The sequence below is a fragment of the Mirounga leonina genome, unplaced genomic scaffold (genome assembly GCF_011800145.1).
Source record: "Mirounga leonina isolate KUSES-001 unplaced genomic scaffold, KU_Mleo_1.0 Mir_173, whole genome shotgun sequence".
In the NCBI taxonomy this organism is placed as follows: domain Eukaryota; kingdom Metazoa; phylum Chordata; class Mammalia; order Carnivora; family Phocidae; genus Mirounga; species Mirounga leonina.
The window spans coordinates 60,533,697-60,671,221 of NW_023270447.1; the positions used below are offsets into that span (position 1 = coordinate 60,533,697).

A 137,525-nucleotide genomic window follows, 5' to 3' on the forward strand; every position below is an offset into this window, starting at 1 on the left:
TTCTTTCTTTCTTTCTTTCTTTCTTTCTTTCTTTCTTTCTTTCTTTCTTCCTTCCTTCCTTCCTTCCTTCCTTCCTTCCTTTCTTTTTTTTCTTTAAGATTTTATTCATTTATCTGAGAGAGAGAACACAAGTGCAGAGGAGCAGAGGGAGAGAGAGAAGCAGACTCCCCACTGAGCAGGGAACCCCCCATGTGGGACTTGATCCCGGGACTCCAGGATCATGACCTGTGCTGAAGGCAGATGCCCAACCGACTGAGCCACCCACGTGCCCCTTACAGCCTCGCTTCTTACACGTCTGCTCAAACATCACATTGTGAGTGAGGCCTTCCTTGTTCACGCTTTGAAAAATTGCAAACCCCTTACCCTTCCAGAGGGCTAGTGCTCTACTGCCTTTCTCATTTAATTTTTCTCCACAGCACTTAGCACCTTATTTATTTTATGTATTGCTTATTTCCAGTCCACCTTCTCCCACCCTCGGTAGAATGTAAGCTTTGTGAGGCCAAGTTTTGTGTATGTTTGGTTCGCTGAGTTGGTTCCCAGGACCGGGAAGAGTGCCTGACAGAGTAAATGCTCTATGAATATGTAATGAAAGAATAAATAGGGACCCATAGAAAAGCTCTAAAACATGTAGTATGTGAACAAAAAGCAGATTATCCAATAACATGCATAGTATTATATGATTCATTTAAAAATAATGTGTGTTTATAAAGGAGAAATATTCAGCTATTATTGGAGAGGAGGGTGAGATGTGAATAAATAAAGAACTAAAGTGATGTATTTTTTAATTACTAAAAATCAATTTTTCCTTTGTATACTTCTGTATCATTTGGCAGTTTCCCAACATATGAGTATTTATCAGTTGTATGATAAAATAGGTAAAAATATTTCTTTTTAAGATTTTATTTTTTTAAGTAATCTCCACTTGTGCCCAACATGGGGCTTGAACTCACAACCCCAAGATTCAGAGTTGCATGTTTTACTGGCTGAGCCAACCAGGCACCCCAATACGATAATAAATACTTTTTATAACTAATATTAAAAGGCTAACCGTGCAGGAACAAGGTCCTAACTTTTGGTTCTGGCAGTGTGGTTTAGAGCAGATTAGCCCTCTTGTGGATAAAAATGATAAGCTCTGGTCAAAATAGTTTTATAAATGACTGGAAGGCCCTGGAGAATGACACAAAACAGGCAGAAACTTGAGGGGATTCAATTCTTGAAAGAAGGCCACTGTATGGGTGAGATCCACATTTCTATGGTTTCTCCTCCGAGCGTATTTCCCAGTTGTTGCAAAACAGAGGGATAGAGAAAAAACAGAAAGCTTAGCCCAAGTAGTCACAGGATAGACTTCGGGACTGTCAGAGCAGCAGGAGATCGAGGAGGGAAAACCAGAAAGGAGGAACTTAGAGAAGGGGCAGCACTAAACCTATATATAAATTTTTCCAAAATCCTTGGCTGATCCCTAAATTACATGAGTGGAGAGACTCCAAAGAGATTAAGGGAGAAAAAACAGCTGGAAGCCTAAAAGAGCTGAGCAGAGATTTTACTAGCTGCCCACTTCAGGAGAAGCAGTTCCTAAAAACAAGACAATAGGCTCCAAATGGAGTCACTTAGGCAAAGCCTTACGTCACCAAACTGAGACTTGATTACAGTGTCAGCCTCTCCCAGAAATGGACCAGTCAGCCAGGAATCACCTGGACGGCACCAGGGAGGTAATCTGCCTGATAGGGCCCTGCCATCCCCTAAAAGAAAGTGACCTTGTCACAGTCCACCTGCTACTTGATACTATAATTTTCTCTCCCACTCCCTTTTGCTGGTAGAGGTAAAAAGCCAATAGAATACAAAGAAGATATACGAATGGCCAATAAGCACATGAAAAGATCTCAACATCATTCACCATCGGGGAAATGCAAATCAAAACACAATGAGATACCATTTCACACTCACTGGGAAGGCTATAATAAAAAAGACAATAACAAGTATTTGTGAGGATGTGGGAAACCAGAATGCTTATACTTTGCCAGTGGAATGTAAAATGGGTCACTTTGGAAAACAATGCCGCAGTTCATCAAATGTTTAAACACAAGTTACCATATGACAACACTAAACTCCTAGGTAGATACTCAAGAAAAATGAAAACACATGTTTACACAAAAACTTATACACAAATGTTCATAGCAATATTATTCATTATAGCCAAAAAGTGGAAACAACTCAGTGTCCATCAGCTGATGAATCGATAAATAAAACTGGTATATCCATACAATGGAATATTATTTGACAATAAAAAGAGATGAAGTATTGATACATGCTATAATATGGATGAATCTTGAAAACATTATGTTAATTGAAAGGAGCTGGACCCAAAAGGCCACATGATAAAACATTCCATTTATACAAAAGGTCCAGAACAGGAAATTCTATGGAGATAGAAAGTAGATTAGTGGTTGACTAGAGCTAGGAGACGGTTCCCCCCACAGGGAAGGGAAACTAAAGGGTAAGAGGTTTTTTGGGGGGAGGATGTTGAACATGGTTTAAAATTGATTGTGGTGATGGCTGCACAACTCTGTGAATATACCCAAACCATTGAATATTATCCTTTAAGTAGGTGAATTGTATGGCATGTGAATTATATATGAACAAAACTATAGTTTAAAAAATACCAGCACAGAGATAAAAATGAAATGCTGAAAATACTTGATTAATCAAAATGAAGGCAGAAAAGGAAGAACAAGGAAACAAAGAGAAGAAAGGGGGCGCCTGTGTGGCTCAGTCGGTTAAGCGTCTGCCTTCGGCTCAGGTCATGATTCCCGGGGTCCTGGGATGGAGTCCCATGTCGAGCCTCCTGCTCAGCAAGGAGTCTGCTTTTCCCTCTCTCTCTGCCACTCCTCCTGCTTGTGCTCTCTTCCTCTATCTAAGTAAATAAAATCTTTTTTTTTTAGATTTTATTTATTTATTTGACAGAGAGAGACAAAGCAAGAGAAGGAACACAAGCAGGGGGAGTGGGAGAGGGAGAAGCAGGCTTCCTGCTGAGCAGGGAGCCCGATGCGGGTCTTGATCCCAGGATGCTGGGATCATGACCTGAGCTGAAGGCAGACACTTAACGATTGAGCCACTCAGGCGCCCTGAGTAAATAAAATCTTAAAAAAAAAAAAAAAAAAAAATTCACTAAAAAAAAAAAAACATAGAGAAGAAAGAACATAGGGAATAAATAGAAAACAAGTAACAGGGGGCACCTGGGTGGCTCAGTCAGTTAAGCGTCTGCCTTCAGCTCAGGTCATGATCCCAGGTCCTGGGATCAAGCCCCGAATCCAGCTCCCTGCTCAGCCAAGAGCCCACTTCTTCGTCGTCTTCTGCCTACTGTGCCCCCTGCTTGTGATCTCTCTCTCTCAAATAAATAAATAAAATCTTAAAACAAAAACAAAAACAAAAACACAAGTAACAGGGTGGTCAACTAAAACCCAACCATATTGATAATTGTATTAACTGTAAGTGGATTAAATATTCCAATTAAAAGGTGGAAATTGACAGACTAGAATTTTTTTTTTTAAGCAGGACCCTTTAATTTTTCTTGAGCTTTGTTCTGGGATGCAACTAAGTTACTTTCAAACAGTTTGATCTTTTCAGGTCTTGTTTTTATGTGTTAGGTGCATCTGCCGCAGTGCTCGGTCGAAGACCAATTATTTCCCACTCCTGAGGAGCATTTCTACAAAATGCCTGAGTACTGTGCCTAATACCTGGTGAATTTAGAGTTTTCTAGTGTGGACTTGTGTAAGTGCCAGTGGTTCCCTCTAATCCTTTTCGATGATTCTTTCTCCAGTCTCAGGAGGTGTCCTCACATACATGCGCTGCCCAGGACTCTGTTGAATACAGGAGTGGGATCCTCTGTAATTCTTCAGGGTTTTCTCTCTGTGCAGCTCTCTGTGCAGAATACTCCTGTATTCTGTTCTATAAACTCTAGCTGCCTTGTCTCCAGACTCTCAGTTCCATCTTCTCAACTCATGGCATGTCTGGATTCTACCCAAGTTCTTCCTATTTATGCCATGACTTAGAAACTCTCCCAAGGCATTAAGTTTGGACAGTCGTAAGATTTATTTTTTTAAAAATATTTTATTTATTTATTTATTTGAGAGAGTGTGAGTGGGAGGGAGAGGGAGAGAAGAATCCCAACCAGACTCCATGCCAAGCACAGAGCCCAATGCTGGGCTTGATCCCATAGCTCTGAGATTGAAACCAAGAGTCAGATGCTCAACCAACTGAGCCACCCAGATGCCCTGACAGTCATAGGATTTAAATCATTTGTTTCCCCTCTCTCAGGGATCACTGTTCTTCTTTGCCTGATGTTCACCATCTCGGAAACTTCTGTTCCACATATTTTGCCTGTTTTTGTTTGTTTCCAGTGAGAGGGTAAATCTGGTCCCTGCTACTCTATCTTGGCTGGAAGTGTAAGAAATTGTTTATGGCTGTTCTAATATTAGAAAAAGTAGACTTTTTTTGGTGAAGAGCACTGGGTGTTGTATGTAAGTGATGAACCACTGAATTCTACTCCAGAAACCAATTTTGCACTGTATGTTAACTAAGTAAAATTTAAATAATAAAAAATAAAGTCTAGATGAGGGAAAAAAAGAAAAAGTAGACCTTAAGACAAGGAATATTATCAGAGATAAAAATATCATTTCTTAGTGATAAAAAGGATCAGCCTTTCAAGAAAGAGGGTGAAATCTCCAATGATTGTGGATTTGACTAGTTCTGTTGATAGTTCTGTCAATTTTGTTTTATGTATTTTGAAGCTGTTTTTAGCTGCTGTTATGGGTTGAATGTGTTCCCTCACCCCCAAATTTATATGTCGAAGCCTTAATCCACAAAGTGATGGTTTTTGGAGGTTGGGCCTTTGGCAGGTAATTAGGTTTAGATGAGGTCATGAGGGTGGGGCCCTCATGATGAAATTAATGTCCTTATAAGAAAAGGGAGAGATTAGAGCTCTTCCTCTCTCTGACATGTGAGGATACAGTGACAAGCTTGGTTGTCGGCAACCTAGGAAGAGGGCTCTCACTCTGAATTGAGTCTGCTAGCACTTTGATGCTGGACTTCCCAGCTTCCAGAACTATGTGAAGTAAATGTCTGTTGTTTAGGCCACCCAGTTGTGGTATTTGGTTATGGCAGCCCGGAGCTGACTGATACAGGTACATATACATATTTCAAATTGTTATCTCTTCTTGGTAATTGATAAAAGAAGTGCACTAAAAATCATAAGGATACAGAAAATTTGAACTAACATTATCAACCAAATTGACCTAATTGACATTTATAGAACACTGATTTCAAAACTTCAGAATACATCCTCTTTTTAAGTGCACAAGGAACATTTACCAAAGTAGACTATTTTCTAGGCAATAAGACAAGTCTCAGTGAATTTCAAAGGACTTCAACCATATAGAGTATGTTCTCTCATCACCATGGAAGTAAAAACAAACAAAAATAAATTTAAAAATCAGAAAATACCTAAACATTTTGATATTAGAGGACACACTTTTAACCCGTATGTTGATAAGAAATTACAGGGATATTAAAACATATTTGGAAATGAATGATAATGAAATTATACCCTATCAAAATTTGGGGGATGCAGTTAAAGCAACACTTAGAAGGAAATTTATAGCTTTAAATGCTAATGTTAGAAAACAAGAAAGTTTAAAAATCAATTATCTAAGTGGTGTTAGAAAAAGAAGAGCAAATTAAACTCAGATAATAAAGGAGAAAGGAAATAAAAACAAATGAAAGAGAAAGAGACAAATAAAACAAAAAAAAATCAACCCTCAAGTCAGTAAAAAAGACAAGTGACTGATACATGTAATAACATGGTTTGAATCTTAAAAGCATGTTAAGTGAAAGAAGCCAGACCAGAAGAGTACATACTGTTTGATTCCATTTATATGGGGTTCTAGGTGACAGCCCATTGGTCACATCTGGCCTGATACCTGCTTCTCTGTATGACCTTGAGCTAATGAGTTTTACACATTTAGAGGATTGTAAAGGAGGAGGAGGAAGAGCAATAGTCATGCTGCAAATCATTAAGTGGCTGCAGAGCCTGAAATATTTACTATTTGTCTCTTTTTAAAGATCTTTTATTTTTAAGGAATCTCTGCACCCATTGTGGGGCTCAAACTCACAACCCCGAGATCAAGAGTCTCATGCTCCACCATTTGAGCCAGCCAGGCGCTCTACTACTTGTCTCTTTACAGAAGAGTTTTCCAATGTACGATTCAGACAAACAGCTATGACAACAGATATGAGAATAGTGGCTACGTCTGGGGGCGAGGGTGGGGGAGGGGTGACTGCAACAGGGCAAGGGGAACTTTCCTGTGTAATGGAAATGTTTACTATTTTGATTGTAATGATGTTTGTATGTATACTCTTGTCAAAATCCATTAAAATCTGAGCATTTTATTGCACATAATAACATTTTACCTTAATAGAAGAACCAAGAGGAGGTCCCCCCACCACACCCATGAATTGTAGTCATTAATTAAAATAAAAATGGATCTTTAAAAATCATGTTTAACTTTCCCCCCTAATATCTTTTCTTCTAAGTGGGATTGATATCTGGAACAGAGAGCTTTGTTCTAGAGGTCTTCTTTGATATTTTAGCTTGATTGAGGGCCAATCAAATAAAAAACGGTGTTTATAGGGCTTCAGAAATTGTTTCCTTAAGATTGTGCTTCCCAAGTAACAATTTAACATGATTGAAAATACAAATTTATGCTGTGAGCTGATGTTCTCTTTCTAACGTCTGTCTGCCTATATGTGAATGGGGCTGAGCAGTGTATACTCTGCTCCACCTATGTTAAAATTTATGAAAAACGCACTAAATTATTTTGCAACATATTCTGTTTTCCATCCATTGGAATGAATCTGCCTGATAGAAAATTGGCTTGGTCTTTAAACTGATATTAAATTCTGTTCTAGCATGACTTGGTTTTGAGAATCCAGGGTTATGAATTCCTTCTTTCACATTTATGATTTTTTTATATCAACAAAATGATGTTGACCTGTGTTTGCCTCATCTGTATGTCAGAAGACTTAGCTCCCTCTTCCCTCTGATCAAGTGATAAAATTGAATTGTTAGAAAAAAACTTCATAATATAGATTTTTGAGATACGTTTGATTTATTCATAAAGCAATACACAGGAGTAAAAATCCCAGAGCCACTAAAGGAGTGAATATGAGTACAGTTTTTTATTTTGGGGATATTTCACTTAAAAATAGGTTTTCATGACTCTTAGATGTCTTGCCCCCATGAGCAACAGGAAATAGAGTGGAAATATTGTTTTGAAAGTTGATTTAAAGGATACCACCTCTGGGGCGCCTGGCAAGGAGTTTGGACTGGAAACCTCTAGGTGAGACTGGCATTCCCTGCGGGTTAACTAGAGACGTGACTGAACTGAAAAATGTTACCGACGGAAAAAGACAATGAGGATGGGGGCTATCCTCACTTGGAAGTGATGCCTCATACCGTGTGTCCAAAAAACCTCTCAAGTCTAAAACTTAAAAGTGACTCTAGGTTTGCGGTACCTCCAACTAGTTGGCAGAAGCGAACATGGAAGATTTCTCCTTGGAGGAACACATTTTCACTGAGGCCTCCCTTCGCACAAATTTCCAAAGAACATGAATTCATACACACTTTATTTATTACAGTTTGTATTTTTAAGTAATCTCTACACCCAACATGGGGCTCAAACTCACAACTCCGACATCAAGAAGCCAGGTACCCCCTCCATTTTTATTTTTATTGTTTGAGTGGGGGGGGGAGGGGCAGAGGGAGAGGGACAAGCAGACTCCAAGATGAGTGCGGAGCCCAAGGCAGGGCTCCATCCCACCACCCTGAGATCATGACCTGAGCTGAAATCAAGAGTTGGATGCTCAACCGACTGAGCCACCCAGGCACCTCAAGAAATACAAAAGACATCAAAAGTTTGACAAAGGAGTAACAGACCATCAGGAAGGATTAGGCAGAGTTGAAAAGAAACCAAATAGAAGTTCTAGAAAGTAAAAGTAAAGTGGGAAAGAAGAATAGAGACCACAAATGGACCCACATGTAAGTGGTCAATTTTGTTTTTTTTTACAAAGTGCAAATGCAAATGTGGAGAAAGGATATTTTTAATAAATAGCACTGGAACAATTGAATATTCACACACAGAAGCTGAACTTCGACGCATACCTTGCACTTTATATAAAAATTAACTCAAAATGGGTCATAGGCTAAATATAAAATCTACAGCTATAAAACTTCTTGAAGAAAACATAAAAGAAAATGACTGTGTCTTTTTTATATATGATGCCAAAAGCATGATTCATTTAAAAAAAAAGAAAAACTTCAATTAAAAAATAAATTAGACTTCATCAAAATTAAACATTTCTGCTCTGTGGAAGGCCCTGTTGAAGAATGAAAAGCAAGTCACAGAGTAGGAGGAAATATCTGCCCAAAATATATCTGAAAAAGGATATGTATCTAGAAGACATAAAAAAAAAAAAAAACCCATCTCAAAACTCAGTAATAACAGAATAGCTCAATTTAAAAATAGGCAAACCTTTGTAACAGACACTTCACTCAAAAAAATATTTGGGTAGGAAATAAACAAATGAAAAGATGCTCAACATCAGCAGGTATTAGCGAAGTGCAAACGAAGTCCCCAATGGCACCACCACGCGGCTATTAGGGACAGAGGGCGGAGCAGGCCAGGGGGTGAGAGCTGACCATGCCAAGTGCTGCAGGCCGGTTGGAGCAGCGGGGACTCCCACACGGGCGCTGGTGAGCCCGAGAAAGTGGAGCAGCCACTCTGGGACACGGTTTGGCAGTGTCTCACAAAGGGAAACGTACACTTAACATGTCATTCAGCAATCACACGCCTAGGCATTTTTCCGAGGACAATGAAACCTTATGTTTGCACTGAAATCGATACACAAATGTTTATAGCGGCTTTATTCGTAATTATGGAAAACTGGAAGCTCAAATATCCATCAACTGGCAAACAAATAAACTGCAATACATCTATACAATGTGATACTGCTGCATGCAACATGACAGAGTGGCAAAAATGAACTGGCAACACGCGGTGGCAAGAATGAGTCTCAAACCTTAATGTCAGGGATAGAAAGCAAATCACAAAAGAGAACATACAATATCATTTCAATTTCACTTGCAGTAGGGTAACAACACAGGCTAAACCAAACAATATATAGTGTTGTATAGTATATATACACACATATATATATGTGTGTATATATATATGTGTGTATATATATATATATATGAAATATAAGTATAAAGAAAAGCAATGAGGGGTGCCTGGGTAGCTCAGTCGGTTGGGCGTCTGCCTTCGGCTCCAGTCGTGATCCCAGGTACTGGGATTGAGCCCCAAATCGGGCTCCCTGCTCAGCGGGGAGTCTGTTTCTCCCTCTGCCCCAGGCCCCTCATGCTTGCACTCTCTGTCTCTCTGAAATGAATGAATAAAAATCTTAAAAAGAAAAAAAAAAGCAATGAAATAACACCAATTTGGGATAGTGGTTATCTCTGGGTTCAGGGAGGAGGACACATTTGCCTTTGAAGAGGGGCACATAAAAAACTTCAAAGTTCTCTTCTTATTCTACTTCCTAACCTCACTATTATGTTTTATTATTTTTTATATTGTTGAAATATGTATTATCTTTTATTATTTTTAATGATTTACCTATATGTATCCTTTTGAATGTATTCTGTATTTCATAGTGTAACCCAGAAAAACACCTAAATATAGTAAAAGGCAATGAAGAGTAGCTTGTATTGGACTAACTTGCCCCCTGGAAATAAGTATAAAAGCTGGACAGGATTTCTAAACCGGCTGTTTGGAACATTGGAGAGCAACCAACATAGGCCAGACTGCAATCTTTGACACACATAGGCCTGTGGGTATTAATTGTGCAGCTGTGTCTACTTGTCTTGCCATAATATTACAGGAGGGGGACTCAGTCATCTTGAAGTTCTACAGGAACTTCATTCCAGTGACGGGTGCTCTGCTGACTGACCTGGTGAGGGGGAGGTGCTTAGCACTCTAGATGCATTTGTAAGATGTATGTGTGCCTGGGGCTGAGAGCCCTACCACGTAGGTGCAATTTCTGGGGCCTCAATGGTCTGGGGTCTCCTAGAGTGAAAGGCAAGGTGCTGCCTCTTGGATTTCACAGCACAAAGAAAGACACACTGGGGTTGGAGGGAGGACCTGGGACAACTCCATCGTGGAGGGAGCAGAGCTTTGCTCTTTTTTTTAAGATTTTATTTATTTGACAGAGACAGCGAGAGCAGGAACACAAGCAGGGGGAGTGGGAGAAGGAGAAGCAGGCTTCCCGCAGAGCAGGGAGCCCGATGCGGGGCTCGATCCCAGGACCCTGGGACCATGACCTGAGCCGAAGGCAGACGCTTAACGACTGAGCCACCCAGGCGCCCCCAGAGCTTTGTTCTTACGGGTTAAATACGTATTCTGCTTGTCTTCTCTGCCTGGAGCGCTTCTTCCAGCATCATGTGCAGACTTAGAGAACACCTTAGCCTTCACTGAGCTATCAAACACGGCACCGCCAACATTTTACGGCATAAGGAGTGTGGCCGTTACGCATGCCCATGAAATTCACTGGTATTACCATGTGGCTTACTGCCTAGGATTGAGTAGCTGGAGAGAATGATGAAGCGGATTAAAGCCTCAGTTACGTGCCAGCAGGAAGAAAACAACTTCCAAAGAACATATGCTTGGGGGCACCCAGCTGGGTCAGTCGGAAAAGCATGTGACCCTTGATCTCAGGGTCGTGAGTTCAAGCCCCACATTGGGTGTAGAGTTTACAAACAAACAAACCAACCTAAAAAAGAAAAAGCATAGGCTTTAAACCAGAGGTCAGTATATGAGCCATCTCCCCCAGAGCCAGGATGCATGGTTCAGAGAAGACCATTTTGCTCTCTGTCCTCAGAACGGCAGGCTTGGGGGATCCGAAGGTTCTAGCGTGCACTGTAGCAGTTCTTCCACCAGGAAGCACGATCATGGTGCTCATGAACTCGAAGCTGAAATTGACCCTGCTCATTTTAGGCTCTCATGTCCCCACTCAGCCAGGGCAGGGGTTCTCGAGCGTGGCTGGGGTAACATGGCTCCTGATCACCAGGGGGAAATTGTGTTGCCTCAGTGAGGGCAAGGAGGACTCTGCAGATGGTATCTCTTCTCTTGCTCTGAAGCTCTGGTCAGTGGAAGATGGACAACCCGGTACTGTCAAGACTACCGATGACTCAGCTCCTACAGAAGGAAGGTATGAGTCATTCCACCCAGTCAGGAGACTCACCCAGCTGAGGTACTAGAAGGGGGCAGAGGGCACCTGGATCGAGTGTAGGCAGCAGCCTGCTGGGATATGATTTAGGCCCTATCACCAGCTACAGAGATGAGGATTGTAACAGCTATGCTTATGTGACTTTCCTGTTCACCCCCTGTTTGGTTTCTATTGCTATCTGACACGTTATCACGGATATACCAGCTGAAAACAACACCCATTCATCAGCTCCCATTCCGGAGGTCAGAAGTCCAGGCATGGTGAACATGGCTGGGTTCTTGGCCCAGAAGGCTAGTATCAGTGTTGAGCTGCGTTCTCATCTGGAGCTCAGGGTCTTCTTTCAGGAGCACGTGGTTGGAGCAGAATTCAGTTCCCTGTGGCCGTAGGCTGGAGGCCTCCATAAGTGTTCTTCGGGAAGAGCCCTCACCCTTTCAAGAGCTCACCTGATTAGGTCAGGCTCACCCAGGGTAATCTCCCTTTCATAACTGGTTTGGGACAGTAATTACATCTGCAAACTCTCTTTCTAGCAGTGCCTAGATAAGTGTTATTGAATATCAGAGAGAAGGTGTGTGCATGCCTGGGAGCAGGAATTTGAGAGGCCACTTCGGGATTCTGCCGGCTCACTTCCCCTAACTTTCACCTGATTCTTTACCCAATGAATATCAGTGGTAGTAATGTTTTAGCTTTCAGGGCGGGATTATGCTGGATTAAGATTGCTTCATGGTAAAACAGTAGCCAGTGGGGCTCTGTGCATCCCGTGGGCTGGGACATGAGTTTCTCACTCAGATGCAGGAGAAGAGTGTATCCTGAGGGAGGAAAGATGTGAACTGTGCCAGATACATCGTGTTTGTCCCTCCAGAGCTTGTTTCCTCCTCGCTCTTTGTCCAAGTAGGCAGATCTATGTGGATTACATCAATGGATTCCCTTTGTCCTCCGTGTCTGTTTAGTTTGGCTTATCTGTTGGTTTACTTAGAGATTGGAAGGGGGGAGGAGAGGAGGGTCAGGTTATCTATTTCTTGGGCTTCCTCCCTGCTGGCTGCTTCAGGGCGCCAGTGGCCTTCACCCGAGGGCTCCTGCTCCTTGGAGGGCAGCTGTCTCCGCAGGACCCGCTCCTCCTGGACTTGAGTCACCGTGTCCCCCTCCCCTTCACCTTGCCAGGCCTGGGAGTGGTGGCAGACCCTCTGTTCCTAGCCCCAGGTTGCTGGGCTAGCCTGCGTATCTCACCTACGCCCTTCCCACACCTTCATAAATGGTGCCTTTTTTAAATCTCCTGAATTATCCTAATTTGAATGTGCCATCTGTTTTCTGTTTGGACTCTGACTGATCCAAGAACCTATCAAGAGATAGACACAGGAGCGTGACAGATGGAGAGACAAATACTACTTTTACGATCTGGGACAATATGGCTTAGGTCTGCTAGGCAAGCAGGTTTGCTGACATTCCATCCTGAGATCAGCCCTGTGAGGGCCGCCCCGTAACACTTGAGGCCCCGGCAGAGTAGGAGGAATGCTCTCCCACAGAGATCAGGGAGGATGGGACTGAGCTGAGCATTTTGGCTCCTCCTTTCTGCCCAAGTTACCAACCGCGGGAGTCACTCCTTCGCCCGGAGAAGACTGAGGGCAGGCCTCCTTCCACACAGGAAGCTCCGTGGTAAGGCGGCCCTCCTCCACCACTCTGAACAGCAAATGTTGCTTTAAATAAAGTGAAAGATAAGCAAAAGAGCCAAAGACGTAATGTCTGGAATTTCTATAAAGAGCACCCACAAACTGATTCGTGAGAACACTAAGAATCCAATTGAGAAGCGGACAAAGGCTACCAGTAAGCAAGTCACAGAAAAGGGAATAATAATGGCAAATAAACATCTGGAAAGATGTTCAATCTCAGTAATGATCAAGGACTTGATTTTTAGAGATGTTTCTTCTGGGGCGCCTGGGTGGCTCAGTTGGTTAAGCGGCTGACTTTGGCTCAGGTCATGATCCCAGGGTCCTGGGACTGAGCCCTGCCTCGGGGTCCCTGCTCAGCAGGGAGTCTGCTTCTCCCTCTCCCTCTGCTGCTCCCCCTGCTTGTGCTCTCTTGCTCGCTCTCTCTCTCAAATAAATAAATAAAATCTTTTTTAAAAATAAAAAAAAAATTCTCTTTCTCTTCCCCTCTGCCCCTCCCCACCTCTAAAATAAATAAATAAAAAGATTTTTGCCAACCTGAAGGGGAAGAAACATCTTTTTTTTTTTTTAAAGATTTTATTTATTTATTTGACAGAGAGAGACACAGTGAGAGAGGAAACACAAGCAGGGGGAGTGGGAGAGGGAGAAGCAGGCTTCCCGCTGAGCAGGGAGCCCTATGCGGGGCTCGATCCCAGAACCCTGTGATCATGACCTGAGCTGAAGGCAGATGCTTAATGATTGAGCCACCCAGGCGCCCCAAGAGAGAGAGAATTTCAAGCAGACTCCCCGATGAACACAGAGCCTGACGTGAGGCTTGATCTCACAACCCTGAGATCATGACCTGAGCTGAAATCAAGAGTCAGGCACTCAACCAACTGAACCACTCAGGTGCCCCATGGCTGGCAAGAATCTTTTTTTTTTTTTTTTAAAGATTTTATTTATTTATTTGACAGAGAGATAGAGAGAGAACACAAGTAGGCAGAGGGAGAGGGAGAAGCAGGCTCCCCGCAGAGCGGGGAGCCTGATGCGGGACTCGATCCCAGGACCCTGGGATCATGACCTGAGCCGAAGGCAGCCGCTTAACCGACTGAGCCACCCAGGTGCCCGGCTGGCAAGAATCTTAAAAACTGATATGATTCACTGTTGATGAAGATGTAGGGAAACAGGTACTTTGATAGAATGTTAGAAGGAATGCAAATTGATAAAACCCTTTGAAGAGCAATTCAGCCGTGAATTAGAGCTTTCTTTTTTCTTTTTTTTAAAGATGTATTTATTGATTTGAGAGAGAGCAAGGGGTCGGAGCAGAGGGAGATGGAGAGAGAATCCCAAGGAGACTCTGTGCTAAGCACAGAGCCCGATGTGGGGCTCAATCTCATGACCCTGCGATCAGGACCTGAGCTGAAACCAAGAGTCAGTCACTCAACTGAGTGAGCCACCCAGGCGCCCCGAATTACAGCTGCATGTCCTATGGCCCAGCAAGTCCACTTATGGGATGGATGCTGGAGAAATACTCATATTTGTACACAGACACAAAACATATACACAAATGCTTATCGTTGGTAATAGTGATGATTTGGAGGCAATCTTGTCCACCAATAGGGAATGATAAAAATCTTCATATTTTGGGATGCCTGGCTAGCTCAGTCAATGGAGCATGGGACTCTTGATCTGGGGGTTGTGGGTTTGAGCCCCATGTTGGGTGTCGAGATTACTTAATAATAAAATCTTAAAAAAATCTACATATTTTGGAATAAAACGCAGTTAAAAGAATAGCCAAAGGGGAAGAGAACAGTAAGGTAGACTGAGTTTATTTATATTTTCCTAAAAATATATTCCCTACATATATCTGATATATGCTGAAAAATAAACAAGCAGCAAAAAGTATATACAAAACACCAAGAGTAGAATTCATGTGTGTAAAGATTAAACAAGGGAAAGACAGGATTCTGTAGTCAGGGTTCCTGAGATTTTTCGAAATTTCCAATGTAAAAACCAGCTTTTTGAGTATTCACACCTGTACTCTTTGAGTCACACATACACTGGTGGAATTTAACCAAGTTTAAAGTTTGCATGTGGATGGGTGGGTGATTAGTTAACAAGACTGCCAAGAGCCTTGGGGGTCACTAATAGCACGCAAATGTAAGGGAAGGGCACAAGAAGAGAGTCTGGATGTGATCCGACCACCAGTAATAGAATAGAAGCCAAAGGGCCAGTTATAGGCAATCTCTTTTGCAAGATGAGGGCATATAACATGAAACAGCAAGTATGATAATACTCTTCCAAGAATATTATATGATCATTTGTGCAAATTTCATAAAATGATTCCATGCTGTTTTGTATAATGATGTTACTCAATGTACTGTGTATGCAAGATGATTCTGTTTAAATGTGCTGAAATTTTAGTGGGAGAGTCCTAATGTAAATGCACCATGGATATTTCTCTATGATGTGCTTGGATACAAGAGAAAACTATGAGAGAAAAACTTTACCAAAGACTTAGCTTCCTTTCTGACACAGTTCCCAGCAAGCAGGGATCTGTGTGATATGGGCTATCGCTGGTATACTGAGAAAAGCAGGGAAGATCAGTGCCAAAGCCTTAGCAATGCAGCTTCGATAGCTCAAAATAATAATAATAATGGAGTAACACTTGAATGTTGATATTCTTACATCTGGGCACCTGTAACTGAACACATGGTTGGATGTGAAAATATAGAACATGATATGTGGAATCCGATTTGAGCATTGCTGTATAGAAGTGGTATAAAGACCAGTAGCTCAGGAGTGCCTGGGTGGCTCAGTCGTTAAGCATCTGCCTTCAGCTCAGGTCACGATCCCAGGGTCCTGGGATCGAGCCCCGCATCAGGCTCCCTGCCCCGCGGGAAGCCTGCTTCTCCCTCTCCCACTCCTCCTGCTTGTGTTCCTGCTCTTGCTATCACTCTCTCTCTCTGTCAAATAAATAAATAAAATCTAAAAACAAACAAACAAAAACTTAAAAATAAAGACCAGTAGCTCAAAAAATAAAGTTAAATAGAAATGAAGATGCTCCTGTATTAGAACAAGGTAGGAAAGAGCTTAAGGAAGATGGGGTGAAATCAAAAATATCAGCACAAACTCATGACTTCGAAAGATAAAGACTCTGCTACAGGCTATATGAAATTATATAAATTCAGAAAAATGACATAAATACATAGCCCCAGGGTTCAGGTCTTTAAATTGAGGAAATTACATTTTACCAAGAGAACCAAGTGTTTCCTGAAATGTGCACCATGCTGGATCTTGGGATGAAAAAAGCAAGTTCGTTCTGGGACATCTGGTTTTTAGAAAGAGTTAAGATGAAGTAAGAAGGCCAGCCTGGTTGATTCCCTTACAGAGGTTTCAAGTGCTCAACACAATGCTTCTCGGTTTTTCTTTGCGACTTTGCTCTGTATGTTAGCTTTATTCTCTCTGGCTTACTGTCCCCATGAGCTATGGTTCTACTAGGAAGGAGAAAAGAGGGAACAGATGTTGGGTAGGTGACCTACAATGTTTGTAACAGGTTATATAGTTGATCCAGTTTGGGTCAGGTGCCCACTCACTGACCAATCACTGAGACTTGGATGAGAGAATCACATAAGAAAATGGCAGCACCCATTTACCGCAAGAGTGGTAGAAATGACATTGTTTCCTCAAACCAGGGAACTTATCCCAGAAGAAGAAAGAGATCCTTTATTTGTTATCCACTGTTGCCGACAAATTACCTCAAAACTTGGTGGCTTAAAACAACAAACATTTACTATCAAAGAGTTTCTGTAGGTCAGGAGTCCAGGTGTGGCTTAGCTGATATCTCTGATTCAACCCCTATCTGTCACAAGGCCACAATTAAGATGTTATTCGAGGTACAGTGTGGAGGCTTAATGGCAGCAGATCTGCTTCCGAGCTCCCTCACATGGCTGCTGGCAGGCCTCAGGTCCTGGCTGGCTGTTAGCCGGAGACATTAGCCCCTTGACCTGTGTCTTTCCATAAAGCAGCGCACAACACGGCAGCTGGTTTTCCTCAGAGCGAGGGAGTGAAAGAGTGAGGGGGGCGCCCAAGACAGAAGCCACAGCCTTTTTGTAACCTAATCTCTGAGGTTCTGTTCTATTTTTTAGAAGGAACTTGCCAGGTCCAGCCCACATTCTAGGGGAGAGGGTGTGAAGACCAGGAGGTGGACATCATTGGGGGACTATTGGACAGGCTGCCTACCATAGGTTCTAGGCAGGTAATATGATAAAAGACCACTACACGGAACAGTGACACACTGAATCCAAAACGGGGTGATTACAGTCTATTCCAAACAAGCTGAGTCTGTAGGAAAAGCCTTGCGATTAAGATGACGCGACCAGGGCGCCTGGGTGGCTCAGTTGGTTGAGCGGCTGCCTTTGGCTCAGGTCATGATCCTGGAGTCCCTGGATCGAGTCCCTGGATCGAGTCCCGCATCGGGCTCCCTGCTCGGCGGGGAGTCTGCTTCGTCCTCTGACCCTATCCCCTCTCATGTGTTCTCTCTCTCTCATTCTCTCTCTCTCAAATAAAAAAAAATAAAATCTTAAAAAAAAAAAAAAAAAAGATGACGCAACCAGAAGGATGTTAATGCAAAATGTGCTAACAGGCGGCAGTAATGCTTACAGAAGGTTTTACAAACCATTTTTATTAAATATGGAACAGATACAAAATAGTATTTATAAAAGAGATGCGAGATAGAAAGAGTAGTGATAAAACGGAGGTGCGTGCATACAGGATCATCTCAGCCGGTATAAGACAAAGGGGATGGTCATCAGTATTGGAGCCTCTGATGCTCCCCTCTTCCCTCCCCGTCTGGAGCTCACTCTCACCCTGAATTTTGCAATCATTATTCACTTGCTCGTATCCTTACCCAAGATATTGTTTGGTCTTCCCTGCCTTGGACTTTGTATAAATGGGATCACACTCTATGTATTTCTCTGTGGTTTGCTGCTTTCACTCAAGATTATGTTTCTGAGATTTATCCGGTTGATGTGTTCACACCGATGTTTCCAATTTGACCCAAACTTCACTAAGCCCTTCATATTATCACTGAATGAATGCAAGAGCAAACTCAATTGTATTATTTGAGCCATCAGCTTTCTCTTCACTTTTCTATACAACACTGGATGGCTATCCTGTGACTCATCTCTATATATATTAGTGGACATTGGGGTTCGTTCCGTATTTTTGCTACATAAATAGTGCTGCTATGAACATCACGGGGTTCCTGGGACACCTGTGCAAACATTCCTTCACGGGATATACCTGGGAAAGGAACCACAGTTCCTTTGTATATGGATGTTCAGCCTTCAGAGATACTGCCAGATGGTTTTCCAAAGTGATTGTAGTGATTCACACACTTCTACCAGCAGTGAATAAATGTTCCTGTTGTTCCAAATCCAATCCAATATTTGATGTCTGACTTAAAATTTGTTGTCAATCTGGAAGGTATAAGATGAATTTCGTTGAGGTTTTGATTGGCATTTCACATGAGCTGTGTGTGTATTTTTTAACCACACTGGCAAGTGCAATCCAGTGATCAAACAAGACTCTGAACTCTACACTCAAGTCTTAGCCACCATCCACGTAACTATTTATAAGTTGTTGTTACCTTAACTCATTGTCATACCAAATTCTTTCCTTAAAAGTTAAATGCAAAGGGGCACCTGGGTGGCTCAGTCGTTAGTCGTCTGCCTTCGGCTCAGGTCATGATCCCGGAGTCCTGGGATTGAGCTCCACATTGGGCTCCCTGCTGAGCGGGGAGCCCGCTTCTCCCTCTCCCTCGCTCCCCCTGCTTGTGTTCCTGCTCTCGCTATCTCTCTCTCTGTCAAATAAATGAATAAAATCTTAAAAAAAAAAAAAAAGTTAAATGCAAAGAATCAAGATTTGGAATAATAACTTAGTGTAATGCCTATGTTGCAAAGTGGTATATGGTAGAAAGTCAAACAGTGAGTAAAGAAAATAATTTCTGAGGCGCCTGGGTGGCTCAGTTGGTTAAACGACTGCCTTCGGCTCAGGTCATGATCCTGGAGTCCCAGGATCGAGTCCCACATCGGGCTCCCTGCTCAGCAGGGAGTCTGCTTCTCTCTCTGACCCTCCTCCCTCTCATGCTCTCTGTCTCTCATTCTCTCTCTCGCAAATAAATAAAATCTTAAAAAAAAATATATATATAGAAAAAAAATTTAAAAAAAAAGAAAATAATTTCTGGGGTACCTGGCTGCTCAGTTGGTGGAGTATGTGACTCTTGATCTTGGGGTCGTGAGTTCGAGCCCCACATTGGGTGTAGAGATTACTTAAAATCTTAAAAAAAAAAGAAAATAATTTTCACGGGCATTGTCCTCCTTTTGCATTTATTTTGATGTATCATATGAAGGTGTTGAAGAAAATTAAGGGGGAAAGTGAGTCATGCCCCTCTAGTTTATATTATACATCATCTTTGCCGCCCTAAAGGGTACACACACAAAGGAGTGGACCCCAGTGGATGGTGGTACTTTTAAAGTCTTAAGTAGAATTTACACACTCAGAGATTTACAGTGAAGTGTTAAAAAGGAATTACTTTCGGGATACCTGGGTGGCTCAGTCAGTAGAGCGTCTACTTTCGGCTCAGGTCATGATCCCAGGGTCCTGGGATCGAGCCCCACATCGGGCTCCTTCCTCAGCAGGGAGCCTTCTTCTCCCTCTCCCTCTGCCTGCCGCTCCCCCTGCTTGTGCTCTCTCTCTCTGTCAAATAAATAAATAAAATCTTAAAAAAAAAAAAAAAGGGATTACTTTCCTTAGATGTTATTCTGCATGGTCAACATTGGACTACAAACATGCTGAAGTTGGGATTGATTAAAATGTTAAACTTAGTGAGGTCACATCCTGATTGGACTATACCCAAGAAACACATTTCAGGACAAGTCAAAGTTCCAAGTATAACACCAGCTGCAAAGGGGCAAGAAATCAGGTGATCAGGACTGGCTGGTGGCCGTCTGTTCTTAGAGGCAGAGCTGAAGAAACGGAACTTGCTGGCTGCTTGGATGAACTCTGATGCCCGCCTGGACCCCAGGCGTCTGAGTGGGCCTGCCTTGGGATAGAGGCCAGCAGCGATGGAACAGGCAGTGGAAGTTGGGTGCTCCTAATGTTGCCCTTGGAGTTTCCTTCTGTCAAAGCTAGCACAGAAAACAGACCAAGAGGACTTCCGCTCACGTACTGTGGAGTATAAACTTGCAATAATTTTGAAAAGCAATTTAGCAGAGCATCAAGACCTTAAACATGTTTCTATTTGCTATGTAATTCCAACCTTAGGAATCTTCCCAATCACTCGGGTTATTGAGGATGAAATACACTCATTCGCATTCTCTCAAGAAACATTAAGAGGCTACAGACACAGAAACCCAGGAAAGTCTAAACATCCCAGCCTGGGAAGTGCACAGACCCGATGTAGTTGTGGGTGGGTTTCGCCAGCCCGAGAAACTCTACGGCGAGGTTTCTCAACTTGCTACTTCTACCCCTAGTACTCTAGTGCTTGGTTACCCCGCTGTCTGCGCTGGCATTCCTTTACCGACTCCTGCTCACTTTGTTTCTACAGCCACAATCATTTTTTGGCAAGACTACCTCTTAGTTGACTTTCTCAGTACTTCCTGGTTTGAACTTTGAGAAAGAGAATCTGATTGGCCAGATCATCTTTCCAAACTAGGCAAGTAATGGGTCTTCGGCCAGCAAAGGCATTGGCTGCCCTTGGATCAGATGTCCTCCTGTGGCCCAATCAGCTGGGGATAAGAGGGAACAGCCCACCCATAGCCGCTCAGTGCAGAGACCAGTGGTGAGGCCAGTTTCCCTTATAAAGGACTTTGGGCTGGCAAATACTGTAATGGACATCTCAAAGGAACCTAAGAAAAAAGTTCAGAGATGGAGCCAAGAGGTGCATTACACACACGAATGGCGAATGCACGCACACACGAATGTTGAAAAACCCTAATGACCATCAACAGAGCAGTAGGATAAATTCTGGGCTGCGGGTATGGCACAATGAGCAGCGAATGCAACGACTTTGAGCGATATCGAACACGGGGAAATGTTAACAAAATATTAAATGAAAAAGCAGACCATAAAACTGCATGTACAAGTATGATCAGAATTCACTAAGAAAAAAAACCCTGCTTTTATTTTTTAATCTGTAAGGGAAAGTTAACGGTTAGTGGTGTAATGACTGGTGATTTAAATGTTCTTGATTTCGTCGTGTAGCTTTCAAACGTTGCATAATGAACAGATACTATTTTTATAAGGAGGGTAAATACTAAGTATTTGTTAAAGTTCACGTTCCTCACTTTTAACTGGGTTCTCAGGACGGACCAGCTCTCTCTTGCCTTATCTCCGGGCTCTCAGCCCAGGGGACCCCAGCCTCCTCCCCCACCCCCCCGCCCCGTCTACCCTCCCGTGGTTGGAGCGGGGGGGGGGGCTCTCCCGCCCACACCAGGGCCAAGCTCCTCTCGCTCGGTTCTGTCACCTCTCCCACGTTTCCCCTTCTCCAGTCTCGAAAAATGTCACTTTTCTGAACCATCCGCGGTCTTTATCCCACACTACTTTTCTAACCAAAAAAGGCTGGCACAGAGGGCTCTTGGCTCGGCTCACGGCGCCAGCGCGCCCCCAGTCGGGTCGGGCTCCCCAGACGCGCTCTCCCCCGCCGGGCCAAGTCCGGCCCCGCAGCGCCCTCCCCCGGGATCGGCGATCCCCCGCCCGGCCCCGCCCCGCAGCGCCCTCCCCCGGTCCGGGCCCCCCCCCCAACCCGACCCGGCCCCGCAGCGCCCTCCCCCCGGATCCGCGCTCCCCCTCCCGACCCGGCCCCGCAGCGCCCTCCCCCCGGGATCCGCGCTCCCCCGCCGGGCGGGGTCAGGTCCGTTCCGCGGCGCCCCCGCCTGCTTCCGCCTTCCGGCCGGTCCCGAACTCTGCCCTGCGCGCGTGTCCCCGGCCGGCCATGGCTCCGCTCCGTTTCTCGGCCAACGTGTCGTGGCTGTTCCCCGAGCTCCCCGGGCTCCCCGCGCGGCTCCGGGCGGCCGGCAGCTCGGGCTTCGAGGCCGCGGAGGTGGCCTGGCCGTACGCGGAGCAGCCCGAGGTACTGGAGCGCGCGGCGCGGGAAGCGGGGCTGCGGCTGGTGCTGATCAACACGCCCCCTGGTGCGCCGCGGGGCCGGGGCGGGGGGGGCGCCGGGAGGCCCGAGGACGCGGGCCTGGGCTGAGGCTCGTTCTCTCCGCAGGAGACCGAGAGAAAGGGGAAATGGGGCTGGGGGCCGTTCCCGGGAGGCAAGCGGCCTTCCGAGAGGGGCTGGAGCGGGCAGTGCTGTACGCCAAGGCTCTGGGCTGTCCCAGGTATCCTACCCTCTCCTCCACCTCCTCCCCATCCTGCCCTGTCCCCTCCAAGACCCTGCCCCACGTCTGGGGTCTGGAAGAACGGAACGCCAGGTTGGAAAGGTTCGGGAGTCAGCACACGGGCCCTTTTCCACTCCGCCAGCCCCGGTCCTTTGTAAATTGCCTTTTGTGTTTTTATTTGTCCTGTGTCATTCTCAGTTGGCTACTCTTTCATGCTGGGATCCAGTGCCAGGAGCTGCCTGGCTAGGGAGATAGCAAAGTAAACCTATGGAGTGATCCATTGGAGGAAGGGTCAGTTTATGGCACCTGTCTGGGATCCGAGGAAGCTTCTTACAGGTAGTGATGTTGAGCTGGGTCTCAAAGGAATGAATAGGCATTTGCTTGATGTAAGGAGCACTGGAGGCGAGGATGCAGCAGCCAGAGACAAGAGAAGGCTTGGGGCGCTCAGCAGAGTTCCTGAGGCTGGAGATGTGGCCCTTTGCAGCTGGGTGTGGCCAAGAAAGATCAGGAGATGGCAGCAGGAGGTGGAAGAGGCACAGTGGGGCTGATCAAATAAATGTCAGACCCCACTGAGGGTAAGCGGGCTGAGATGGAACCGGCAACAGGGGTCCTTACTGGTGAGTGGTGGGGGCTGAAAGCAGATGGGAAGGCTTTAAGGAACAGATGCAAGGCACGGAGACAGGAAGCTCGGAGTACTTAAGGGAAAGGGTCAAAATACTTGTTAGGAAGAGAGGCTGCCGTGCATGCTTATAGCCCCAGGAGAGGGCCCGCTGGAAAGGAGGGCTAAATGAGAGGTCTCTGCGGTGGGAGGATGGGGTGACCCTCAGAAGGTATCTCAAGCTGACACAGGTGGGCGAGGGGTGGGGGGCTGGGAGGGCAGCTGGAGGCGGCGCCCACTGGGAGCCAGAGGAACGAGGGCCCTGCAGTCAGGATGGCTTCCCCAGCCTCCTCCAGTGCCACCTTCCCCCAGGATTCACCTGATGGCTGGCCGGGTACCCCAGGGGGCTGACCGAGCAGCAGTCAGGAGTGAAATGGAGACGGTTTTTCTGGAGAACCTGAGGCACGCAGCTGGGGTTTTGGCCCAGGTGAGACCAAGGACATGCAGACACGCGTACTTACGCGAATGCCTGTGTGTGCGGAGGGGGGTGCACAGAGGGGCGAGCAAATGAGGCACGAGGCCCGGCACTAGCCCAGCTCAGAGGGAACGGTGAGGGGCTTCACCAGTGACTGGCCAAGAGGGGGACGAAACTGGAGCAGAGCTCAGTTCACGGGTCCACCGTGGTGCTAGGAGAGCCTCGTGGGACTGCTGGAGCCCATCAATACCCGCATCACTGACCCCCGGTACTTCCTGGACACCCCCCAGCAGGGTAGGACCGCAGCCCTGTGCCCCCCCCCCCCAGTCCCCTCTGATTCTTGTGCTCTCCTTGGGTCTCATGGCCCCCTCCCCGGTTTCTCTCCCAGCGGCAGCCATCTTACAGAAGGTTGGAAGACCCAACCTCCAGTTACAGATGGTAGGTGGAAGAAAGGGAGTGCTTCTCAGAAGGCCCGTGTTCCCCACATCTGGGGAGAATGGGGCGGGGGGCCAGGGGGCCTGCAGGGTCTCTGACTAGCGTTCTCTACTCAGGACCTATTCCACTGGCAGATCATGGATGGGAACCTGACAGGAAACATACGGGAGTTCCTGCCCCTCATTGGTGAGGGGTCTTTCTTTGCTCCTTGTCTGCTGGGCTCCCACCCCTTCAACCCTCCGCCTGCTCGCATTTGTCCCTCAGGCCTCAGCTGGAGCCTGGCCCCACACCTGCCCCCATCTGTGTCCAGGGCACGTGCAGGCGGCACAGGTCCCGGACCGGGGGGAGCCTGACAGCCCCGGAGAGCTGAACTTCCCCTATCTATTCCAACTGCTGGAGGATGAAGGCTACAGGGGCTTTGTGGGCTGCGAGTACCGGCCTCAAGGTAAGGGGGGTGCTGGGGCCCCAGGCCGGGCCCTGGGGAAGGGAGCTCTGGAGGGACAGGTATTGGACATGGCTGCTTTTCTCCTCACCGGCTGAGACACGGCCACCTCCCTCTCTCCCCAGGAGACACAGTAGAGGGCTTGAGTTGGCTTCGTTCATACTGGGATAGGCGGGGCCGCCCGCAGGCTGGCCGGTGAGGTCCTGCCCTGCCCGCCCCCCCCCCCCCCCCCCCCCCCGCGGCCGGGGCCCCCCGCCCCCCCCCCCCCCCCCCGCAAAAATCCCACCCCCCCTGCTCAACATTTTCCCGTGTGCGTGTGTGTGTGTGTGTGATTGGGCGGGTGGGGGACAGTGTCTAACCGCTCGCTCTCCCGGGGCTGCTTCCCTCCTGGTGAGAAGGGACAAGAAGCGACGAGAAAGGATGGATGGCTCACACCCAAGTGCTCCACTCTCCTGTGCACACGGGGGTTTTTGAGCCCACCTCTTCATTTACACACCACAAACCGCAGGTCAGAGAGCTGAAGGACTGGCCTGTGGTCACAGAGGCTTCAGAGGCAGGGCTGACATTGGAACCAAGGTGTCATATCTCAACGGCAATGTCCAGCAATGATGTTCAAGTGGGAAATGAAGACCAGAGGGCTCAACGTGGGGCTGGGGTGGCTGACGGCAATCCGAGACTTGGAGGCAGCGTTCAGGCAGAGGGGCTCTCGGGGTGAGTGCCTGCCACCTGGTGTGAGTTCCTGGGACTCCACCAGGTGAGCAGGAGGGGGCAGTCCCTTTCTGGAAGGGTCCAGGGGCCTGAAAGGAGACAGGCACCTCAGGGAGTTGCTCTGGCCCTCTGAAGCGCTGGGCCGGTCAGCAGCGGCAAGTGCTCAGGAGGGCAGCTCCCACTGCGAGGCTGGGGCTGCAGACCCCTGAGAGCTAGTCACAAAGCTTTTGGTGTCCTTCAGTGTCCGGGCCCAGAAGGGCTGGTCAGTCCTGCTTCGAGTGGGCAATCTTCCAGGCCCCCATGGTTCGAGGAACAGTGACATTCACTGGTCTGGGCCTCAGAGGAGGCGGGTCCAGAGGGTAAAGCAAGCTGTGTTGATGACGGACTCAAGATGGTGGTAGGTGGAGACCAGCTGGGCAGGGGGGCTCTCGCTGTCCTGGGGCTGTACTGGGAAGGGCTCTCGGAAAACCACTGTCAAAGACTGTGGGGAACATGGCAGGGGTGCAGTGGTGAGAGGTGGCGGGGGGAGGCAGGGGGAGCAGGGCTCCCCAACCTCAGCAGGCTCCAGGGGGGAGCCTCCCACTAGGCTGACACAAAGCCCCTCACCCCTGTTCTCACCGTCTTTCCCAAGTGGGAATCCAGAAACACCAGCACAAAACAGTCCGTGAACTTCTGATTCAGTACAACCTGCAGTGAAAGACAAAGTGACATGGGGAGTGAGGTCTGTGTCACCTGAAGCGGCATTCACCTTCCTTGAGGGCATTCTGGAAGTAGGACCGGTGTGAGGAAGGCCTGTTTCCATCGCCACACCTGAGCCCACCTGCATTCCGGTCGCCCAGGACCTTGTCTCTAAACTGAATCTCAGTCCTCATCCTCGCTGGCTCCCTGGCAGCCTGACCGGCCTCATCACAATGAGGGAGAGGCGCCCGACTGGAAGGTTTCAGAACTTGTCTATCTAGAGGCCCCGTACAAAGCTAGCACACTGAATCTCATCAGTGACGGAGAGTTCTCTACCCTTGGCACAACCCCTCCTTGCCTCCTGTCCTGAGTCTTGTATCTCTTTGACCTCCCCTGGGACTGTCCCCCTATGTCTGACTGTCCCTTTGCTCAGCTCTGTGATCTCTTCCAGATGATTCCTTCTACTCCCAGGCTTCAGTGACCACCTGTCCACATAGATGCTGCCCAGGTCTCTCTCTCTCTCCTGGGCTCCGGTCCATAAACCTTCTAGAGTGTGGTCCTGGGAGGGCCTCATGGACCTCCGACCCAACTCCTCACCCTTCCCCCAAAGCCACTCCTGCTTTAGTGCTCCCACTACCCGCAGGAGCACCCCCATCTGCTCAACCCCCCTGCACAACTGCAGCCTTACCACCTCAGCATGCCAGGATGCCCCTTCACACCCTGAAGGTGGTCTTCCCCCCAAGCAGTGCTGCGGGAACCCTCCCTATGGGCCAACGCCTACTTTTTGGGGAGTCTTCTTCTGAACGCCTCCTCCCCACAACCACCACTCTCATCAGGCCCACTCTTCAGTCTCTCAGCCCCCATGCTCTCTGGCCACCACCTGAGCCTTTTTCCCTCTACCTGGCCCAGGTAGTGCTTAGCTTCTCACGTGCACCTGGGGATTGGGCTAGAAGGCACATGCTGAGTCAGCGGGTCGGGGCTGGGGCCCAAGAGTCTGCATTTTGGCACACTCCCAGGTGCTGCTGCCACTGGGGTAAAAACCACACTGGGTAACGAGGCCTTAAAGCCACAGAGGTCCTTCTTGGGATTCCAGCCCCTAAGACCAACCACTGATGAGGTTCCAGAGCTTGGCCCTCTGGATCTCTAGCCAAAGGTCTGTGTTTTTTTGTGAGCTTATTTTTATTTATATATATTTTTAAAGATTTTATTTATTTATTTGGCAGAGAGAGACAGTGAGAGAGAGAACACAAGTAGGGGGAGTGGGAGAGGGAGAAGCAGGCTTCCCGCCGAGCAGGGAGCCCTATGTGGGGCTCGATCTCAGGACCCTGGGATCATGACCTGTGCCGAAGGCAGACGCTTAACAACTGAGCCACCGAGGTGTCCCTTTCTGTGAGCTTTTAAGGTCAGAGCTCTAGGTTGTTCTCACAATTCCTATGTCGAGGCTTGCTGCTCAGTGCTTGAAGGGTTTCACATGGACCCCGTTCCATCTAGGCCTCCCACCAAAGCAGGCCTCATTTAGTTGGGCTGGGGCTCCTTCAGGGACCTGTTATCTCTCTGATGAGGCCTTCGGCTACATCTCCCCTTTCAGAGGAGGCTCAAAGAGACTTACCAGGTATTGAGTTCCCAAGTCTGGGCTCTGGAAATGGCGACAGCTCTGAGGAAAGCGGCTTAGGAGAACCTTGATCAGGCTCTGGTACCAGGAAACCGTCATAGACAGGAAGCAGTCCTAGGGGAAGGTCCATGGAGCTGGATCTGCTGTCTCAGAGCCACCTGAGATCTCTGCACCGTCTCCCCTGGCTGCTGCTAGAATCCCTAGTATCCAAACCAGCCCCTTCTAGAACCCACAGCCACTTACCAGCTGGGGGTCAATGTCCCCAATGGATTTGGCATGAACTGCTTCCAGGAGTTCCTCCAGCTCCGCCAGGGCCAGGCGCCCCCCCAGCCGTAGCCGGTCAGGCCCCGGAGGCTCCAGCAAGAAGAGGCGCTTCCAGAGGGTGTCCCGACGGCAGTGCCCTCCAGCCAGCCGGACCAGCTGAGCCAGCCGTGCCCGTGCCACCCCCACCTCTGCAGCCAGTGGGGGGAACAGGGGAGCTGGTCCAGGGGCCAGACCAAGCCCCGAGGCCTCCCCAGGACTACCAGCTGAGCTCCCAGGAGCTTCTGGCTCAGGGGGTAGTTTGGGTGGCTTCCGGAACCGGCGCATGTCTGCGGTGAGTCTGGGGAAGAGCTCTCGTTGGCTGGTGAGCACCACGAAGAACTGCAGCCTGGGGTGGGGAAGGGGTAGGAATGTGGTGATCAGAGCAGGAGACACAGAGAGCAAGGGTACAGGAGAGGCTGGGCAACGAGCACATTCGAGGCGGGGGATCCGCTGACCGCAGAACGTGCCGCTCGGCTTCTCCTTGCTCTTCAAAGGGTGCAGCACAGTGACACACCAGCAGAGACACATCGAAATCGTCCTGGTGACGAAGCCCCTCCGAGTCCAGGTAGGAACCGGAGCTGTACAGTGTGGGTGGGGAAGATGCCAATCCCGAGGTTCTAATGAAGCCAGGGGCTTGAGAAAACCCCAGTCTCCCTACTGCCCGGATGGCCCTGACCTCAGCTCTGCCAGAGCACATGCTGGTGCCCCCCTCCCCCCACCACTTCACCTGTGCCACGCCGATACCAGGGCATATTCATTATGTTCTGGGCCTCCTGGCCGGGCCATCCGCAATGGCTTCATGTGGTAGGAGCCGGCATGGTCAGCTACGTAGTTGTACAGCTGGTGGGCAGCGATGAGTGGTGTGGAGAGCTCCAGTGTCCCTGAGGGGCAAGTTACAGGAGACGCTGAGCCTGCGACAGACATACTGAATAGGTGGGACAGGGGGACGGACATTCCTAAGGCTCTGATTGACAGGTGGACTGGCTCTGTTTTTCTGGGGGACTCCTAAGGTCCTGTCGAACATCGAGATGGGCCCAAAGTGGCTCAGAACAGACAGATCGAGGGCAGGATCTAAACTCTGATAGGAAACAGGGTGAAGAACTTAAGACACAAACCAGAGACACGGGAACATGGTCCAAGTGACATTAAGGTGATTAACAATACGGGACAGGAGGTGAGGAGGTCTGGTCCAGGAAGTAGTCCCACCGGCCCTGGTTTGACGCCCTGTGGTCTATCTCTGGTTCACTGGCCTACCCTTGAGCACCGACCTTGGTAAATGTGATTGCGGCCGAAGTGGGGCCCATCGGGGTGGTGGGCCAGGAAGTGCCGCAGGAAGGTGGTCAGGTGGTAGCCGTGCCGCAGCACTAGGTGGGCGCCCAGAACGTGCTGGTGCACGAGGCGCAGGTGGAAGTCATAGCTGAACGAGTGCACGTGCATCAGGTCCCGCACCTTGTCGCATTCCTCCGTGAACAGCATGGACAGCTGGGGGGGGAGGTGGGCAGGGACCGGGTCAGGGCCCGGCAGGCCACCCGGCACATTCCCGTTTCTCTCCCTCTTCCACGGGAAGAGCAAGTTCAAGGGGAACCCCCTTCTGCCGGAATGCCTTCTGTGGGAAGCCCTCCTCAGTGTATCCCCTTTTTCATACAGCACTATCATTCTGTTTATGTGGAACTACGACCGTTTTGATAGAGGGGCCTTTTTACCCCAGATTCTGCTGAAGTCTGGCACAGATCCACTGATGCAAAACATACTTGGTTAGTACTTGCCCGGTACCGTTCGAGGCGCTGGGGATAGACTGGGGGAAGAGCAAACCCTGCCCTCAAGGAGTGTACGTTCTAGCAGTGGGCAGATAGGACGGCCAACGTTAGGCCACAGAAACGAGTATGTAGGACGTCAGAAGACGGTGTTATGGAAAATCTAGTGAAGTGCCACGGTTTTATGCTGGTGGCCAGGGGAGGCCAGGCGTGGTGGAACGTATACATTAGGAAGTCTTTCCTGGCTCCTCCCATTTCTCCAGCTTGACCTTCCCATCAGACTACCTGCTCTTCCCAGTACATCATATGTTCTCTTCACACTTTTGTACCTGCTTGTTCTCTCTGCCTGGAATGCTGCTCTCCCCGCTCCCCAAATCTGGCTAGCTCCTACTCGTTCGTAAAGCATCCTCTGGGACATCCTGCCAGGGCTAGGCCAGGGTGGGCCTCCTCTAATTGATCTGTGAATGAATGAATGAACCATGGATGGAGGAAGAAAGGCAGACAGAAACATGGAGCTGGTGCTTTCCTGGTGGAAGTCACTGTCACTCAGAGTGTGTTAGCGGCTGGATCCATGGCGCTGGGCTGGCAGGATCTACGGGCCCAAGCCCTTGGAAGCACTGGGAGCAGGAGTTATTAGGAAAGGAAAGAACTGGCTGTTGAAGAAGCGACAGCCTTGGGGTCAGAGCAGCTGTCTGGCCTTAACTGAGTCACAATGTCTCGGTTTCAGCTCCCTCATCCACACAGAGATAAAGCAGAGGTCTTTGCAAAGCTAGAGAACGCGTGGTAAACTGAAGGGCCCACGGATTATGATGATCATGAGCACTAGAGTGGGAAGGGCTCAGGATGCTTGTGGAGGAGGGGAAGAGGAAGAGAGGAAAGCCGGGGGGACATAATTCAGGCTCAGGGACATCGGACTTCATGTCGGGGATGGCTCATGATGGTGCATGTTAGCTGAGGGCTCCCGGCCACAGACCTAGATTTCAGCCCCAGTCCTGCTCCCGACTGGCATGTTGCAAGGAACACATACTTAACCTCCATGCAGGTAGGTCCCCTACGTGTACAGCAGGAGGAAAACTCTCTTCTACGCTGAGTATGCATACTCTGCACTTAGTAACAATGGCAACAGTTTAGCAATTTAGCAATCTATGTAGGGTCAGCGATTACACAAGCAGGGGCAGGGAGAGCCAAGCTTGATGGAGATCAGGGGCAGGAAACCACAAGGACTTCAAGAAGCTCGAGAGTGTCATGGGGCTGGGTCTTTCCCACCAGCACGACAGCAAAGTGTGAAAGCATACCTGTCCGTCCAGAGCTCCCCCCGGAGCACTCTGGCCCAGGTAGGTTTCCGCACACAAAGCACGCTTTTCTGGGTCACCTTATCCCATGATGGCTGGACTAGGTGTCCACACTCAAGTCAAAGGCAACCATCCCCAGGCTGGATGTGAGCTATCCAGATAAGAGGAGTCAGGCAGACTAGGCCCGGTCAGATCCTGATCTCAGGAACGAAATGAGAGGCACAAAGAAGGCACAGCCCTCACGTGACGTGCCTGGTGACCGAAGGGCAGAGGGCTTCAGGTCCCCGACCTCACTTGATCTTGACTCATTCTGTGCACTCCTGGGAGCTGGGCCCTCGTGGATACAGAGGCCCTGCCCCGAGGGAGACAGGGACATAAATAACAACCAAGGGCCAGGGGTACGCTGTGTGGCTGGGAACTCTGGTCCTCATTCTAAGTGTTAGTGGCGATCCTGACAAAGCCTGGCTGTCTCCAGCTCTAGATCAGGCCAGGACTGCCCATGGCATCGGCGTACCCATGTGTCAGATTACCCACTATGTTCAAAGGTCCTCACTGGCCATCTCTGGTTATGGATCGACCACGGTGCTGGGCTCCTGTCAGTCCCACGATGAACACAGGACCAGAGCAGGCCACTGTGCTGGACTGCCTTCTGCCTCCAGTGCTACGGTGGAATACAGCTCTGGCCCACTGACTGAGACTGATGGGTAGATGACCCAGTCATGGCACCAGAACAGCCACTGACCTGGCCAGCCCAAGCAATAGATCACCACTGGCCCAGACTACCCGTGCATTCCTCTTATTGGCCACGGTGCACTGGGGATGCACTATGTCCGGGACCCCCTCTTTCTCTGTCCCCACCACATACCTGAGAGTTGACAGCTTGCCCCATGGGGATTCGGGAACATTCTAGGGCAAACTGTTTGACACAGAAGTAACAGCCCTGGAGAGAGGGTGAAGATGAGGTCAGGAGGGCAAGAGACAGGTGGATCCGGCTCTCCCCACTCACTGTTCCTCCTGCTCACCTGAAAAGCCAGCTCCATGAGGATGATGCCCCCGGGCAGTGCCCGCTGCAGGTGGTAGGTGGTGACCGGAGAGCCAGTGCTCTAAAGAAAGGAGAAAGATTAGGGTTCAGGGGCAAGCGTTGGGGATTCACGAGTCTTGAACCAGCAGGGGAGTCCTTTGGGTCAGTGATTCCTGGGTCTGGGGCATCACTGACTGCACTGTCAGGGAAGGTACACGATGATGCGCTACCTTGGGGCTCCCATCAGTCTTGGTTTTAGGGCAGGAAAAGGAGCCGCGACCCTCCGTTCCAAGGATGGCCATGGCCCGCAGCCGGCTGGTGCTGCAGAAAAGAAGAGGGAAGAAGATGAGGCAGGCCAGCAGGGGAAGCAGTCCGGCCAGCAGACCCATAATCACTTTCATGGCCAAGTGTTCTGCAGGACTGGAAACAGGGCGGGAGAGGGAAAGGACCTGCTTGGGGTACCATGTTGGGTAAGTGGCTGGGACTGGAGTCCAGGTCTAGACCGCGGGGCAGCAGGACTCCACAGCAGCTACTGGTCTAAGGGGAAGCTGGAGGGGTGCTCTGTGGGAGGTGGAGAGCAGGCCCCTTTTCACCAGTGAGAGGAGAGGGGTTGGGCTAGGGCATGAGAGGCTGCTGAGACTACAGGGAGACACCGTGAGGGGATGGGAGATATCCCTGTACTGGGGGGAGTGGGGATGGGGGAGAAGGAGAGGCTGATGCACGTCTAAGATTTCAGGAGGAAAATTCAAGGACATGCTTGATGCCCTGGTTAGATACTTTCTTCTGAGAGGGAAAAGGAATTCTCTTTTGACTGAGGAATGGCAGTTTCAGGGTCCCACAGACCTACTCTACTCAGCGGTTAAGGGGAGAAGAGAAGCAGGGAAGGTACTGTGAACAAGGAAAAGAGCAAGGGCCAGGAGGATGCACTCATTACCTCAGGAGCTATAAACCGCCAGGACTCTTGCTGGCAGTCTGGGGTTGGGGGTGGGGGGGGCTGTGTCAAAGCCTCTGGCGAAAAGAAATGTCTCATTTAATCCTCAATGAAATTGGAACAAGACTTAAGCAGTGATTTGTGATGGTTAAAGAATGGTGAGAGAGGAAGGCCTGACTATAAATTTGGCTCCAGAAATGTATTTTTCATCCCAGTGTCTTTTTTTAAAAAATTATTTTATTTCTTTAAAGTAGGCTCTACACCCAGCGTGGAGCCCAACGTGGGGCTTGAATTCATGACCCTGAGATCAAGACCTGAGTTGAGATCAAGAGTCGGATACCCAACTGACTGAGCTACCCAGGTGCCCCCAGTGTCTTTTGTTTTAAAAAGGAATCCAGACTTTTGGGAATAGCTTCAAACTGAATGGAAAGTACGGAAACTAAAGTCTCTGAGACACTCCTTTAGGGGGACTGGTCAGGGCAGCAAGCAGAGCTCCTCCTCAGGCCCTGGTGCCCAGAAATGAGAGGGGCGGGGTCCTAGAGGAATAGGCCTGTCCTCTCTTCCTAATGCCTGGAAGAGGGAGGGAGGCCTGAGAGCTGGACAGCTGGTTTCAGAAACGCTGAAGCATTGGAATTGGCTTTCTGGGCCACGTGGTGTCCCGAGTAAGAAAGTACAACTCGTACGCACAAGGAACTGTGTGCAACACGAAGAGGTACGTTCCCACAGCCACTGGGAAGGGGCTGGGAACACAGAATCTGGAGGCTCAGATATTGAGAGGAACATAAAGCAGGGGCCACAGAAACGGGAATTTGAGATTTGACACAGGACAAGAAAGGTGGTCACAGATGTGTCACTGTGCTCAGGGGAGCTAAAAGGTGGCGACAGAGGAGCTGCCTAATTCCCAAGACTCAGACCTGTCACGACTGCCTCAGACCGGGCCGGGGGACAGGGATGCAGGTGGGCCTGGGCAGTGGTCCCTGGTGGGGCCTGGGCAGCGGTCCCTGGTGAGGGAGGCTAACTCGGCGAGGGCAGGGCTTCCTGGGCCACGAACTATGTGAAATACCCAGAGAGGCCCCTGCAGTGATGGGGCCAGGAATCATTAAGCCCCAGATCCAGAAGCCTAGGAGCTTCCTGTGCGCGGATGTACACCAGCCAGTCAGCATGCAAGACGTACGTGGGCGTGAGCCTGTGAGGATGTACATAGCTGTGCGCACACCTGTGTGGCCGTGGGGTTCACAGGACGTGCCCACAGCCCGCGTGGAGGCGGCCCAGACCCTCGTGGATGCGTTCGCCTGGTGGGGTGGACGTGCACAAGGCCCACGTGGTTCAGACGGGGCCCGGGGGAAGAGAGCCAGGGTGTGTGGGGCCTCGCCTGCAGCGGAAGAGGGGAGGAGGAGGGGAGGAGGAGGGGGCTCACCTGCGGGCGGGTGAGGGGGGCCGCAGCGGCACGAGCACGAAGCCCATGCTCTGCAGATACTGCACGTACTGCTGCAGGAAAGCCAAGCTCAGCTCCTTCAGCCAAGGCTCCTCCCGGGCTCCTGGCGGAGGCGCATCTGAGGATTCGCAGCCTGCAGGGGCCTCCCGGCTCCCAGCCCCTGACTCGGGGCGATGGCGCCGCTGTGGGAGTGGAGATTAAGGCAGGCTCTAGCCTCTGTCAACCACACCACAGGGGTGGAGGAATGGAGGGCACGGCAGGTAAAGGGAGGTCCCATGGGAGCAATCCAGGAGTCTGGAGCCTCACCTGGCCCTCGGGGGCCCCAGGGGTCTCGGGGGGCCCATGCAGCCAGGCAGCTGGGTCGAAGAGCAGGGCCGTTGCACAGTAATGCACCAGGCGGGATGACTGCTTCAGGGTCTCCAGCTCTGCAGCCTGGGGAGATGAGGTGGTGAGTGCTAGAACGGTGGCCAGGGAAGGGTCACAGGATGCTCATGGAGGACACGGGCTCGGGCCACTCACACTGATGGGCATGCTGGCTGGGGCAGAACGCTGCTGCCAGGTCACAAACAGGTTCTCCATCTTCATCTGGCGCTCCAGCTCTGGGGGGTGCAGGCATTAATAACGACCCCCAAGACCTGTCAACCCTCTCCCTCCCACACTGCACGGACTGCCCCTGCCTGGCCCAGGGCCCTCACCTCTGCGCTCTGCCATCTTGATCTCCAAGAACTGTTGTCCATGGTAGGTGACAGGATCAGGGGGTCTGGGCACAGGGCCGAGTGAAGAGCTGGGGCGGGCAGCTGTGATATCCCTCAGGGCCTCATCGAAGGGGAATGTGTCCAGGGGAAGAGGGCCCCCGCCCCGAGAGGATGCACTCAGCCGGCCCTGTTCGCGGCTCAGGGGGGGGCTTGCACTCCGGATGAGGGTCTCTGCTTCCATGGTTGGCAGGAGGAATGGGTTTGGCTCCTGAGAGAGATGGAGTGTCACAATGGGTTCATGGCCTTTGCCTTCACACCCTCTCTCCCACCCCATGGCCTCCTCTCTCAAATGCTCCCTCCCCACTACCTCTGCCCTCAGTCTGTCCCCTCTCCCCTGCTTCCGGACTGGCACCTCCTTGAACTAATCCCTCAGGAACCAGAACTAGAGGAGGGAGCCCAAGCAACAGGCACCTTTTCATCCCGCACCGGGAAGTCCAATTGGCCGTAATGATGGAAGAGCCCAAGCTTCTGGCTGAGGAGGCAGAAGATGAGGTGGGCACGCGAGTTCTGCCACTGCACGAGGCGAACCAGCGCTCGGCCCAACGCCGCTCCCAGGTCTGGAGCCCAGTTGTAGGTCAGCAGCTGCAGCTGGAAGTCAGGGGTCAGGGTCAGTGACATCACTGAACCCCTTCTCCCACCCAGCCCCTGGCCCCCCATCTACCTTCTTGTCCACGACCTCCAGCAGCAAGAACCTCTGCCGGGGAGCACTTCGCCCGGAGCTCCCGTCGCCTCCCGGCTCAAAGCGCTGCACAGCCTTGGCAGCTATAGGGGGAGCGCTCAATTGGGGTCTGGAGGCAGATCCCCTTGAACCCACCCTGGCCCCGCAGAACTCTGAACTCACCCCCTCTAGTCCATGCCCTCACCCTGCTGGGTTGGTCTCCTCCACTGCAAGAAGTTCCTTCCCAGAAGCAGCAGATGCCGCTCCGTTGCCGGGCGTGGCGTTGGGCCCAGTTGTCCAAGGGAGCAAGGACTGAAGATCTCTGGCTCTGAACCCCTGGAGGGAGGATGGGAGGCACAGAAAGCAGACCATCCATGCACAGCCCCATTCCGTGGCCATCACCTCCCAGGCCTAGCCCCCACCTGTCCGAGCTCAGCCCCCAGGACACCCCAAACTCACAACTGCTGCTCAAAGACACGGACACTGGTGTCTCCAGCCATGGAGGTGACCAGAGTGGTGAACTCAGAGAGGACAGATGGAAGGAGGAATCGGGACACCATGTGGGTGGAGCTCCTGGACACTGAGGCACAACCTGGAACCAGGGCAGAGAAGTCACGGTGAGGCCGCAGGCTGGGGACCAGGCCATGGGGTTGAGTACAGGGACGAGGGGGCTGGGGTCTCACCAATCTGAACCATAAACTCCATCCAGCGCTGAGTCACACGAGCAAACACAGGCTGCAGGGTCCCCACCTCACCCTCTTCTAGCTGTGTGGTCCTGCGTCTAAAGACGCAGAGGGACTAAGAGCCTCACCTCCACATGTGACACAAACCCAACACCCACCTGTGACTTCACCCCCCCCCCGCCCCCGGCATGACGCAACACCACAAGACACACACACACACACACACACACACCTTTGTCTCTGGGCTCCAGAATCTGGGCCTAGTGCCCGCTCAGTTCCACCTGGAGTCCGAACACTTTCAGTTTTGTGACGCCTCCGGCCCCGGGTGTCTTCTGGCCGATCCAGGACAATGTCATCAGTTGTTTTGGGGGAACCCAAGTCCCCACATTCTGTTTTACTCTGGGGGCAAGGAAGTGAATGAGGAAGTGCTGCTGGGAAGGGGGATGGCGTGGAGGATGGGGGCATCGTGGACCAGTAATGAGAGCCGGGGGTGGGGGAGCTTGGCGGCCTAGGCGCAGACCCTGGCCTTGGGCAGCACTCAGTTTTCCCGAGCCCCGGCACCCTCACTGGTAAAAGCCCTACTTCTCCTGTGGGCAGCTATGAGAGCCCCATGAGAAAGAGGGCAGTGAAGGTGCCTGCCAAGCTGAGGCTCCCTCTGTCAGAGAGAACCTGCCCCGCTGCACACCCCGAAGGGAGAGAACCGTTTTATGTAACAGGCCATCTGGGGAAAGGTCTACGGGGGGTGAAGGGGAGCCAGGAGACAGGCAAGAAGGCAGACGCTCACTCCACCAGCTCTTCCCATCCTCTGATTACCAGCATATCCCAGAAGCTACGGCGGCCAGCTTTGCTGGGGGGAGTCACAGGCTCCCCAGGGCCAGGGCCAGGGGGAAAGGTGCTAGCTCGGCCCGCAGGGCTCTTGGTTTCCAATGACCCGCTCCGGAGACTTCCTGTGGACATCAGACGTTACAGACTCCTGTCACTGACCATCAGTGCCTATTTCAGACGGCCTAGCCCCTATGCCACCTGCTAGCCAGTGGAGGTGTACGCAACTGAGAGCTATGTGTTTGTGTGAAGGGAGCTCCTGAGGAGGTGTCCCTCTCGGAGCGGGGGGACGACCGCACGTGTGCACTTCTGCCGGCCTGTCACCTTGCGGACGCAGAGAAGATAAAGGACAACTGTGAACGTGTACTTCGGAGGGTGCCTCTGCGATGCTTTCCTGGACCCCCTCCTTTGCCACCTCACCAGAGACACGGTCTCGCCTGGGCCCGGCACGTTCCCTGGACGCCACGTACCTGGAGATGCGTCCTCTGTACACAGCGAGGCTGGCAGCAGCCGCAGCTCCATCATGGCATCGGCCAGCGCCTGGCGGGCTGCTCCCCGGAGCTTCTCCTCCAGCTGCACGATGCTGATGTTCCCCTTCTCCCACACGTCCAGTCGAAGCCATGGGGCCCCACTGTGAGCTGGAGGAAAGAACGGGGGTGACATGAAGGTGCCTCTGGTTCCCAGAGCATTAACTCAACACCCCCTCTGCTGACCCACCTGAAGAACTGTCTGGCATGACTGGACAGCGAGTGACCTGGGTCAGCTGCTCAAATTCCTCCTCTTGTAGTGGGTCGAGGGGCCCCGGAGAGGAGAGGGGCCATGATGCCAGTGAGATGGGGCTCCCCCCTTCATCCACGAAGGCTAGAGTGATGCAGGCGACTCCTGTAGAAACCCACAGCAAGGCTCAGGTCCGAGACCGCCAGATTGCCCTGAGCTGCAAGGTTGGGCAAGGCCCCGCCAGCCACAAGGCAGGAAAAGGCTCTCGAGCACTCAGCGGGGGCGTGGGCCTGCGCCCCGCAGCGTACCTTTGCCGCCGGTGCCCTGTCCACCAGGTTTGTTATACAAGTAGATGTCCAAGTCGGGGAGGCCGCCCTGTGGCGGCAGCGGGTGCTGGGGAGACAAGCACCACAGAGAACTAAGCCCAAGCGGATGGATGGAGAGCATTAGGGGATGATGTCCACAGCGGGGAATGGCACAAGTAGACGATAAAGGTTTAGGGGGTGGGGGAGGCAGGAGTGTATATGGGTCCACGGGCAAAGGTCACCTGTGGCACCCGTAGGGAACAGTTCCACCGTCAGGGGGAGTGTGGAGAGGGGCCGAACCTCACCTGGAAGTGGTTGCGGCTGTTGCTGTCCGTGTACTTGGGAGAGTGCAGGAAGATGAGCAGGTTCTGCCGCAGGTACCAGGCCAGGGCAGGAAGCCAGGGCCTGCAGGAGGCAGGGAGGGCCAGATGCAGCACTTCTGAGGGGAGACTGCCGGGGGGCTGGATGAACTGCAGAGAGTGGGAAGGGGCGTCAGAGCTGCATGGAGAAGGTAGAGCGCAGACGGTCCCCGCGCCCGAGCCTTGGAGGGCCACTGGAGGCTGGGAGGGAGCTGACCTCCACATCAGCGGGTGTCAGCTTGCAGTTCCGAACAAGCATGACCGTGATGACATCCAGGGTGGCCTCGTCCAGGCGCCGACGCAGGACCCGTACCAGCTCGTCGGTAATCTCGGGACCTTGACACAGCCATGGCAGGAAGGTGGAGACCCTGGCAGAGGACCCAGCAACCCCCAGACTGGCCCTTGACCCTCAGACTTGAACATTCCCCCACATACTGGAGGCAGCCAGCACTAGGTTCTAGTTCTGCTAAGTTCTAGCTCACTGTGTGACTACGGACAGGTGAGTGTCACCTCTCAAAGCCTCAGTGTCCTCATCCCTAAGACAGAAGTAATAATGCCGTCTTAATAATGCCATCTACCCCGGATGTAAGAGTCTTAGCCCGAGACCTGGTACACGTTAAGCCAGCCATGAACACGAGCTGCGACATCCAGCTGCCTACCGGGGACCTCATGCTCACCGTCTCCCAGACATGACTTTCATCCCAAACCTGCCCTTGGTCTCCAGCCCGTGGAGCCACCATCCACCCAAAGTCACCCAGCCTAGACACCGGTGTCAGCTTTAATGGCTCCTCTTCCCCAAGCTGCATTTCAATCAGCTGCAGGGCCTACCCTCTAAACATCTGTCTGTCCCGCCCAGCTCCTACTTGAGGGAAACCCAGAGCACAGCATGAGCTAGAGTAGGAAGGCGCTACGAGAAGTCTCGGGAGGATTCCGGAACCTCCTCTGGTCACTCCCCTGCCCCCTCTGCGCAGTGCTTACCTGCCTGTCCTACGCCATGCACCAGCAGCTGGATATGCCTGTCCACTTGGCCCACAGGACGAGCAGCATCGGAACTGCGGCTAGAAGCCATGTCCAGGGGAGAACGAGGACCCTACAGGGAAACTCAGGTCAGGGCCCGGCTCCAGGGGGCAAAGTATGAGGGGAGTTACAGGGGCCTGGGGGGTGGGGGTGATACGTGCCGAAGCTTCCTCAGAGTAGATGGGCTCCTGGCTTCGGGACAGAGCTAGGGAGGGGGGCAGCGCATCACCTTCCCATGGCCGCTCGCTGCAGGAAGTCTCCAGGAGCCTGGGAGAGAGGGGCACAGTCTTTGGACATACCTCCTTGGCCACCGTCCTTGATCCCTGCCCCACCCTCTCTTCTCAGGGCCCACGTACCGCAGGTAGTACACAGCCTTCGTTGCTCGTTCCTGATAGACAAACATATTCTTCCGGTTCACCACAGAGAAGGCATTGAGCACGGAGCGCAGGGCCTGGATGGCTGTGGGAGTGACAGGGGCTCAGGACACCCCCTTCTCCAGATTCCCTCCCCCTCCTCCTGCCTCTCATGCCCGTCACACACCACGAGAGACCCCCATGCTGGGCCCCATCTTCAGGCGCGAATGGACTCGAATCACGGTTCCCCACACAACGTCACAGGAGAAATGGCCAGGGACAAACTGCATTGTGGCGGCTAGGTACCCTCGGGGTGCACAGCTCTCATCAGCAGCGTAATCTGGGGGGAAGGGAGACAGCGGATCAGAAGCGAGACACGGCCCTCTGCCCTCGCTACTTCTCACTTAGGAACTGGCCTACTTGTCCTCACTCGCCAGGACTCCTTGGCCCTGTCTATTACCCTGCAGGGGAAAGCCGGTCATTTCGGGTAACAAGGCAGGACCATGCTCTTAGGAAGCCAGGTCACAGCACAAAGGCTCTCAGGGAGATGTGCAGAAGGAGCTAAGAAGAAGTGTCAGGTAAGGCAGAGCATGAGAAAATCCGGAAGATAATGTCCAGACACCCTGGCTGTGTCATAATAGAATACATAACATATACCCCATCTGTCGTACTCACGAAGAGTGGCAACGAGAACCCTGTTAGAACCAAGAGGATAGGAGTGCTGATACACACCCGCAGAGTGAGGGAAAACCCTGTGCTCTGGAGGACAGCCGCCCCAAAGAACCCATAGGGCAGCAGGGCAGAATGCACGAGCCCAAGGACACAGGCCAGTGCCTTGTCTGACCCCTTCCAGCTTCCCCATGATGAGGAGCCTCCCGATGTGGCAGAGGTGGCCATCTGGTCTCCCAGAGAAACTGCTGCCAGGTGTGAGCAGTGTAGAGAGCACACAGGCGGCTGCTTGCTCAGGGCTCCAGCAAAACCGCATGGAGAGACGGTAATGAGGAAGGGCTGTCTCCGGGCTCCGACCGTCTTCTGTCGCACGCTGCTAGAAGGCATTCGCAGCAAAGGTGCGTGGCTGTCCTAGCTCATGCTCAATGTGCAGAAGACGCCATCAAACCCTGGGAAGTCCACTAATTAGGGGAATGGTGCTTTGATATGGAGCACATCTCAGGATGTGCCGAGAGACATGATGTCCGGGACTGTTAGGAACGTTCACCTACCGACTTGCTGAGAATATTAAAAACAAGAAGTGGTCTGATTTTATTTTTAAACCAGACGGGAGAACTGCAAAAGAATGACATCATTTGGCTTTCCCCTCTGAGCTGCACTGAAGGGTCATCAGGAGTAAGAGAAGAGAGTGGAAGTGTTAAGACTTCAATTAGCATCTCGAGTAGAGTATAGGTTAGAGTCTCGGACTTCCTATCTGCGACCAGAAATCTCCGGAAGCCCAAAGGGGCCCTGTGCCTGCCTGTCGGGAGGGACAGCCGATCGGAAGGCAAATTCTCCTACTGGGCCTGAAGCTCCTCCCCTCTGGTCTTCTACCTGTGACTTGGCCGACTCGCCCACCCCTCCACACCATTCCTCGGCCCTGTGACCCAAAGGGGAAAGAAGGTCATTTTGGAAAGGAAGGTGGGGCCAGGCAGAGGCACGGCCTTAGGAAGACAGGTCACAGACCCTTCACGGTCCCTTTTCTCCTGTGTTCCTCAACCCTTCCTTGTCTCCTGGCTCCTTCCCTGTGGAACATACATGTGCTCGAGTCCGCCTTTTTGTCAAATCCCTTCCTTGTGTGCCTGCCACGCTATTTGAATGAGTCGTTCTTCTCTGCCCCACCTGTGTAAGATCCTCTCACTTCTGGCTCCTCTGGTTCCTAGTCCCACCTCTCTGCCAAAACTATGTTCACTAACGACACACGGGAACTCTCAATGGCCAAACTCAGTGACCTTTTCTGTCCTACCCTCCCTGCTCTCCTGGCACTGGTGACCAAGTCACGGCGACTCTGCGCTTGTCTTCCCACCCAAGCACGGACACAGGAAGGGCGGCAGGGAGGCTCCTGGGTGGGGTCTCACCATCGCTGGGCAGCGGTGCCCGCTGACGGGAGTGGAAGGGGGTCTCGCTGCGCCACAGATCCTCTTCGCTCTCGGCCACCAGAAGAGAGTTACACACGTGACTGTCATGGAGGTCCTGCAGAAGCAGCCGCTGGGAGGAGGAGCCGGGTATCAGGGAACTGAAATATTCCTCATACAATTGGTGGTGGTGGTCAGGGGTGATCAAAGGCCAGAGAGAATGCCCGTTATCACGGGCGGTCAGCGGTCAAGAGAGCATCAGTAATCACTGGGGGGTCAGAGATGTGTCCCACAGTCACCGGGCTCAGGGCTCTGAACCCCAGGTTAGGAACATTTATCCCTCCTCTTTGCCAGAATCTGGTCCCCACCCTTCAGGTCTCAGCTTAAAAAATCAATTCTTTGCCTGACACTTCAGAAGGTTAGACCCTGTCATATGCTCTCATCGCAGTCTCTACTTTTCCTCTGTACCATTCTTTACAATCGTAATGGGAATGATTGCTGTAATTTAGTTGTTCAAGGTCTATCTCCCTCACTCGACCAAAGCTCCAGAGAGTCAGGGTTTCCCTGACTTGTTCACTATTATATCCCTAATGCTAGCACAAGGCCACAAGATGAAACAGCTCATAGTCAGGGTTTGGGAGAGTAACCCACATTACTAGGAGTGGGTGAGGGAGCATTCCCCAGTTTGTAGAGCCCAGGGAGTAAGAGTACCCCAGTAACCAGGTGTCAAAGAAAATATCCAAGATGGATCAAGAGCCTCTGAAGGTCAAGTTCCTAGAAACTCCTTCCTCATCTGAGCAGTGTCCCAGGCCTAGAAAGCCCTGCTCCCAGCTGTCCCTTACCTGGTTGACCTCCCTGCAGATTTCCCCAACTCGCCTCACCAGGAGCTGCTGCAGGTGGCGACACTCGGTGCCTGGCCCCCCATCTTCCCGAATCAGGCTCCTGGAGGGGAGGGATGGATCAGACACAGTTGAGGGGGGGAGGCGCTTGGGAGCTGGGGCCAAGAGAAGCCACGAAAGGGGAGTAGGACTGGACCGAGGGAAGCAAACATGGTGGAAAATGGGAAAAGCGGAATTCTCCATAGCAATTACAGAAGCACAGGCTCCAGGCTTGCTTTATCAGCTTCCACGTGGGCAGCTTCCAAAGCTACCTTCCTCTCCATTCACAGATCTTGAGCAGAAGGATGGTCTTCCTTCTTAAACCCACCCCACCCCATGATGGGAGCCATATTTAACCAGGGGCCTTGCTGTGAGTCCCGGCTCTGCCCTTTCCTGTGACCTTGGGCAAGTATTTAACTTCCCTGTGCTTGAGGTACCCCCCTTAAGGAGAATAATACTGTCTAGGACCGTGGCCCAGATGAAGGAGCTGACCCAGGTGGAACACTAAGAACAGCGTCTGCCACATAGTAAGTGCTCGTTACATATCACTTGTTATTCCCACGTCAACTTCTGAAGCTGCTCTGAACTGGAGAAGCTCTTAATGCTTGGCTAGGAGCCCAAATCCTACCAGTTTTGAACTCCATTAGGAAAGCAGAGTGACCTGCTTTGCTCAGGCTGTGGGAAGTGGTCAGGACCCTCCAGCCCCAGAATACAGTCAGACCTCTCCCCAAACCCTCAGTCCCAAGTCTTACTTTGGAACGACCCTGGAGAGGAGTGTTGTGGGACCAGGGAAAAGCAGCAGACATCAGAGTCAGGGTGCAGGGCCCTACTTACCGTGCGTGGGCGTACACCTCTACCCGATCCTGCAGCACCCGAACAATGAGCCAGAAGTCAGGCAGACAGGGCCCGGGGAGGCCTGAGAGCGAAGGCTGTGGAGGGGCTGGCCCAGGCGGGGTCCGCAACGTGAAGGGACCCTTCTCCCCTAGGGTCTCATTGGGACCCTCACTGTCTGAGCCACTGCTGCCGCCATCGTAACCTGTGTCAAATGCGCTGAGGTTCAGCTCCTTCCTATGGCTCATCTGATCTTCCCAAGTGTATCAGGCTTGATGGGCCCGGCCCCTTCACATCAGTCCCTTCTGATGCCCCCTGCCCAGTCCTTCCGCCATGCAGCCCTGCGTCTGCCTCCTGACAGCTTAGAGTCCTCTCTGCGTTGTCCCAGCTTACCCAGGTGGTCAGAGTCCACACTGCCCTGACTGGACATAAGGCTCAGCCCCCGGCTGGGCCCAGGCTGGCTCCCTGGGAAGAGACGGGAAAGGCCTGGAACCTCTGTTGATTTTGCTTAGGACCGCCCTCCGAAAATGGAAGCAGGTCCGGGGATCTACAAGTCCCTGGTCCTAGCCCCCAGACTTTGTTGCCCGAGTCCTCTCTTACCTCCCTGTGGCAGGCTGAGGAGGGGGGTGCCCTCAGAACCTTCTGGGGAGCCAGGGGCTTGGGGGCTGGCTGTCAGGGCCTGAGAGGCAGGAAGTCAGAACTGAATACAGGCCCCCCCAACACCTACCTCCACCCCCCGCCCCCATTCCCAGGTCATCCCAGGAAAGGCTCACCTCCCCTTCGATGCCTTCGGCCCTGTCCTCATGGCTGTGCCAAGCCCAGGCTGCTGAAGGGGGCTCCCCCTGGGACGCACCTGGCTGTTGGCCAACTGCCACAAAGAAGAAGCCACTGTCAGGATCCTCAAGAAGAACATGGCCAGGGAGGCGCAGGCGGCGAAACTCCTGGGAATCAGGAGCCAAGGTTACAGTTCGGGCGGGAGCAGCCCACCCTATTCACGGCACCCCACACCTCATCAGACCCTCACAACTCCCTGGTGAAGCAGACACCGGCACCCCCATTGTTGAGGTGCGCAAAGGGTCAGGGACTTGCCTAAACTTCAACAGGCCTAGTGGCAAGGAGGGGAGCTGGGTCTCTTCCCACTGAGCTGGGCCTCCAGGCATGGGGTGAGGGACAATGTGGTGAGGAGGCTGTCCGGAGGGGAATGCTATGGACTCAAACCAGGAGAGGCCCTTCTACTTCTGTATCTGGAGTCCAGGGAAGAACGGGCCCCAGGATGACCGGGGGGTGTTCTGGGGACAGCGTACCTCCTTGAATTGTGTGAGGGAACGTTCTGGCCCAAACACAAAACTCAGTGGCAGGGTCTGGCGAAGGCAGGTGGAGCGTCCAGGAGAGCTATGGATGTGGGCAGCTGCCCGCTGCAACGCAGCGCTCTGGGGGATGCCCCCTCTTCGGAGGGCCCCCACCATCTCATCCTCCAGCAACCAGTGGATCTACAGTTGGAGAGCAATCCGGGAAGTGGCAAGGGGCACCTCCCTGACGCTTGGGGCATCATCTCCCTCGCAGACTAGAAGACACTACCTCACAGATTGAGGGTGACCTTACTTTGATCGCAGAATAAAGAGGCCCCTTACTTTACTCACATGCTGGCAAGGGTATCAGTTACAGTGTTAAGGGGTTGTCACCTAGCTTGGGGGAGGGAAGGCCCTCACCTCACTCATGGTGGTCTCAATAGCCAGCCTGTGGGGTGTGGCCAAGTTGGATAGTCCGGGATGCCTAAGTGGAAGAAAGGTTTAGATGTTGGTTTCCAGGAAACAAAACTGACAGGGAGCAAGGAACTCTGTGAGGCGGAAGGGGAAGTACCTGTCTTCTTCTGGGGGTGGCAGTGGGGGCCCCAGGCCATCATCTGACCTTAAAGATGATGGCTGCCCTGGGGATCGTGGGAATGAAGCACTGCTTTCAGACGTGGACCTGAATAGGGTAGGAGCAAAGGTCAAAGATCAGCAGCTACCCTCTCCCTAGGCCTCCTCAGCACTCCTTCCTTGGAATCCTTAAGGGGTCCTGAGTCCCCAAGTGCCTCTAGATTCCTTTAATGGGACCCTGCCCCAGCAAGGCCCAGACCCCCCCCCCCCACCAAACTTGCTGCCACACCGGTGGTGCTGAGGGTCTGAGGTCGGGGGAAGCTCCACTTCCAGAGGCAAGGTCAGCACAAAGACGTCCAGGGTAATACTGAGGTCCCTCAGGGGCACTCGGCCTCCAATGGGGGGACCCTCCAGACTGGAAAGCACCTGACCTGCGAGAGGGGGAAAGTCAGGGGTTGCTGGAGCCCGGGGATAAGCACAGACTTCAAGTCCTCAGTGCTAATGAGTTCTTTCTGTAGGCTCTGCCCCCCACCCTCCAACAGGCAGGCGGGCTGTACCGGGACCTGTGGCCCGCCCCCGGGCACCCTGGACTCACCGAGGCAGGTGGGCAGGCTGCACACGGGTACTGAGCTGTGTTGCCCGCGCAGCCGCACAGAGCACGTGAGGTGCAGGAAGAGAGGCGGCAGGTCACGCACCAGGCTCTCGGGCCCCGTCGGTGAGTCGCCCCCCAGGATACTGAAGGAGTCTTCATCGGGGTTCACGGTGTCTGCATCTGACAGCGAGGCGGAGTCGAGCCCCACTGGCCCCAGGTCTGGCTCACGGCTCTCACGGTATTCTACCTCGAGCTCTGGGTCACTCTCGGTGACTACACAGCAGGCTGATGTGTCTCCTAGACAGGGATGCATGTCGTGGGCTTAGTGGGACAGGCTGGCCGTGGAGGGCCCCGAATCCCGATTGAAGCAGCCTTCCCACCTCTCCCCACTTGCCCACACACCTTCTTCTCCTATGAGCTCGGCCTCTGAGAACTCCAGGTCACTGACTTTTCTGTCTGCTGTGTCCCGGGGGCCCTCATCCTGAGCAAAAGAAAGAGACCGCTTTATCCACGGCTGGACAAGAGCCACATCAGGGCCTCAGAGAGCCAAGAGTCCAGAGGGTCGGGGGTCCGAGGGAGGGAGGAAGGAAGCCACTGACCTCTCGCCGGCTGGATGGAGGGCAGTAGAAGAAGTAGTGTGGATTGGAGGGCACCGTGCGGAAGTGGAGACCACTGATCTCTAGGAACTTCTCCTGTTTGGGGGTTAGAAGGAGCCTATTATGTCAGCCCGCCGTGGGCAGAACACTCCCCGCTAGCCTAGAGTAGACACCTATATACCCCCGTCCCAAGAGAGCACACGGCGCCCTGGGGCAGGCAGGCCTCCACCCTCCTCTTCCCCCCCAAGCATCTCACCTGGATGAGGCTATGAAGGGCGTCATGTGCCTCTCCTCTGAGCTGGCAGACGTCCGTCAGAGAGATCTCCAGGCTAGGGTCTGGGTTGCCAGGGGCACGGCTGTTCTGAAACTCAGGCTCACTGAGGTCCTCGGTCTCTATGCTGAGTGGGCAGGGTGGGGGTGAAGGGCGTTGAGGCGTTAAGAGCCACCAAGTCCCGGAGGAGCCTGCGTCCCTTCTGGGAGTGGCACACACCATCTTTGGTTCTAGCGAGGGTGCTTAGCACAATGGCACGGGCAGTGGGAGAGGCAAGGAGAACCACCCCACCCACTTTGGCTCGAACTCCCACGTTTCTTAACGACTGGACGTTTCTGTGACACAGAGGAATGAGTAAGGAGGACTCCCAGTTTCCTGACTCGGACCACTGGGTGGAGGGTGATCTCATTCACTGTGGAAGAACACAGGTGGAGAAGCAAGGTTTGGTGGGGAGAAAATGCACGGATTGGGGGGCACAAAAGGTGGAGGGTCTAGAGCTCCAGACAGGGAACTGGGCTAGAGTTCAAACCTGGGCATCATCAGCACCTTCCTCCCTCTGCTTCTTTTGCTTCCCGGATGCTAATACACTACAGGGGCCAGAAACACAGCTGTCTGCTAGCTTGCCTTTCTCCCTCCCTGCATCAGGGACTTGCTGGGCCCCTCAGGTGAGCTGGGGACTCAGCAGCGAGCGACACACTCTGAAACTCACAGAGTGGTTCCAGGGATTACTACTATTGCACGAGCGTCCTCAGAACAAGCTTCTACTTTCACTGATGGCAGCCGGCAACTCTCTACCCCTCACCCAGCTCAACGCTTCACGCCAGAACAGGAGAGACAGAGAGGAGACCGGAAAATGGGAGCAAGAAGCCGGCGACAAAGCAACCACCTCCCCGGTGTGTGGGCATGACCTTGCACAGCCTCACCCCTGGCTCGGAAGGGCTGTTTACAGGGACCTTGCGCAGCCCTGACACATCATTCTGGGACCATCCTAACCTGGACTCAGAAGCCAGGACAGCTCGGTCCCGAGGCTCAGGGCCCTCCTCGATGCTGCTGCTGAAGGGCCCAGGGCTGAGAGGCCCAGGGCTTGGGGGTGCCTGGGGCAAAGCCCGAGTATGGCCACACAATGCAAGCAGGAAAGGGGTGATGTCTACTTCTTGTAGTAGCTCCTCACAGGCGTCGACCGCTGTCAGCAAGTCCTGTGAGGAGACGCTCTGTGCTTGCTGCAAACTCCGGAACAGCCCTGAGGAAGTGGAAGGGGCCATGACGGTCAAGCTCAGGAACGGCCCCTCCAGCCCCTGTGCCCGTAATCCCGCAAAGACTCCTCCTCCCTGACACTCCCTAATGTGGCCTCCTGCTCACCGCGGACATAGCATCGCTGTGCATGCTCCTGCAGCAAGGCACAATGGTTGGCTGCCTCCTTGAACCTGGGCTCCATCCAGGCTGAGGATGGGGAGGGCTGGTCGAGGAACTGAGTCCTAGGAATAGGAGGGAGAGGAGCAAGCTTGGCCGACTCTCCTAAGGGATATCTCAGACTCCCCACCCACCCGCGCTCCCGTGGACTGTCCATACGTCTCTACTTACTATATTCAAGGCCGAGCAAGTTCAACTGATTTGCTGAAGGAAGCTAAGCCAGGAGCTGGCAGGACATGGACTGAGTTCCTGCCACTGATCATCAACCTGTCTGTCTATACCCCTGAGCATGGTGGTCATGAGCCCTGGCTGGGGGCCACGGTTGGGGGAGGACCTAGGTCAATACTGAGGGTACTCACCGGAAGACGACGTCTCGGGGTGCCTGAGGGGGTTGCAGGCCAACCATTTGCTCCCTCAGCGCTTCCAGAGCACAGCTGTAGATGTAAACAGGACACCGAGTCCGGGGACCATCTGCACCCTCCGTCTGTGGAGCCTGACGCCCAGCGTAAGCTTGTAAGTCCCGACGGAAAGGTGGGCTTAGGTCTCCTGGGTTCTGGGCAGTGTCTGTGGGAAGAGGTGTCACATGGACTCCAAGCCTTCTGTTTCTTCCCATTCCTGCTCCTGCTTAACTAACTTAAGAGTTAGCAGCCTTACCGCCGGCTGCGGTGACACTGAGCGTGGGGACCTGGGCCTTTGCAGCCCTCACCCCAGGTCCTCCCAGATCTTTCAGGCTGGCGGCCCCGCTCCAATCCCCGAACTTAGGCTTTGTCTCCTCTGGAGAGGGTCCCTCCAGGCCATAGGCAGCCAGATGTAGGACATCTGAAGGGGAAAAGAGACAGAAGTCAGAGCTGCCTGGTAGGTTGGTGAGGAAGTCCAGGGGTTTGTATGTGGGGCTAGTGACAAAGGTGAGCAGGTCGTACCTGAGAAGGTAGCCGGGAGGAAAGTGAGAAAGACATGCTGGGGGGTCAGAAGCCTTGCATAGCAGCGCCACTGAGGGAGCTGGGCAGAGATGAGAGGCTTGAGAGGCTCAGGAGGGCCTCCACCCTGTAAGAGAGAAACAACATCAGAGCAATCCGCAAGGGACCACCCCACCCCTGCTCCCTTCCTGCACCGTGGAGTGCAGCCCTAGGTATAGCTTGTAAGATCCAAGACAAAGGGGAGTGACAGCATCCCATCTCTGGCAGGAGGCACTTAGCAACCCCAGTGATAGGAAGTTGGGGCATGGATATGTGCTAACAGAAGGTCAGTGGGAAAACGGGCTCAAGGAGACAAAGCGGTGCTGACCAGGGCAGGAAGCGCTGAGTCTCCAGTGGCTTGGGTGCTGCTGACTGCTCGATCCTTTAGGATCCCGTGGCCCCCCACTGGTGGCTCCTCTGGACCTGCAATGGGAGTAGAGGTGGGCAGACGAGGGCAGGGCCGGCAGAGAGGCAGGGCTCTGAGGTGAAGAGACAGGGAGGCCCAGACCCAAAGACAGAAGCCCCCCTGAGGGGTAGGGAAAAGGGGGCTGGGCCAGAGTGTGCCGTCTGGGGAAGAAGTGGGAGCTCACCTGGACTGTGGCAGGCCCGTCGCAGCACCTCACTCAAGAAGGCGGCCTGCTCGGCGGCGGTCAGCGGGGTCTCCCGGTCACTCAGCTCCTGCCCCAGGCAGCTGTGCAGCAGGCACAGCACCGTGTCGTTGGCGGGGCAGGGCCCCTCGGCGGGAGGCACGCCCTCTGGCTCTGCCCGACACACACTCCGCTCAGCGCCGAGAGCCTCCTGCTGCCCAGCACCCTGGCTCAGCCCTGACCATGGCGGCCCTCGTGCGGCCTCCAAGCCTCCTCCTGCCCCAGCGCTCCTCTGGCTCACGTGCAGACTCATCTGCTCTCTATGCTCTATCATTCCCACGCCCACTGGCCCTGTGGGTCAGTAAGCAAGAAGTTCACCCACCTCTGGAAAGCAGAAGGAAGAACATCTGGAGCTGTTGACACTGAGGCAATAGTCCCATTAGGTCAAAATGGAAAGGGATCTCGTGGACACAGGTATCTCCTCCCTGGTCCAATCCTAGGAGGGAGGGAAGAAAGAGAAGACCCATGGTGAGACCCAGATGCCCCAGCTATGGTTGCCCCCCGCCCTCCACTCTCCTGCTCCACCCCGGGGGCCCCTTCCCCACTGACCATCAGAGACCCTTGGCTCCGGGAGCAGGGGACTCCATTCCTTGCTCTGGCACAGTTGTATCAGGTATTCAAAGCTCAGCATGGAGCCTATGCATGCAGCATCCCGAGGGTGGAGCTAGGGCATAAGCAGCAGAGGTCAGGGGTCAGCCTGCCCTAGGCCCAAGGACTCTGGTGTCCAGCTCTTCAGGAAGCCCACACAGAGACGGGCAGAGCACAGAGCTTCAGAGGGCCCAGGAAGTGCACAGGCCGTGGTACTCCAGAGGGGACGGCGCCTGCCCCAGTAAGGTGTGGGGGACCTGCAGGGGTCACTCACAGCTCGAGGGATCTCGGAGTAGGTCAGGTCCTGGAGATGCTTCCAGCTCTCAGGGCCGGGTCCCACCCGTCCATACTGAGGCTCCACCCACACCTCGGTGACCAGGTTGAGCTCTGAGTCTCCTTCCAGGGCCTCCACCTCCACATCGTTGTCGTCATCTGTGGAGAAGCTAAAGGAGGAGGAGCCCTGAGCCTGGCAGAGAGGAGAGTCCAATCCATAGCCGAGTGGCAAGGGGTCAGTCCACGGGGGGAGCACAGGACAGACGAAACTCCCACGTGGCCTTTCCAGACCAGCGTCTGCCTGATGAAGCATCTGGAAACAGCACCCGCTACCCCAACTCCCTAACAGCCCAGGAGACAACTTCAGGGGCAGCAGGGACAAGTGGGAATGTGGAGAGAGGCGGCTCCCAGAGAGGACCTGGGCCTCACCTGTCTTTGGTGGAGGTAGAGTGTGGGGGGAAGAGAATGTACTGGACAACGCAGGTGTGCTTCTCTTCGCCTGCAGCCTGCCCCAAGGGCTCATTCTGAGGGCAGAACAGGAGATCGTGGGCAAACCTCAACCAGGCCAGCTCGGGCCCTCAGAACCCCAGCCCCCGCCACACTGTCCTGGGACTGGCCTCAGGCTTTGGGTCCTCTGACCACAGGGTCTCCATGAGGCCAAGTTTACAGCAGTCCCAACCCGGCTGACAGGCAAGTGTCCCTCAGATGACGGGCCCTGGTGGGGAGGCGTCACGAGGGATGGCACATACCTGAATTGGAAGCTCCAGGACCATGTTGATGATTCCTTCCCCACTGCAGGCGAAGTGGAAGCCTTCGGAGAGTCGGACTCTGAAGCCCCACAAAGGTGGGGGTGGGGACGGGATGAGATGGGGGAGAGACCCTCAGAGTCCATCCTCCTGCCCCTCATGCCACTTATGTGGCCACTTCCAGCAGCCGTCCAGCCAGACTTGTCTGCTGGCAGCCCTGCTCAGACTACTGGTGCCTCAGGTGCAGTAAGTTCTAGTTCTTATTGTGCACAGGCCACAATAAGTTGACCGTAGCAGGTGCGGGAGGTGGGGGAGGGCAGTGGCAGGTGCTGCTCTACGCTAAGTACCGTGCGTAATGGGGCTCAGAGATGGCCAGGGTCTGACGTAGGCTTTCTGCCAGGGCCGAACCCAGAGTCTACACCTGCTCTCTCCCTGCCCCAAGCTGCCCGGCGGGGCCCGGGTGACATACTCAGTGAGGATGGACAGGAGCTGTGCAATGGCGCTGAGCGGCAGTGCGGGCGCCAGGCCCGATGGGACACTCCAGAGCCAGCGCTGATGGTAGAGGTAACGGGACAGCGACGCTAGACTAGAAGAGGCTGAGCGGCCCGACACCAATGGCAGTGGCCCTGGTGGCTCCAGTGTCAGTAAGAAGGGGGCCCGGTAGTCCAGGGGTAGCTTCTCATACCTGGGCAATAGAGGCAACCCCTCGATCTCCACTCGGACCCAGCTGAGCCCCAGCCTGAGCCCCAACCCGGGCCCCAGCTTCTACACCAACCTGATGAGTAGCTTGTCCAGGGGCTTATGCAGGACCACAAGGCAGGGCCGGTCAGACAGGGCCTGCTGCGGGCCCAGCATGGGGGGGGACTTGGAGGGAGAGCTGCCCCCACCAATGCCCCCCAGCCCTTTCCGTTTGACCTTGGGTGTTGGCTCCTTGCTTTGCACCCGGTGGGGGAAACGCAGCCGCAAGATCTCTTCCCGTAAGCCTGACACGATCTGGGGGAGAAATGTGATCAGATCCTCTTAACCCTGTCCCCTCTAGGTCTGGGAGAAGGGGCCCCCAGACAAGGTGAGAGAGCCCTCTACTCCAAGCATTCCTTGATCTGGGGGCTCCTCTCTCCACTGGCCCTGGCCCTGTATGGTGTGGGGAGAAAGAGTCAGTCCACCCTCCAGGGCTCCTGGGTCTGGGAGTCAGTCAGGGCCCAGCTCACCTTGTGTCGGGCCTGGGCCGGTGTGCCGATGGGAAAACCCAGGCGAAGGACCATGCACGGGGCCTTGGAAATGATGCGGACCATGTAGAAGGAGGAGGGGGGCTGGTCGGGGGAACTAGGGAGAAATGGGGGTCAGTAAGCAGCTCTAGGCTGTCCGTGGGCCGAGAAGGAGTGGTAAGGTCTGGGGTTAGAGGAAGAGATGTGGGATGCGGTGGAGGGGGAGGAGTGAGGGCCCATGGCTTTGCACACCTGGAGAGCAGCTTCACGTAGGAGTAGCCCTCGACGAGCACGAAGCTGCTCCAGTCCCGAAGCAGAGAGGTCAGTGAGGAGTGTGAGATCCTGCATTGCACGGTGCTGTAGCGCCCGTTGCTGCCGGGGGTGTGCAAGTGCTTGGGGATGGGTCTGGAAGAGCAGTGTGGGCCGAGCTCAGACCTCGCAGCCCCAGGCTTGGAGGCAGAGAACAGACTGCTGGTCTCTCTCTGCCAGGTCCCATCTGAGGATGTGGGCGTGGGTAACCAGGAAGGCTGGAGAAGGGTCATCATTCTTCCTTGGCTGCGGTGGGTGAGGGCTCATCTGCTGCCCCCCCCTTCCCCAACCCTCCCTGTCCCCTCAGCCCACAGAGGATACCCACGTGTCGTGCTCCAGGATGAGCACCAGGCGATGCATGTGCAGCCAGCGCTGCCAGGAGTTGGCATCCATGGACAGCACTGGCTTCCAGTAGGCCGCAAACTGGGCGTGGGAGGAGTCGGACCCACTGTGCTGAAGGGAGAGCACCTGGGGACGGGAAGGACTGCCCTGTAGGAGCATTCATGGAGAAACAGGGCACGAGGGCCAACTGGCAAACAGGACCGTGGGGTCCAGGGGTCAGAGAGGAGCTCAGAGCCCAGCCTGGGACAGGAGCAAACACAGAGGCCTCCAGGACGAAGGCCAGATTGGGAGGAGCCCAGAGACAGACTGGGTGGCCCTTTAAGCTAAACCCAGGCAAAGGGTGAGGTGGCTGCGTGCCAGCAAAAGCTGCGCCTGGCGGTGCAAGGCTGATGTCCGTGGGCCGAGGGTGAAGTCAGCACAGGACAAAGGAAGCTACGGTCTTTAGGCAGTGCACGGTTCACGGTGGTTGGCACTGGTGGGAAATGGGTGAGGACGCCGGGAGAGGCCAGAATACTCCACGTGGAGATGGGGCGAAGGGGCTCGTGGGAACCTCTGCGTTCTCCAAGTCTTTACGTCTGGCACCGGGGGTCTGCTGAGGACAGCCTCTCTCTATAGATCCTTCTCTGTCAGGAACTTGGAAGGAGGGAGGAGAACTGCTCTCAAGGCTAAAGCTTAGGAATTTTGGTTTAGGTTGAGAGGGAAGGAAAAAGAAGGTGGCTCTGGGCTCTAGAAGCTGTGCTAGTCTGAGCCTGGACGGGTGTGGAGTGGGGCTGCCGAGCATCAGAACCACTCACCGGGGTGGCAGAGCCAGGCGGGATATAGAAGAGCGGCACTCCACTCTTGGTGCTGTCAGGAAGCGTGAAATGTTCTGGGACTGAAGAGAAAGACTGAAGGTGGGCTAGCATCTGGTCCGTCTGGTTAATGCTGCAGAGCAAGAGTCAGCCCTGAGCCACCCCTGACTCCAGTGGGCACAGAGGAAGGGAGCCCCAGGGGGACGTGGGACCCTGGACACAAGCCTGGGCCTCAGGGGGGCTCTCACCAGCTCCCAGTTTCACACCTGTCTCCCCACACAACAAACGGGGCATCACTCACTGAGCGGTGACCTCATTCACCTCTGCAGCGTGTTCCAGAACCGTCGGATAACGTGGGTACGATAGAGTGAGCGAATGGGTTGCCTTAGTGCACAGGAAACGTCATGCAGAATGTCATAGCCCCCTTCCATTGTCACTTCCACCCGTGTTCCTCGAGGGCCCTCAGGCTCCAGGGGCCAGGGCGCCACAGCCACATACTCGATGCGCATGTTGTGTTTCCACAACAGCACGAGCTTCACCTCCAGCTGAGACCCTCCTTCAGGGGAATCAGGAGACTAGTTAGGGGAAGAAGGCATAGGACTCCAGCCTGGGACTGAGTTCTATCCAAAAGCCCCACCGACCTCCTGGAACTCTAGCCTGGCTAAAGGTTCCAAGCATAGTTCCAGAGATTGCAGGCCTAGAGCCTGCCAACTGCCACAAACAGAAGTTTGCAGCAGTGATGTGAAAACAGAGTCAAGTTCAGGACACCACACCACCCTCCGATGACCCACCCCTGGCAAAGATGGACCTGGGAAGCTAAATGCTGAGAGAACGAGGCCCTGAAGGCAGCTCAGAACCCACTTGTCTCCAATGACAAGCAGAATCTCACGGGTGATACCTAGGCGCCTTCCGCTTGGTCTGGCAGGTCTGAGGCTTGCGAGACGGGGCAGAGGCTAGTGACCCTCACCTTTGGCCAGTGTGACCTCTCGGACACTGTAACCCTCTCGAAGCCGTACAGACACTGTGCTGACCAAGTCAGCAGGCACCTCCTTCTCGGTGTGCTTCTTCCGACGTAGAGCCAGGGCAGGGTTGCTGCTTGCGGAGACCAGGTGCTCATTAAACAGGCGGTGCTGAGAGCCTAGAAGACCAGTGAGGTGAGGGAGGGGCGGGTGGCTATCCGTGAGCTGACAGAGAGCTGGGGGGTTGGGGGGGGCTATGCTGCCATCCCAGGGGAGAGAACCGTGCCAGAACAGTCAGCCCCAGGCCCGAGCTCAGGGACCCCTTCCTGCATCACCTCCGTGTCCATGCTACACTCCCCAGCCCCCCACCCCTGGCCCCAGTCTGCCCCTCACCGCAGTAATACTCGGGGTTCAGGGCTTCTCCACTGCGCAGGAAGGAGTAGAGGAGAAATGCCCGGTGGTAGACAGTTAGACCCAGGCTGCCTGGTTCTGGCTCAGGACAAGTGGACAGGTAAGAACCAAATGTGGCCATTGCGATGAACTTCATCAATTCCACGTTGGGCACGTGGCCAAAACTGCAGTCATAGGAGTAAACTCCTCCCACCTAGAGAAAATGAACAATAAGAGGCCTACCTCCAAAACAGGCACCCGAGAAAGAAGTAAAAATAAGAGTGGAAGAGATTGGGCTGGTGGCTATTCCCACCCGTGGGGACCACAAAGCAGGAAGTGGGTCAGTGTTCTCCCAGGACAGACCACTGCTCTGCAACTTTCCTTCCCTGGGCCCCTGGCTGAAGCCACACCCTTTTGCAGGACATCAAACGCCAGATTGCACCACTCACTAAAGATTTTGAGAACTGGTTCACTGGCTTCCTGTTACCATCGGAGGGACTTTAGTGTCTCTAAAAAAAGTGCTTTCAAACCTTAGGGTTTGAAAACCTGGGGATTTTGTTAAAATGCAATAGGTCTGGGGTGGGCCTAAGATTTTCCATTTCTAAGGAGCTCCCTGGTGATGCCAACGCTGCCAGTCCATGGACCATATTGTGAATACTAAGCCCGTAGATCAGAGATGGGCAAACTACATATAAGCTGTGGGCCAAATCTAGCACATCACCTGTTTTCGTGAACAGGTTTTACTGGAACACAGTCATGCCCATCACCTTGTCTATGCCTGTTCTGACACTACAAGAGCAGAGCTGAGTAGCTGTGACAACCGTATGGCCAGCAAAGCTTAAAGTATTACTAGCTGGCCCTTGATGGAAGATGGTGACAGACCAGCTCGAGATGTTTCATTCAATTCCTTGACCTCTCTGTTCCTGAGCCCTCATCTCCAGGAACTCCCTCTATTCCACTCGCCTGCCCGCTGCCTACACGCTGGCCCTTGGCTTCTCTTGGACCCACTTCATTTTTGCAATTTCAATCGCCACATCCTACCGATTACGCACCATTATACCCCTTCGGATTTCTTCCATCCTCCTTCTCCTGCCGCTCTTTGACCTCATTAAGACGGCCAGCCCTTGAACCTTTGCTCTCCAAGTCTATCCCTGGCCCTCTTGATTGGACTCTGTTTTGACTTCCAAACCCCAGCAAGGAGCACAACCTACCCACGGGACCCCAACTGGAGAAAGGGGCACCGCTGTCTAGGTTGGCACCACACGGGAACACGTGACACCCAGCCCAGCAAGCCCTTCAGGGCTGTCCTCAACACGGTTCTCCCCGATGCTGGCCGCCCCTCCTCACAGTACTCACCCCCACCTTTTCCTTCAGAGAGGGACGGGAGGCCCTCGGTCCAATTCATCCCCATCGTCACTTCTATCCTTCTAGTTTCAAAGGAAGAAATGACTCCTCTCCACTCCCAAAGGATCCCTCGATCTACTTCTTTGAGCCAGTGCCCTCTTGTCAACAGAGAGACGTTACTCCATCAGGCCTCCTTTTCTTTCCCTTATTTTCAAACTCTGCTTCCTCACGGGTCCTTAGAAACGGGCTGAAAGTCTCTAGCTTCAAAACCAAACCGACAGAACAAAGCACCTGCCTCTTCCGCCCTGCACTTCCCTCCAGCTTCCATTCTCTCCTGCCCCCACCTGATCTGAATAGCCACAGTCCTCGTGTCTGCTTGTCTCCGCTTCCTTCTCTCCCACCCACTGCAATCACTTCCCTTTGCCACCTCTTCACCGAAATGGCCTGAAAAGGTCCCGGTGGCCTCTTCATTGCCAAATCAAGAGGGTGCTTTTCATTCCTCATTTTACCCGATCAGCCTGCTGCATCTCACACTGTTAACTGCTGCTCGGACTTCTCTGACATGAGAATCTCCTGGTTCTTGTCTGATTCTTTCCCTTCCTTCTTTGCTGGGCCCCCTTCTTATGAAAAACCTCTCAACACTGGTATTCCCCAAGGTTCTTCAGGGGCCCTCTTCTCTGCTCAACTGCCATCTGCAGGCTGACAAATCCTAACTCTCTCAACTAATGCTGTCTCCTGAGTACCAGATCTGCATATCCAACTGCTAACTGCTATGAAAAGCAGCCGTCTATGACATAATTATGCACTCTGCTGAGCACTTTAAATGCATTGTCTCACTCAACGAGGGAGGCACTGTTATAATCTCCACTTACAAATGAATCCGACCAAGAATCAAGGGATGCGCGCAACGTCACACAGCTAGTAAGTGGAGCAGGCATGCCTAACTCCAAAGGTGATGCTTTCTGCTGCTATCCTGTTGACCCACAGGTGCCTCAAACGCAACATGCACAAACCTGGTTTTATCATCTTGTCCTCATTCCACCCCAGCTGCTTCTCTTCCCAGCAACCCAGTCACCACTGAGGTCACAAACGTGGGAGACATCCTTGACCTCTCTTTCTTGCTCACCCCTCACACCTTGCTAATTCTAAGTCATGTTGACTACCTCTTCATTTTCTCAATTCTATCCCCTTGTCTCTTACCCGTTATTCCCCTAATTTAAGCCGTGTTCCTCTCTCACCTTGAGCACTGCAATTATTAATGCCCCTGCTTCCACTCCTGCCTTCACGCAGCAGCAAGAGTGACCTTTATAAAACATAAACCCAACTCGTGACTTTCCTTGTGCTTCCCTGCATCACCCACAGAATTATCCTGAAGCGTCTTAATACAGCAGAACCAGCTTTTCATGTTCTGGCCAATGCCTACCCTGTGGTCTTGTTTCCCAGAGCACTTTGCTTCCCACCCTATGGCCCATCAATCCAAATTGGCTGTGGTTTGCTGAATATTCCTATTTTTTCCTTTGCTCAAGCCAGTTTGAGTTGGGTTTTCTGATCCGTGCAATCAAAACAGTGATGACTAATCTAACAGGGGAGATGAGGCTGGACATGACTGTCAGATTTCAAATTCAGCACTCTTTTTCCTATAACATGCTGTCTCCCCACACCCTAAGGACGAAGATGAGAGTCCTCTCCCACCACTGCCACCTACCCTGTTCTAGACATGACACCTATGCACCCCACTAACACACAGGCAACTATGTTATTGGCTTTATGTGGGAAATTGTCACCTATAAGAAAGTAACCAGCCATGTCCAGCTTTGTGACATACTACACTTCCCTCTCCTTCCTACAAAGTCCTCACCTGCACAAAGGAACAAGCCACGGTGCCACTGCGGAGCTGGTTCAGCAATGTCTCACAGACAGCAACATCAGGGACACTGGTCACTCCATCTGTGATCACGATGATACCTGGAGCAGGAAACATTGGACAGACCTGGGGACGCTGACCAGATCAAAGTCACAGGGGGGCATCCAACTGATGGGGCCCTGAAGACCTCGGTGCCCACCAACCGATGTGTTTTATGATCCGCAAACACCCTTCCTTCTTCCCTTCCGTCCTGCTTCTCCCTCCTGAGTGCTGGATCTCAGTGTCCTAAGTGATGTCCTTGGAGCTCTACTCCTTCCCACTAGGGTCCCTGATGGTTGTCAGAGCTGATAATACTTGAGAGATACACTCATGCACATTCACCTTCCTCAAACAAGGAGACAGACCCTCTTCCCGGGGACCCACTGGTGCCCTGGAACCTTGATGGATACTGATAATGTCCCCTTATACCCTCCTATTTCCCCAACCCCACCAACATTCCTTCTACTGACCTGCACTAGAGTTTGAGGGGAGCAACTGCAGTGCCAAGATGCCCTGACGAATCATACTGACCAGCCCAAGATCAGCTGTCACCATGGAGACTCCCACCTTCCGGCCCGGGGGCTCCCCTGAGTCTGGGGACTGGTCCTCTGCCTGGCCCAAATTACAGAAGAGACAGAATTGGTCAGACGGCATTACTGTCCCACCCACAGCCAAGCCGGAATTTATAGCCCAGCACTGGCCAGGCCAGAGAGGCCTAATCCTCTGAGGAACCTCAATCTCCTGCTATGCAGCCGAGTCCTGACTGTGCTTGCTCTCCCAGGGTGTCCTCAGATGCCGACCCGCAGATGGACAAGGAGTCCGGCACCGGATGGAGCACCAGATTATACTGAGCAGGGTTCCCCACCTTTTGTCAATGAGGCCCCTTACCCAGAGTTTCCCATCACTATGATGAAATATTCTCTACATCAATCAAATTAAGTCTTCACACAGGTAGGACTCAATTTCCTTGGCTATTTCTAGGATATCCAAAAGAATGAGCAAGTGCATTCAAGTGAGTCCAAGCAGCTTTATCCCTGACTGTACAAAGTCCTAGAGAACAAAGCCACCCACAATCACCCTCTCAGATCCAGTAGGGGAGGAGATCTAGGACTGAAAACACACAGGCAAATGGCTTTCACATTTTCTCCCAGCAAGAGTGTGTGTCTTGGGGGAACGTACCAGAGCCCTCCTCCAGGAGGGAACATGTTGTGTGTGCTCACCAGCAATTCTATCCCTGGCTCCTTCTCCCTTCTGTCCCTTAATAGCTCCTCTTTCTAAGTGGTCTCCGCCTGCGTTCTCTCGCACATACCTGACTCTGGGGGTCATACTGCTGCTGCAGCATGGTGGCCACTTTATCCTCAAAGAGACAGAGCTGCTCGTATACCTGCTGCAGGAATGCCTCCCGCTGGGAAGGGTCCAAAAGGCAGCCCTGCACCAGCACCTGAGAAGCACAAGGGAAAGACAAGATATGAGGGTCAGGGGGACACTGGAAAGTCCCCCTCTGGTCTCCCTATTTATTCTCCACAGCTACCTCTAGGCGATCCTGACTTTTCACCCAGGATCTCAAGTCAGCTAAATCCACAGCCAGTTCCACTCTTATCAGATCATCTACTCCATTAGGGATATCGGGCCATTTGTGACCTTAACCTGGTTCACAATCTTCCTCTGCTTTCAGTCCCGCACACTGGGTTTCCCTAAGCTCCCGCATGGGGGTGCCCTAAGATTTTCCATCTCAGGTCACCAGACTGCCCCACCTCAGCCTGGCCAAGCCTTTGTCATTCTGACTCATGCTTTTTTATTCTTGTTGATTTCTAAGCATGGCACACAGAGGCGGCTCTGGATCTTTTCTCTTTTAGGTTCAAAATCATCTTCCCAGTGAGTGCTCCCTCCTTCCCTTTACCCTCAACAGGTTAACTTCCACCCCCCTCTTCACAGAGAAAGGAAACCAGCCAATGGGAACTTCTGGCTTACTTTAACCGGAAGGGTGTACTACTCTCCAACCCACTGAAAATACCCACAATGTCTGCCCAATGTTTACATCTATCTAGGTTTTTGTTGTTCTTTTGAGGCAAGAAAAGATCCCTCCTCTGCTTTTTTCCCCTAAAGCTAATCTCTCCAACTAATCTTGGACCTTTTGCCTAATACCTTCGTTCTTTCTCCATGGGGTTCCGTTCCTCCTCCTTTCAACATAAATATAAGTGCCCCCACCCTAGAAATTTCACACAGGCCTGGAAGCCCCTGTGACCTCTCCTCTCTGTCAGGCCCCTACCATCTTCTCACATGCACACTACTCCCCTGCCCCTGCCCTCCTGGGCAACAGCTACCTCTTCACTCCCTACTTGGGGCTGGGCAAGTGGGTGGTCACAGCCAGAAGAGAGGAGAGGGGGGCTCTGTACGTCCACAGGCCTGACTATGAGAAGAAAAACAGGATCAGAGGAATAGTAGGAACTGGGGCTCTAAGGTGGGAAAGATGTTCACAGCGGTACTGTTTACAGGAATGAAAAGTGGATCAACCCAAGAGTCCAACAATAGGGTTTGGCTAAATATAGAATGATAAAATGTGATAAAATATTAAGCCAGGCAGCAATTAAAAATCGTATTTTCAAAGAATACTTCCTGACAAGGAAAAATGCCCAGATTACACATTAAAAAAGCAGGACGTCAAACCATGCGAATCGCCTGATGTTTCTCCTCTCTTTGGATGGAGGAGCGGTAGTGAGCAAGGATAAACAAGTACTCAAAGACAAGAAGGAAATTCCATCAAATGTTCATAATACTTATTTCTGGGTGGCGTATTACCGGTGAGTTTTGTTTTTCTATTTTATGCATTTTTCAAATTTCCTTCAATGGATGTACATTATTCTTATGATCTTTTGTTTTGTTTTAAGGAACAGCAGGATACATCTTGGGGAGCTTTAGAGATGGGGTGGGGGAAGGAAGCTAGCCTGGGGCTGACTCTGGGGTGGGGGGTAACCTGAGTAAGCCTCCTCTTTCTCCACAGCTGGTTCAGGGCCCACCTCTTCTCCAGGGCTGCAATCATCTTCTGCCCACTCCCCTCAGTACAGAATTTGTCTGTCCTCCAATCCATCCTCCCAATGTACAAATCTGATCCCATTACCGTCCATTTAAAAACCTTCCATTTTTAATAGTTTTAATAACTGAACAGTTTTAATAGCTAACATTTTTGCATGTTTTCCATGCGGCAGGCACTGTTCTAAGTGCTTGATATATATGAACTCACAGTCACCATATGATATTGGTACTGTTAATATCCCTATTTTGGAAAAAAAGACAGATGTGCAGAAAGGTTAAGTAACTTGCATAAGGGCTTGCAGCTGGCAAGCAAATACAGGGGTGTGTGAATCCAGTTCAGCGCTTGCATCATCACGCTAAACTCTCCTATAGAACAAAGGACAAGTTCTTAGCCATGACATTCAAAGCCTCTCATAATTCTGCGTCCACTTCTCTCTCTCTTTTTTTTTTTTTAAAGATTTTATTTATTTATTTGAAGAGAGAGGGAACACAAGCAGGGGGAGTGGCAGAGGGAGAAGCAGGCTTCCCGCCGAGCAGGGAGCCCGATGAGGGGCTCGATCCCAGGACCCTGGGATCACGACCTGAGCCGAAGGCAGACGCTTAAGGACTGAGCCACCCAGGCGCCCCTCTCTCTCTCTTTTAAAAGACTTTATTTTTAAGTAATTTCTACACCCAGCGTGGAGCTCGAGCTCACAACCCTGAAATCAAGAGTTGCACGCTCCACCGACTGAGCCAGCTAGGTGTCCCTCTATTTCTCTCTCTCGTCTCCTCTTTACTACCCCTCCCCATCCCCACATTCAAGGTTACTGTGTCAAACAGAATTACAAAATTACTGTGTCAAAGGACACTTGTGATTGGGAGGGCCCTCTGTGGCTTTGCTTTTGGGCCCCTCTGTCTGGAAAGCCCATTTCCCCTTCTTTGAAGAGTTAATCTCAATCCTTCCTTCAGGATTCAGTTCAAATGCCTCTTTGTGCAGAAGTCTTTCCTGTTGCAGCCCCAGGCTTGGCTGGGTGCTCCTTCTCGGTGCTCCCACCGCACCTGAGTCATTACTTATCAGTGCCCTTATCACATTCAACTGGAATTACCTCCTTCAATATCTGTCTCCCCACCACTAAACTCTCAACTCCTCCCATCAGGACAGGGACAGTGTCTGATTCATCTGTGACTCCAGGACGTAGCCCAGGCCTTGCAGAAATCGGGCTTCGGTAAGCATCTGGCAAAATGAACCAAGCATTGAGTGATTACCTAACACTTATGCCTTCCCTGTCTTGGCTATTGGTGCCTGCAAAGCTCGGCCTCTGCCTGGGGATGCAGCCTACAACCAACAGTCCTAACAGCTGTGCTAGAAAAGCACTTTAAACCACAGCAGACGGCTGGGATTCAGACATGTACCAATTGCCCTGTAGATTTCAGACCCTCAGGTGCCAGTTTGACAGCTAAGGTGACAACATGGCCATCAGGGACAGTTTCAGGGTAAGCCCCTACCAGTGAATTGAGGATGGTTAAGAGCAGATGAGGGGAAATTGGGCCACTGCTTATCTAAGCCCAAAACAGATATTCCAGTAATAGACTTGGCCATTGTCCAAAAGGAGTGTCTTGTGCTAGCGTGCTTGGGTGGTGGATAAGCCCTGTCAGTATCTGTATGGTCAGTATAACACCCAGCAGTTCACAAGGCCCTCATAGGAAATGACCCTCCTCTGTCCTTGGGAGAAATTATGTTTCTGGGTATTTGTTATATTTCAAAATCATAAAATTATTCTAAAAGATCATCTCCCAGAGGTAGTGCCAGGAGTCAGGATACAAGCAAACCTTCTAATCAAATTAGGAGGGTGGTGGTAGAGGCCTAAAACAGAGACCTCCAGTGGCCAGAACCACAGACTTACAGAAGAAGTGAGAGAGGCATTTGTCTAATCAAGGCCACCTGACCTAAAGCTCATGAGAAGGCTCTTGAAGAGCAGAGGAACAGATTCTTCTCGAGAGGAGAGACTCAGAGATGACTAGTAGAGAGGTTCAAGAAGCCGGCAGAGCTGGGGACTCTGGGCACAGACTGCAGAGACGGGACAAGGACTTGGTCAGTAGACTATCAGAGATGAGGTCTGAGGGTACAGACTTGGGGAAAGGGTGCACTACCTGGTGGGCCTGCAGGCCAATGATTGAGGAGTAGGCCTGGATGGTTATGTAGATCTCAGGCTGGAAGTCGATGCAAGATCCGGGCACGCGGAAGGGTCGAAGCAGCCCGCCTAGGCAGCGGGAGAGGGCATGGAAAACTTCATCAAACAAGATCTCTCCTGTGGAATCATCCTGAGGGCAATGCAGAGAAAGATCTCTCAAGTGTAACCAAAAGCAGCCCAGAGCAGAAACAAGCAGCTTCCATGGGAATTCTTTTCTGAAGGTTGATCACACCCCCAAATACAGTGCCACGGACTGGGGGGTGGGGGGGGTCTGTCTTTCAATACTCACCATTTAAAAGCCTGTTTCCTCCCTCCAGTGGTAGGTTGGGATCCCTTTCCACTTCTCTCAGGCCTCTCCCTCTCTCCCTCACCCTCTACTCCCTCCTTTCCTCCCACTGTCTCCCCCCAACCCCTTACCACAATGCCAGTAGATGGGCTCAGGTCGAGCTCAATGACAAATCGATACTGCCAAGCCAGGAAGGTGACCCGGGTGGAAGGTACAAGGAGGAATGGCCTTGAGACCACTGGTTCATCTGGCTGCCACCCAGGGGGCAGGACACTGAGGACTTCCAACTCCTGCTCAGACTGGAGCTGACAATTAGGACAGAGAGAAAAGCAAAGGGTCTGGGAAGAGTCACTCCTTTATTTCCAGGACCTGAACTTCTGTATTCAAAATGGCAAACCATTGGCGCCACCTCCTGCGACCCAACCATATATTCTTCCCATCTGGAAAATTAAACAGCATTTCCCCTGTGGAATCATCTTGTGGGCAAAGTCACTTGCCCATCCTAGAATTGGACCCCTCAGAGTTAATCTCCCCTCCTGTTTCTAGGATCCTCTTAAAAAAGCAGATCCTTTTGGGCCAGCCCCTCGTATCCTGTGTGTTTCTGAGCCTCACCAGCATCTCCTGGGGTGTGGCCTGCACAGTTTGATGCAGGTGATTGAGGAACCAAGCCAGGCGGACATTTCGGGAGATTCGATAATCCTTTTTCATCAACAGGAACACCTGCCCAGCTTCTTCTACCTGGAGACAAAGAGACATTTAAAAATTTCTAACCATTCACTGAGTTCCTGGTATCCGCAGGTGACCGCACATGGAACATGTTCAAGGAGTTCACGACACGTAAGTGAGAGGCAAGGCAGCAGAGGCGAAAAGTTAACTCCCACCTCAGTGCGTGGGGTTCCCAAGGGCTCGATTCTCTGCTCCTGCTCCCCCTACGTGGACTTCTAGGTTCATGAAGTGACCTTTTCACGTTATCTAACATTTAGTAGGTGTTTCTCCTATAAGCCATGAGCTCGTTGAGGGCAGGGACTGTGTCTTGTTCTATTTTTGTGTCCCTATGTGTGGCAAATTGCTTACAACAGAGCAGATACTCAATATTGCTAGATGATTCCTCCTAAGAAGCCTTGACCACAGTGGCCACTAAAGGACTCTTCACTGGGTGACTAGCAAGCCTGCTGAATGCCTCAAAATTCAACTTCTTTGGGTCACAACCTACACTTTTCCCACCCTCCACACTTCTTAGTGGTCAGCACTCTAGACCCTTCCCACCACTGCCTCACAGCTGTTGACTCAACAGTGTCCTGCCAAGCATCAGTTCCCTTACCTGTGTCCTTGTCCTTCCATTCACAAGCCCTGCCAAGTCGTGATTCAGGATGGATTCGACATTCTGTCTTATCCACACAAATACCACTGCCAGCTGCACTTTGACACAAAGAAACTTGTCACCTTGCCGTGCCACCTCTGGCGGGCCTTTACCCATCCTTTTACTTCTCCCTGCTGAGCAACCTCTCCTGTTTCCCCTAGAATGTTTCCCAATCTTTCAACCCCTGGAGTCCCGGCAGATAAACTCACCTACTGTCTCATGCAGAAAACAAGGGTCCACTGGTCTGAACTCCCGCATTTCTTCCTGATCAAAGTTTATTTGAAATTCCTTTACTCCCTTACTCTAGCCTCCGATGAAAAGATTACTGTCCTCCTGGTTTACACAAATTGCAAATTGCTCGTCCTGGGTCCCTGACGGGTGAGGGGGAGTTGCCAAGCTACAAGCACTGAAGAGAGTGGTAGAAGAGAAATGAATAGAGGCTAGTGACTGCCTGTTAAGAAATGTGGTATGGAAGGCACCTGGGTGGCTCAGTCGGTTAAGCGTCTGCCTTCGGCTCAGGTCATGATCCCAGGGTCCTGGGATCGAGCCCCGCATCAGGCTCCTTGCTCAGCAGGAAGCCTGCTTCTCCCTCTCCCACTCCCCCTGCTTGTGTTCCCTCTTTCACTGTCTCTCTCTCTGTCAAATAAATAAATAAAATCTTAAAAAAAAAAAAAAGAAAGAAATGTGGTATGGAAAGGAAGGGAACTTTTTTTCCCCTAAGTGGGGGAATGGGGAGAAGAAATAGAAAAAGCCCTGGAAAAAACACTATGGAAGGGCGCTAGGGGCAGAGAGGAGGGTGGAGAGCAGAGATGAAAAGCCTTTCTTCTACAGGACAGAAGGTACACAGCAAAAGATGCATAAACAGTCCCTGGGATGTGGCACGGATGAGAACAGAAGGCAAGAAGAGGGAAGGCATTCCCATTCCTTGAGCACCTAGAATATATCTAACAGTCCCCTGGAGAGGCTAAGTGCAAGAACTTCAGACTCAGACAGCCTGGCATGAGTCCCAATTCGGCCTCTTGGTAGCCTGTGAGGTCAGGGAAAGGGTACTTAACCTCCCCAAAGCTTCAGTGCCCTCATCTGTAAAATGGATCTAATCCTAATACCTATCTAGTGTTGTTAAGTGGGTTAAGTGAAATCAGGTACATGAAGTGCTCAGCACTGTGCCTGGCACTCAGAAAGAATATGATACAAATTAACTATTACAGGTTATTACCAGGCACAATATAAGGCTCTTCACACAAGTATGCTCATTCAGTCTGCACATAAAACATTTAACAGAAAAAAACTTGAGGTCCAAAAAGTGAAATGATTTAACACAATTAGTAGGTAGAGGATCAGAAGTCAAACCCAGGCCTCATGAGCCACAATGCCCAATGACTGAGAGTGACAAATGGATAAAACTGGGGAAAGAGCAGAAAAGATCTGGGGTGCCTGGATGGCTCGGTTGGTTGAGCACCTGCCTTCAGGTCTCGGGGTCCTGGGATCGAGCCCCACACGTCAGGCTCCCTGCTCAGGGGGGCAGTCTGTTTCTCCTTCTCCCTCTGCCCCCCCAGTCTCTCTTTCTCGTTCTCAAAGTCTTTTTTTAAAAAGCTTTTATTTATTTGTCAGAGAAAGAGAAAAAGTGTGAGTGTGCACACAAGCCGGGGGGGGGGGGGGGGGGGGGCAGGCAGAGGGAAAAGCAGTCTCCCCAGTGAGCAAGGAGCCCCATGTGGGACTTGATCCCAGCACCCTGGGATCATGACCTGAGCTGAAGGCAGACGCTTAACTGACTGAGCCACCCAAGCGTCCCTAAAATCTTAAAAAAAAAAAAAAAAAAAAAAAAAAAAGAATGATGTGTCTCTACAGGCAGAAAGGATGCTCTGGCATAATCAGAAAGATAAAAAAACAATTTAAACATCAATATGATGTGATTCAATATTATTTTGTGTTAGGTCTCTACACTAACCTAAAATCACACAACTCTATTATACTGTTTCCCTACACTGGGCTCAGGTAGGTACTGGCCAGGATTTTGGATTTTATCACCAGAGTTAGGGCAAGCTACTGAATTTTTTCAGCAGAGCAGTAACATTATATCTGCATTTAAAAAAATCCCCTCTAGCTACCATGTGATTCAGAAAGATCCCCTAACGACCAGGGGAGATGACCGTGGCCTAGACCAGAGCTACTCAAAGCAGCCATTCTGGGAACTATGAGACTGGTCCCTCATGAGACAGCAGTTGTGCCAGAATGTAAAGCCAGCACTGCCTTTCATTGAGAAAGCCTGGTTTTACACACACACACAGTTAGCTGAACTAACTTTCAAGACAAGTGAGCTTAGCTGCCATTTTAAGGAATCTTTGGAATAAGACAAAAATTGGTGATTAATTGGAAAGTAACAAAAAGGTGTCAAGGATGGCTAAGATAGCACTGGAAATCAATAAGCTGCGAATGATTTCCAAGTTAAGTAGAAAAATCAGATATAGGTATTTACCATCACTTCTAACCACCATTCCCCAAAAAGGTCCCATCAGATTGTACACCCTCATTGCCAAGATGCTAGAAACAGAAAAGGGATCTACTGGTAAAGAAGGAAACTGAAGCAGTTACTTGCCCTCTGCCTGGCCCTTGGTCTCAGACTGGGATGCTCTCATATACCAGTCAAGCTCTCTCTCAGGCCTGGCTGAGCTGGGTGTGGGTGTGAGATGAGTGCCCACTCTTGTCTAACTGCTGATGCTGGATCCCTGCCAAGGGTCTTATCTAGAAAAGGATAGGCTGGGGCTCGGAGTGTTATCAGAATAGGAAGGATCCCCGAATTCAGCAGTCCTGTTTATCACTCTATCCTCAGAGCCTACAGCAGTGCCTGGCACATCAGATGTTCCACATGATTTTGCTGAATAAATGAATTCACCATATGTTCTAAGCAAAGCAAAGTTGATGTTTAAAACTAATAATCAGGGGGCGCCTGGGTGGCTCAGTTGGTTAAGTGTCCAACTCTTCATCTCAACTCAGGTCTTGATCTCAGGGAGATCAAGTGATTAAGTAGGCTCAGTGTGGAGCCTACTTAAAAAAAAATCAAAACTAATGATCAGTACAACTCTTCTCAAGGTGAGATAATATTAACACTAATCTCGGTACTATTTTCCTCTTGTTCTTCTTTGGTAGTCAGTGAAGACTTCTTTCCAAACACCAATCTGTTTCAGCTATGCAAGGAAACACCAAAGGGAGTTTGGGGCCCAACTGAGCTGGGTTAAACAGGGGAGAACGCATGTCCATGGGTCAGCACCGTAAGAACAACTGGGAACAATTGCTCATTCCATCTTCTAGGACTAAAATCTTGGCGATTCTGGGTTTAATGGATGAATCTTTCTATGATTCCCTACACCATTAGGTACCTCCATCAGGCATTCACAAGGCAGTCTATAACTCTTCTTCATAGCACCCACCAGTTTGTAATGAAGAATTTGTGTATTTCATAGTGTCTGTTTCCCCTACAAGTCTGGAAGCTCCAGGGAGGTAGAAGTTGTGACTATATACTGTTCTTTGCTGTATCCCTAGCAACTAGCACAGTGCCAAGACACACTGGGTGTTCAAATATTTGAATGAATGTATAAATGAGGGAAATTGCTCTCATAACCTTTATTTATTCTCTTCTCTGTTTCAAGCTATGTTCTGAATTTCTTACCAGTGATTCCTAGTTTTTCACGGTTATCAACATCTGCTCTTTGTTGTTCAAGAGTTCCTGTCCTTCTTCATCTACTTCATGGAAAAACTAGCCTATTTTATTGTTTGGATTTTTCCTTTGCTTCCACGAAAGTTGTTTTTACCAGGTTTTCACTAATATGTGGTTTTCTAATATTCTCTCTCTCTTTTTTTAAACTGTTCTTGGAATCTGGGGAGGGGGTGCTGGTGTGGGTTCTAATTTGTTTTGAAAGTATGCTTTGATAGCTAAGCCTCTGGGCTTGAGCTTTAGTTTCCTCCTCTATAAAATATGATCACCTCCCCAATGGCATGTAAAAGGATAAATCCACGTATTAGTGTAACAATAACAAGTAATTAATCGAAAAGGTGCTTCTCTAAGTCAGGAAGGAGTCCCGCATAGCCATTCACCAGCTTTTTTGCTCTTCTCCAGTTACCTGGCATAGTTGGGTGTTTCCTCACACTAAGCCAAAATGTCTTCTTGATATAATCTTGACCCATCCTTGAGATCTGTTTTCTTGAAAACATCTAAACCACTGTTGGTTTTACCTCCTAAGGTCCCACAGGGAAAGTCTGACCCTCTGCCTAAGGAGAATCTATCAAACTTCTGAGGGCAGTCCTGAGTCTCTGCTTCTCCATAGTAAATATCTCCCAAGTTCTTTAGGTATATCTCAAATGGCATGGTTTCCAGTTTCCTATTTTATTTCATATATCATATGCCTATGAACACTAGCTGTCTCTTTTTCAACTAAAATGTGGGGGCCAGAATGGAACACAATACCCAGGTGTGATCACAGATTCAGAGTCTTCTAAGTTCTATTTGGAAGCTTTCCCATACCGTTGGCGCAGGCAACCTTCATGACTTTCTTACTTGCATTGCTATTAAGACATATCCTCTATTCTGTCCTCATGCAGGCTTTTGGGACACATACAATTATTCAATTAGTCCTGTACATTGGATAAATTCAGTCTATTATTCTGTTGTGAGGCTCAGAGTGCTGTTTTGCCTTCTAGCAAATCTCTTTCCAGCTTAATTTCCCTGCTAATTTGATCACGATGCCATCAAGTCCTCATCCCGGTCCAAAGAGGACAAAGACAGGGTGAGGGTGCATTCATTCATTGATCAACCAAATTTATGGAGAGCCAGCTACATGCTAGCACCAGGCTAGGTCCTAAGGATACCATGGAAAGCAAAAATTGGCATTCTCTGCTCTCACAAAATTTACCCTATAATGGAGAAAAAAATTAATCAAATAATCACTCTAATTACTGTATTATTACAAACTGAGTAAGTGCACCAAAGGAGAATGTGGTTCTATGGTAGCATACACAAAGTAACCTGACCCAGGCTAGATCTTAGAAAGTGACCCTGAAGACTGAGGAGGGTTTGCTAGATGAGGATGGGAAGGGGGGATAAACCAGATGGAGGACACGTTCGGGGGCTGTGGTCTTAGAAACGTTCTTTAGATTAGTAGTAGTTAGTAGGCTGCTTAATTCCACTACTGTATTGCTTCCATTTCTCTACCTTGTCTTTAAAGTTATTTTGAATGATGGACTAACTGCCCAAGGCCAAGCTGAAGCCTACCTAGTTCATCAACCAGTTCTTACAGAATCCATCTCTTGAAACCGGGGTGTTCGCTCAACGTGAGCTTTGAAACCAGGGGCGTTTGCTCAATGTGAGCTTTCTCACAACATTCTCCCTCATCCACGATCCTTCGAAGTCAACAGCTATGTGTTCAAACCATCATCTCGAAGAGGTCCTCACATGCAAGATGTAACTGATCAGAACCAGAAAACTTAAGAATTAATTTAAGCAGCTAGAACAGTAGTTTTCAAAGTGTGATCCAAGGACCAGGTGCATCAGAATGGCCTGAGGTGCTTATTAAAATGCAGATTCCTGGGCACCACCCAGACCAACTGAATTCGAGTTGATAGGACTCGGGAACCTAAATTTAACAAGCTCCCCAAGGGATTCTTCCACTTTAATGTCTGACAATCTCTGAAACACTTGTGTTCTCCCAGCATCCACACTCACATGGAGCTTCAATTCCCTGATATTTAATCCCAAGTCTGAAGTGCATTACGCTTGGAGGAAGTCTGGCAAAGAGAAAGCAGGGTTCTGAAGTCAGAGATCTGGATTCAAATCTGATTCTACTACTTGCTATCAATGTGAGCTTGGGCAAGTTACTTCATTTTTCCAGGCCTCAGTCTCTTCATTGATAACATGTAGGTGAGAATATCTACTTCGTACGGATGTTGTTGCAATTAAACATGAGAATCCGGACAATGGGAGAAGAAGCCTAGCATTCTTTGGAACATTTATTGAGGCCTATATACCATGTATAACAAGATGAATAATACAATATTAGGCACTGTGCTGCATACCATGTATACCAGGATGAAGGAAACATCAGCCATCTCAATTTGTTGGCTTTTCTTTGTTCTTTGCACATGTCCCTTTGTGGTTAAGGTATAATCAATCTTTGAAGCCTTTTCCAACCTTCATGCTATTTTCTGTTAACAGAATCCCGTGAGATAATTTAGACACTTTTCCCCCTTCCTTCCTACTGTGTGTATGCCAAAGTCCTGAACCTCTAGCATGGGCTCAACCTCACTCTTCTTTTCATCTCTCCCCAATCTCCCACCGAATTGGAGCACCTAGGATCTTTTAAACACTGGTTCTGCTGCTGCTTATTGGTATAAGGCCTTGGTGAAGTTACTTAAACTCTCTGTGCCTTAGTTTCCTCATCTGTGACATCGGGAAAGTAATAATGCCTATTTCATGGAGATTTTACAAGGACTAGGTGATACTCAGTAAGCACTCCGGAAGTGTTAGCTACTCTCATTGTCATGCTGCACCCACATTAGCAGCTGCTTCTTCTGTTCTCTGAAGGCTCTAAGCTCCTTGTCACCCCAGGATGTTCACTATTGCCTCTGCTCATGGCCAACTTCTACTCAGTCTTCAGGCTGAAATGTCATTTCTCTGAGAAGGCATCCCAGCCCCCCCATACTTCTTAACAGAGTCGGTTGAGAACCCCTTTTAAACACTCATTCACTCTGTAGTTTTCCTTTGCAGCCCTCATTATAATTCAGTGTTTGTTTACTCCATTAAAATAGGGGACACGTCTGTCTTACACTGCTTGGCATCCACCCTGATACTTGGCACAGTTCTGAGTCCACAGTAGCACTCATAAACCATTTTAAGTATTTGATGAATAAACGATTTCTTAAATCTGACTATGCCCAATTTTTTCCTCTTGGGATTGTAACAACCTCTAAAAGTCAGTCACTCTTCACTCCCCTTACTTTCTAAGATAAAATTTTCAGAAATGCAGACCAAGAACTTAACACATGCTTAACTTTTGGCTGAATGAGACTCCCACAAATATGTGTCTTGACTCCAAGTTACTACAGATCTGCACTGATCAATACTGTAGCCACTACCAAATGGGGCTACTGAGAACCTGAAATGTTGCTAGTCCAATAGTCCAAAATGAGATGTGCTGTTAAGTGTAAAATACATGCTGGATTTTAAAAATTTGGTAAAAAAAAGAATGATAAATATCTCATAATTTTTAATATTTATCACATGTCAAAATGGTAATATTTTGGAAATGTAGAATTAAATAAAATACATTACTAAAATTGACTTCTTTTTACCATTTTAAATGTGGCTACTAGAAAATTTACATATATGGCTTGTGTTAGATTTCCATTGGACAGTGCTGGTTTTTTTAAAGATTTATTTATTTATTAGAGGGGGGAGGGGCAGAGAGAGGGAGAGAAAGGATCTCAAGCAGACTCCCCGCTGAATGTGGAGCATGACCTGGGGCTGATCTCATGACCCTGACATCATGACCTGAGCAGAAATCAACAGCCATATGCTTAACCAACTGAGCCACCCAGTGCCCCTGGGCAATGCTGTTTTAGATTACCTGCCTAAAAGGTATGTTGTACTTCCCTACAACATCCTCCCATTTCCTCTCATCTTAATCCTTAGAGAGATGTACTTCAAATTCTTTCCTTCTTTCTCAATCTTGGTATTTCTGATGCATGGGCTATTCCACCATCCCTGTGCAACATGTCTGATTCTTTTAGTTTTTGTTTTTTCCTAAAGATTTATTTACTTATTTGAGGGGGGAAGGGGAAGAGGGAGAGGGAATCTCAAGCAGACTTCCTCCCAATGTGGGACTCGATCTCACCACCCCAAAATCATGACCTGGGCTGAAACCAAGAGCTCAACTGACTGAGCCACCCAGGCACCCCATCTGATTCTTTTAAACAGTACAAGGTTTCCTACTTAATCTTGGGTCTCATCACATCAAATCCCAACAAATTGGGAGATTTACCATCCTGTGGCTACGTTATTATACTATAATCATGATGGTTAAAAACTTAAGATCTGGAGCCAGGCCACCTGTTTGGGAGTCCTGGCTCTACTACTACTTACTAGCTGTGTAACCATGTTACTCTGGTGAGCTCTGTGCCTCCATCTCCCCAAATGAAAGATGGAGATGATAAAAGTGTCTTGGGATGAGAGCACTAACTGATATTGGTAAAGTGCTGAGAATGGTCCCCGGCATGCAGTAAGCATTCAATAAGTAATGACTACTATTTATGTCATTATACACATCCCTCACCCTTCCCACATACTCTCTTAGAACACTGGGCACCTCTTCTAGTGATGTTCTTTCCAAATCTGATAGATTCTATGCTCAGATCTTCTAACTTCAAAACTCTGCTACTTCCCAGCTGAGTAGCACTTGGGTAAGGTACTTAACCTCCTTCACTTTTCAGTTTCCTTATCTGTAAATGAGAACGGATATTGCCAACTTCCCTTCCTCGCACAAGTATGAATAACCTGTAGGTTTAAGTTCCTTGCACTGGCACCAAATGGATGCCTCATACACATTTTCTGGCTTAATACATAAGGTCCTCACAACACACCATAAGACAGGTATTTTATGAAGAAGGAAACAGGATTCGGATAGTCAAGACTTGCCCAAAGTTGCACAGATAGCTAAATAGCAGCGCCAATATTGGGACGAGGTTTCACTCCGAGTCAAATGTTTTTTTCACGAAACCAAAGCTGCTCCCAAGTGCATGAGCGTTACAACTAAATTAATTCATGCTGTTTATGTCATTCCAATGTTTGTAGAAATGCATAAACCAGCAAAGTAGGTCTACTGCCGTGTTGCCTAAGGAAACTGCAGCAGAAAATCAAACCACAGGATCATTATTAAGACCGAAGAATCTGAGAGCCCTAGAGTCGGCGACGTGTCTGAAATTTCAATAAAAAAAAAACAAAGCGACAAGTTTCTGCTCTAGCCGCCCCCTGAGGAAACTGCGGGCCCCGGGGAGGAGGTTCAATTGTCGGGCCTTCGGGGCTGGGCCGATTCCTGCCCAGGCAACTCGGCACGGCCGCCCCCAGACCGGGAGAAGGCCGCCGCCTCGCCGGGCCGCCGGACCCTCCCCCTCGGGGCTCGGGGCCCAGGGCCCAGCGTTGCGCCCGCCCGCCCCTCACCTCCGGCTCCGGGCGCTCCGAGGCCATCACACAGCGCTCCCGCGCCGGCCCGGGCCAGAGAAGATGCTCCACTCGTAACCCCTGACCCGGTTACTGCGGCCTCGCAGGAACCGGAAGTGAGTGGGAGGGTCGAGTTCTGAGTTTTCTGATTGGGGGACGAAGCCCTCTCACAGTGGCTCGCTGACTAGGAAACCGGAAGGGGAAGTCGGTGCCGCCGCCGCTGCCGACGCAATGCAGGTGAGAGCCGAGTTGGGACTGTTGACCGCTAGCTAGCTTCAGGTAAAAGGACTGAGAGTGGGCTGGACGAGGAGAGTGAGGAGTTGGGGCTGAGAGGAGAGGGCAGAGCCCTAGCTGGCGGGTAAGGGCCCGCGGGATGGGGAGGGGCGGCCGACTGGAAAAGTGGGGGTGGGGCCCGTCTGGCAGGAGACAGTGGCCGAGTCGCGAGGAAGTAGGACCCGCGGACTTGCTGTGGTGCACGAAGGGATGAGGCTATTGTACCCTGGGAAAGTTGAAATGCAGTCCAAGGAAGACGGCTCAAGAAAGTGGCGGGTTGGCTCAGGCCCTGGCCTGGGCTGTTGGATGGACGCTGTTGGATGCAGACATAACAAGGGATCTGGAATTGGAGAGAAACCCGAGGGGTGAAGGAATTGCTGGGGGTGGGGGGGGGGATAGGGGATGGCTGAAAGCTGAGCTAATTATAATCTGAGGCTGTGGGTGGAACCTAGGATCAAGGCTCATGTCATACACATTGGTGAGTTTGCAAGACGATTTTGCATCATTCTTCCCACACTGAGCCTGTTAGTTGTTAAGGATGAAGAAATTAAGTAAAACTGGAGGCCACAGATGGGAGGAAAATGTTTGCAGACACCCCAGCATTTAAAATTGTTTCTCTGGTGCTTAGGAGCGTGTGCATTTTTTTGTTTTTCACTTGCCACTTACTTTCTTGCACCTGGTTGACTGTCAGTGAATGTTTATGAGTTGACTAAGCTTGTGAAAGGGACACAGGAATCTTGGCACAGAGATAAAATGAGTGCCAATTAATTCAGCAAGAAGAAATTTGAAAACATCAAATGCGGAGGGCAAAGGAAGAGTGGGGGAGGGTGGAGGGAAGCGGTGGTACAAGCCTGGTGTTCAGGGAAACCTTCACGTGTGGGTAGGTTTCCCAGAGATTATGTTATTGGCAAGAACTACCAGGCTCACAAAGCAGGTTCTAGTACAGAAGAAGCTGAAATACATATGCTGCAGAGGTGTACAAAGATAATAAAGCCCAGGCATTAGGTCTGGTGAAAGTGTCTCAATGAGAGAGTACAGAGTGTTTCCAATGCAGAGAAAAGCCAGACATGAATTAGGAGATGATGAGAGAAAGGAGGAATGGTGAGGCGAATGGATTGAAAGGTCTAAGGGTTGATGCTGTCTGTAACCCAAATACCAAAGATAGAAAACAACCTGGCTCTCCTGCGCTAGGGAAATCCTGTGTTACTTGACTAGTTTTGCATTCTGCCATCCTGGCTTTCTAGCCTTCCTCTGTATGTATCATACTCATGGCTCTCTGGGTAACCAACCTGTTCCTGTCGGTGCAGAGGGAGGAGAAGCAGCTTGAGGCATCATTAGATGCACTGCTGAGTCAAGTGGCTGATCTGAAGAACTCACTGGGGAGTTTCATTTACAAGTTGGAGAACGAGTATGACCGGCTGACCTGGTAAGGGTTGCCAGGGCAAGCTGAGGAGGGCTCCATGGATGCTGGGGGTGGGGTGGGGAGGGGAGGCCTCCTGGTGGATAGGACATCTCCAGTGATGTCACAACTTATCACTTGGCAAACATCTTTTGATTTGGAAAGAGCTGGGTTTCCCAGCATTTAACAGGTGAAGTTTGTCTTAGGGCCATGGAATTAGAGAAATGCCCAGTTTCCCAACCCAAGTTCTTTTTTTTCCCTTCTTCTTCTTCTTCTTCAAAAGATTTTATTTATTTGACAGAGACAGGGAGAGAGGGAACACAAGTAGGGAGAGTGTGGGAGGGAGAACCAATGTGGGGCTCGATCCCAGGACTCTGGGATCATGACCTGAGCCGGAGAAGGCAGACACTTAATGACTGAGCCACCCAGGCGCCCCGCAACCCAAGTTCTTTCTAGCTTTTGATTCTCACCCTTTGACTTCTCTGGGAGGAGGTACTCCCTCAGTGGGTCCTCCCACTACAGTGAGAATCTAGTGTTCATCCTGGATCTCTTACCACAGATATTGCTGAGTCTTTTAGGTCCAACCTACTCTGGAAGTGTGGATCCTATTTTCAGGCCTGAAAGGTTTTTACCCAGTTTCTGAATGTTTAGTGATAGGTATAGCCGTGATTCTTATTTTGCCACTGGTCCTCACCCCATTCAAAGAATGAACTGCCTTATTTCTCCACCTGTGTCAGAAACTGAAAGTGTGTCCCTCCTGCCCGGTCCAGCTGGAGTGCTATGAGTCCTTTTGGGGTGAGCCTGGGAATTGCTAGTTTGAAGGACCCCTTCAAGGCTACTTTACTGAGAACATTCTGACACCTTATCACCACCAGGCCCTCTGTCCTGGACAGCTTCGCCTTGCTCTCCGGACAGCTGAACACTTTGAACAAGGTCTTGAAGCATGAAAAGACACCACTGTTCCGTAATCAGGTCATCATCCCTCTGGTGCTGTCCCCAGACCGTGATGAAGATCTCATGGTAAGAGGAGGAGAAAGGTACAACGTGGGAAATTAAATTCTTAGATGAGGACTTGGCACACAGTTGTTGCTTGGTTATTTTAGAAGTTCTGAATGTGTAGTGTGTGGCAATAGAAAGTAAGGGCTGCATTTTGGAGACCTTGCTTTTTTTCCTTCTGAAGTTGGGGAGCCGCTCCCAAATAGTGCCAAATAAACCTGAGGCCTCTGTCACTAAGGCAAAGACCTTTCTCCTCCAGTACCTATCTTGAGCAAAAAGTATGTTCTTTTGTGAGTTTGTCTATTTTGGTATTTTATTAAAACGTAGCAAAGAGAAACTTGCCCCTAGGTGTGGTAGAAATAGAAGTGTGAGGAGACAGAAATGAAGCAGGGAGTAAGGGCAGTAGTGTCCTTGGAAGCTAGGTATTTTAAGTATCAGGTGGTGTTTTCCCTGAAAATGTACCGTTTGCTTATGGAAGGAACTATATATATCAGGCCAGACTGAATCTACTCGAATTGCATAGGAGGATCAATAAAATCTGTGTGTTATAGCGGCAGACTGAAGGACGAGTGCCTGTGTTCAGCCATGAGGTGGTCCCTGACCATCTGAGAACCAAGCCTGACCCTGAGGTCGAAGAGCAAGAGAAGCAGCTAACAACAGATGCGGCCCGCGTTGGTGCTGATGCAGCTCAGGTTGGACGGCATCACTGCCCTGCTGCCCACCCCCCGCCCCCCCTTCCCTCAAGTCCCAGTACGAGAAGCTAGGCATTACCGTTTGTGTCTGGTGGGGATGCGCAGTTGGTTACCCATGAGTTGTCCCTGGAAGAGCACAAGGAAGAAACTTCACCACACTCATCTCTTGTTTGCCCTGATCTCTGCACAAATATATGTGTGTTACAGAAGCAGATCCAGAGCTTGAATAAAATGTGCTCAAACCTTCTGGAGAAAATCAGCAAAGAGGAACGGGAATCAGAGAGTGGAGGTATGGAGGGATTGGTGGCAAAATGGAGAAGGAAAAGCGGGAGGTCGCTGGAATAAGAGTGGTGGTTTTGGTGGTGGTGAAGTGAGGACGGAAGACCGAACTGCTTAGGAAAGGGACATTTCCATTCTGTTCGCCGTGTGTACTTAGGGCTGGCCCTGGAGCAGGTGGAGGAAATGGGCAAAATGAGAGGGGAGAATTCTGAGATAGCTGTGAGGGTCTTTGGGGGCTCTTCCTCTGGGCTGCCTGTGAGTGTGGATGCTGCTGAGCCCTGGTGCTCTGAGCCCCTGGGCTCAGCCTGGTCTTCCTCCTGGTAGGTTCATTCCAGGGTCAGAGGCGTACCTCAGGCTCCACACTTCACCTTTTTCTTCAGGTCTCCGGCCAAACAAGCAGACCTTTAACCCTGCAGACACCAATGCCTTAGTAGCCGCTGTGGCCTTTGGGAAGGGGCTGTCTAATTGGAGACCTTCAGGCAGCAGTGGTCCTGGCCAGCCGGGCCAGCCTGGAGCTGGGACCATTCTTGCAGGAGCCTCAGGATTACAGCAGGTGCAGATGGCAGGAGCTCCAAGCCAGCAGCAGCCGCTGCTCAGTGGGGTACAGATGGCTCAAACAGGTCAAACAGGTAAGGGGGCAGGGAATGACATGGTTGCAGACCTTGTAGAAGTAGGAATAAGCTGCATTGTCTGGGCCCCCAACATCCCAGAGCTGGAGATTTTCTCCCTTTCTTCTTGGACTGTGACTCAGAAAACAATGTTTTAGGAGTAAAGATCTCCTTTGAGACTCTGTAGCAGGCACCAGAGAAAGGAAGAACTTCGAGCAGCAGAAACTGCACCTCCTACCCCCATCTTAAAGTTCTGTCTCAACTACCCTTCTGGCCCATTTACTCTGGATACTAGGTGTGCTGTCAGGGTCTTTTCTTAGAGAGACTAATGGTCTTAACACCGTTCAGTAGGTACGCTGAGAATTGACAAACAGACAAGCTCCATGTACTCTTTCCTCTGTTTCCTCTCTCCTGCTTACCATTAATAGTTATGAGAACAGTCTGGAGGAATTCAGATGTACGTAGCTAAAAGAGGTTTTTGTTTTTTTTGTTTTTTTCCAAAGCTGTCCAGGAAAAGGAATAGTTACAATAAGAGAAAACTTTTTTTCTTTTTTTTTTTTTTTTACCTGTGACATTAAATGGGGTCTTAACTGTCTTTTCTGGGAGTAGCTAAGCAGGAGACTACTGGGGTGTTTTTTGACCCCTCCTACTATCAGCCCATTCCTCCCAGACACCTTCAGGGACCCACATCTCTGATCTTTGCTACCCAGGGTCAGAGGCAACAGAGGTTCTGAGATAGAGCAAGGGGGTGGCAGAAGGGAACCTGGTAGACCATCTCTGATTTATCATGAAAGTCCCACCATGTTTCAAGTATCTTTCCTCATGTTTCTTTTAGGGAAAATGCCAAGTGGAATAAAAACCAACATCAAGTCAGCTTCAATGCATCCCTACCAGCGGTGAGTGTGGCCAGCAACCTCCACTCCCAGGTGTCCCTTGCAGAGTTGGGCAGTGAAATTGCCTTTTGCCCAAAGTGAACTACATGGGTACAATAAAGAGAACATGGGCTTTCAGCACCAGACAGACCAGACCCCAGCTCCACCACTGACTAGCTGAGTGACTTTGGGCAAGTGACCTCATTTTTCTCAGCCTGTTTTCTTATTTGTAACTGGCGATGATACCTACCTCATAGGGTTGTTGTGAGGATTAAAATGAGAAAATGAATGTAAAACACTTAGTATAGTCTATGAAATGATGGGTATTCAATAAACTGTAGTTTCTACAGCTACTTCTCCCCACTGCCCTCCTCAGTCCTGGATCCAGAACTTAGTGGGATCTGACATTGCTTCACGTCAGTGGTGAGCTGACGGACCCAAGATCACGGGCTGCTCTGTTATGTTTGAAAGCCTGTGCTTACTTTATGTGGCCAGAAACTGTCGTAGCCTCTGTATGTCCTTAGGGGCGTGCAGGCTCTGCAGGCCCCCTTTGCCTAGGTTCCATCCTGGCCATCTCTCCGAGCTATGGGCATTGAAGCTTCTGGGCTGGGTCAAATGGCCCACCTGCAGCTCTGGTGAAGTGTGAGTCTGCTCTCCTCCTTCTCTCTAAGAAGCCAGTTCAGCTCTTACCTGGGAAATAGTCACAAAGTCGACTATCCTTTACCTCACCCCATACACATGAAAGAAGATGTCACAGGTCCGGTAGGTGGGGGCTTCCCAGGAAGTGGCTCTTCCAGGTAGGACTGTGTAAGAAAGGGATTTCTTCAGGGTTTAGTTGGCCTCATAATATGCCTACTGCCTGGACTCCAGCCAGGATGGCTTTCCTCCAGTCCACTGAAACTCAAATAAGAGCCAGATTGCTGGTGGGTGGGGATAGCCACCAGGACTTTTGCCTGCTTTGCATAAAGCTGAAGAGCAGCGTGAGTTGGGTCTGCAGCCTAAGCTGCCTTTCTCGCTGCTCCTTTGCAGGGAGGGGCAGGGTTTAAGTCAGGAGAAGACCAAAGGGTTTCTCTGAATAAAGTTTGTTTGTTTGTTTATTAGATTTTATTTATTTATTTGACAGAGAGAGACACAGCAAGAGAGGGAACACAAGCAGGGGGAGTGGGAGAGGGAGAAGCAGGCTTCCTGCCGAGCAGGGAGCCCGATGCGGGACTCGATCCCAGGACCCTGGGATCCTGACCTGAGCCGAAGGCAGACGCTTAACGACTGAGCCACCCAGGTGCCCCTCCCTGAATAAAGTTATTTAAATTGATGGCCACCGTGTCGGGGTTAGCTGACAGCTATTTATGAGGGAGCTATATAGGGATCAGAGACCATATGTCAGAGACTTTCAAAGTTGCTGCAAGGCAATTCTAATTTGTTCTCCATAAGATGTTTTCTTAGCTTTGATTAGCTTTGATGTAAAAGTCCTGAGCGGTATGAGGAGGGCCTGCTCATACCTTCCAGCTGCCTTTTTTCTGTTCTCTTCGGTCACACAGCAGTGCTTCGGCATTTGCTTGGTGCCGGGCAGAATTCTGCCAGGCTGTGGCAGCAAAGAACTGGAAAAGTCCCCAATGTCACATCCATTCCTGCCCCATCAAGACAAGAGATGGTATCCGCAGAGTTCGGTGGTCATAGACCCAACAGCGTGGGGAGTCCTTTTATCAGCTCTGAGGCAATGCCAGACCTTCCCCCCACTTCAGCAGTGCTGCCTTACTGCTCTGTCAGCCCGCTCAAGTGTTCCTTATGTTCTTACCGTTTCCCTCCTTGCTGGAAGCGTCAAAGCTAACTGTCACATTGGATAAAATTCAAGTTGTACGCCTCTAAAACCCTTGAAGGAGCTTTTGGTGACTGCCATCCTTAATTCCACCAGAAGATTCCCTCCTATTGAGAGGCACCAACCCCAAGTTCCTTTGTTGTCTCAGACTAATACTACCTTCATTCCCACCATAATATTTGAAATGGGTTCCTTGTCCTCCCGGAGTGGAAATGTCCTCCTGCCCCAACAGGAACATGTGCAGGACCTCACCTACATCTTGGGCCCTTATGCAAACATTCCTTACTCTGGAGGCACTCACATCTTTATATTCTTTACTCTGGAAACACACGTTCTCATTTCCGACCCCCTCCTATCCCCACATCCTCTGGAGTACACACACCTATGTAGCATTGCCAACTTTGGGACCCACACAACCTGGTAAATGCCTCCATGGAAAGTATCTCCCTCTCCTCACCCACGCATTCCCTCCATTCCCTCAGGAACGAATATATACGGTGCTCCCTTTGAAGAAGAGGACGTGATGTGCTTACTTGTTCAGATTTAGGATTTGTAAAAGATGGCTCTCTTGCTCTACTTTGGGGGTATTCCTCTGTTTCTGACTTCTCTGTTTTGCCTGGGGACTGTGCTTTCTCATACTCTCGGGGCCCCTGGAAAATGAGGTTAGGCCATCGTTTCCTGGGATTATGCCTAGGATGGAGAAAGAAGCACTGTGAAATCGTGAGATCTTACTGCAGTGCAGAGTTCATCCTGCTGAAAGCAGATTAAGAAAGCTTACTTAATCCATATATGCATGGGCCATTGCCATTGCCTAGGACTGGTCCGTGTCCAGCTCTGCCCTGTCGCTAGAATTCTGTCATTGTTGAACCTCCCTTTCACTCATTACCCCAGTCACCCCATTCTCTACCCCTTCTGATGTCTACTGCTGCCCTACCTAGCCAACTTTACTTAACCTTGTACTTTCTTCTGAAACAGCGAAAATCGATAGGTTGTAGCCAAGTGCTCCTTCCAGCTTCATAATGGGTTCTGTCTTGACGACTGAGCTGGAGGTGTAGACTGCTCACCTCCTGTCCTGCTGTCAGGGAGGAAGCTGAACTCTGCAGGAATGTCCTAGTGCAAGGCTGGTCCCTTTTTCCACCCATTCTCACCTCCCCCAGGCAGCTGGGAACAACCTCTCCCTTTGTCTGAGTTTCTTGTACAGAATAATCCTCCTTACGGACAATGTATTCTCTGTGCCCTGTGGACATAGGAGCCGTGTGAGCTGATCCCAGCACCAGGCAGGACGGAGGCTGAATCCTTCCAAATGCTTACCCTGGGTCAACTCCTGATTATTGTCCAGAGAAATTACTAAGGGATGTACGTTGACCTACTGGCTAAATCCAGAATTTTTTCAGGGCTCATCTTACTTGATCTCCATGGCGTTTCCTAGTGCTGATCATTTCCTTTTCATCTCTTTCTCCCCACTTGGCCCCTACGTCTCTGACCATTCCTTTTCTGCAGCTTTTGGCCTGTTATCCCTCTGCCCACTGTCTCTGTGACCACCACTTTTATTTTCAGCTCAGAGCTCTCTGCCCCTAGGATCCATAGGTACCTCAAATTCTGAATGTTCAAGTCCAGGCATCCTTCCCTCTGAACCTCTTTTTTTTTTTTCCTAGTTTCCTGGGTATGACCTAAGCCAGGTCTATGGAAGCCATCCTAAACCCTTCCCTCTCTGTGTCCCACCCCCAGGTGCCAAATCCTATCTCTTCTGGCTCCCTAATATCTATCCATCCTGCCCTGCATTTTAGGCCCTGGGCCTCTTTCCCTAAAAGTGTTGTTCAGACTCCCTGTCTCCCACTCCCACCCATCTTTGATACAGCTGCCAGGTCTTTCTAAACTGCTGATCGGATTACATTGCTCCTTTGATTAAAATCCTTTTGATAGTTCCCTCCCCATGTTTCTCAAACTGGAGTCCATGCACCTGGCAGGTTGGTGTGCCAGGCATGCTGAAAGTCCTTGGGTCAAATCACCCTGGAACACTCATTTTCTTGAGGGTAAGTAATTTAAACAGAGAACAAAAAACTATCATGTATGCATTATTAGGAGAAAATAGACTTGAAGGAATTCCTACTAGTCTGAAGGGGTTCAGAGTAAGCCACTGGATTTCCTGGGGGATATTTCTTTCTGTCTTTTTTGCCATTACATTTACTTCATTGAAAAAGTTTGAAAAACATCTCAAATTTCCTGGAAAGGCAAGGAAGATTCTGTGTGATCTGGCCCCCTGACTTCTCCTTAGTTTCTCTCTTGTCCTGCTGCCCACTCTGTTCTCGAGCCATACAAGCTGCTTGAAGTTTCCTGAAATGAACAAACTCTAGCCTCCGTTCTTTTTGTCCTACCATTCCCTCTGCAAGTAACATTTTGCCCCATCATTCTGTCTGATGAATACCCAATCATCTTTCAAAATTCAGCCCATGAGCTGGTCTTCTGTGAAGCTTTCTGACAACCCAGTGTGGGCACAACTCAGTGCCACTCTTAAGTAAGTAAGGTCAGTTACCTCCTCTTTTATGCTCTTTATTGTCCTCCAAGTTCGAGCACCCTGAACTGTCAGGGTTTGAATTCCAGTTCATCTACCTGGGAGCTAGGTGATCTTTGGCATGAATGTGTATGTCTGGCATACTATAGCACCTGGCCCACCGTAAACACTATAAATGCTAGCTGCTACTATTTTTTTTTTATTATTATTCACTTAGAGAGACACAGTGAGAGAGGGAACACAAGCAGAGGGAGTGGGAGAGGGAGAAGCAGGCTTCCCGCTGAGCAGGGAGCCTGATGCGGGGCTCGATCCCAGGACCCTGGGATCCTGACCTGAGCCGAAGGCAGACGCTTAACGACTGAGCCACGCAGGCGCCCCGCTAGCTGCTGCTATTATCAGTAGTGTGATTTAGTTGACTTGGGGGGAGATAGAATAATGTAGCATTTTGGTTAAAAGAGCAGGTTCAGACTGCCTAGCTCTGCCACTTACTAGCTGTGTGCCTTGGGAAAGTTAATTTACCTCTGTGCCTCAGTTTCCTTATTCCTGGGGATGATGATATTAGTGGCAATATTGTAGGGTTGCTGTAATGTTTAAATAGATTAATACATACTAAGTGCTCAGAACAGTGCTTAATAAAAGCTTGATAAATATTCGCTATCCTCAGGATAGTGTCTAGAACTCTGCTGTCCGTAATTGTTGCTTAAACCAATGATTGATCAATCCCTTTATGAGGACAACATCTTCCTCCCTGTGCACCTTGTCTATGCTGACGTCATGCTCAGCCTCAGGAGCTCAGCCTCCTGAGAGATCCTTTGTGCACATCTCATCCCCCACAGTGTCTCTTCAGCACCGAATGCAGAGCATTTTTACATTGGTTTACCTGGTGTCATAAGTCATTTTTGAATCTAGTTTTGTGAATTTTTTTTCTCCCACTTAGTTGACACCCATACTCTCCCATTAAAGCCCAGTTTGGTCTCTTAAATTGTGTCATTTTGCTTTGAGGCCGAATGACAAGCTCCCTCACCTGAAATGTTCTTTGTCCCCCCTCCTAAACTGTATCTCCTGTCCAACCAATTGAAGGCTCAGTTCCGCAGTCTGCCTACAGTTCTGTCCCTAAAGGGGGCCCTACACCATGCAAAGATCTCTCTGTGCAGTTGTGATGAGTTCCCTCCTCATTTGTCCATACTTAACCAGGTCTGGGCTCGGGTCTTCACGGGTTTGTTGTAATTCCCCAGGTATCACAGATCAGAGCTTGTGCTTGCCTCTCTTCACACTCATCACCAGTCCCACAGGCCTTGCTGTGTCACGGCAACTCCACTGTTCTTGCCACTAAGCTGTAAGTACTCTCAGCTGGAGCTAGGACCCGGGAGTGAGGTGCTGTGTCACACGTCTACTGCTCGCAGAGGCTCTGCCCTCTACTTGGACCGTCTGCCCTCTCTCTTTCCTGCTGCCAGTCCCCTTGTTTATCCTTCCAGTGTCACTCCTATCAGGTCTTTACCACCTCCTTCCCTGTACACGCGACCATTCTTCAATTATACCTGATCTGGACATATCCATTGTGTGGCCTGAGGCAAGTTTCCTCCCTTCCAAGAACTCCAGTTTCCACCTCTGTGAAATGGGATTATAGCCCAGACCTCAAAAGGGTACCTTCAACTGAACATATTTAAAATTAAAGTGAAACCTTTAAGTAGCTCGTAATTTTCTACTGGGTAAAGTCCAAACTTCTTAGAAGGGCATAAAAGGCCCTTGAGGTATAGTCAGCATTCAAATGTTAACTACTATTCTCTTCCCCTACTCTCTCCTGAGCAATTTCATTTTTTATTGCATCATGGTATATTAGACTGCTTTGATTATAGCACATTACAATTAAACTAGCCTAACCAAAAACAGAGAGGGGGACCCGATTATATTTGGGTTATTCAGATGGAGGGTTGAAGGGTGACTGGCTGCAGGGGGCTTGGATATCTGAGGCTCTCTCTGTATTTTGGCACTCTGCAGCAGTAGGGCTCATCTCGTGCAGGAACTCTGACTGTTCTTGCTTGGATTCTGGGCTGTTAGGAGCTCGGACTGGGGGAAACTGGGAGAACACCATGATTAACAGGCCAGTGGAGCGGGGGCAGGAATTCCTTAAAGGAAATGAAAGCAAGGGGCTGGGAAAGTGAGCTCTCACAGTCCACTTTATGTGATTTCAGAGAATCCTTGGATTTTTTTTTTTTCCTCGAGCCCTGTCCATTCTAAACTTCCAGAACTGTGTTTAAGATTACCTATGGAGGGGCGCTGGGTGGCTCGGTCGTTAAGCGTCTGCCTTCGGCTCAGGTCATGATCCCAGAGTCCTGGGATCGAGCCCTGCATCGGGCTGCCTGCTCCGCGGGAAGCCTGCTTCTCCCTCTCCCACTCCCCCCTGCTTGTGTTCCCTCTCTCACTGTCTCTCTCTCTCTCTGTAAAAAGAAAAAAAAAGATTACCTATGGAATGTGTCATCTTACTTCACACTCCATATGTCCCCAAATGCATTCTTTTCCTCCACTCTGCTTCACCTGAGTTATCCAGCATGACCACCTTCCTGTCAATTCTGTGTCCTCTGTCTGCTCTATGCTCTCAGGCCTTCTGTGTGTCACAGCTGTGTGTGTGTGTGTGTGTGTGTGTGTACATCATACCTGTGCATTGTAGCTGGTCTCAGCTGGCTCCCCTTCCTCTCCTTTCCTCCTAGTGATATATTGTCCCCAGGTTTGTCTTTCTAAAGAACAATGGGGATCATAACCCCTTTCTTAAAATTCTTAGGGATGCCCCAGTACAAACAAAACTCCTCATTCTTTCACTTGGGACCAACCAACTTTTTCATCTTCTGGCATATAAAGGCCTCTTATTCAGTGTATGGTTTGGCCAAGCACAATCAGGTGTAGCAATTCCCTGTATCTGTGCTGTGCTTTCCTCCTTCCATCCCTTTGTCCACACTTTTTCCTTGGCCTGGAACACCAGTGTTGCTTCTGCCTTACTTGCCATGTGACTTTGAGAAAAATCCATCACACTTTCTGATTCAATTCTTTCCACCCATGAAGCGGCGGTAACAGTAGTTATAGGACTGAACCATAAGAACGCATGGAAAGCAGCTCTTAGGGCCCCATTCTTGCCAGAGAAAGTAGTGAATAATAAGCTACGCTTTCTCTTTTCCCCTTTTGGCCCCTCTCAACACATCTTCCAGATCTGGGTAACTGTCTTTCCCTCATCTTGATAACCTCCCCTGGTTTGTCCCCTAAGCAAAAGTCTCCCCTTTTCCCTCTCCACAGCCTTTTCTGCAGGTTCTATCACAGCCCTCTTCCCATACCTGAGTTTCTTTAGTTCTGTTCAGTGAACACTGCATGCTACCCACAGTGTGTAGGCATTGGCTGCCAATGGACAGATGTGACGAGTATTCACGCACAGTCTCCCCCTTCTGCCAGCTGGATGTTTTTCCAGCTCTGGTTCCTTCAGCAGAGGTCTCAGCCTTAGGTGGAGGACACTAGCTAGTGGGCGAAGGCCCAAGGATATGCAGAATGATTAACTGACAACCCCTTCACCCTCTCTTCACTCCCCTGTCCTCACAGACTCAGCCCTCCCCCCCAACTCCTCTGTGTGGCGACTGTGTAGAAAGTGCCCTTTGTCCTTTACAGGATGGGGAGGGGAGAAGCCTGACACAGCCCCCAAGAGACTGCTTTCATCTCTATGTGCCACACCTGGTGTCTGTTAGCCTAGACCCTCGGTTCCTATCATTTTTAGCCGACTCCCCACATCTCCCATGCTCTGTCCCCTCCACTGCTCCACCTGTTCGCCCACCTGCTCGTACACACACAGGCATGCCTTTTTCCATTTGTTTCTCATTGCTATTCCTGCTTCTTTGATCCCAGTTCCTTTTAATATTTCTGCTGAAACATGTAAAGCCTCAGATAATCATGGGAACGGAGTTGTTTGCGTTCACATGGATGGTGGTTTTCAGACTGAACCCTTGCAGAAAATAATCAGTGGTTTATCTTCTGGGGAATGAGCATGGAGAAGGGCCCCTAAGAGAGCAGTGAGTGAGCAGTGAGTCAGACAGGGTGGGACCCCCCCGGGGGGAGTCACCTCACTTCCAGTTAGTCAGAAAGGTTCCATGAAGGAGGTGGAATTTTAGCTGTTGGACTGGGGCTTCTTCCCCTGCACCCCCCTCTCCAACACCTGGCTTTCATACTTATCGAGCCTGTGAGTTCCTGGACCCCTTCCTGGACCCCTTCAGTTTCTCCAGTTTATCAGCCTGCCCCTTCCACCTGGCTTCTCTGCAGGCCCCAAATGACCTCCTCCCCCAGTCCCCTGACAAATTTACCCTTCTTTTCCGTACATGTCAGTCTGTGAGGTGTTCTCCTTAGCCAAAGGCTAATCCCTCCGTGTGTATGCTGGATCCCATTGTCTCCCTCCACACCGCACATAAACATGCTCAAGCCTCTTCCCGTCAAAAACAGCCATTAGAATCAATCTGAAGGTAAGAGCCAGACATTGATATTTTAAAAGCTCCCCAGGTGATTGTGTGCAGCCAGGGCTGAAAAACATAAACACAACAAAATCCACACTTACCATGGCATTCAGGGCTCTGTATAAACTGATTCCTGCCTGTGTTTCCCGCCCTGACCTCTCTGCCCTCTGAGCTGGAGCCACACCGAACTACCTAGAGCTCCCCAAACCCGCCACATCTCTTGCTTCTGTGCCTTCACACCCATGCTTCCCTCTGCCTGGAATGCGTTTCCCTGCTTTCTAGAAAGTGCCCTTCAACATTCAGCTTAGTGTCCTTTCTGTGAAGCCTTCAAGAACTCACCCCCACCCTGGGGTAGGGTGCCCCTCCTCAGTGCTTTCATAAGCCATTATCTCTGTGGGAACACTCGCCGCATGCTAACTATGATTGGTTTCCTCCTCTAGATTTGGAGTGTTTTGCAGGAAACCCAGGGCCGTGGAGACGCCGTTTGGTAGGATGTGGGGCCAGGTGATCTCTTATCAGAGATGCTTCTGCCCAGGACTAGGACAGGAACTGAGCGAAGTGAGTCTTGGTGCATGTTCACTCATGTAGTCCGTCAGCGTTGACTGACGGCAGGCTGTGCTCATTTACCGCTGGGGCCCAGGTGAATAAGTGGGTAGCTGAAGTTCCCTGCCTCTCCTACCTTTCACCTCGGTGACTGCACATCCTCGCTGGTCGTCTGCTTTATTCGTGTCTCATTTGTCCCGAGGTGGACACCGAATGCACAGCCTCTCAGTAGAGCTCTCCGAGCAGCGTGTGCACACGGTAAGCGCTGAGGAAGCATCTGTCGAACCGGTGCTCATGAGTCCACACACAAGACTGACATATTGGTTTCGGCAGTGGTATGTTCTTGACGTATGGGTTGCTCTGCACCCTGTCTGAAACGTTGAGCCCAGAAGCAGGGCTAAGCGCTGCACGTGGCCCAGCTCCTTCACGCTTCGCGAGGATGGGGGAGGCACTGCAGTTGCCACTGTATAGAGGTTCGGCAGTTTGCCGAAGGTCACGCAGGTACTCACTGGAAGATTTAAACTCAGGCCTACGGAGTCAGGGGTGACCCCAAAGCCACCAAAGTATACCTGGAACACATTAGGCTTTCAACAAATATCTACTGACTCAAGGGAGACTGCCACCCCCAGGGAAGTAGAAAGCCTTCTGAATCCTCACCGTCCTCCCCGCCTGACTCTGGGTCCTTCGACCCCTCTTGCCTTTCTCACAGTCTCATTTATTCTAATATTCACTCCACAAACATTCTGAAGGATCAAATGAGCCAGCCAGTGGGCCCAGCTGCAAGAGATACGGAGCCGACTACCACGTGCCTCTGGCTGAGAGGAACTTCGAGTGGGGGAGGTTGCAGACAATTGCGTCGCTGTAGGACTGCTGTAGGATTGGGGGAGCAGTGCGCGGAGGAGGGGATTACTACCTGGGAGAGCTGTGTGTTCCTTGTATTGAGCCAGGGGACAAGGCTTGGAGGGGTGGGAGTGTGTGAAAGACACAGACATCCTTGGGGAGCAGTTAAAGCCTAGCACGGGAGAGTAACACAGGTAGAATGGGAGGCTGAGGGCCAGATCAGGGAGGCCTTAATGTTATAACACTAAGAAATTTGAGCCTTTTGAATACTCTTTCCTTTCAAGGGTAGCTGCTCACAGGCTGGATCATAGATCTAGTTTGGCTCTGACCTCTTACCTCTAAGACTAAACTACACGGCATCCCACCATTTATGAGCATATTATTTCTCCCAAACCACGGTCTCTTCTGAATTCCCTTCTGTCCACATTTACACCGTCCGATCCAACAAGCAGTTATTGGGTCACGAGATGCAAAGCACCGCTCCAGGAGCCGCTCAAACTTAGTCCTCACCCCAGTTCAGTCTAGTGGGTGAGTGTGTGGAGCTGGGAGGGGAGTGCAGGAAGCTGGATAGACAGCTAAGTATAGAGAGTCAGTTCACCTGTCTTGGGGACATCTCCAGTGTCTGTCACTCACATCCCATCAGTTTCCAAAGCTGCTTAGGTCAGGCTGTTAGCTCTCACCTGGTCTGCCTCAATAAGCTCATTGCCCTGGCTGCCAGAGTGACGTGACTCTGCTAGCCCGTAAACCCCGGGCCGGGACAGCAGCATCTGCCTCCTTCACCCCTGTTGTCACTAGCACTTACCACACTATTGCACATGGTAGGAGCTCAGTAAGTATGTGATCATACAAGCCTGACTGTATGTAGCCTCGGGAATCTTCACTCTTTCTCTGCTGCTTCCAGAATAAAACCAAACTGCCCGGGTTGGCCTTCACGTCCTACTAGATTCAGCCACAGTTGGCCTCACTTCCCTTTCTTTTCCTTTCAATACCTTCAAGGCCAGTTTAGCCAGTGATTCACTGTTCCTGCCCCAGGCCACTGTATTCTCCCACTGTGAAGTCCTCTAAGCAGTTCCTAATGCTAGGGCTCAGCCAAATTTATGGGCTGTTCGAGAAGGCTTCCTTGCCCAGCTGCTCCCTCCGGCTGAGACCTCTCTGCTACCCCTGGTTAGCCCTTAGCACACATGTGCTGCCTCCCGCCCAACCCTCCCTCCACCCCCTGGAGAGAGAGCTCTGGAGGAAAGGGCTGCTGAGGCCTGGAACTTTCCGCAGGGTCCCAAGCTGGGTAGGCCTGCGACGGACAGAAGATGTGTTGGTCGCGTTGGTGGACAGTCACTGGAGGTCCCAGAATGAGGCTGAGTGTCAGGAAGAAGCCAGGTGCACCTCCGGCGAGCCAGGGCCGGCCCAGGGCGACCCGACGGAGCCGGCGGCGCGTTGCCGAGGGAAGGGGTGGGGAGTCCCGGCTGGGCGTGCTTCCTGCCCCGGAATCTGGCGGCCCGCCCCTGCGCCCGCCCCTCGGGCCGAGCCGAGTCGGGGCCAATCAGCAGGCGCCCCCCGCCCGGCCCGCCCCGTCCCCCTCTGGTGACAGAAAGTCGGCCCAGCAGATGAGGAAGTGGCAGGCAGGCTGGCCCTGGGGACTTCTCTCTGGCCCTGCTCCCTCTGAGCCCTTCACTGCTGCCCGCCTGGCCCCCCACTGGTGAGTCTGGACCTTCCACGGGCGGGCTGTCCACGTGCCCGGGCACCCTGCCCGCTTGGCCCTGCCCTGCCCTGCCCAGCCTGTGGGCGAGGCTGTTCCCGGGACCGTGGGTGGGAGGTCCCAGCTCTCTGGGGCCGGGCCTGGCCGGCAGCCTCCCTCCGATCCCGGCCCCTATTTGCTTAAACCTAGGCTTTCTTCCACCACCTCCCGGTCTTGTCCCTCTAGGCTCTTCCTCTCCCTCTCCTTTGCTCCCAGTTCTTCTCTTTTCCCTTCCCCTCCCCCCTCCTTTGCCTGTCTTCTTTTCCCTTCCATCCATCTTAAAGGAAGGAAGCACCCGCCTGAGTTCCCCTACCAGGGACACACCCAGTGCTCCTCAAGCAGGGGGAGAGGTCCTCTCCAGAGCCTCGAGCCACTCCTGACCTCCAGGGGGCATGAGTGTTTGTTGGGGGGCGGGGGGTGAACTTGAGGTGGTGGTTGCGAGAGCGGGAGAGATAACCAGCTGGCAGGCTCACATGGGTCAGGGAGGAACTGTGTGTGAGCACAGGCCTCTGCCAGTAGGCCCCGCCACAGAAGAGGCAGCCAACGAGATCTGATTGTGAATGAATGAATGATGATTGTCGTCCATGAAAGAGATCTGTGTGCAAGACCGAAGGCAGGTGTGTCTGCATGTGGTGAGGGTGACTTTATGTTTATTCATCTCTAAGTGGGATGTCTGAGTTTATGTCTGTGACCACATTTATCTGTGACTCACATACGTGTGAGTAAAGCTGCGTGTGGGCCTGGGGGTGTGAGCATGAGCATTTGAACGTGGTAGTGCAGGACCAGGGAAGGCGGCCGTGTGAGTGTTTTGGGTGTGTTGCCAGTGTGAATGGAGTTAGGAGTGGGTCTGAGTATCAGAAACTCTGCATGTCGGAGTCCATGGAGGCTGTTTGGGTGGTGTGTCAGAGGGGGTGGTGAATGCCAGCAGGAGGTGTGTGGGCCCTGCGTGTACATAGGTGTGCCAGCCCTGGGTCGGCCTGTCATTGGTGCCGGGGAGAGCTGTGCGAGAGGGAGGACTTGGGGCCTGACCATAGTGGGGGCAGTTGGGGGTCCCCATGGAGGCTGTGAGAGCATCTGTGGGATGTGTGCCCAGCAGAGTGTGTGAGGGGCACGCGGATGGCCTCGTGGAGATGTCAGAAGGTGGATATTCTTCACTTAGTGCCTGCACGGCTTGTTCCCTGGACAGAGGGGACCTGGCAGACTAGAATGCAGGCAGCTCGCAGAGCATCTGCTACCCTGGCCGGTTGGGGAATGCCTTGCCTCTCTGGGACAGCCTTGGCATCCCAGGCTCTCCTGGGTCTGGGCTGAGGCGTTTGTGTCCCAGTGCGCCCTCCCCCGACATTCCTTCAGGTTCTGAGGGGGAGAGGGCCTGGCTCATTAGGACCCTCCCTAAGGGAGGGGAAGATTCCTGAGACCTCCCCCACTCACCCACCTCCTCACATGCCACTGGCCTTGCTGCCCCTCCCAGGGAGAGAAGGGTGATTGTACCCATTCTGAAGCAGGACAAACTGAGAATTTGTGGCTAGCTTAGGAGAGGATGCTGGGTGTGGGTTTTCAACAATTCTCTTTGGGCCAAGGCTAGGCCTGGGCTGGAGCCCTGCGAGGTTTCTGGCTCAAAACTAAGCTAGAGCCTTAGCTCATCAGGCTATCCAGGGTGGGTGGGCGGTGAGTCCCATACTTTACTCTTGGCTTTCTCAATCCTGGTGGGTCTTGCTCCTCCAGGCCCTGACCTGTGGCCTGGACCCACCCTCCACCCCATGCCGCAGTGCAGCGGGGGCGGGTGGAGGGCGGGGCGCTACCAGATCTAGTCGGACAGGTGGAGCCGCCGGGGCAGGAGTCTCCTGGAGCCAGGATTGGGAGCGGAAGGGAAGGAGGGGAGTGCCGGAGAGGAGGGGAGCGGGGAGCGGAGAGAGTCTCTGGAGGTGAGAGCCCGGGAGGGCAGAGGAGAGGAGAAAGGGGCAGGGGTGGGGGGGTTGTGGGGGCGAGCATCCCGAAGGTGGACCGGAGCGGTTGAAGGGGAGGATCCCTGGGGAGAAAAAGGACCATCTCCCGGATGGAGAGGCGGGAGACTGGTGGGGAAGGGAGAGGCAGTCATTCTGGAGAGGAGAGGTAAGATTCTCCGGAGAGAGACCGGAAATGGAGAGTTCCCCTGTGGAGGAAGAGGGGAGGTGAGGGCGGGTGGTAAGAATCTCGGTGGCGGAGCAGGGAGTGAGCGAGGCGAGTGAGGTGTGGAGAGGCGGGCGGCACAGCTCTTCCCAGCAGGCAGGCAGGCTGCACGGGAAGCCGTGCCTCCTACCTCCGGTCCCGGCAATTCCTTCCCCTCCCTCCTCTGTCCTTTCTGTAAGGAGGTGTCGGGAGTTGTCTCATCTGGTCTGTGTCCTGTCTGTGGGTCAGGGGTGGAATGGGGGCACAGCTGGCCCTGACACCCACCCCCCATCCCTCCCCAGAATCTTTAGCCAGGATGGAGGCGGTTGTGAACTTGTACCAGGAGATGATGAAGTATGCAGGTAAGATGCTGTCCTCCCTCCTGCCCCAGGATCCCTGGATCTAGGGCTGTCTCTTACTGGAGAGTCCTTGCGAACCCCTTGACCCTCTGTGACCCGACCCCATGCCTGTACACCTGGTGGGGACCCTTTGGACCCTGTGACTCTTTCTGACTCCTTGACCCTTATCCACAGATCCTCGGATCCAGGGCTACCCTCTGATGGGGTCCCCCCTGCTAATGACCTCCATCCTCCTGACCTACATATACTTCGTTCTCTCACTTGGGCCTCGCATCATGGCCAATCGGAAGCCCTTCCAGCTCCGGGGCTTCATGATTGTCTACAACTTCTCACTGGTGGCGCTCTCCCTCTACATTGTCTATGAGGTGGGCCTCTGGGATACCTAGGTTTTAAATCCTGCTGGCAGGATAAGGGGCAGGCCTTGGGGTCAGAGCATGGCATCTCTTTTCCAGAGAGGCTCAGATCCATTTCTTCAGCTAGATAGCAGGAGGGATTGGGCAGGGTGGATCCCTGGTGGTCTAATCCACACCCCTTCTTAGTTCTTGATGTCTGGCTGGTTGAGTACCTACACCTGGCGCTGTGATCCTGTGGACTATTCCAACAGCCCAGAGGCACTAAGGGTAAGTGGGGGCGGAGCGGGGGGGGGGGGGCGTGGGCGGGCAGCTAGGTTATAAGCACCTTGGGGATAGCAGTTTGGCTGTGCCCTGGGCTTATGGGCCAATTCAGGGAAGTTTTTGGGAGTAGAATGGGGGTCCTAAGTCTGCCTGGCTTCTTGCAGATGGTTCGAGTGGCCTGGCTCTTCCTCTTCTCCAAGTTCATCGAGCTGATGGACACGGTGAGTGGTTATAGATTTCTGAGGCCCCGGGGGGAGAAAGGAGAGGCCCTGGCTCTGAAACCCATTTCCCCCACTCTTCTCAGGTGATCTTCATTCTCCGGAAAAAAGATGGACAGGTGACCTTCCTACATGTCTTCCACCACTCGGTGCTTCCCTGGAGCTGGTGGTGGGGGGTAAAAATTGCCCCGGGTGAGTGGTGAAGGCCACTGGGGGGAAGAGGGGCAGGCACTGAGGACCAGCAGCTCGACTCTTCCTGACCTGGTTCATTGTCCCCTGACAGGAGGAATGGGCTCTTTCCACGCCATGATCAACTCTTCTGTGCATGTCATCATGTACCTGTACTATGGGCTGTCCGCCCTCGGCCCGGTGGCTCAGCCCTACCTGTGGTGGAAAAAGCACATGACAGCCATCCAGCTGGTGAGGGGCCTGGCCCATAACCATCCCCCCAACCTTCTTTCCTGGTCTGGATCCTACCTTTATTCAACCTGTGTCACCTTTGACCCCATGCCTCCGCATTCAACATGCCGTCTTTCTCTACCGCCTCTCACTGTTCCTGACCCTTGCCTTTTTCTATTCTAGATCCAGTTCGTCCTGGTCTCGCTGCACATCTCTCAATACTACTTCATGCCTAGCTGTAACTACCAGTACCCACTCATCATCCACCTCATCTGGATGTACGGCACCATCTTCTTCATGCTTTTCTCCAATTTCTGGTATCACTCTTACACCAAAGGCAAGCGGCTGCCCCGTGTACTTCAGCAAAATGGAGCTCCAGGTACTGCCAAAGTCAAGGCCAAATGAGAAATGTGGCCTAGCTAGGTGCCCACCTAAGTGCCTCAGGACTGCGCCTTGGGCAGCATCTGACTTCTCCCCACCTACACCGGTGACCTGTGACCAGGGCTTAAGTGGTCAGGACTGAGCAGGGGATCGGCCCTCCCCTCCCCACAGCTGGTACACAGGGACCACAGCTTCCGTTCCTCACCCACTTCTCCTGGCCAGCTCCAAGGACATGGCCTCATTGCCCTCTGCCACTCCAGAGCTGGGGGCTGAAAGGGCTGGACACTTATTTCCCCCTCCCTGCCTTAAACTTGGGAGAGGAGCACTCAGGACTGGCCCCCACCAGGGTCTTGTGGCCTTTTTCCTCACACTGGAGGTCAGCAATAATCTGTCACTGCGGACCTGTGATCCCTCCTTCTCTACCCCACACTGAAGCAGAAGCTTCTTGGCCAAAGGTCGGGGGGAGGGGGGGGTCCTGGGAATACAGCCTGTGGAGGCTGCTCACTCACTTAGGTCTTCATTAAAAGTGACAGAGGAAACCACCAAGGCTGTGTGTTACATGTGTGAATGGAAGAAGTGCTAGCCCTGTCTGCAAACAGGAGGGATGGTTCTGGCTGAGGACAGTAGAGAGGAGCCTCTGGTAAGGCTGCTGGGACAGAGGTCATGCAAGGAGAAGAGAGGGAGACATGACTTTATTAGAAAAATAAAAAAACCCCGAAAACAACTGAGGTGATGAGTTGGTCCTTAACGGATGCCTTGGTGGATGAGGCTGCTCTTGGCTGCACTGGCCTTCTCCCGCTCCCGCCGCCGCGCAGGGTCCAGCTCAAAGCAGCGCCATAGCCGCAGGGTCTCATCTGCTGCTGCTGAGGCCACGGTGGCCCCATCTGGGCTCATGGTCAGACTTAGGACCCGGGCAGTGTGACCTGAGGCGTGAGAAGGGAGAGCAGTGCATATGAATGCAGACACCTCCAGCCTCCCAATATTGAGGGCCACCTACCTTTTTTGTTTTTTATAACACTTCTGAGATAATAGAATTCATCCTTTTAAAATATACAATTCATTGGTTTTTAGTATATTCACAAAGTTGTGCAACCATCACAACAATAATTCCAGAACATTTCATCGCTCCATAAAGAAAGTCTCTCCTCATCACCTTCTCCCCCCAGCCCCTAGCAACCATCAATCTATTTTATCTCTTTGCATTTCCCTCTTTTGGACACTTCATGTAAACAGTCATATACAGTATGTGGCCTGCCTTTTGTGTCTGGCTTTGATCACTTAGCACCTACCTTTTTTAAATGTTGAACCATTTTTTAAATTTAAATTCAATTAACATATAGTGTATTAGTTTCAGAGGTAGAGGTCAGTGGCTCATCAGTCTTCTATAAGACTGCTTGACTGACGTCCCAGCTTAGTATCTCAGAGGCAGTTCAAACTTCACGTGTTCAAAAGGAAACTCATCACCATTCATTTCAAACCTGTTCCCCTCATGGGTTTTCCTTTTTTTTTTTCAGTTTCAGAGGTAGAGTTTAGATTCATCAGTTGCATATAACACCCAGTGCTCATTACATCACGTGCCCTCCTTAATGCTTATCACCGAGTTACCCCATCCCCCCACCTCCCTCCCCTCCAGCTACCCTCCAGTTTGTTTCCTGTCATTAAGAGTCTCTATGGTTTGTCTCCCTCTCTGGTTTCGTCTTGTTTTATTTCTTCCTCTCTTCCCCTATGATCCTGTTTTGTTTCTTAAATTCCACCTGAGTGAGATCATATAATTGTCCTTCTCTGATTGACTTATTTCACTTAGCATAATACCCTCTAGTTCCATCCACGTCATTGCAAAGGGCAAGGTTTCATTTTTTTTGATGGGTGAGTAGTATTCCATTGTATATATACCACATCTTCTTTACCCCATTCATCTGTCGATGGACATCTTGGCTCTTTCCATAGTTTGGCTATTGTGGACATTGCTGCTATAAACATTGGGGTGCAGGTGCCCCTTTGGATCACTACATTTCTATCTTTGGGGTAAATACCTGGTAAGCACCTACCTTTAAGCTCAGCCACCTTGGCCATGGTTGGGTACTTCCAAATAACCAACTGGTTCTGGGCAAAGCCATGGCCTGAGATGAGCTCCTTGTAGTGGGGAGACCAGAGGATGGAGCACACCTGTGGAGAGGGGTTGGGATGTGGGCACAACATAGAGCCAACACTACTCAAATGAGAACTAAGTCCATTTGAGTGTTAGGCACCCTGCCAGGTGCCAGACTCAGACTTGAATCATCACAGTTCTTATAAAAGCTTTTTGAGAGAATTATTATCCATTTTAACAGGTAAGGAATCAAGCAGAAGGAATTTCAGCAAGTTGCCTAAGATCACATGCAAATTTAATAGGTGGCAAAGCCAGAATTTGAACTCTGGCTCCAGAGCCCAAGTTTAGAATAGAATGAAGACTGCATGGGGGAGATGAGGGTGGAAGGAGGGAAAGCTGGAGTAGGTGCAGGGAGACCCCCCAGCAAGGGCCTCAAATGTCATTCTACCCAATGTGGATTGAGTGCTGTAGGTGCCAGGGAGCTACTGCAGGGTTTTAGGACAGTAACAGACAACCCAGATCCAGTGCAGAGGACAGACTGGAGGAGATGAGAATGCTGAGGGACCAGGGCAATGGGCCTCCACTGAGAAGAAGCATGGCCGTAAGGGGAGGGGACACATGTCAATGATACTGAGGTAAAAATGATGTGTTTTGGGGACTAGCTGAGGAGGATGAAAGATTCTAGGAAGTCTGGCAGATTTCTGAATAAAGTTCTGTCCCACTCAAACAATATAAGAGGAGAAAGAACACATTTCAGGGAGACAAGAAGTGACAAATGTAATTTAGGACATATTAGGGTGTTGCCGCCTATAGGGCATGAGGTTGGAGTTGAGCCACAGACATTAGTGTGGTCTGGACCTCTTGAACGAGAGCTGAGTTAGAATTTTGGAAATCATCAGGGCAGAGAGTTGGTGAAGCCACTGGAGGGGATAGTTGCCCAAGGAAGACTATACAGAGTAAGAATACTTCCGGGAGGGAGAGGCTGGAACAGGTAAAAGACTACCTGGGATTGAGCATCCACAGCACTCAGACAGGCCCCAGAGCAGACATTCCAGATTCGAATGTGTCGGTCGCTGGTGCCCCCTCCTGTTGCCAGGACATTGGACTGCCAGGGACACCAAGCTACAGCCTAGGTAGGATAAAGGTGGGGTCAGCAGGTACTAGAGCCAGACAAGGAGCTACAGGGGTCACAGGGTAATCCCGTCCCATCCAATCCTACCATCCCGTCTCCCCTTAACAGTCCCCAGGTTCTGGGTGAGGGTCTGCAGAGGCCCCAACCCAGCCCTACTCTCACCTTGACAGCCCCTTGATGCTGGGTGAATGTCTGCAGGGGAACCCAGCCACCCTCTCCAGGAGCACTAGGCCACACGTTGACCAAGTTATCGTTGCCACCGCTGGCCAAATGTCGTCCATCTGGGGCCCAGCGCAGTCCACACACCTCCTGGCTGTGGCCGCTCAGTGTGGCCACATGGTGTTCCGCCACCCGAACATCATGGTGGTGGATGTGGCCAGAACGTGAGCCACTGCAGGAGGGAAGGGAATGAGGTTCAGTGTCAGTGCCACCAAACTCGGCCAGCAGCACGGAGTTGCTTCAGTTCAGAGGTGTACACCTCTGGGGACAACTGGCAAAAACCACAGACCAGCTAAAACCACAAACCTGGACACGATGTAGCTATTCCAGCACAGGGAGCTCACCCGGGCAGAATGACTGGTCATGTTTCGAAGCCGCTTCTGCTGCTGCACATCCCATAGCTAGAGAGAAGGCCGCTAGGATCAGACTGTGACTTGCCACGAACACCCTCCCGCCCGACAAGCCCCCTGGGTGTGGGCGCCGCAGAACTGGAGCACAGGGACAAGTCTCACCTGCACCTCCGCACTGCTGGTGCCCACAGCCAGGTAGTTGCCCTCTTTGATCCAGGCCACAGAGGATATATAGTCCCCAGGCTGCTCCATTTGCAGCAGCTGCAAGATGTCCCCAGAGCTAGCACTCCACAAGTACACGCTGCTGTCCAACGCCACAGCCAGTACATTCCCAGCGCTCCAGTCCACAAGGTTCAGGTCTGCCAGAGCAGGGAGAGGGAAGAACATGAGCTTGTTCGCCTGCTCCCCAGGCCCTCTTCCTCCATCCGATGGGCAAAGAGGAGGCTGCACTCACAGTAGTCATTCCGGATTTCAGGGGCGTCCAGGATTCGGTCTGGCAGGGAAGGAATGTAACGGCAGGTCTTCCGGCTGGAGCCAGGCGTGGCCTTCTGGCTGTAAAGCACTTTCAGTCTGTTCTGGTAACCTGTGGCAACGGAGTGGGCCCACACACTGGGACAACGGACTCTTCCCTGTGGCCCTAGCCTAAAGGTCAGGTGAACACCTCTCCTTCCCTCTCTTAGGTGGGAAGAGCAGACAGGCATCTCCTCTCAACTGTAGGGATGGGCTGACACCTCCCTCCAGGAACCAAGAACTTTGGGTCTTACCCTCCGGGGCATTTTGTGGTTTTCCACTGAGCCGAAGGATCTTGGCTTCCTCCACATCAAAACCGTTCAGGTTCAAAGCCCAGGCTTTCTGATGTTCCTGGCACAAAGGGCGAGGGTGAGGCAGGATGGCATGATCCAGATTACACAGGCGGGCCTTGTGGCTTAAGCCCCTCTGGGACACATACCTTCTTGGTGGGCGTCTGGCTATCTTCAGGCTGGTTTTCCTTGCTCAGGAGGAAACTGGCCACTTCCATCTGGGAAGCACTGCGATGGGGGATATAGCGGTCACCTCCAGGTTTGCTGGGAGTGGTCTGAGCCTTGGAGCTGGATTTGCCTGGGGCAGGGAGAGGGAAGCCAGAGAGTCTGACCAGGCTCCCGGGGGAAGAGGCATGAAGGCCGCTCTCAGCCGTCCTCTCTCCCTCCCCGATGTCCCGCCGCACCCCACTGACCGGGAGTTCGGCCTGGGGTCCTGCCGGCGCTGTGGGATCGGTTGGCTGCCCGCATGGGTGAGGGAGCCGGCCCCGCGGCTTCCTTAGCTTTGCGCTGCCAGCGCGCGGGAGGTGCATTGGGGATAGGTGCGTCCAGCTGCAGCAGCGAGTGCAGGTCACTCTCGAACACGAACTGCGCCATGGCAGCGTCTGCAGAGGGAGGGGTCCTTGGAGAGGGTGCCCGCCGAGTCCTGGAGGAAAAGGCGACCGTGCTCGATCTGGGACGGCCGGCCACTCACTCAGGGCCACCCTGGCCGCAGCCCCGCCCGACCCAGGACCCCCGACCGCCCCTCACCTTCAGCCCCCAGCAGGTTCCAATCCCAGACCGACTTCAGCACTGCCTACCTACGCTTCTTAAACTCTCCGCTCCGAGCACTCATTGGCTCCTTCAAAACCCAACCGTCGCAACCGTCGCCTTCGCCCATTGGCCTTTTACGGCACAGGAGGCGGGTCTTCCGGTGCAAGTCACAGATCTCACGATAATCCAGCCATGGAGCGTGATTTGAAGAGTGAGAGCGTGAAGGCCGGTCCCCAGAGAACGGGTGTCTGAAAGCGAGAGGGGCGGGGCGGGGCGCGCCTGGGGGCGGGGCCTGCGCTGCCGCTGCATTCCCGAGCCGCTTCCATTCATTCCTCAGCTTCCCCTCATCCGCCCTTTACCTTAAAACTGCATGTGATGTGCGCCAGGAGTGCATTTGTTGTGATGTGTGGAATTTTTGAATCACTTTTTTGTACACCTGAAGCCAATATAATACTGTATGTTCCCTAACTGGAAGTAAAATAAAAACTTAAAAAAAAAGAAGATACATATAAACACACATACAACGGAATATTACTCATAAAAAAGAATGAGATCTTGGCATTTGCAACAACATGGATGGACCTAGAAGGTATTAGGCTAAGTGAAACTAGTCAAAGAAAGATAAGTACTGTGTAATTTCACTTATAGTGGAATCCAAAAAAACAAATGGAAAAAAAAACCCAGAAAAAACAAATACAGAGAACAAACTGATGGTTGCCAGAGAGACAAGGTGGGTGGGACGATGGGTAAGATAGGTGAAGGGGATTAAGAAGTGCAAACTTCTAGTTATAAGATAGTCACAGAGGGCGCCTGGGTGGCTCAGTTGGTTAAGTGTCATGTCAGGGTCCTGGGATTGAGCCCTGCATCGGGCTCCCTGCTCAGCCGGGAGTCTGCTTCTCCCTCTTCCTCTGTCTCTGCCCCTACTCCCCACTCATGCTCGCGCGTGCGCGCGTGCTAAGTTAATACATAAAATCTTTTTTAAAAAATAAAAAAATAAAATAGTCACAGATGAAAAGCACACCATAGGGAATATAGTCAATAATATTGTAATAATGTATGGTGACAGATGGTGACTACACTTATCATGGTGAACATTGAGTAATACATATAATTGTTGAATCACTATGTTGTATACCTGAAACTAAAATAACACTATACTTCAAAAATACATATTTAAAACATTTTTTAAAAACTGCACGTGGATTGTATTGGTGATATAGAAATGCAGATCTTGGTGGAGTGACCTAAAGCACTTGAGGCGTTCAGAAAAGGGAAAGGCGGCAGGTGGGCAGGGGTGGGGAAGGAGTTGAGAAGCTTAGGCACAGAAAGAAGGCCAGAGCTAGTTAGCTTGGTGCCTGTAGGAATGCTGTGAGGAAGGAAGTAGCACGTGTGGTTTTTTTTTTTTTTTTTTTTTTTAAGATTTTATTTATTTGACAGAGAGAGAGAGCAAGAGCACAAGCAGGGGGAGCGGCAGGCTGAGCAGGCAAGGGAGAAGCAGGCTCCCTGCTAAGAGCCTGAGGTAGGGCTCCATCCCAGGACCCTGGGATCATGACCCGAGCCGAAGGCAGACGTTTAATCGTCTGAGCGACCCAAGTGCCCCACGTGTGTTTGTTCTTAAAAATTGTTTTGTTGTTGTTTTACAAACAGGGAAAATGAGGCTGGAAAAGGGATGAATTCCTTAAGGTCAAGAAAAAAGATCAGGACTCAGACCTGCCTGTCTGGAGATAAGATTGGACTCCCTTTGGAGAGACATTGTGACTTATCTCCATGGGGCTTTAGAGGCGTCAGGAATTTTGTAGATCCACTAGTCTAATCTGTGTGTGGTGCATCCTCCCCATCCTGGCAACATACCCATATTTTACAGATGAAAAAGCCAAGGCCCAGGGAAGGGATTTGCCAGAGACCACACAGTTGGTGGGAAGCCAGGTCTGACTCCCATTCAATCCAGTGCTCTAATAAGGACTTGAATGAATTGTGTGAATATGCTCAGAGGTGAAGCAGCAATAATAAAGATAATAACCATTTATTGGCCATCTACTAACTACTGTGTTTAAACAGTTTACATACATTATTGACTTTAATCCTTAATCCCAGAAGATACTCCATTCCCTTTTTATAGAAAAAGAAACTGGGTCAGAAAAAGGTTAGAAGCTTGCCTGAAGGCATACAGCCAAATAAATAGCGGAGCCAAACTATCTGGCTTATACCTGCACATGTAACCATATGCTATACTGTCCCAGAGAGAGGCTGGAAAAATCATGTTTTCAATCATTACCTTAGATCAACTCTGATGATGACAGAGAAAAATCTAGGGCTCTTAGCCCAAACTTAATGTTGTTATTATTTTTGATTTTTAAGTATTCATGTGTGTTTTTTTTTTTTAAATTTCCAATTACCTGGGTGACCTGGAGTTAGCAACAGGGGGACCCTGAACCTCAGAGAACATAGAAGAGGTTTTTTAGAGTCAGGCTGGTCAAGGCCTTAAATGTTAAGCTAAGGAGTTTGGACTTTATCAGCTAGGTATCGTGGAATCAGTGAGTTTCTGTGTAGAGAGGAACCAAGCAAAACATGTCTGAACACAGGACATGGCCAGTAAGCTTCTGGAGTAAGGGTAACTGTAGAGGAAAAGAAGGATAGAGTATAAATATGGGGACAACCTCAGGGAATTCATAGATTTTAAAATAAAGAAATGAAAGAAGCCAGTGGAGATTATCCTGACATGGACCTTGAAGAGGGAGGACTTCTAAGATATGCAAAATGGTCAAGAAGACTGATGACAGAAAAGGTCAGATTTGGCCACTGACAAATAAATCATCAGTGACCTTGGAGAGAGCTGGATCAGAAGAGTGCGTGCTTGGGGAAGGGACTGTAGAAAAGAAGGCTGGGGATGGGAAGAGTGTAGAGGCAGCAAGCATGGGATACTTGCGTGAGAAATTTGGGATTGGGAAAAGGGCAGTGCATGGGAACTTGAGGGAACCAATACCAAGAGGCTGATGCATGTTTGAAGGTGAAGGCAAAAGAGCCACGGGAAATGAAAGAAGCCGGGAAAAGGCCAGCTGAGAGAACAAGGTGCTTGGATTACCTTACCCAGGAAGAAATGGGATAGAAAACACAGGGAGCTTTCCAGTCTAGGAAAGAAAGATCACTTCCTCTTACACTGGAGGGAAGGAGAACAAGGCTTTAGAGAAGGATAATTAGAGGCCAAGGAGCTGGTTAGATGGAAAAACTCACACCTGAAGGATTTGAGTCTAGGAAAGCAAAGGACATGGAAAGAATAAAATATAGGTGACATCTAGGCGGTGGAACAGCCCAGTTGGGATGATAATAAAAATAGTTCAATAAACATTGAGTATTTACTATGTGCTTGGCATTATGTTAACACTTTAATCCTAACGTAGGAAAACACTAGACAAAGAAGAGACCAAGTTCTGAAGAGTGAGGCTAAAGATTTAGGGGTATGGAGTGGGATAAATAGGAAAATCAATCTGGTGGCAGCATACAGGCTGAGTTTAAGGAGAGATACTGGAGGCAAAGATATTAGTTAGAAGGCTGTAGCAATAGCTCAGTGAAGATGGAGGAGATGGACCCTAGGAAGTCAATGTAGTCAGGACATGATGGCTGAGTGGGTGTAAAAGTGAGAAGTTTGGTGGCTTGGATCTCAATCCTAGCCTTGAGGCCCTAGGATTAGAGTCAGAGCCTTGACCATGGCTAGGGGAAGGAATTATGGAAAATGAGTATAGTGGATGTCATCCATTTGTCCCACTCAGACCTACTCTTCCGTCCGTCTCTACCATGCCCTGTGCCTTGTGAAGCTGATTTGTATGGCCTATACAATGGATTCCCTTGGGCTTTGGCTTCTGTTTGGGTTCCATAAATGGGAAGATACTATGGATTAAATTTTCTCCTCCCCCTAAACTCATATGTTGAATTCCTAAGCCCCAAATACTCCAGAGTGGAACCTTATTTGGAAATAAGATCACTGCTGATGTAATTAGTGAAGATGAGGTCATTTGGGTGAGGTCATTTGGGTTATTCAATCCAGTGAAACTGGTGTCCTCATAAAATGGGGAAGCTTGAACACAGATACATGAAGAGAATGCCATGTGAAGATAAAGGCAGAGATGGGGGTGATGCTTCTACAAGCCAAGAAACACCAAGATTGTCAGGGAACCACTAGAAGCTAGCATCTCGAGAGGCATGAACAGACACTTCCTCTTCCTGGTTAGGAACCAACCCTAATGATGCTTTGAACTTCTAGCCTCCAGTACTGTGAGACAGTACATTTCTGTTGTTTAAACCACCAACTTTGTGGTCCTTTATTACGGCAGTGCTGGCAAACTAATACAGAGGAGAATAGAGGGTGGAGGGAGAGTGAGCCTGAGCCTGACTCCCTCCGTGCCATGTCCTCACAGATTGGCTCTCTACCAAAGGTCACTCTAGGCAGCCCTCTCTTAGAGTGACTCTCCAGATCTAGTAAACACAATCCCCCCTTACCCCTTGATGTGCCTAGGGGTCGTACCAGCTCCCAGCTATTTTTAGCCCTGGGATACTGCACTCTTCCTTGATGGTTTTCCTAAATCCTGCCTATCTTTATAAATATGCCCTTTATTTAAATCTCATCAAGATGCCCAGTTTGAGTGTGCCATTTATTTCTGCCAAGACCCTGATTAATACAGTGGGTATGTCTGGAGCAAATAAAAACTACCATTTATTTGCAAATTTGAACGAGTCAGGAGAATCCATAACCAGAATGGCCTAAGCACATTTTTAAAAAGATTTTATTTACTTATCTGAGAGAGAGAGCGAGAGAGCGAGTGCACACACAAGTGGGGGAGGGCAGAGGGAGAAGGAGAAACCAACTCCTTGCCGAGCAGGGAGCCCAGTGTGGGGGCTCAGTGCGGGGCTCCATCCCAGGACCCTGAGATCAGGACCCTGAGATTGGAACCTGAGCCAAAGGCAGATACTTAACTGACTGAGCCACCCAGGCGCCCCTGGCCTAAGCACGTTTACTGCTGCAAATGAATGGCCTAGAGGATGAGGGCGCTTGGCATGGGGTTAAGGTGGCATTGTCTGGAAAGAGTTCCTTCATTTAGAAAACATTTATTGAAGGTCAACTATCATGCACCAAGCACTGCTCTAGGTGCTGGGGGGCAAAGACAAATAAATCATGGCGGAGACAGACACATAAATGGTTACTTGCATAAAGCAGCACAGGTACGGTAGAAGTCAGGGTTGGAGATAAGAACTTTGCAATCGTCAGCTTACAGGAAAGGCAATGGACTCTTGAGGAACTACAATAATTAAGGGGTGGGAGAGATGCCAGGATAAGAGAACAGGAAGGAATAATTATAATTCAGATATAAACATACATCCTAGGCATTGTGCTCTACTTACACTAGGTCACTTATCCTCTTCACAACTCTGTGGGGTTCTGGCATTATCCCTGTTTTATAGATGAGAAAATCAAGGCACAAAGACTTTAAGTTATGTGCCCAAGGTCACACAGCTAGCAAGTGGGTAAGAGAGGAATTGAACCCAGCTTTGACTGTTGAGTTTATGCTTTTAACTACTCGTATACTCAGAGCCAGGAGAGATGGTGGGATACTATGGAAGCCAAGGTAGGAGAGAATTTAAAGGAGAAATGAGTACTCCCCATGACAGATGCTACGGAGAGATCAAATAAATTGAGGATTGACAAGATCCTACTGGACCTTGCAATCACAAGGTTTGACGTGAACTCTGCCTGAGTAGTTTCCTTAGCAAAGTGGGGGAACGAACTGAAGTCGTCTGAAGAGCAAATGGGAAGTGGGGATGCGGAGACATCTTTTCAAGGAGTCGAGCATTAGGGAGGAGAGAGAAAGCAGGTGAGTGAGAGGAGCTTAGTCAAATGAACCTGGAGTGAGGAGGGGGGTCCTGGCTTTAGGTCTGCAGCAGTACCAAACATTGTCAGTGTCGGGGAGCCCAACTATGAGGACAGACAGAGGGGGATGGCCGTAAGGTCTGAGATGTTTGTGCTGTGGGGTTGGGGGTAGGGAGGTTGGGAAAAGAGGTCGGGCGGGTTTGGATCTGTCCGGGGTATGGGGAGAGAGGGGCCTGCCAGCCGCTCAGAGGTAAGTAGGAATGGTTGGCGATGTGGGTAGTGCAGTAGGACCCCGACTCAGCCATGTGGGGGCACACACACAGGGGCACGGTCCCCGGGCAAGAAGGGGGCAATCCTCGGTAGTCCATCTGGGTCTGGGAGGAACACAGGGCCACGGAGATCTTCTCTGAGGACCTGGGTAGAATTTCAAGGGGGCTGGGTTCCACTTCCTCAAAGGCATCTGAGATTGCAGCCTTGGGCTGGGACAGTTGGGGGGAAAGAAGTCTGGATTAGAGCTGGTGCAGTGGGGAGGAGGACCTGGACTGTGCAGGAAGGAGGGTTAGCTGGGCATAGGGCTCAGGGATGGTATGCTGGTGGGCAAGGGCCTTGGAAAAGTGTGCACTGGGGCAAGGATCCAACTCCAGGCAGGGCTGGTGCTGGGGAGTGGAGAAGGGGATGTACTCACCGGACTCAGCGATGCCGTATCCCTAAGGTACTGGCCTAGGACCCGGTGCAGGTCTGGAAGTGAGGGCCACAGGGCATGCTTCAGGCTCCTTGGGGAGAAGGAAGAGGAGACTGAGTCACAGGAGTGAATTGGGATGGAGGAGGAGACTACTGAGGTGGTGGGGGGTTGAGGCTGAGGTTAGGGAGTAAGGCTTAGAGAAGTAAAAGTGTAGTCAAGACAATAAGATAAGGTAGAGGGGCATAGGTGAAAAGGAGGGAAAGGGGAGTCAGGGGAGGGGAGGTTCAAAAAAGGGGTTTGAGTATCCTCAAATATCCCTGCTTCAGACATCCTTGCTGCACTTGCTCTTCTCTGTGCCTCTTGATTTGTTCCCTTATTTCATTTAGGTCTCTGCTCAAATGTCATCCTGAGAGAGAAGCCTTCCCTGACTGCCATGTCTAAAACAGTACCACCTCCCTTCCCCGTTCCTGTTTCCTGCTCTGCTTTCTTTTTCTTTCTTTCTTTTTTTTTTTTTAAAGATTTTATTTATTTATTTGAGACAGAGAGAATGAGAGAGAGAGAGAGCACATGAGAGGGGGGAGAGTCAGAGGGAGAAGCAGGCACCCTGCCGAGCAGGGAGCCCGATGTGGGACTCGATCCAGGGACTCCAGGATCATGACCTGAGCTGAAGGCAGTTGCTTAACCAACTGAGCCACCCAGGCGCCCTGCTTTATTTTTCTTTACAGCACTTGACTTATTGTATATGCATTATATTATCACACATATTTGTGTTTGTCTGTCTCACTCCACTAGAATATAAATTCCATGAGAACAAAGAGTTTGCCTGTTTGCTCAGTCCTCTATCTCCAGGGGATAGAACACTGTCTGGCTCATAGTAGGTCCTCAAGAAATTAGTTCAAAGGGTGAATGAAGAGAACCAGAGCGGCTTATTACTAAGTTACTGGGGAAGGTGGTCTCTCTGGGAAGAGTATGGATTAAGGTAAGTTGGGGCAACCTGTAATTCTTTAGGTTTGTATTTCCACATGGAAAGACTTGAGTTGAACAACATTTCAGGCTTCTTTTGTGACCTCACTCATATCTCTCCAGGGGAGGAGTGATTTATCTGGCAAATTGGGGACAAGGAACTGAGTATGCCTGGTTCAGTAGCATCACCTTCCTCTTCTCCCCCAGCTTTTTTGTTGGCTCTGACTACCTGCATAGAGGCTACAATCCGGTCTGCTCATACAGATGAGTGAATTAAAAATTGAAAGAAAGACATGTTCAAGGAGAGATGGGAGCATAAAGGAGGGACGTCTAACCTAGTCTAGGGTCACCAAGAGAGGCTCCCTGGAGGAGTTGCCTTCTGAGATGAGTCTTCAAGAACCAGGAGATGTTACCAACTGAAGGACTGAGGGGGTATGGATTCTATCCTCGTGTTTGTTTGTTTTGTTTTACTTTTCTATCCTCGTGTTTATAACTTCCAATGACATTTCTCTTCAGCCTTAGTCTTCCCACATAAACAAGTCATTAGTAACATTTATTTAAGGGTGTGCTATTTGGCAGGCACTGTGCTGAGGATTTAAAGATGACCAAGTAAGGTATAGGGAAGGCATATAAAGAAGTAAATACTGTAAAATGCTACTGATACCGTGACAGAAGTCGGTGCTGGGGCACAAAGAGAGTAGCCAATAGGGGAGGGTTTAGGAAAGGTTTCTAGGAGGTGGTGGAGAAAGTTATTTAAAGATAAAGGGGTATTAGTCATCCAGGGAGGATATCCCCGGCAGAGAGGACATCATATGAAAGGCACTGAGAAATAAAACCACTGGACCTTGTGGAGGAAATCACTAACAGTTTGGCAAGGCTGATGCACAGGGTGGGAGGGGGTGGGAAGGCGAGCCCTGGGCCAGATTTTATAGAGCCTTGCTTGTCATTCCAGAGTCTGGACTCTCTCCTGGGAGCTAGTAATGAGACTTCAGGAGGGGAGTGACAAGTTCATGTGTGCGTTTTAGAAAGATTATTTGGGCGGCTGTGTGAGGCTAGACTGGAGTGAGAAGAGGCTCTGTTTCCGCGAGCCCGGTAGTATTTGTAGGGCTCAAAAAGGGGACCATTGTTTGAGCAAGGTTTCGGGGGTGGAATGAGCAGACCAGGCCAGACTGGATAAAAGGGAGGGAGGCGCCTAGTGTTCTGGTTCGGGTGATGGGTGGACAGCAGCCCTGCTGCTGAGATGAGGAGCCAGGAGGTGCGGTTGTTTGGGGGTCCGGTAGAGCGGGCATGTTAGAGTGTACGGAAGCGGTGCGACTCCCAGGGGAGACTTGCAGGACGTGGCTGAAGCCAAAGGTGTGGACTTGCGGTCCTCGGTCCTCGGGAGAGCGGGTGTCATTGGGTAACCCTGGGATGCTTGTTCAGAGGCCTCCGGCCCCACCCGTCTCCTGAGTGACCGGGGCGGTACCTGTAGTGCGCAGGAAACTGCCACCTCAGCAGCAGCAGGCCCAGGAGGGCACTGAGGCCCAGCACCACGAGCAGAGCGGTCACCAAGGAGATCCAGGCTGAGGGACAAAACCAGTCAGACCTCTGCTGCCCTTGGCCGGAGCCCCGCCCCCAGGCCCGCCAGACCCCGCCCCTCACCGCCCGCCCCTCGCGGCGCCGGCGCCCCTCCACTCGCGCAGCCGCAGAGCGCCTTGGCCCCCGCCGGGCCCTCACCGATCTCGGAGGTGGTCTCCACGCGCACGGGGTCGGACCAGGCGCTCCAGGGGCCTTGGTAGGTGGGGCCGTGGAGCCTGGCGCGCAGCTGTAAGCGGTAGCGCGAGCGCGGGCGCAGCTCCAAGGTCTCTCCCTGGGCCCCGAGAGGCGGCTCCAGCACCTGCGCAGAGGGGGAGCGAGCGGGTGGGCGGGCTCCGGGCGGCGGCGCCCCGCCGTCGGGGCCTCGACAGCCTGGCATCCTTTTGGCCAAAGGCCTACCGCTTTGAATCTTCGGGGTACCCCCCCTCAAAGAGCCTCCCTGACAGAATACATGCATCCCGGCGACAACTTGCAAGGTGGAGCACCCCGACAGAGAGGCATGCCCAACCTTAGGGAAACACGCCCCGACACACACACGCTGGCACACAGACCTCATGTGCACAGAGAACTAACTACTCATCCTGACACAAATGCAAACACACACTGACCAGGTCACGCGGACATCCCGCCAGAAGTGCTCCTCAGGATCCAGGTCAGGCGACGGAAACCCCGGGCACATTCAGATACTCAGGGCCACATAGACTGTTCACAAGTAACATGCATCCAGGAGCGGATGCTAGGTGCTGAGGGTACAAGGACAGATTCCGAGCAGAGGGAACAAGCATCATGTGGACAAGCAGGGAGACTAGCTAGCCATCATGTAGCAAACATTTATGAACTACGGGTGATATGCCAAGCACTGGGGAAAGGATAATGAAACACGGTTTCTTGCGAGTCTAATGAGGAACACATGCAAACCAGTAAATGATTACAAGTATTAGTGCTATAATGATGATATAAGTAAGGCAGAATGGGCGCATGAGGAAGCATGCCATGCTGTCTGAGCTGCTTGGTTGGGGGTTACAGAGTAGTTCAGTGTGCTAAGAGCATGGAGCATGGATGGGCAGGCGAGGTGGTCAAAGATGAGCTAAGGCAGTGGTAGTAGGGATTTGAAGACCGTTAGTACAATAAACTCAGCTTCCGTGTTGATGAATGGAGGGAAGGGACAAGGGAGAAGGAAGAAGAGTCAAGGGTGATTCCAGGCTTGGATAACTGGTAAGTGGTAGAGCCACTGTCAGCAAACAGAGAAGTACGTTTGAGGACGAAATACCATATGGTTCCATTTTATTAGGTTCAACAACAGTCAAACCTTATCAATGGTAATGTCTGAACAGTGGTTATCTTGGGGTATGTGTGACTGTAAGGGGCATAAGGAGCTTCTGAGGTGTTAGAAATAACCTATATCTTGATTTGGGTAATGGTTAAATAGGTGAATACATGTACAAATTGATCAATTGTACATATTTTTTAAAGATTTTATTTATTTATTTGACAGAGAGAGACACAGCGAGAGAGGGAACACAAGCGGGGGGAGTGGGAGAGGAAGAAGCAGGCTTCCCACGAAGCAGGGAGCCCAATGTGGGGCTCGATCCCAGGACCCTGGGATCATGACCTGTGCCGAAGGCAGACGCTTAACAACTGAGCCACCCAGGCGCCCCATTGATCAACTGTATATTTAAGATCTATGTATTTTACTGAATGTAACATACCCTGATAAAAAGGTAAAATAATCTTGGGGAGGAGGATGAGTTTAGTTTTGGATATATTGGGTCTGAAATGCCCCAGGGGGCTTTTATGTGGAGCTGTCTGGGAAGAAGTTGTATATACATGTGGTTAATGAGAATAAAAGTAGAGAAAGTAATATTTAATGTATATTGAGTACCTTCTATCTGCCAGGCATTATGCTAGATATTTATATATATAATTTTTACCACAACTCTGGAAGATAGATAGTTGTATCTCCATTTGACAAAACTGAGACTTCCAAAGTTTAGGTAATTTACCTAGGGCATAGAAGTTCCTTTCCATATGGGTGTTGGAATGGTAAGATTGGGCAGGTTAATGCATAGTCATTAAACTATAAGCTCTTACCTAGGATGAGCGTGTATATTTATCGAGAAGAGAAAAGAGTCTAGAATGGGACTATAGGAAACACAACATATTAAGGAAGGGTGGAAAAGGAGGAGCCAGGAAAGAGGGAGAAGGTTCAGCCAGAGAAGTAGTATGAGAATCAGGAGACTGATATCCCAAAGGCAAAGGAAAGAGAAAATTTTAAATGGGAGTAGTCAACAGTGTCAAATGCCCAAGAAAGATTAAGATACCAGTTGAATCAGATCAACATAGATATACAAACCCAAACCCAGATACATGGATACCTTCACTCTTGATAACAGACCTGATGAATCTTAGGAATACCCTGTATAGTGAGATCTGTGGACATGTTTTCCTCGATCGTACCTTCCAGTCTTGATGGCCTTCTCCTGTGTATCGGAGCTGATAGCAGGTCTCTTGGGCTCCCCAGGATGATGGGTGTTGCCATTCCAATTCCAGCTGCCCACTGGAGACCTCCCTCCAGTGCAAGTTTGGAGTGGGGATGAGCACTACAGGGAGCCAGCAGGGACTGGCCTAAGCCCTTCTGTGCATGAGACATCATGCCACTAGGGCCATGGGTCAGAAGTGCCAGAGCTGGTGGTGATCCTGGGTGTGGGGTCAGGAGCGGTAGGGGCAGAAAGTACGTGGGAGGAGAAGGGAAGAAAGTTCTTACCAGCCTTGTGGATCCAGAAAGGGGAGCCCAGGTAGCTGTGAACAGCACCCTGGGCTGTGGTCACCTCCACAAGGATGTGAATAACACTGTCATTTCGTGACTTGAAGTGGCAGCGGGAGAACTGGGAGGGCTGTAATCCTGGATATTTCTCCTCTTCACACTTCTCCCAGATGGGGTCCCTAAGAATCATCCCCGTAGTCACTGAATCAGGCCTGCCTCTGAGACTAATTCTGATAATTCCTATCCCAAAGGGGATATGGCCTGTGGGGATTATAATCCAACTCCTCCCTTGGATGGGCTTCCAAGGCTTTCTCTCTGTCACTTCCTGCCATGATGTTTTGTTTTCTGAATCTGACTTTGGTGTCCAGCCTCTTCCTCTTAAGGAAAGAGCTAGATGATTCATGAACACAGCTTGGGCTCTACAGCTCAGGTCTTAACTTGGTCTGCAACTCTGGTACATGACTGATCTCTGCTCCCATTTCCTCATCTGCAAAATGGGTTAAAAATCCTTACCTCACAGGTAATCCTCACAGGATTGTTTCAAAGAGCCTTCATCTTTATGGTGGAAAGGTCCTCATGTTTTTAATCTCATACAGCAGGCCTGTTAGTCACCTCTCTGTGTTATTCTACTATTAGATGATTACAACAGCCTCCCAGCTGGCTTTTCTGCCTTCATTTTCACCACTCCCTTGTGGAGTTTGTCCTCCACATGGCTGCCAGAATTTGCTTCCAAAATTTTGATCTGATAATGCCCAGAAGAGATCACAAATCTGTCCATTTGTTTGAATCTTTCCCAAGGCCACATTCAATGAGCCACCTCTGTCTCCGGCCTGGATTAAGGCAAACTTCTAACTGGTGACTCTGCTTCCACCTTTACTTCATCATTTCACAGAGAATAATACCTTTTTTAAAGGAAAGTCACATCATGTCACTCTTCCACTTGAAATCCTTCAGTATCTCCCTATCCCCCCTTGAATGAAATCCAAACTCCATGCCAGGGCCCACAGGATATGGTTCAGTTCCTCCCTACCTGGCCATTCTCATCTCCTACAATTCTTACACCAGTCTGCCACCCTTCATTTACACGAGCCTTCTTGCTGCGCTACAAATACGTCCCACTCACTGCCTTTGCACTACACCTTGCCCTCGATTGCTCTGACTCTAGATCTCCATGTGACTCATTCTCTCTTTGCCATTTAGGCCTCCTGGTGAGGCCTTCTCTGACCACACAATCTAAATTAGCATCCATCCCCCATCCTCCCACTTAGTCTCTATCATATAACTTGTTCTTTGGTCTCTTTACTTCTTTGTCACCCTTCCTTTCCCCCCCCTCAACTAAAATGGAAACCCCAACAATGTGGAAACATTTCTCTTTTGTTTATCACTCTAGCCCCAATGCCTGGCACGTAATCACTCTCAATAATTGTTTATTGAACAAATGAATCATGTCTCCTTCCTGATTGTCATTCCTAAATGGCTAGTTCTTACTAAAATTATTTATTAATGTATTTATGTGTTTACTTCTTTATTCAACAAATAATTAACACGATGTGCCAGGCACTGTGCTAGGCACTATGAATACATAGAGGAATAATCAAGGAGCTCTCATTCCAGTGGGAGAGGCAGAAAAACAGACAGATGGTATTTTTCTGTGGTGTGGACTGGCTGGTTTGGGGGTTATCAAGGAGGATAATGTAACCCAGATGGGGAGGGTCAGAGAATACTTGCTGGGCAAGGCAGTGCTTAGACTGAGTCTTGGACTATAAATAGGACAGGCAAAGGGGACAAACAGGCATCCCAGGCACATGCTTGTGCACAGATAAGAGATATGGGGCTTTGGGGGAAATTCTAAGTGGTATAGAACTCTCTTAGCTTAGAGGGCCTGGTGATGAGTGGTAAATGGGAGAAGGCAGACTAAGATCATGGATGGTCTTATGGCCTCTCTGAGGAGCTTGAACTTAATCTTGTAGTAATCATGGAGACATGTAAGGATTTTAAACAGAAACTTGTCATAATTAGCATTGTACTTTGGGAAGATCACTGTAACTGCAATTTGTAGGAAAGAAATTTGTGAGGACAGACTAGAAGTGGAGAAATCCAATAGGACACTTTTATGGACGAAGGACCAGAAACAGGGTGGCGGCAAAGAAGGTGGAGAAAAAGAGATGGATTCAAGGGATACTGAAGAGGTAGAGATGATTAGACTGTTTCTGATTGGACCTGGAGGGTGGGGAAAAGGCAGAAGTCCATGGAAATCACCATGTCAGGCCTGGAAAATTGAGCTGATGGTAGGATGGGGGACAATAGGAGGAGGAGCAGGTTTTGGTAGAAGAAATGATGTCAGTTTTGCTTCCCTTTAAACCATTCATGGCACTTCTAGACTATGGAAATCTGTGCAGTTATTAAAAATAATCAGTTACATCTTTTTGTAATGGGCTCCAAGACACATTTTTAAGTAAAAAAAGTAAGTTGGCAAACTATATATATAATGTGATCCGATTCATATTGAAAATGAAATGTTGTGTATAGACACGTATAAGTCCATAGAAAAACTGGAAGAGAACATTAAAACTGTTAATGGTGGTTTTTTCATGATTCATTAATTTAGCGATTTTTTTACTGAGTAACTGCTAAGTTCCATGCACTGTGGTAGGTAAGAATACATCAGTGAGTAAAAGCAGACGTTGACTTTGCCCTTAGGGATCATGTATAGTCAAGATCAGCCCCTCTCAACTGGAGTTCTGAGACAGGATGATATTATCAGTCAAATAACCACATAAAGTATAAATGTAAAATTGTAACTGTGATAAGTACTTAAGAAGGAGAGGTAAATGGTACAGTAAGTATGTATAATAGTGCTATTGGACCTGATGAGGAAGATCAGGGGAGGTTTCCCTGAGGAGGTGACATTTGAGTTGAGATCTGCAGGATAAGTAGAAGTTAAGACAGGAGGGCTGGGTAGACAGCATGCACAAAGACCCAGAGGCAGGAGAGAATATGGCAGACAGAAGGGGACCAAAGAGTCATAGAGGGGAAAAGGCAGCATAGTGTTAGATGAAGCTGAAGGCATTCAGGGGCTGAGTCTGTTAGTACTCTATAAGGCCACAACAGGGTTTTTCTTCTTCTTCTTTTTTAATCCCAAGATCAGTAGGAAGCTATTGAAGATTTTAAAGCAGAGAGTGTTATGACAATGATTTGGAGGATTTAAGAGGTGATCGGTTAATAAGTCTCCTCAGTAGCCCAAGTGAGACATCATGATGGCTCATACCAGGGGAATGGCAGTGATGAAAAAATGTGGACAGATTCTAGAGATATTTAATAGGTAAAGTCAACAAGACTTGGTAACTTTCTTACACCATACATAAAAATAAATTCAAAATGTTTGAAAGACCTAAATGTGAGACAGGAAACCATCAAAATCCTAGAGGAGAACACAGGCAGCAACCTCTTTGACCTAGGCTGCAGCAACTTCTTACTAGACGCATCGCTGGAGGCAAGGGAAACAAAAGCAAAAACAAACTATTGAGACTTCATCAAGATAAAGAGCTTCTGCACAGCAAAGGAAACAGTCAACAAAACTAAAAGGCAACCTTCAGAATGGGAGAAGATATTTGCAAATGTCTTATCAGATAAAGGGTTAGTATCCAAAATCTACAAAGAACTGATCAAACTCAACACCCCAAAAACAAATAAGCCAGTCAAGAAATGGGCAGAAGACATGAACAGACACTTCTCCAAAGAAGACATACAAATGGCTAACAGGCACATGAAAAGATGCTCAACATCACTCATCATCAGGGAAATACAAATCAAACCACAATGAGATACCGCCTTACACCTGTCAGAATTAACAACACAAGAAACAACAGGTGTTGGTGAAGATGCAGAGAAAGGGGAACCCTCTTGCACTGTTGGTGGGAATGCAAACTGGTGCAGCCACTCTGAAAAACAGTATGGAGGTTCCTCAAAAAGTTAAAAATAGAACTACCCTACAACCCAGCAATTGCACTAGTAGGTATTTGCCCAAAGGATGCAAAAATACAGATTCGAAGGGGTACATGCACCCCAATGTTCATAGCAGCAGCAGCATCAACAATAGCCAAACTATGGAAGGAGCCTAAATGTCCATTGACTGATGAATGGATAAAGAAGATGTGGTGTGTATGTGTGTATATGCCATATATATATATGTGGAGTATTACTCAGCCACCAAAAAGAATGGAATCTTGCCATTTGCAACAATGGAGCTACAGTATATTATGCTAAGCAAAATAAGTCAAAGACAAATACCATATGGTTTCACTCATATGTGGAATTTAAGAAACAAAACAGATGAACATATGGGAAGGAAAAAAAAGAGAGAGGGAAGCAAACCTTAAGAGACTCTTAATGATAGAGAACAAACTGAGGATTGATAGAGGGAGGTGGGCGGGGGATGGGCTAGATGGGTGATGAGGATTATGATGAGAGCATCTTACGGGGATGAGAGCATGGAGGCCAGTTGGTTTGGGGACAAGGGAGGGAAGTGAAGAGGATCAAGAACAATCTCTCCCTTTCTGCATTGATCATGCCTCTCTCCCATGACATCAAGCTCAATCAGCAGTTCAGCTCTCACCTGTCTCTGGGGCAGCACCGTGCCCTGCTGTGGTAGAAGAAGCCTTGGGAGCTAGCATGGTCCTGTTGCTGCCACTGACAGGTAACATTCTTCAGGTTCAAGGTAAAGCACTGCAGTCCAATTTCCACTGAATTAACAGAAGAAAGTCCCATCAGGGCCAACACATTCCCACTCTATAGGGTATCCAGATTATCTTTACACACATAACTTGGAATATTTACCCCCATTCTTTGTTCTCTCCCTGAATATAGTTCACTCTGTCTGTCCAGTGGCAAGTCTGAGGTTATCAGGAAGGACCATGGTTCTCAGAGCTGCCATATCCAGTCCAGACCTCTCTAGAGATCTTTTCTATCTCCTCCCCATCTTCCCACTCTTTTGTTGACTCACCTGCATCTCCAGGCAGGTCCACAGTTGCAGGGAGGGACCAGGATCCCCAGGAGCCAAGGAGGGAGACCCCATCGGGTTGGCTGCGCAGCTGGAGCCAATAGGATTTACCAGGCTGGAGCCCTGAGATGAGGCAGCTTCCACTCCTCACTGTTAGAGATGAAGCCTTGGGAGAAGAATCCCAGCCTCAGAATCTAGGTCTGCCTCAACCAAGACAGCCTCCATCTCTTATATTTGAAGATGGAACTGAAACGCCCATTTCCTCACTGGATAGATATGCATACAGACTAGGGGCCAGGTCAGTGGGTTTCGGGTGGTATTCAGAGCTTTTTAGGGAGATCCCTACTAATTCAAAGGCCTGAAATGCTCAATTTTGTTGGTGTGAATGACCCAAAGTGGGAGATTCCTAAATAGACATGGCTCCCAAGCCCATACTAACTTCCCAAGGACCAACCCAGTCCGGAATCCCCAAAGTATGGCCTATCCTTTCTTGGGGCAAAATTTGGGGTAGGAGATAGGAGGTGGGGCAGAAGAAAGCCAGGATACTTCTCTAGTTGGGGAAGTCTGCTCTGGTCCATCCTGTTGGGGCATCATGGGCTGAGCACATGGAGGCTGGTGCAGAGCTGGGACTGGGTTTAGTCTCTGCAGAACTGGACAGCAGGTTTCTGTGGGCAGCAGCTGCATGACTGTGGGACCAATGGAGTTGCTGGGATCCTTGGGGCCGTAGCGAAGTTCGTGCCTCAGGAAATCACTGATTTCGGGAGCTGGGGTCTCCCAGCTGATCTGCAGTTCCCCTGGCTGGCTCCCACCTGAAGCCTTAATGATATCTGGGGGAGCTGGTAAGCCTGGGGGCAAGACAGGGTACACAGAACTCTCTGAGTGCCACAGTCTATGGCTCAACCCATGGACTGTACAGAGGGGAGCTGGAAGCTGGGTTGGGGGCAGCCCCTGGATTCTAGAAGATCACGGGCCATTGCTTTCTTGGAGGCCAGGGCAAGGAGGCTCCTTATCCTGTTCTCCTTTCCTCATTAGAACAGTGACCTCACTGTGGCTTTGTTAGACTCAGTGCTCCCAAGAACAGGGATCTCTTCCTCTCTATAGCCTTTCGCCTAGCACAGTGCCTGGCACATGGTAGGTATTCTGTAACTGTGGAATGAGTCAATGAATAGGTTCATGATGGGGCGAGGGCACAGGTTGTCTCTGGTGTGAAATGAAATCTAGCTCTGGATGTGAAGAATGATAAGGGGGTCTTGAGGTGCCTCTGGCGGTCTGGTCATGAAGGGCATCCACGTTGGCCTAAAAGAGCACAGACCAGTCTGATCCCAGGAGCTGGACTGAGGGCAGCAAAGAGGGGGGCCAGGGTGACAGGAGGATGGCCCTTACCCACACTATCCACAAAGAGCACCCGCTGGGTCAGAGTCTGATTCAGAAACATGTTCTTCACCCAGAGGTGCAGTGGAAAGAAGAGGCGAACTTCATCCTGGGCTGGAAACTGACACACATATCGGGTCCCAAAGGGGGGCACGCTCTTGTAACTCAGGGGGCAGGCACGGGGCTTCTCCCTGTGGGCGTAGGAGAAGCCTGTTCCACCTACATGGCCACCAGGACAGGCCCTGAGGACCCAGGTCTGGGCCCAAGCCCAACTTCTATTTCCATTCCTGCCATTTTTCTACTCAGTGCCTGGGACAGGTGGGGTTAGGGGTTATGTATGGGCTGGTGCTGGGGATATCCAAAGCACATCTGTTCATTAAGTGGCTACTGAGGGCATGCACTTGGAGTAGTCCTCTGATAGGGCCCAAAGGCAGGGAAGCTCCAGGAGCTGGGTTCAGCTGAGGTAAGGACAGGACAGATACAGGGGAGCGTGGCACAGCCCAGCACATACCCTGGGTACGCATACAGCAGCTGGTATGTTCCATTGGGCGCTGCTTCTTCCTCATCCCAGAAGCAAGTGAGGTCCTCAAATGTTCGAGAGAAACAGTTCAGGGGCTCTGAATCCAAGGCCAGAAAGGAGGCATCTGAGGAACAGTTGGTGAGTTGAGCTCTGGGTACTCGCAGGCATGTTTATGGACAAGAGTAAGGGGCTGGTGGGAGCCTCCTACCTTGCACCCCTCCCAGGGCTCCCTCTTCCTGGGTATAGGTGATCTCCACCCTCCATACACCTCACCTTGGCTGGTGACTTGTGCCAGGTTTTGGGGGGCCAGGAGGAGGCAGGAGGTGACCACCAAGAGGGCCCACGAGGGCATCTTCTCCGGCACTGTGTGCCTGGCTTAGCCCATCCTCCCCTCAGGAAGCCGGGCCCCAATCCCCTCCCAGGCCAGCCCCTCAGGTTCCTGTCAGATACAGCCCCACGTCCTGTCCCTGCCCCTGTGGGGCCCATCCAGACCACACTGGGGCCAGGGGCCAGGGGAGGGGGAGTGGGAGTGGGCAGGAGAGTAAGAGGAATTTGAAAGGGAAGATATAGGCCTTTTGGTGGGAGGCAGATGGGGGTTACATTTTTGACCGTGAACCAGAAGGAGACTGAGCCTATGTGTGTGATGATGTCAACTCTTATAGAAGGGTGTATTATCAACAAGAATAGCAACATTTACTGAGCACTTACTAAGGACTTTGTATCTATTGACTCAGCTCATCCTCACAATAGTATTATTTCCACTATGGAGATGAGGAAACTGAGACGCAGAGAAGTTAAAAGATTTGCCTAAGATCACAGACCTACTGAGAAATAAAGCTCAGGAGGTCAAGCTTCAGAGCCCAAGGGCTGAACAGCTATGCCATGCTACTGGAAGGCATAATCCATTGAGAAATGACTGCTTCACAACCATAACAAAATGGTGGCCATTTCCACTTAAATGGGTTCTGTACCTTTGTGCCCAAACACATTGTCCCTGGAATTGGATGTGCACCCTCCCTGGTGGGGAGCCTCCAGAGCTGCCTCTTGTCCATTGCTACTCAAAGTGTGGCCTGGAGACCAGCAGCAACAGCATCACCTGGGTGCTTGTTAGAAATGCAGAATCTGGGGCGCCTGGGTGGCTCAGTCGTTAAGCGTCTGCCTTTGGCTCAGGTCATAATCCCAGGGTCCTGAGATCGAGCCCCGCATTGGGCTCTCTGTTGAGAGAGGAGCCTGCTTCTCTCTCTCCCCCTCACTCTGCCTGCTTGTGCGCGCTCTCTCTCTGTCAAATAAATAAATAAATAAAATCTTAAAAAAAAAAAAAAGCAGAATCTTAGGCCCCACCCCAGACCTACTAAAACAGAATTTGCACTTGACAAATCCCCAGATGATTTGAATACACATTTCAGTTTGAGAAGCACTGGTCTCAGCTCAGCTGTGCTTATCTTCTTCACGTTAGTAGCAAAAGAGTAGGTATGATGCCTTGTGTGAAGCCCAGGCTGCCTCCTGGGAGTGCTGTAACTATGGGTGGCTTTTATGCCACCTCTCAGAAGCTCTGACTCTTGCTGGAATAGGGGGGACCGCATGCCACATGAACTCCTGCATTGAGCCCCTCCAGCCTCAGCTGGGGCTGCCATTGCTGGCTCTATAGGATAAGTGGCCTCAATATCAACCTTTGCTCTCCTCCTGAATTAATGTTACACAGAGATTTGCGGGAGGTGGGTGGGCAGGGAGTAAATGGAAATCCTTCAGCCTTCCTGTGAGGTCTTAGTTTCTCTGACACCATTTGTCTGCAAGAAGTCCCTGAGGCCAGGCTTGTCCTGATTCCTGTCCAGCTCTCGGGTTACAAGGACCAGCTTCCTCTGTCCAATGGATGCCTCCCCCAGCCCCCAATCAAGGGCCACCCAACCTCCAGGTCAAGTGATCAAACCCGAAACCTCAGTCCTCCTTGATTCCTATCTTTCTCTTACCCTACATTCAATTCACTAGTAAGTCCTCTTCGATATTCTTTCAAAATGTACCCTGAATGTGAATACTTTTTACCACCTCCCGCCGTCCGGGTCCAAGTCTGGGCTACTGCAGTAGGTTCCTACCTGCCTTCACTTGTCCCAGGTAGTTGGCCCTCCAGTCCTCCACAGGACAGAGGGAGCTGTTTAAAATGCAAATCAGAGGTGTCTGGGTGGCTCAGTTGGTTAAGCGACTGCCTTCGGCTCAGGTCATGATCCTGGAGTCCCCGGATGGAGTTCTGCATCGGGCTCCCTGCTCAGCAAGGAGCCTGTTTCTCCCTCTAACCCTCCCCCCTCTCATGTACTCTCTCTCTCTCATTCTTGCTTTCTCAAATAAATAAATAAATCTTTAAAAAAAAAACGCAAATCAGACTTCTTTGCTCCCCTGCTTAAAACCCGCTAATGATTTCCTACGGCACTTAGAATAACATCCAAATACCTTCTCAATGCATACAAGGTCCTGCCTGGGGATACAAGGTCCTGCATGATGTGGCCCCTGCTTACTTAAATCTCGTCTCCTACCGCTGTCTTCACTCTCAACCAGCCACAATAACCTCAGCGTGTCTCTCATCTCAATCCTTATCACGCTCAACCTTTTTGCAACATTTGATATTCTCCTCCTTCCTTGGCTTCTAGAAAGTATCACATTCTCCAGGTTTCCTCCTACCCCCTGGAACATTCCCTCCCAGTTTCTTTCTTTCTTTCTTTACTCTTTCTCTTAAATGTTTTTGTTCCCCAGGTGTCCTTGCTTTGCCCTTTATCACCCCCCACCCCGGAGTGATCTCATGGCTTCAGTTCCATCTATAGACCAGTAACTCCCACTCTCTTGAACTTCAAATTCTTAGTTACTTATTGGATGTTTCTATTTGTTGTTCCATAGGCACTTCACCTAAATGCACCAAGTCCCAAATGCAACTATCACTAACTCCCATACACCCTTTCCGACTTTTCTCTTCCTATGTTCTGCATCTCGCCCTTGGTTCCTAGGCATTTAAGCCTGGAACTTGAAACTTTTCCTCAAATCTTCATTCTCCCTCCACTCCTGCATCCAAGGCTTACCAAGTCTGTGACTTCTACAGAGAGACAGTGTAATAGTGGTGAAGGATGCAGAACCGGCAAGACAAAGGGGCTTTGTCTGTCAAGAGTTGAGATGGGGGCTCTGTGAGCCTGCGTGAAAGGAGGTCCTGTCCCTGTCATTTCCCCATTTTTCTCTGTTTCCACACAGCTGGGAAGAGGTGTCTTCCCCAGTCCTTTGCTCCTTTAGAATATCAAGGGGAGCTAATAGAAGCCTAGGGGAAAGGAGACCACTTAGGTATGCCCGTTCTTTGGCCAAAGAGTCCAGTAGGCTCCTCAAGGTCCAGCCCAGGACAGCAGGCCTAGGCTTTTCTGTTGGGTTATGAGGCCGAGGCCCCAGCTTAGAAAAGCCTGTATTTGATCTCTGTGCAGCCGTTGCTCAGAGAATTTAAGGGGTTGCTGGATGAGGCTTGGCTCAGGCAGTAAGTCTGTTAAACTCCTCTCTGGGGGCAACAGGGAGCCCTGTTTTGTAGCATTTGCTGCTTTTTTGGTGCAAATACGCCACCACGGCCAATTTCAAGCTGCTAAGATGATGTCGCTCAGTAGTGAGTTGGGAAGAGAATTGGCTCTCCTGAGCCCATGCCCGTCTCCCCATTTCCCCAGATTTCCAACACCAGTCAGACAGTCGGAGAGAGGTAACTCTAGGCCCCTGGATTGTCCACCTCCCCGTCACTTACTTCCCCAGCGTTGCCAAACTCCTCTCCAAAAGGATTGTTCCACTTGTTCGATTGTTCTAGCAGGGTGTCATAGCGCTGTCTTTTCCCCACACCTAGGTCACTGTTGTTTTAAGTTTGCTATTCTGATAGTTGACGAATTGTCCAAGCTCCTCACTCAGTGCTTTTTCTGAAGCTCAAATTTGCTTTTATTCTTTCCCTGCTTAAAATCGTCTCATGGCTCCATAGGATCCTTTGGACCAAGACTCATCTCCGGATGCTGGAACACAAGGCCCTTATGCCTTTCATCTTCCCCTTCCTGGAATGTCTTTCCCAAGATGCTCCCTTCACTATTCACAAACCCAATCCCCTTTCTGCTACAGGGCTTTGGTCCCTTGCTTCCCCAGCACAGGACCCTCCAATCTCTCAGCCTGTTGGAACTTTCTTTGTGATTCAAGACCTAACCCCAACTTTTCTTATCCTCCAACTATATGTAACAGAGCAGAGCATTCCTTCCAGAGGCCTTGTAGCTCTTTTGTGATTACGACTCACTTGGTGAGTCTTTGGTCATGGCCTTGGTAAGAAGGAGTGAGAGAGCCAAATTTGCTGAGTATGAAATTGGTGGGGATTTGAGAGTATACTGTGGTAACTCTGGAGAAAAAGGAGGAGGGCTAGTAAGTGAAAGACTGCAACCTGAGGAGAAGAAAGTCTCACGAGTGAGAAATTCCAGTAGGACTGTCGGAGGAAAGTTTCAGCACGGTGATGCCTAATGCCCAGTCTGAAGGGTACTAGCTACTCTGAATTCTCAACTGCCCCATAACCGCCCCTCCACCCCCCCCGCCCCCCCGCCCCACCATTCAGTGAACGTGTCCTCAACACCAACCTTCATTCGTGGTGTTTTCGGAACAAAGGGAGAAGAGTAATGAAGAGTGGAGGGAGGATGGCAGCCACAGAATTCAGGTTGTGGGGTGACCCCGAGGGTGTGAACACCATGGGAGGGAGAGTCCAGTAGGAACAGAGGAGGGTGTGAACTTCCCGAGGATGTGGAATACGGACTGAGCTGTTCTGATGGGATATAAATGGAAAAGGTGGTCCCAAAGGGCTGCCCTGAGGACATTTGGGTTGCGTACACACAATCTTTCCTTCCTCTCAGAAACCCCCCAGAATTTTGTGCTTCTGTTGGGATGTTTTTCTATGTAAGCAGCTGTGCTAGCCTCCGCCTGAGCTGGATAAGCTGAGAACCCTGCCAGAGGGCAAGTGTCATCCCAACTCCCTCCTCCTGGGTAAAAGCTGGGTGGGAGCGGGCCTGGCCCTTCCTCCCCGACCCCTGTCCCAGCCTCGTAGCAGCTACTGCCAATGAACACGGGATATTCGGCAGCATGATGCTAACGCACCGTCTCATGTCTTCACACAACGACTCTCTCCGGTGCCCTTGTCCTTCCTTTAGGGAAGCGGAAATGCAGGCTGCGAAGGATTACATGAGTTGTCCAAAGTCACTGTTAAGGGGCACAGCAGAGATGTGAATTCAGGTCTGTTTGATTCCAAAGCCTGTTCTTTTATTTATTTATTTATTTATTTTAAAAAAGATTTTATTTATTTATTTGACAGAGAGAGACACAGCGAGAGAGGGAACATAAGCAGGGGGAGTGGGGGAGGGAGAAGCAGGCTTCCCGCCGAGCAGGGAGCCCGATGTGGGACTCGATCCCAGGATCCTGGGATCATGATCTGAGCCGAAGGCAGACACTCAACGACTGAGCCACCCAGGCGCCCGAAAGCCTGTTCTTTTAACCACTGCCTAGACACCTCTCACTGTTTCATCCATCTTATTCATTTAACGGTATGCGCCCGGCCCAGGGCCTGCTGTGAGTCTCTCCCACAGTAGGAGGCTGAGTTCAAGACAGGCGTCAAGAGGGGCTTACTTCAAGTAAGTGGGAAAAGGACCCCCAGTACGCATCCAGCAGTGACGCCCAGCGAGAGAGCTGCAGGGAACCCGGTCCGGTCAGCCCTCTGTCCTCCATCCTCCGTGAGACAGCCGGGCTCCTGAGCTGCTCTTACTCAGCTGCTGGGCTCTCTTTGACCCCTGAATCCATGTTTCCTGCTGAGGAAACAGGGGGACCAGACACTGGCTGGCCTGCTGCCCTGGGAGAGGGCCTGGGGTGAGATAAGAGGATGCATAGCCCGTGGGAGGAGCCTGAGCAGGCCAGAGGGCCAGGCAGGAAATCACCCCTTCCTTGGGGGGCCAAGAGGGAATGACTCAGGGCTGACTGGCGGGAGTTCCGTTTTTGTGGCCAGAACGGGCTGCCGTGAGGCCCCTTGGATAATGTGCTCGGGGTCGCCTTCCCCAGCCGTCTGCCAAATGGGGCTTGGACAGGTGTGCCTTGGCCTTTCCTCTTTCCCTTTTCCACCATTTCTCTGGAAACAAGTGGGCTGGGCTGGTCTCTTGCTCAATCCCTGCCCAACCCAGGCCATCCCCTGCAAGGTAGAATGTAGCCGTAGAGACAGGCGGTGAGGACTGAAGCTAGGTAGCCATGGGACAGCCGAGGCTGAGAATCTAGGTGCTCTGTACCTACGGTCTGCTGCCTTGTCTGTAGCGGGGCTCTGGCTGCTAGGAGGCCACAGTGGAAATGTGGGCATCTTCTGCTGGGGGAGGGTGCCCTTAGCCTAGGACTGGGGCTGATCTGAAACGTTCACCTCTTGTCCCCCTGTCCCCCCACCTTCCTCCCAACCCCAAACAACCACTGAGAACGAATAACTGAGTTCAGCAAGGATGCGGGACACAAGATCGACACACAAAACACAGTTTTCTTCTGCAGACTTGCAATCTACTTTGTATCTCCATAGATGTGCCTATTCTGGACATTTCATATAAATGAAATACAAGCAAATGCAATAGGTGGTCTTTTGTGACTAGCCTCTTTCGCTTAGCATGGATTTCCCAAGGTCCAAGCATGTTGTGGCACAGATCAGTACTTCATTCCCTTTTAATGGCAGAATAATACTCCATTGTATGGACAGACCACATTTTGTTTATCCATTCATCATTCGATGGACATTTGAGTTCTTTCCACATTTTGGCATTACAAATAACATTTCTATAAACATTTGTGTACAAGTTTTTGCGTGGACGTATGTTTGGATTTCTCTTGGGTAGATACCAAGGAATGGAACTGTTGGGTCTTTTGGGCACTCTTAAGGAAACTTATGTTTTATTGACGAACTGCCAGATTACTTTCTGAACAGGTTACACAATTTTACATTCCCACAGGTGGTATATGAGGGTTCTGACTTCTCCTTGCCAACATCTGTTATTATCTGATTTGTTGATTATAGCCATCCTGGTGGGTGTGAATTTGTATCTCCTTATGGTTTTGATTTGCATTTCCCTGACGATTAATCATGTCAAACAACTTTTCATGTGCCTATTGGCTATTTGTAGATCTTCTTTGGAGAATGAGCTATTCGAATCCTTTGCTCGTTTAAAAATTGGGTTATCTCTTTATTATTGAGTTGTAAGTCTTCTTAATATATTCTAGACACAAGTCCCTGATCAGATACATGATTTGCAAACATTTTCCCCATTCTGTAGTTTGTCTTTTCACCTTCTTGATAGCGTCTTTGGATGTACAAGTTTCTACTCTGATGATGTCTAATTTATCAATTTTTTATTTTGTTACTTGTACTTTTGTTGTCCACAGAGTCCATTACCAAATCTGAGGTCATGAAGATTTACTTCTATGTTTTCTTTTAAGGGTTTTATAGTTTTGGCTCTTACATTTAGGCCTTTGATCCATATTGAGTTAATTCTGTACATAGTGTTTGGGTAGAAGTCCAACTTCATTCTTTTGCATGTGGCTATTAATTTGTTCCAGCATCATTTGTTGAAGATCATTCTTTCCCCATTGAATGGTCCTGGTGTCTTTGTTAAAAATCAGTTGACCTTGGACACATGGGTTTATTTCTGGACTGTTGATTCTATTCATTTATTTGGTATTTGTTGCTTTGTAGTTAATTTTGAAATTCAGAAGTGTGAGTCCTGCAACTTTGTTATTCTTTTTCAAGATTGTTTTGGCTATTCTGGGTCCCTTGCAATTCTTTATGGATTTTATTTTTTAAAGATTTATTTATTTATTTGTTCATGAGAGACAGAGAGTGAGGGAGGAAGACAGAGGCCCTCAGAAAGAAAGGCGGAGCAAGGAGCCTGATGTAGGACTCGATCCCAGGACCCCGGGATCATGACCTGAGTCGAAGGCAGATGCTTAACTGAGCCCCCCAGGTGCCCCTATATGGATTTTAGAACTGACTTGTCAATTTCTACTAAGAAGCTGGACGAGATTCTGATAAGGATTTCATTGAGTCTGTGGATCAATTGGGGAAGTATTATCATCTTAATAATATGAAGTTTTCCAAGTCATGAACATGAGAGGCTTTTCCATTTATTTAGTCCTGCTTTAATTTCTTTCAGTGATGTTTTATAGTCTTCAGGGTATGAGTTTTGCACTCTGTTAAATTTATTCCAAAGTATGCTTTTTTTTTTAACTAATGGTATGTTTTTGTTTTGTTTTTTAAAGATTTTATTTATTTACTTGAGAAAGAGAGAGAGAGCAGGGGGAGGAGCAGAGGGAGAGGGACAAACAGACTCTGTGCTGAGTGTGGAGCCCGGCCTGGGGCTTGATCTCACGACCCTGAGATCATGACCTAAGCCAAAACCAAGAGCTGGACGCCTAATCGACTGAGCCACCCAGGTGCCTTCCTCTCCCCCGGCAAAGACAACTTTTTAGTCTCCACATCCTGGACCTCAAAATATCCCCGCAGTGGATCTGAAATTTCATTCTAGCAAATCCTACCTCCCCTGTCCTGCATAGCCTCCCAATTACTCCAGTTTTGTTTCTTCTTAAATTCAGCCCCCCACTCCAACCATTCAAGTCTTTTTAGAATACAGATTGTGCTAATCACCACCCATTCCAAACTCCTTGCATTTGTATATACGATCAGCTGACACTGAGCACGCACTAGGTACCGGGCCCAATGCGGCCCATGCCCGTGTGATCTCACTTAGTGCTGACAACAGTGAGGCAGCTATTACTAACCCCATTTTGCAGAGGAGAAAACTGAAGCTCAGACAGTTTAAGTGACTTGACCAAGGTCACACAGACCGTAAGTGATTTAGCAGGAACTTGGACATGGGTCTATGTGATTCCAGAATCCGTGTTATTACAAAACCGTGCTGTGTTATACCTTCTTTGATTTCATCTGATTCACTGAAGAAATGTGTGAAGCAAGACAAACTTTGTTTCTGAAGGACCGGTGGGAGAGAAATCTGAGGACAGCCACACAGCCTGAGGCAGTGAGGCAGGACTAGCTTTCAGGACCAGAGCCCCTCCCAGCACACTCGTAGATAGATCCTGAGGAAGGCGAAGGAATCCTGCCGTAGCTGGCTGAAGTCGGAAGTGACCTCTGCCTTCCTCCTTGGGGGCCCGCAGGCCGGCCAGTAAGGTGGGTACCAAGCCAGGGAAGGCCACCTAGAGACCTAAGAAGAAGTGAGAGCTCAGGACAGGCCAGAATTGGTCTGATGCTGAGGCGTCAGTGAGCTGAGACTGAGCTAGTGCTGATCCCGGCCCGGACTGTTTGGACAGAGCCGACGCCTAGACTGGCAGTTACCAAGAGACGTAGGGAGAGCTGCTGGTGACGGGCGCTGGAGAGCAGGGAGGAGGCCAGGGGAAACTGGACTTCTCATAGAACAGAGAGGTGGGTGGTGGTGTCTGTGTAAAATAGGTCTTCCAGAACATCCCCCGGCACGGAGAGCCAACCCCAACAGCGGGCTGGGGGCTTACGACTGTGTCCCTGGGGACAGCGTTTCTTTTCTTGGAAAGTCCAGTTTCTCTTTGGTTCAACTTTTCCTTGGGATTGGCCAGCAGTGAAAGGAAGACATTGGATGGAGCTTCTCATAGCATTTATTTTTTTTCAGATAATAAAGCCGGGAGTGCGGAGTAGCCAAAAGGGGAATGTTAGTGGTGTGGGGGCTGGCTTGGGCGGGGGAGCTGAGGAGGGCTTGAGTGTGGGGAGTCGCAGAAGAGGGTACAAATGTGCAGCAGCTGAACTAGAAGGAGAAACGTGAAGAGTCACTGTAAGAGTAGCTGCCGAAGGCATGGGAATAGCTGCAAAGGATGAGGACCCGAGTCCCCTAAGCCCACCCCACCCCTGGGTCCCCTCTTTTATTTTTTTAAGATTTTATTTATTTATCTGAGAGAGAGAGAGAGAGAGAGAAGGAGCAGAGGGAGAGGGAAAAGCAGACTCTGCACGGAGCCCAATGTGGGGCTCCATCCCACGACCCTGAGATCACGACCTGAGCCAAAACCAAGAGTTGGAAGCTCAACCGAAGGAGCCACCCAGGTGCCCCGGATCCCCTCTTTTCTTAAGTTAGAAAAAAAAAAATTCCTCGAGGCAGCTCAGGTCAGAGGCTGCAAGGATCCGAAGTCACAGGCGGGAGAGTGGAGTTGGCTCTGGCCAGCAGAGCCCGGTTCTGACTTGACAGCAGCTCAGGCCTCCTCAGCTGTGGCGTCGATGCCCGCGTAAGTGAAGTTCTCAAACAGCGACATGTTCACATAGGCCTGCGGGACAGAACAGGCTTTAGTGCGGGCCGGGGGGGGGGGGGGGGGGGGGCCCCCCTCTGGCTGGAGCTGCCTGGCTTCCAATGTGGTAGCGCGACTTGAAGAGACACTGATTTAGACCCAAGATGGCCCCATGGCCAAAGGCGGCCCTCTGCAGCCAGAAGAGACCACGGTTGGGGGTTCAGGTGAGAGCCCGTCGACACACTGTTAAACAGGAGGGTTTTTTCTCTTCTTTTAAAAGATTTTTCATTGAACTGTAGCTGACATATAATATTATGTTAGTTTCAGGTGTACAACAGAGCGATTTGACAATCACCATCTGTCACCACTCAAAGTTAGCACAGTATTGGTGACTATATTCCTTATGCTGTGCTTTCATCCCTGGGACTGACTTACTGCGTAACTGGAAGTTTGTACCTCTTGTACCTCTTAGTCTTCACCGATTTTGCCCAAGTGTGGAGGCTTGGCAACCACTAGTTTGTTCTCTGGATTTATGAGCCTCTGTTTTTTGTTTATTCTTTGTTTTGTTTTTTAGATTCCACATATAAGTGAGATCAAATGGTATTTGTCTTTCTCTGACATATTTCTTAGCATAGTGCCCTCTAGATCCAATCATGTTGCTGTGAATGGCAAGATTTCATTCTTTTTTTTTTTTTTAAGATTTTATTTATTTATTTGACACAGAGAGAGACAGCGAGAGAGGGAACACAAGCTGGGGGAGTGGGAGAGGGAGAAGCAGGCTTCCCGAGGAGCAGGGAGCCCGACGTGGGGCTCGATCCCAGGACCCTGGGATCATGACCTGAGCCGAAGGCAGATGCTTAATGACTGAGCCACCCAGGCGCCCCAAGATTTCATTCTTTTTGTTGGCTGAGTAATATTCCATTGTACACACAACTGACGCTGAACAACATGGATTTGAACTGTATGGGTCTCCTTACACCAGATTTTTTTCAATAAACACTGTACAGTGGGGGTAAATGTATTTTCTCTTCCTTATGATCTTCCTACTAACATTTTCTTTTCTCTAGTTTATTTTGGTGTAAGAACACAGTATATAATACATACACAAAATATGTGTTAGTTGACTGTTTATGTTAGTGGTATGGCTTCTAATCAACAGTAAGCTATTAGTAATTAAGTTTGGGGGGAGTCAAAAGTTATATGCAGGTTTTTGACTACCTAGGGGATCGGTGCCCTTAACCCATCCATTGTTCAAGGGTCAACTGTATATACCACATCTTTATCCATTCATCTTGGGTTTTTTTTATGTACCCATCAAATGAATCTATTCATGCATTCATTCATTTATCCATCTATTCATAAAGCTATTTTTGATCATTTATCCATTTATGTGGTTATTTGATCATTCATTCATTCTTGTTTGTTTGTTGAAAGGGTTTATATTTAAGTAGTCTCCACACCCAACGTGGGCTCAAACTCATCACCCCGAGATCAAGAGTCACACCCTCCACCAACTGGGCCAGCCAGGCCTCCTGATCATTCCTTCATTTTTTTTTTAATGGGATTTTTTTTTAAAAGATTTTTTATTTTATTTTATTTTATTGAGAGAGAGAGAGCATGAGAGAGAGGAGGGTCAGAGAGAGAAGCAGACCCCCTGCTGAGCAGGGAGCCCGATGTGGGACTCGATCCTGGGACTCCAGGATCATGACCTGAGCTGAAGGCAGTCCTTAACCAACTGAGCCACCCAGGCGCCCCATTCCTTCATTCTTATGACAGTTTATTAATTCCTACAGCTACTCAGTCATTAATTCATACAAAGAACTCTTTTTGCATTTGCTCATTCTGATATATTTCTTCCTTTATATTTACCTGATAATTCATTTATTCACGTGGTTATTAGATTCAGTTATTTGTTTATTCATATGCTTATTATATCACCCATCCACTAATTCTACTCATTCATTCACTTACTATATCATTCATTCACCCATCCATCCATTTGGTTAGCTGGCCATTCGTGCACTGTCACTCTGGCTCTGTGCCCGGTGAGGAGAAAGGCTCCAGATGAGAGTGGGCTGATGGCCCCAGCAGAGGAAGACAGGTAAGGAGTCTGGGACCTGGGACCTGGGGGAGGGATTGGCTGCCAGGGCCTTGGAAGAGTTAGGAGGCCCTAGTGTCCAACCCATGGAGAGCTGGAAAGCGGGGGGTGGCATCCTGAGGCCCAGCTGTCCCGGCAGCTAGTGGTGGGGATAAGGACATGGAGGTGCTGCTCTCTGCTCTCTGAGAGAGCACCCCCGGAGCCTGCTGAGCCCTAGTCCCCGTCACCCCCAGTCTCCTCACCTTCCTGGCTTCCAGCATCCGGCCCAGCTGCAGCGCAATCTGGGCAAAGGGGGGTCGCTCGTATGGACGGTCCCGCCAGCACTGACGCATCAGCTCGTACCTGCGGATGGGGCATTGCTGAGAAGAGGGGTCGGGGCTAACTGGGCTGAGGGGGTCCGGGGCTCCAGGCTGAGGACACTCACACTTCATCGTCACAGTTACGAGGCTGTTCCATGCGGTAGCCCTGAGGCAGCTTCTCATAGAGCTCAGCACAGGTCATGCCACAGTAAGGCGTGCCCCCTGCAGGAGGGGACGGAGCTCTCTCAGCCCAGAGAACGGGGGGTGGGGTGGGGGGTGGGGGGTAAGGAGAGGGCCGGGGTCTGGGGCTCTGGAACTCACCAAGGCTCACGATCTCCCAGAGGAGGACCCCAAAGGACCAACTGAAACGAGAAGGATGTACTTAGTTCCCGTCTAGGCCCTGGGGCCAGCAGTTTAGTGTCTACCTGCCCCGGGGCGCAGCCCCTCCCGGCCCCCCGCGTGGGTCTACACTGCAGGTGTCCGCCTTGGCCGGCCGCTGTCTCTGCTCCACTGAAATTCCTTCATAGCCGCTCCCAGGCTCAACATAGCACAGCTAACATTTTAATCACGCACTCTGGGCCTCACACTGATCATCTAACATATATGTTCATGCGTTCAACCCTCGCACCAGCCTTATGATATAGGTGCTATTGTTATGCCCATTCTACAGATGGAGACACTGAGGTACTGGAGAAGTACTGACTACTGAGCTAGCTTGCCCAAGGTCACACAGCTCGTCAGTGGTGGAACTGGACTCAAGCCCTCACAATTCAACTCCAGAGCCCTTGCCCTTAACTGCCTCTCACCTGCATAGCAACCTCTATGCAGGTGAGACCAGGATGGAAGTTCTAGTGGGGGGAGGGCATCTAGGGGTTTTGGGGGCAGAAGCAGGAAGTAGCTGAGTGGTGGTCAGAAGGGCAGTCACTGTGGTGGACAGTGAACAAGGCAAGCCAGGCCAAAGGGCCAGGGGCCAATGGGCAAAGCAGGCCGGGTTCCCTGGAAAGAGGAGAAGGGGGGCCAATGGGCAAAGCAGGCCGGGTTCCCTGGAAAGAGGAGAAGGGGGGCCGATATGGTCATCTGGGGGTGAGGAGCATAAAGAGCGGACCTTGGCGGTTATGCTCTGGTTACATTCTCAGGTGGGGATGACCCCGCCCTTCAGAGACGAAGGTGAGAACATTCCTTGAGTGGTCTCTCCATCCACCCAGGCATTATCCCCCCACATTCCCGAACCTCTCCAGTGTATCTCCCAGTGTTAGATGAGCACTACTCTAAAGTCCCCTACTCCAATCCTATCACTGAAACACCTTCCAAGACAACGCCTCCTTCCAGCTAGCCCCCCCACCTTCCCACTAAGATGCTGGGCATAGCCAAGATCTACCCAAGACACACTTGTATCATACCTGTGTCATGTCTGGAACATACCCTGGGAATGCCCACGTCATGCTTATACACCTAACACGGGCCTAAGATGTGTCTAGTTATGTCTGTATGCATCCTTGGGGGACCAATCCCTCCTGCCCCTTCTGAGCCCCACACTCACACATCACTCTTGGTGGTATAGACACTGTAGTTCAGAGACTCAATGGCCATCCAGCGCACAGGGAGACGCCCCTGGGAGAGAGTGGGTTTGAGGGGTTGGGTGAGGAGGAGGGGCCTTGTCAGGGGTCCTGGGGGGCAGAGCAGGCACTGAACCTGAGTGGGGAGACTGAGACTTACCATCGTCTTCTTCACATAAACCTCCTCCCCCCGAGAGAGGCCAAAGTCAGCAATCTTGGAGGCCAGGTTCTCTCCGACCAGCACATTGCGGGCAGCCAGGTCCCTGTGGATGAACTGTAGGCATGGTCAGAAGTCAGGAAAGACTGGGGATGAGCAAGCCCAGGATTCCTGGGCCCGTGAGGGATCTGACCTCACAGCTGGTCTTTGTGGGCACCATCCGTCTCTATAACAGCCCCTTACCCTTCTTCCCAGCCAACCAGGCCTTATCCTGGATCAGCGACTCCTGCCTCAGAAGTCACGCTGCTGGCTGTCCCTTCTTTCTTGGGATCTGGCCACGGCCAAGCTCAGGCAGTGTCCCTCTTTTTGGGACAAGGGTGGGCTTGTCCCTGGTGACCACACTGCATCCTCCCCTCTTCACTTGTTCCCTTCCCCCTTTCCTCTCCCCTCCTTGATGAAAGTGGGGGATGCCCTCCTCTTGCCCAAAGTGACCTTTCCCTTGAGTCCCAAGTCCTCCCACAAGACCCTCCACCTTCCTAGGAAACCTCTCTCCATCAACCCCTCCCTCTGCCTTGGCCCCTACTCCTCTGCTTCAAAGACACTCGAAACTTCACTAACTTTAAAATGCCCTTGCTCAGTCTCATGTCCCCCTCCTGCTACTGTGCCCTCCTTCTTTCCATTCAAGCAGGGTGTCCTCAGACGTGGGCTCAGGCCGCCACTCCCTGCCCCACCCTCCACCCTGTCCTGGTGGGTCTCTCCATCCACCCCCTCACAGGGTCCACTGCCTTGCCATGAGACTCTCCACCATTTTGTGGGGTGACGGCTCCCAGATTGTTGTCTCTGGCCTCGGCCTTTCTCCTGAGCTCTAGGCTGGTACCTCTAACTGCCAACTCAACATCTCCACTCCGATGCCCCCCAGATGCTTCAAACGCAGCACCTGCCCCCAGACCTGCTTCTCGTCCCGTGCTCTCCTGCACGCGCCCGGGCCGGTGGCTCAGGGTCTTGTCGTCCTCTGTCTTGCCCGACCGCACACCCAGTGAGAGCCTGCGGCAGTGTGCCCCGTGGCGACACGCCTTCCCCCCACTCGCACACACCTGCTTCTCGCTCAGGTACTGCATGCCGTTGGCCGCCTCACTGGCGAAGCGCAGCAGCTGCCGGGAGCTGAGGGTCGAGGCCGTGCCATGTTCTCGGGCGAAAGCTGGGTCCGTCTCCAGGACCCGGCTCTTCCGCAGAAAGTCTAGCAGGTTCCCGTAGGGGGCGTATTCAATGGCGATATACAGGTAACCTGGGCGGGCAGGAGCGGGGACAGCGGGCTGGAGGCAGGCCCCCCGATGGGTCGGAGAAGGGAGCCTGAAGACCCGGTAAGCTGCTACCGTGAGGAGGGGATGGCTGTCGACTGGGCTTGGGAAGAAGGGCCAGGTGAGGAGCTGGGGGTTTACCTCGGTTCTCACAAGCCCCCAAGAGGTTGATGATATTGGGGTGATGCCCCAATTTGCACAGAACTTCCAGTTCCCCCGCAAAGTCCCGATGGTCATTTTCAGAGGCATACTCTGTGTAAAGAATCCAGTAACACTTTTGTCAGAAACAGTCCTGGAGAAAAGGCAAGGCTAGTGAGGGCTGCGGTGAGGTGCTGGAGGGAGCCAGGTAGGGCCTGGGATCTGTGGGACAAAAGGGAGGGGTGGGGGAGGGCCTGGGGTCAGGGGTTGCTCCTGGGGGGACCTTTCAGCATCTTGATGGCCGCGTTCATCTTGAGCCCGTCCTTCTTGATCATGGCCCGGATGACCTGGCCGAAGTTCCCCTCCCCGATGAGGTCCTCAAAGGTGATGTCTTCCCACTCCAGCACTGGGTAACTCAGGGGCTCGGGCTGTGGTTTCGGCCGCCGGGTTAGCGTCAAGGTGCCTGAGCTGAACTGCAGGATGGTTTCTTCGCCCTTCATGGGAGGGGACAAGTGGGCAGGCGGTCTGCACCAAGACACGGGGCCAGCAAGAGGCCCAGATAGGCATCAAGGGATAGTTAGACAAATGGGCAGAGACCCCCGCAGAGGGCACTCTGGTGGTCAGCCAGGAACAGACATGCAGACAGAGGACACACACTGAGACAGAATCACAGGAGATGAAGCCAGTGGCGGGCCGCTGGGTGGACGGATGTCCAAGAAGAGAGAGGCGAGGCCACAGCCGGGGATCAGGTATGGGAGGCTCTGGAAGAACAAGGAGTGGGTAAGGCTGCTAGAAGCCATGAAGACACGAGTCAATGGAAAGAGGGTATCTCCAACATTCCAAACAGGAAAGAATTGGAATGAGCTGTGCTGCGAAGTGGTAAGCTTCCTATTACTTTGCCAATCTCACAAGCAGGCTTTCTGGTCATCAGGGGTGCTGTGGAGAGGATTGCAGCCTTGGGCCGTGCGCTAGGACACGTTTATTGAGCGCCTATCACATGCGAAGCCCCAAGCTGCTGGGGGTCAGTGGAGGGGTTTTCTCCACAGCAGTAGAAGCAGAGATGACTGTCTACCCAGGTGGCATCCATCTATAGCTCTAAAACCACCCAGGAGCTGAAGACAGAAAGACCAGCACAAAGAGGAACATCATTTCCCCCAACCGTGTAGGAGCTGGGCCACCTGGGCAGGGCGGATGGCAGGAAAGGGAAACAGCTGGGCAGGGCCCAGGGCACGGCTGACAAGAGAACTGGAAGAGGGTTGACACAGACCTGGGGGTGGGGCTTCCTAACTGAGCGGACGCCCAGCTCCCTAGGTGAGGGGCTCAGGACACGGGGCACACGGATTCACAGGAACCACGCACAGCGGAGGGCACCGTACGCAGATGCATGCACGCACATGTGCTCGGGGAGGGGCACAAACACAGGGACACACGGGGACACGCACGGGGGTGCCCACCAGTGGATGCATATGTGCACTCCTGTGTGGCACACACGCACACCTTCGTGCGGGCACACGAGGGAGGGGACGTCTGGGCAGATAGGAGGATTATGTAGATGTTCAAGGCTGCTTTCCCACCTCCTTCCCTCAACATTTGTAGCGCCCTGCCCCCACCTTAGTGGTGGCAGCTTTCTGTGCGTACTGACCTCAGAGCGAGCAGCCTGGAACAAAGAAGCCAACTGAATCTGTGAAGGGAGTTTTTACTAAGGCGTGGCAGAGACAGTAGCCTT

At 50.7% G+C, this 137,525-nt stretch overlaps 7 protein-coding genes and 1 long non-coding RNA gene across 17 annotated transcripts in view; 3 read left to right on the forward strand and 5 right to left on the reverse strand.

The window, feature by feature from the left end:
- Window positions 1-18,281: 18,281 nt before the first annotated feature.
- Window positions 18,282-19,622, reverse strand: LOC118020237. The gene is made up of 2 exons (XR_004681840.1): window positions 19,581-19,622; window positions 18,282-18,454 (listed from the first exon to the last, which is right to left on the reverse strand). It is a non-coding gene; the product is annotated as an uncharacterized LOC118020237 (long non-coding RNA).
- A 2,209-nt stretch (window positions 19,623-21,831) lies between these two features.
- HYI (hydroxypyruvate isomerase (putative)) lies at window positions 21,832-24,539 on the forward strand. 3 transcript variants are annotated; one of them, XM_035018799.1, is made up of 8 exons: window positions 21,838-22,168; window positions 22,249-22,360; window positions 23,331-23,445; window positions 23,649-23,727; window positions 23,822-23,871; window positions 23,985-24,054; window positions 24,179-24,313; window positions 24,436-24,539. In XM_035018799.1, exons 1-8 carry the CDS (start codon window positions 21,970-21,972, stop codon window positions 24,507-24,509), a joined length of 834 nt encoding a protein of 277 aa, XP_034874690.1. In that variant the 5' UTR covers window positions 21,838-21,969; the 3' UTR covers window positions 24,510-24,539. The 3 variants fall into 3 exon arrangements, with proteins under 3 accessions (XP_034874691.1, XP_034874692.1, XP_034874690.1); XM_035018800.1 differs by lacking the exons at window positions 23,649-23,727; window positions 23,822-23,871 and having other exon boundaries at window positions 21,832-22,168; XM_035018801.1 differs by lacking the exons at window positions 23,649-23,727; window positions 23,822-23,871; window positions 23,985-24,054 and having other exon boundaries at window positions 21,832-22,168; window positions 24,133-24,313.
- Window positions 24,540-24,750: 211 nt separating this feature from the next.
- On the reverse strand, window positions 24,751-74,810 carry SZT2 (SZT2 subunit of KICSTOR complex). Of its 4 annotated transcripts, none has more exons than XM_035018804.1 (72): window positions 74,722-74,810; window positions 64,769-64,894; window positions 64,288-64,461; window positions 63,830-64,000; window positions 59,976-60,107; window positions 59,137-59,278; window positions 58,622-58,728; window positions 55,423-55,633; window positions 55,038-55,208; window positions 54,392-54,626; window positions 54,074-54,203; window positions 53,263-53,405; window positions 52,881-53,033; window positions 52,632-52,746; window positions 52,199-52,416; window positions 51,893-52,108; window positions 51,427-51,505; window positions 51,107-51,201; window positions 50,679-50,847; window positions 50,366-50,480; window positions 50,139-50,252; window positions 49,760-49,930; window positions 49,498-49,592; window positions 49,134-49,257; window positions 48,868-49,032; window positions 48,573-48,777; window positions 48,163-48,278; window positions 47,797-48,043; window positions 46,789-46,930; window positions 46,536-46,628; window positions 46,339-46,417; window positions 45,940-46,233; window positions 45,634-45,775; window positions 45,346-45,453; window positions 45,195-45,258; window positions 44,790-44,975; window positions 44,259-44,426; window positions 44,086-44,164; window positions 43,879-43,950; window positions 43,489-43,690; window positions 42,619-42,718; window positions 41,780-41,909; window positions 39,901-40,053; window positions 39,717-39,819; window positions 39,522-39,627; window positions 39,322-39,433; window positions 38,561-38,679; window positions 38,290-38,454; window positions 37,988-38,072; window positions 37,680-37,844; window positions 37,433-37,600; window positions 36,954-37,087; window positions 36,373-36,539; window positions 36,141-36,238; window positions 35,917-36,049; window positions 35,663-35,793; window positions 35,461-35,561; window positions 35,226-35,387; window positions 34,740-35,007; window positions 34,564-34,643; window positions 34,351-34,476; window positions 34,027-34,226; window positions 31,909-31,999; window positions 31,680-31,760; window positions 31,523-31,597; window positions 28,880-29,093; window positions 28,339-28,492; window positions 28,067-28,189; window positions 27,552-27,957; window positions 27,306-27,422; window positions 25,637-25,705; window positions 24,751-25,107 (listed from the first exon to the last, which is right to left on the reverse strand). In XM_035018804.1, the coding sequence occupies exons 1-72, from the start codon at window positions 74,746-74,748 to the stop codon at window positions 24,847-24,849; spliced, it is 10,392 nt and encodes a 3,463-aa protein (XP_034874695.1). In that variant the 5' UTR covers window positions 74,749-74,810; the 3' UTR covers window positions 24,751-24,846. The 4 variants fall into 4 exon arrangements, with proteins under 4 accessions (XP_034874695.1, XP_034874694.1, XP_034874696.1 ...); XM_035018803.1 differs by having other exon boundaries at window positions 35,211-35,387; XM_035018805.1 differs by having other exon boundaries at window positions 24,751-25,499; window positions 35,211-35,387.
- An 82-nt stretch (window positions 74,811-74,892) lies between these two features.
- MED8 (mediator complex subunit 8) lies at window positions 74,893-86,017 on the forward strand. 2 transcript variants are annotated; one of them, XM_035018811.1, is made up of 8 exons: window positions 74,926-75,000; window positions 76,302-76,420; window positions 77,269-77,413; window positions 77,941-78,081; window positions 78,289-78,370; window positions 78,741-78,989; window positions 79,804-79,864; window positions 85,404-86,017. In XM_035018811.1, the coding sequence occupies exons 3-8, from the start codon at window positions 77,411-77,413 to the stop codon at window positions 85,708-85,710; spliced, it is 843 nt and encodes a 280-aa protein (XP_034874702.1). In that variant the 5' UTR covers window positions 74,926-75,000; window positions 76,302-76,420; window positions 77,269-77,410; the 3' UTR covers window positions 85,711-86,017. The 2 variants fall into 2 exon arrangements, with proteins under 2 accessions (XP_034874703.1, XP_034874702.1); XM_035018812.1 differs by lacking the exon at window positions 85,404-86,017 and having other exon boundaries at window positions 74,893-74,958; window positions 79,804-80,189.
- A 2,384-nt stretch (window positions 86,018-88,401) lies between these two features.
- ELOVL1 (ELOVL fatty acid elongase 1) lies at window positions 88,402-96,604 on the forward strand. Of its 3 annotated transcripts, none has more exons than XM_035018809.1 (8): window positions 88,402-89,207; window positions 94,212-94,271; window positions 94,443-94,633; window positions 94,808-94,888; window positions 95,047-95,103; window positions 95,187-95,292; window positions 95,384-95,520; window positions 95,683-96,018. In XM_035018809.1, exons 1-8 carry the CDS (start codon window positions 89,171-89,173, stop codon window positions 95,902-95,904), a joined length of 891 nt encoding a protein of 296 aa, XP_034874700.1. In that variant the 5' UTR covers window positions 88,402-89,170; the 3' UTR covers window positions 95,905-96,018. The 3 variants fall into 3 exon arrangements, with proteins under 3 accessions (XP_034874700.1, XP_034874701.1, XP_034874699.1); XM_035018810.1 differs by lacking the exon at window positions 88,402-89,207 and adding an exon at window positions 91,592-91,725; XM_035018808.1 differs by lacking the exon at window positions 88,402-89,207 and adding an exon at window positions 91,767-92,381 and having other exon boundaries at window positions 95,683-96,604.
- Window positions 96,558-101,290, reverse strand: CDC20 (cell division cycle 20). Its single transcript, XM_035018807.1, has 11 exons — window positions 101,218-101,290; window positions 100,884-101,113; window positions 100,620-100,768; window positions 100,435-100,531; window positions 100,125-100,253; window positions 99,833-100,029; window positions 99,627-99,721; window positions 99,264-99,492; window positions 98,973-99,098; window positions 97,929-98,046; window positions 96,558-96,803 (listed from the first exon to the last, which is right to left on the reverse strand). The coding sequence occupies exons 2-11, from the start codon at window positions 101,062-101,064 to the stop codon at window positions 96,625-96,627; spliced, it is 1,500 nt and encodes a 499-aa protein (XP_034874698.1). The 5' UTR covers window positions 101,065-101,113; window positions 101,218-101,290; the 3' UTR covers window positions 96,558-96,624.
- A 4,852-nt stretch (window positions 101,291-106,142) lies between these two features.
- Window positions 106,143-120,307, reverse strand: MPL (MPL proto-oncogene, thrombopoietin receptor). Its single transcript, XM_035020173.1, has 12 exons — window positions 120,228-120,307; window positions 119,946-120,078; window positions 119,447-119,625; window positions 118,610-118,908; window positions 118,067-118,229; window positions 117,680-117,806; window positions 113,065-113,243; window positions 112,758-112,900; window positions 110,442-110,601; window positions 110,191-110,287; window positions 107,766-107,853; window positions 106,143-107,559 (listed from the first exon to the last, which is right to left on the reverse strand). The coding sequence occupies exons 1-12, from the start codon at window positions 120,304-120,306 to the stop codon at window positions 107,167-107,169; spliced, it is 2,040 nt and encodes a 679-aa protein (XP_034876064.1). The 5' UTR covers window position 120,307; the 3' UTR covers window positions 106,143-107,166.
- Window positions 120,308-130,046: 9,739 nt separating this feature from the next.
- TIE1 (tyrosine kinase with immunoglobulin like and EGF like domains 1) overlaps window positions 130,047-137,525 on the reverse strand; it is a 19,721-nt gene continuing 12,242 nt past the window's right edge. For both annotated transcript variants that reach the window (XM_035018814.1, XM_035018813.1), the window contains 9 exons: window positions 136,083-136,293; window positions 135,803-135,913; window positions 135,458-135,648; window positions 134,367-134,480; window positions 134,191-134,261; window positions 132,972-133,012; window positions 132,776-132,872; window positions 132,594-132,693; window positions 130,047-130,292 (listed from right to left, as the gene is read on the reverse strand). In XM_035018814.1, the coding sequence (XP_034874705.1) occupies window positions 130,221-130,292; window positions 132,594-132,693; window positions 132,776-132,872; window positions 132,972-133,012; window positions 134,191-134,261; window positions 134,367-134,480; window positions 135,458-135,648; window positions 135,803-135,913; window positions 136,083-136,293 (1,008 nt within the window). In that variant the 3' untranslated portion in view covers window positions 130,047-130,220. The remainder of the gene's footprint in view (window positions 130,293-132,593; window positions 132,694-132,775; window positions 132,873-132,971; window positions 133,013-134,190; window positions 134,262-134,366; window positions 134,481-135,457; window positions 135,649-135,802; window positions 135,914-136,082; window positions 136,294-137,525) is intronic.

Coding starts and splice junctions, on each gene's coding strand:
- SZT2 (XM_035018803.1), bottom strand. CDS start 74,748: ATGGCCTCGGAGCGCCCGGAGCCGGAG. Junction 48,044..48,162: donor ACAGCGATGCTATGTCCGCG/GTGAGCAGGAGG, acceptor CCACTTCCTCAG/GGCTGTTCCGGAGTTTGCAG. Junction 41,910..42,618: donor TCTGCAGGGAGGTCAACCAG/GTAAGGGACAGC, acceptor TCCTCCTCCCAG/CGGCTGCTTCTGCAGGACCT.
- HYI (XM_035018799.1), top strand. CDS start 21,970: ATGGCTCCGCTCCGTTTCTCGGCCAACGTGTCGTGGCTGTTCCCCGAG. Junction 22,169..22,248: donor GCTGATCAACACGCCCCCTG/GTGCGCCGCGGG, acceptor TTCTCTCCGCAG/GAGACCGAGAGAAAGGGGAA. Junction 23,872..23,984: donor CCAACCTCCAGTTACAGATG/GTAGGTGGAAGA, acceptor TTCTCTACTCAG/GACCTATTCCACTGGCAGAT.
- CDC20 (XM_035018807.1), bottom strand. CDS start 101,064: ATGGCGCAGTTCGTGTTCGAGAGTGACCTGCACTCGCTGCTGCAGCTG. Junction 99,493..99,626: donor AATAGCTACATCGTGTCCAG/GTTTGTGGTTTT, acceptor TCCCTCCTGCAG/TGGCTCACGTTCTGGCCACA. Junction 96,804..97,928: donor CAAGGTGGCTGAGCTTAAAG/GTAGGTGCTTAC, acceptor CTCACGCCTCAG/GTCACACTGCCCGGGTCCTA.
- MPL (XM_035020173.1), bottom strand. CDS start 120,306: ATGCCCTCGTGGGCCCTCTTGGTGGTCACCTCCTGCCTCCTCCTGGCC. Junction 112,901..113,064: donor TTTCTGGATCCACAAGGCTG/GTAAGAACTTTC, acceptor GGCTCCCTGTAG/TGCTCATCCCCACTCCAAAC. Junction 110,602..112,757: donor AAGGCCATCAAGACTGGAAG/GTACGATCGAGG, acceptor CCCTCTGCGCAG/GTGCTGGAGCCGCCTCTCGG.
- ELOVL1 (XM_035018808.1), top strand. CDS start 92,333: ATGATGATTGTCGTCCATGAAAGAGATCTGTGTGCAAGACCGAAGGCA. Junction 92,382..94,211: donor GTGTGCAAGACCGAAGGCAG/GTGTGTCTGCAT, acceptor ATCCCTCCCCAG/AATCTTTAGCCAGGATGGAG. Junction 94,272..94,442: donor GGAGATGATGAAGTATGCAG/GTAAGATGCTGT, acceptor CCTTATCCACAG/ATCCTCGGATCCAGGGCTAC.
- MED8 (XM_035018811.1), top strand. Junction 78,371..78,740: donor ACGGGAATCAGAGAGTGGAG/GTATGGAGGGAT, acceptor CTTTTTCTTCAG/GTCTCCGGCCAAACAAGCAG. Junction 78,990..79,803: donor GGCTCAAACAGGTCAAACAG/GTAAGGGGGCAG, acceptor TGTTTCTTTTAG/GGAAAATGCCAAGTGGAATA.